General features: G+C 41.0%; 5 protein-coding genes, 1 long non-coding RNA gene and 1 pseudogene across 6 annotated transcripts; 4 read left to right on the top strand and 3 right to left on the bottom strand.

The window, feature by feature from the left end:
* Positions 1–803: 803 nt before the first annotated feature.
* LOC131823489 (zinc finger protein 426-like) lies at positions 804–12,377 on the top strand. The gene is made up of 8 exons (XM_059159886.1): positions 804–881; positions 1,074–1,158; positions 7,221–7,246; positions 7,725–7,810; positions 8,412–8,538; positions 9,097–9,177; positions 10,347–10,429; positions 10,893–12,377. Exons 3-8 carry the CDS (start codon positions 7,222–7,224, stop codon positions 12,159–12,161), a joined length of 1,671 nt encoding a protein of 556 aa, XP_059015869.1. The 5' UTR covers positions 804–881; positions 1,074–1,158; position 7,221; the 3' UTR covers positions 12,162–12,377.
* An 8,304-nt stretch (positions 12,378–20,681) lies between these two features.
* Positions 20,682–27,024, bottom strand: LOC131823488 (uncharacterized). Its single transcript, XR_009350587.1, has 3 exons — positions 26,816–27,024; positions 26,577–26,661; positions 20,682–22,157 (listed from the first exon to the last, which is right to left on the bottom strand). It is a non-coding gene; the product is annotated as an uncharacterized LOC131823488 (long non-coding RNA).
* A 6,896-nt stretch (positions 27,025–33,920) lies between these two features.
* LOC131823486 (zinc finger protein 177-like) lies at positions 33,921–52,233 on the bottom strand. Its single transcript, XM_059159885.1, is given in 7 exon segments — positions 33,921–34,856; positions 34,858–35,957; positions 36,482–36,564; positions 37,062–37,154; positions 37,604–37,730; positions 38,349–38,434; positions 51,088–52,233. Coding segments are annotated over 6 exon segments (1,446 nt in total). The 5' UTR covers positions 38,382–38,434; positions 51,088–52,233; the 3' UTR covers positions 33,921–34,846.
* A 739-nt stretch (positions 52,234–52,972) lies between these two features.
* Positions 52,973–63,262, bottom strand: LOC131823487 (zinc finger protein 559-like; annotated as a pseudogene).
* Positions 63,263–70,305: 7,043 nt separating this feature from the next.
* On the top strand, positions 70,306–86,134 carry LOC131823458 (zinc finger protein 699). Its single transcript, XM_059159858.1, has 6 exons — positions 70,306–70,742; positions 73,328–73,416; positions 74,475–74,601; positions 78,620–78,718; positions 79,243–79,426; positions 79,782–86,134. Exons 2-6 carry the CDS (start codon positions 73,369–73,371, stop codon positions 81,238–81,240), a joined length of 1,917 nt encoding a protein of 638 aa, XP_059015841.1. The 5' UTR covers positions 70,306–70,742; positions 73,328–73,368; the 3' UTR covers positions 81,241–86,134.
* Positions 86,135–97,609: 11,475 nt separating this feature from the next.
* LOC131823462 (putative gustatory receptor clone PTE01) lies at positions 97,610–98,602 on the top strand. The gene has a single exon (XM_059159863.1). The coding sequence runs from the start codon at positions 97,610–97,612 to the stop codon at positions 98,600–98,602; it is 993 nt and encodes a 330-aa protein (XP_059015846.1).
* Positions 98,603–108,223: 9,621 nt separating this feature from the next.
* Positions 108,224–111,428, top strand: LOC131823096 (putative gustatory receptor clone PTE01). The gene is made up of 3 exons (XM_059159076.1): positions 108,224–108,270; positions 110,192–110,265; positions 110,500–111,428. Exons 1-3 carry the CDS (start codon positions 108,224–108,226, stop codon positions 111,426–111,428), a joined length of 1,050 nt encoding a protein of 349 aa, XP_059015059.1.
* Positions 111,429–111,530: the final 102 nt, after the last annotated feature.

The following is a 111,530-nucleotide window of genomic DNA, read 5'->3' as shown; positions in this document are numbered from 1 at the left end:
CAATTCAGTCGACGCATAAAACACAGTTGATGATGCGCAAGAACAGGACGTTTCTCTTTTTATTGATGAACAACTGACATACAATAATTGATTACTTTCAGGGGCACACAGTGATTTGACACATACACACGTCATGAAATGGTCACCACAATAAGTCTAGTTAACAGCTGTTACCATACAAAGAATGGTGAAATATTACATTGACTATATTCCATATGCGGGTCCATGACCTCTCCTGTCTTACTTATTTTACAACCGGAAGAGTGGACTTCTTATCCTCCTTCACATACTTTGTCCATTACGCCTCCACTTCCCTCCTCTAAGTCCTGAATAGATGGGATCACCCAATCGTGTTAAAAAAGAGCTCTATTTACTGCAAAAACGCCACCCAATAACACTCAAAATAAAGGCCTAAAAATAGGATGGACCGCTGGGTTCTCGGGCTTATCGATAAGGAACGACGACCGTACAGGCTCTAGGAACTGCGGGGAGGGAGACACGAAACCTTTCACTGAGCAGGCCCTTGGGTTTGCCCAGGGGTGTCCTCCCACCGCGCAAACTGCAGCTGGGGCTCGCCCCACGCCACCCCGGCCCACTCAGCGCACGGGTCCCGCCGTCCGCCCGCAGCCGCGCCCACGTACCTGCGTCCAGCCCTCGCCGTGTCCTCCCGGCCGCATCCCGGCCTCAAACCTAGCGCAGGCCGTCCCGCCATTCAGCCGGCGAATGAGGGAGCCACAGTTCTGCGGTCTGAAGTGGAAGCCCCGCCCCCTCGGCAGGAAGCGGAAGTGGCGTCACACGCCCGCCGGGGTCTCTTCCGGCTGCTTCCTCTGGACCGCATTCAGCGCTTGGGGATGGTAGTGGTGAGCTGTGGGCTGGCTGTGGTAAGGGCGGCGTGAAGGGGAGTGAAGGAGGCGGGAACGCAGGGACGGGCTTAGTCAGGGTCGCGGATGGGCCCGCTGAGGGGCCGAGCCGCGCGGTGCGCATCCGCCATTGAGGCCGGCGGTTCCCGCCCCGAGCCGTTGTGGACCTGCTGTGAGGCCGCTGCCTTGGGGTCTTTTGTGTCCACTGCGCAGGCCGCCTTTGTGACTTTTCTCAAGGAGGTAAAGAATTTCAGCTGTTGGGAGTGACCCAGACTCCGCCTCCTCGGGGACCTGACTGGTGAGCATTGGGAAAGCTGGTTCACAAGGGCTTGCGTTTTCTTTTCGTGCGGAAGAGAATGTGGCTTTGTCACGCTCGTCCTTTATTTTGGACGCACCGTGTCTTAGTCGGAAGGTATTTTGTTTTCTCGGACGTCAGTAGTGGGCATGTTTCAGAAACCAGTGATACACGCGTGCACCACAAGTGTGCTACAGAGAAGCAGATTTCACCTACCTTAACATCCTTCCCTCCTGAACCCGTCCATCCCCACCAGGTTTCAAACTAGGGGACCCCTGGAGAAGAGAATGGAGGCTTTATTACTCCACTTTTAAATAATTGAATTTCACAATTACAGGACGTGTATTTTCCCGACATTTTTGTTTCCAAAGATCTTACCCTAAAGGAAATGTAAATACTACTGCTATGAATGTGGTCGAAGTAGGTTCGCCCATTTTCGCATTTTGCATGGTTGCGCTCTCTGGATCACGACATGTATTGAGAGTAAAAAGGAAATTGCAGGCGTGATACTTGACCTTTAAATACTCGGTAGTGTTGGCGCCTGGGTGGCTCAGTTAGTTGGTTGAGCGTCTGTCTTCGGTTCAAGTCATGATCCCGGGGTCCTGCGATCGAGCCCCACAGAGCAGGGAGTCTCCTCCCTCTGCCTGCTACTCCCCCTGCTTGTGCTCGCTCTTTCTGTCAAATAAATAAATAAAACCTTTTAAAAAGTTAAAAAAAAAAAAAAAAAAAAAGACCGGTGATGTATCTCCTCTAAGTATAAGGACATTTTGCTACTAAAACGATAATACATTGATTTCACCCCAGAAAATTAAAAATGTTAACTGATACCTGCTCCGTGAAAATAAAATCCTATACATTGTCTTAAAATGTTTTTGGACATTTTTGGATCTAGGACTCAGTTAAGGTTTATATGTGACAATATATATGTTTATGTCTCTTAGTCACTTTTAAGCTAAAGCAGAGCTATTGTTTCTTCAGAATACTGACTTGGAAGAGTCACATGTTTTTTGAGAAACTCATACTTTTGATATTCGTGATTTTATTTCCATGATGTGTTTAAATGCTTTGTTCATCTTGTAATTTTGTAATATGGTCATTGGGTCTGGTATAGAGGTTGGTAGACTTTGTGTCAGAAAAGGCCAAGGTAGTAATGTAACGGGGGGCTCAGGGGTGCAAGAGCACCTGTTTCTGGGGCTCTAAAACAGACCAGGTTCCGCCGCTAGTTGCTGACAAAATCAAAGAGGAGAGGGCCGCCTGGGTGGCTCAGTGGGTTAAAGCCTCTGCCTTCAGCTCAGGTCATGATCCCAGGGTCCTGGGATCGAGCCCCACATCAGGCTCTCTGCTTCCTCCTCTCTCTCTCTCTGCCTGCATCTCTGCCTACTTGTGATCTCTCTCTGTGTGTCAAATAAATAAATAAAATCTTTTAAAAAAAGGAGTTATAATGTACATCAAGTATGTTATCTCCCTCGTGGTCCATAGTAACTACTGCTCAAATTTAGTTATAATCTCACAAAAATCAGTTACCTAAAGACTAAATTGTAAAGTTATCCTGTAATAACTTGTGTATTAATGAAAACGGGAAGGATATAGATGCAACTAATCTTTTGAAGCATTAATCTTTGTATCTCCTCCTGCAATGTTGGTATTGTTTCTGGATTATATTGTCCAGTGGTGGGGAATTTCAGGATACTCCTTTCAGCTTTTCCTACCATAATGGTCCTTACCCTATGGGTCAGAGATAAGGAAATTCTGCTAGTTGCCAAAAATTCCAATTATATATTTAGGTTTTAGGGAAATAAATAAACACAGGGTGGGTGCTTGCTACAGCTGGATCCAGTCTGCGTTCACTGAAGGTTAAGATTAAAAAAAAAAAAAAATCACCTCCTAAGTCTCTGCTTTGGTGGTGTGCCAGAATGATATTTTGGATCCTCAGGAATTATTGTCTTCTTAGAGACTGTCTGAATATTTCCTTTTCCCCCATGCATAGTCACTTGTAAATGACTGTACATCCTTTTATGAAGAGCCTGTAGGAAGGTTTATAGTGTGACTAGTGGTGATGATGCAATATCCTTCCTTTGCTGAAGGAGTCCCAAGTTTGTGATATGGCCTATGTCTTGAAGTTGGGTAGGTGGCTGTGATTTTCCACAGTGGTCAGTCAAATCTGAGTTTTGGTTACTGTACTTGAGGTTTCTAGTTATAGACATCAAATCAAATTCTAGTACATAGGTTGGCAAACTGAACCCTGGACCAAATCTGGCTCTCCACCTTTTTCTGTAAATACAGCTTTAGACAAACTTAACCATATTCATTGGTTTACATTTTTAAAAAAATATTTTACTCATTTGTTTGATAGAGAGAGAGCACAAGCAGAGGGAGAAGCAGGCAGAAGGAGAAGCAGGCTCCCCGCCGAGCAAGGGAGCCTGATGCAGGGCTCAATCCCAGGACCGTGGGACCATGACCTGAGCCAAAGGCAGATGCTTAACTACTGAGCCACCCACGTGCCCCTGGTTTACATATTTTCTATGGCTTCTTTGAAACCACAGAGACAGACTTGAGTTTATATAGCACAGACAGTATTTGGCCTGCTGTGCCCGCAATGTACTGTATGGACTGGTAAAGCAGGTTTGTTGAGCTCTGCTAGAACAGGCTGCATATCTGTTTCATTGCAAGGGACCAGTTAGGCTGGGCTCAGTTAGCCACCGCTAGTGATTTCTGCAGGCCAGAGCACTCTGATTCCTGTTTCATTCCCACTGCTCTTGACAGTTCACATGCCTACTTTTTCTGTGGCAATTAAGTGCTGCCTACTTGATTTCTGCCTCTCTGGCTTCGCATCATCCCCACTGAAATCAGGGAACTCAGTGATCGTATAGCCCCAACAGTTGTACCTCACCTATCATGGAGAATAACCACAGAGGCTTCTAGGATGGAGGCCATCTACTTACCTGTTTTCTGTACCCTTGTGGAGACCCTTCTGTTCTCTCAACATAGAGTGGGGAGTGGGGCTGTGTATCACACAGGATAAATCCAATATCACATTGCTATCTCTCTGGGATTTGCCCCTTCACATTTTATGGTGGAATTTCTGACATGTGAACTTGTTACTGTGGGTCACCATTGAGTCTATGGTACCATCCAAGCAAGTAAGCTGTTAGAGCTTTCCCTGCATCCATGAGGTAGTATATATTAAACCCAGACTGTCATTATTATAAGTGCTCCCATGTCAATGAATTTGGCCCAGTTTATTGTTATATCCACACTTAAGGGTCTGGCATGCTTACAGTTTATTCCCCGACAGGGTACTCAGGTTTCTTCTACATATTATACTAGTTGGAACTGTTCTGTTGTACAAGCTATTTTATCTTGCATTGACTTGTATCCCTGTTACCCTGCACTATGAATTCATTATGTCACTAGAGGCAGTAGCAGGTATTTTGGGTGGATCTTGAAGAGAAGGAGCATTTCCTTCTAAGACTTTTGCCCCAAGTGAGAGTTCTTCGGTATTTTTAAGCAGAGGAAGGCTCATCTCAGAAACCAGAGGGCAGGAGACTTCCTGATGAGGGAGAGTTGGTGTCTTGTGGATTCAAGATTGTGACTTTCATCTTGGTCTCAGTGTCCCCATTCGTTTTCAGATCTCATTCTGCCCTTATCAGTGCCCTAATTTTCACATGAACAACTAGTTGATATAGACACTCTAATTGTGGTTGTAATTTTACCTGTGCAGTTAAATTTCATGTTTGATTTTCAGCGGTGTCAGTCCTATGGCCACAAAAAATGTCCTTTTTAAGAGTTGTCTTGAGGCTTTGTGATGATCAGACCTTGATACGAGCATGCCATTTTCTGTGCAACTCTAGTCATAAGACTCTGTCTCTCACCACAGTCTTTGTAATCATTACTGAGGTAACAGCTAAGCCTTGCATTCACTTGGATTCCCAAGGCAAGTGCTTCTGTTTACATCTTCCAAGTGATAGCGCTCATAATGCAGCTGAGTGTCTTTCAAGGAGCTCGGCATCTGGCTTCAGACAAAGATTTGATGAAATCAACCCCCACATCTCTATAGATACTCTACTACTCTGTAGATAGCATTTGGGCTGCTGTTCTCTTTTCAGTTTATTAAAGAGAGTCAATAATGTTCAACATAGGAGTTGTCCTTTAAACTCTATCAGGTTAAAAGATAGAAGGAAGCCTTATTAAGAAAGAACTAAAAATAAAATAAAAGCTTGGTGAAAAACAGAAGTTATAATAATAAGGAAGTTCTGGAAAGACTCCTAAAAATAGATCACTGTGAAGGACAGGCTGATTGGGCATTGCTCCTTTGCCAGGGCGAGGGTCAGACTTTGATTGCTTTGAGCCTCAGTCAAGACCCTCCAGAGGCTGTTGAATACTTGGAGAGTCTATTGAGTTTTCTAAAATCCTTCCAGCATTATTTTTCTTAAAATTTTGGATCCTATTTAGAACCGCCTTCCCTTTTTCCTGTCATATTACCCAAGAAGCAAACCAAAATATTTGTGTATACATTTGTATTTGTATATAAGATACTCTTTATTTTTTCATCTATTTGAGTTTTTGCTTCAGAAGCACCAATAAACGGATGTGTCCATTAATAACTGAATATCTTGTCCCTTGGGACATTTTCTGTATATTTCACCGTTTTCTGCATAATGCCTAGGACAGGGCCACAATTTCTTAATTATTTGTGGAAAGAAGGAAGGAATAAGCCTATTAGATAAATTAAAAGGAGGTGCAGGGCTCCAAGCCACTCGCAGCTCCATGAAGCGAAGCTCAAGGGTGTTACCAAATTAAACGCTTCATTTTGTTCCTCTTCATAATATCCAGCAGTATTCTAGGCCAGTGCTGGTGAATGGAAATATAATGTGCAGGCCAAGTATATGATTAAAGCTTTTCTGTAACTGCAATAAACAAAAAAGAAGGAAATCTTATGTAATAATATACTTTATCCCATCTATTGAATATATTTCATCATGGAACTCCGTATAAGAATTGAGGTATTTTATTTTTTTTTTATTTTTTTTTATTTATTTATTTATTTTTTTTTTTAAAGATTTTATTTATTTATTTGACAGAGAGAGATCACAAGTAGGCAGAGAGGCAGGCAGAGAGAGAGGAGGAAGCAGGCTCCCCGCTGAGCAGAGAGCCCGACGCGGGACTCGATCCCAGGACCCCGAGATCATGACCTGAGCCGAAGGCAGCGGCCCAACCCACTGAGCCACCCAGGCGCCCAAGAATTGAGGTATTTTAAATTCTTCTCATCATACTAAGTATTCAGAATTCACTGGACACAAAATTTTCATCAGATGTATTTTATGTGTTTGGATCACATAATAAATATAGTTGAGAAAGATGTATTTAAGTTTATGGAAACATTTAAGTTCTCTAATAAACCTGCAAAAAGTTTAAAATTTAAAATTTAATTAAAAATAAATAAAATCTAAAATCCTGTTTTTGCTAACTGCGTATCAATTACTCAATGGCACATGTGGCTGCTGGCTACCAGAATGGACAAGGCAGGTCTAGAATGACGTTTGCTCATATTGGGGAATAAGAACCTCAGGATCTCAAACATTTGAGAGAAGCCTGTCTACATTCAATTGTGGATCTCTTTTTTTTCATAATTGGATAGTATTGGACCAGTGATTAGTGTTCTGTGAATCTAGCTTTATCAGCTATTAAATAGGGCAGATGATACCTACTGTAAAGAGTTGTTACAACAATTAGGTGAGCGGATACACATACAGCTCCTAGTAAGACAGATATCTGTCATATGTCTGTTGTAAGGAAATGGTAATAGCTATTACTGACTTTCATGCCAAAGGTTATAACATTTTTAGTGAATTTCCCGTATACCTCTACTGAGAGAGAGCTAATGTATGATGTTTGATAATGGATTAGTAATGCTTACTGATTGATGATTGGTATGAATGAAAGATACTCTGGGTAACACTGTGCCAAGAATAATGAAGTCTGCCATATTTACTCAGATTTTTAAGTTGCACTCAAGTGATCTTGGCATCAAATTTCTCATCAGGCATATTTCATCACTCTCCCAGGATGGCAGCCATTGATCTGACCCATGGTAAGTCATTGTTGATTCTCATTTTCAGATGATTCTTAAAGGTCACCTCTACACAGTATAGGGCAGCATCTGGGTCTAGGCAGTCAGGCTGCCGGTTCATTTAGAAAGAGCTGAAATAGGCCAGAGAATGCTGTTACCTAAGTCAGCTTCCTGGTGTGTATGCTTTGGGACTTGGTGCTGCATAATCCCATAGATGAATTTTATTATCTTGGACAAATAAAGAATTGGATTTCCCAGGGACTGGGTTTCCATATCTGTAAAATAAGGTGATGACCCCTTTTCTTGTGGGTGGTATGTCTAGCATGTCCCTTTTATGGCTCTGGGTGAGGGAGGGCTACTCTGATATTTTATGGCAGTAGTGTGTATTTCTGTGAGATTTCTTGAGTGTACAGGAATATATGGAAATCTCAAACTAGGATGGAATGATGTTTCAGGTAGGTGATTCTGGTCATGCTGCATTCTTTTTTTTTCCTCCCAGATCTTTCTAGAGATCCTTTTTATCTACCTGAGGAAAAAACAGAGGTAGAAAGGATGGTGGCTGTCTGGCTGAAAAATTATCAACAGGTAATAAAAAAGCATATGAATCAACGGAATACCATACTTACATCCACCAGGTGGATACATTCCTTCTAGGACATCTGTGTTCTGAGCTTCCTAAAGCAAATAAACCCTGTACAAGGACTGAGTCCCCAGTTGCATTTTCCCTGGAAGGGGACACTCATATTGAAAAGGGATTACTCTGAAAATAATCTTAGTATTTCACTAATCACCTGTGAACCTCATGGATAACAGGTACATATTTCCACCTTGCTATGTGTTCTTACGTGGTAAGGAGGGTGTAAGTATCTTTTTCAATGAATTTAGTCATTCTGTGCTGTTTATCAAGGATCTTTAGTGTGCTTAGAAGTCTACTGCAATGGAGAGAAATAAGAACTCCTACTCTGGTTTTTCTGAGATAAGCTTAAAAGGTGCCATTAAAGCCATATGAGTGGAGATGAGCAGTGAGTGAGTTTAGATGGGAAGAAGAGGACCTAGGACCACAGAACCGTGGGAGGATAAAGAGAAATCTAGACCTGCATAGGTATTCAATCTCCTGTCCTCATTCTCCCGTGAACGTTGGTGGAGATGTTTTTTGTCTCAAGCCAACATGGGTGTGATGGTTTAGAGTGCAGTGACCTTCGAGGATGTGGCAGTGGACTTCACCCAGGAGGAGTGGCTGTTACTGGACCTTACTCAGAGAAACCTATACAGAAAAGTGATGCTGGACAACTACCAGAACCTGGTCGCAGTAGGTAAGTCTGCCAACATTCCAGATGTGTGTCATATGCTTACTGTGTTTCCAGCCTTGGTGATGCCCTCTGAACATAATCAGAAAAAAGAGATACATAGTCCCTGCACTAAAGGGTTATCCTCTGCAATGTGTGTTCTGTCAATGTGCCCCTCTGTTTGGAATTTACATTCTTAGACTCCACTTCTGACATTCCGAATTATAAAGCTGGGGTTGTCGCCCCATCTTCTGTGTTTCAGTAAGCCATCCTGCTGATTGTGATGCACTCCAGTGTTTGAGGACCACTCCTCTAGTGGTTTCCCCATCAGAATGAAGATCTTTCATCATCTTAATTTCCTATTTGAGTACCTATATGCTCTGTAAATATGTATATACATTCAAAATTGGCTTTCAGGTGTCAAGAGATAACTTATCTCTTGTCACAGAAGGGGAGTACTTGCCTCTCTTGGTCCTTTGGGGATAATTTCATGGCTTTCATTAGAAATATAGTTCTAGATTTATTGGAGGCTTTGTCTTCTCTTGCATGAGCCTCTCCTCTTAATGTACCTTTTCCTGTGGACAGAGTATCAACTATCGAAACCTAAGCTGATTGCTTGGTTGGAACAACAAGAGCTGAGGACAGTGGAGAAGGGAGTTTTCCAAGGTGAGTGCTGTTAACAGTCCTAACTGGTCATTCTGAAGGATGGCATCTTTGCAACTTTGATATGTTAAATTTTAAGATACATTGGTCTCAGAGGGATGAAACCATTTACCTCTGATGTTTGGGATATCTTCAGGTTCCTTCAGTCTTTTACTTAAAATTCCTATGATCTCACAAATGACCTGTTCTGATTCTTTAAGTTTATCATTTTAGTGTATCCTCCTTGTCCAGGTATTTTTCACATGTCTACTTGGTAATAATATATTACCTTGATAATATTTTGTTATTGTTTGACATCTTGTTTGATTTTCAGAAAATTATTTTTTAGTAAGCCTCTGAAGTCTGTCCCTACACACTCATTGTCATATATTGCCCATAAAAAAACAGGTGTTTTTTTTTTTTCTTGTTATTTCACCATTTTTGATAGGAAAATAAAGAAAAGTGAGTCTTAATTTAAAATTGTTCAGTGGTGCCTCGGTGACTCAGTCATTAAGCATCTGCCTTTGGCTCATATCATAATCCCAGGGTCCTGGAATTGAGCCCCACAGAGGGCTCCCTGCTCAGCATGAAGCCTGTTTCTCCCTCTTCCATTCCCCCTGCTTGTATTCTCTCTCTCTCTTGCTGTCTCTCTCTCTCTGTCAAATAAATAAAATCTTTTTTTTTTTAAAGATTTTATTTATTTATTTGGCAGAGAGAGAGAGCATAAGCAGGGAGAGCTGCAGGCAGAGGGAGAAGGAGAAAGCAGGCTCCCTGCTGAGCAGAGAGCCTGACATGGGACTTGATCCCAGGACTCTGGGATAATGACCTGAGCCAAATGCAGACACTTAACTGACTGAGCCACCCAGGTGCCCAAATAAATAAAATCTTTTTTTTTTTTTAAAGATTTTATTTATTTATTTGACAGAGAGAGATCACAGTAGACAGAGAGGCAGGCAGAGAGAGAGAGAGAGAGAGAGAGGGAAGCAGGCTCCCTGCTGAGCAGAGAGCCTGATGCGGGACTCGATCCCAGGACCCTGAGATCATGACCCGAGCCGAAGGCAGCGGCTTAACCCACTGAGCCACCCAGGTGCCCCCAAATAAATAAAATCTTAAAAAAAAAAAGGAGAAAGAAAATTGTTTAGCCTATGATTTCTTCCTGCAAATATTTAAATTTGTGTTTTATTTTACTTTAGAATGGGAAACACAGCCTCAAACGAAAGGATCAGCATCTCACCAAGAATTTTTTGGAGGAAAAACAGCCATTGGAATACAGAAAGTAAGATTGATATGTGATATTTCTTATATTCCACATTCAAAAAAGATTGGTGGTCCTGTTATAAAATTCAGTGCAAGTGTGAGATACTTGAGACAATTGGCATTCACCAAAGATAGAGTAATTCGGAGATAATCTGAATATGACGACTTGGCATTTATAATCCAAATCTATCTTGAAAATTGTTGCTCTCTAGATGCCACAGGTACACATTCCCAGATATATAACTTGTGATTGAATCTTTAAATATTTTCGTGAAATTTTAATGGAATGATCTTAAGAGTAGATGGCATCAGTTTTTGGCAGACAGGTTCCCTGGCTTAACTTGAAAGAAATCAACAGGACCTGTATTTATGTAATGAAAATGCTAAGAGTCATATCATCACCATGTTTCTTGCATTGTAAGGTTGAAATTTATCATCAGTCTGAAAATCCTGTCATCATCTTTCATCCCTTCCATCAACAGGAGAGGAACCACCATGGAGCAGAACTCTCTGGCTGTGAGCAAGGTGGAAAAGTCTTGAATAAACATTTAAACCTTAAGATACACATGAGAACTCAAAGTCGAGGGAATAGTTTTGAGTGTAATCAGTATCACATTGGCCTCCTTAATCTGCAGAAGAAAAACTCTACTAAAGAGAAACTTTCTGAGTTTAATCAGTGTGGTAAAGTCTACAGGCGGACTCCACATGCAGTGCGTGAGAGAACCAGCGTGGCCGATAAGACTTTGGAATGCAGTGACTGTGGGAAAACTTTCATTAGTCGTTCACACTTTCAGGCACATAGGAGAACTCACAGTGGAAGAGATTTCAGTGAATGGAAGCCATTTATAAAAGCTTCAGTTTTCTCAGCAGGCCAAAAGGAGCATGTACAGACACAGGCTGCTCACGAACCCCATGAAGGTAAACAGTGTGGGAAGTCTTACGCAGATTCCAAGTGCCTGGATAATCGTATCATTCGACTTCATGGTGGAAGAAAACCCTTTGAATGTAGTGAATGTAGGAAAGCCTTCACTACATCCTCACGCCTTTATGTGCATTTGCGAATTCACACTGGAGAGAAACCCTATCGATGTAAAGAATGTGGGAAACACTTCCAGTGGCCCTCACTCCTTCGTAAACATGTTCGTACTCACAGTGGTGAGAAGCCCTATAAATGTAAGGAATGTGGAAAAGCCGTCAGTCGTTCTTCAGTTCTTAATGAGCATTTGAGAATTCACACTGGAGAGAAGCCCTATAAATGTAAGGAATGTGGGAAACACTTCGCTTGGCTGTCAGTCCTTCGGAAACATGTTCAAACTCACAGTGGTGAGAAGCCCTATAAATGTAAGGAATGTGGGAAAGCCCTCAGTAGTTCCTCAATTCTTAATGAACATCTGAGAATTCACACTGGAGAGAAGCCCTATAAGTGTAAGGAGTGTGGGAAAGCCTTTACTAATTCCTCACGGCTTAGTGTACATTTGAGAATTCACACTGGAGAGAAACCCTATCAATGTAAGGAATGTGGGAAAGCTTTTGTTTGGCCCTCAGTCCTTAAAAAACATCTACGAACTCATAGTGGAGAGAAGCCCTTTGAATGTGGTGAATGTGAGAAAGCCTTCAGTAATCCCTCCTATCTTAAGGAACGTTTGAGACCTCATACTGGAGAGAAACCCTTTCAATGTGGTGAATGCGGGGAAGCCTTTAGGACTTTCTTATATTTTAATAGCCACTTGAGAAATCACTCTAGAGAGTAATCCTATGAACTTAAGTACTGTGGGCTTTCACTAGTGCTCTCCTGATTTGACATTTAAGTATTCACACTGGATAGAAACCCTATGTAAGGAATATGGGAAAGGCTTCACTTGGTCTTCCAACCTTCATAAACATACACGGATTCAAAGTACAGAGTGACCCTATGACTGTTAATGGACTGTGGGAAAGCCTTCACTACTTCCACATTTGAAGTCACACTGGAGGGGCGCCTGGGTGGCTCAGTGGATTAAGCCGCTGCCTTCGGCTCAGGTCATGATCTCGGAGTCCTGGGATCGAGCCCCGCGTCGGGCTCTCTGCTCAGCAGGGAGCCTGCTTCCCCCTCTGTCTCTGCCTGCCTCTCTGCCTACTTGTGATCTCTCTGTCAAATAAAATAAATAAAAAATCTTTGAAGTCACACTGGAGATAAACCCTATGAATGTAAACACCAAGGAAAAGCCTTTACTGTTGCCTCAACCTGTAAAATTGTAAAAATTGATACCAGAGAGCAACCCCTTGAACGTAAGGAATGTGAGAAAAACTTAACATTGAAGTCATGACTTAACACCTTAAAGCGCAGAAGAGATTGAAGACTTAATGTATGTAATAAGAGTGACAAGGTCTGTTATTCCAGTGCATTTCAAAAAACTAAACAACCCACATTCGAGGGAAACTATGAATATGAGGAATGTGGAAAGGTCTACAGGTGTCCCGTTGTATATGTGAAAGAACTCACTAGTTAGATGCCTATGAAGTTAAGCAATGTGGGAAAGTTAAGCAATCAGTGTCCCACAAACCATGTTGGAGGAACACAGTGAAGTTCAATGTAAGGGCTGTGTGGGGCCCGTTTATAGGCTGACTTCATGGATCTATTTTGAACGTGTGTCACTCTGCCCTGATCATTTGTGGGAATGGTCTGGCTTTCTGCCCTTGAGAGCAGTGCTCAAACTAAACTAAACTAGTGCCAGTCTAGTTTCTAGTACCTGGTTTTCAGCCTACCCCCATGTGGGACTACCACCGTTAGACTTACTGCTGTGCAAGCCACCTGGATCCTCTAGTTACACTGACCTTGTCTAATACTGTGAAGATGGTGAGCATGTGTATCAGTTCAGTGCTCGTAGTCCGTCTGCAGTGCCTCATGCTGGTGAAGGGGGAGGACATAAGTCTCTAAATTTCCTGAAAATGTTCTCTCTCATACCTGCTCTTTCTGGGTTAGGAAAGACTTAAGAATTAACAGTGAGGTTATATACCCTGGTCTCATAGCTCTCGGAAGAGAGCAGCACACCTAGTACTAGGTTAGAAAATACCTTTAACCTTGGGCAGAACACGGTGAGGCTAATAACAGAATGTTCTCTTAGTTCCCAAATCACCAAGGCCTGGAAGAACAGTTATGTCCTTTGTGTTCCGAAACAGCTGCACCTGGCATGTGACGTGCTGATTTGTTTACATCACTTCAGATGCTGTGAGGTGGGAAACCTTGTGAATAGGACAGGTCCTGATACTCTTGCAAGTGGCCTTTGGGCAGAGACACAGAATCTATCAAAACCTTGGTTTAATTTTGAGTTAACACATTCATATACTTGTAATACTTGAGCAGCTTTTAGTTATGTCATGGGTGGCCTTGGAGGCTACAGCAGCTTACTGTCACTTCCCTTCTAGCTTAATCAGATCAGTGGAATACACTCCACAGCCAATCAGGTTTAATGATAATTTCTGATCAGACGTGACCTGGATAGGGGCACCTGTGTGGTTCAGTCAGTTAAATGTCCAACTTTTAATTTCAGCTCAGGTCTCAATCTCAGGGTTGTAAATTCAGTCCCTGCATCGGGCTCCAGGCAGGGCATGGAGCCTACTTAAAAAGAATTGACATGGGTACATTCCTGTATGTTTGTGTTTGATTGAGATAGGGATATGAAATGAGTCTCCTGAGTATGGGTGTAGTCTTAACTGCATTGTGTATATTGCAATATATAATACACTGGCCTTAAGTGATGTTATCTCAAAAACCCACAAGTCCTAATTCCCACAATCTGATACCCTCATCAGTAACATCTATATGTTCCAGTAATGATGGTAGCTGACTTCTGTCTCACCAGGATCCTCTTTTCATACTCTCGGATTGTCTCCCCCTTAATGTCTTTTATATGGGGAAACATGAAACATTTTCCACTTGTGGGTCTCACTACTCTGTGATCTCCTTTTCCTGTGGGAAAAGCCTGTGGCAGTCTAGCTCAGTTCTGCTGGAGCCATTCTAACCAGAGAAGCTTGATTACCTCAGTGACATGCACTGTGGTCACACCCATGCTGAACTCCTTCATTGACAGCCTGGGAAGCAAGGATGTGATGGGGTCCTGGGTTCTCCGCCTGGGAGAGATGATGGTCCATGATGGGATGCTGGCCTCAGAGCCAAGAGGACATTATGGGCCCCAAATGCAAATATTGTGAATTTAAGTTTTTTGGTTATTATTCTCTCATAATGGATATATTTATTTTACTCTATTCCCATAGCACCTATGACTTGCTTCTATTTGTCTTTGCTTCTCAACAACCTCTTCAGTAACTACATTGTTACCTTTCTTCCCTAATTAGAGCACCAGATTTCTGTCCTGGTCAGATTTCCTATAGCCATTCCTCAGATGTCCAACATTAGATATGAAGTACCACATCAAATGTGGCATGGTTTTCTCAAAAATCATCCTCTGAAATGTTGATACTTGCATTCATTTACTTTGGTGGTTTTTTTTTTTTTTTTTTCATATAAGTGGAATGAGAAGGGTACTACAGTTGTAATTGAAGCACTTGCCATATAAAAACTACTGTTTTATGTATATAATTTGATGGAATTCTTGGAGATACTTTCTCATTTACCCCATTTTTCATAAAAGTTTGTGATTGCAATGGATTATACCCTGGACACAGAGACATAATTTTGAACTTCCGGTGTGTAGGAATCTAGATTTAAGTGGTAGTTTGCTTAGGTGTTTTTATGTGGTATATTGCATAGGGTAAATCTGATATATTGCCTCTTCTTTGCCTTCTGTCCTCTTTCTTTCATCCCCCCTTTCCTTTATTATCTTTGTTTAATTGCACCTTTATTTTCTGTTACTGCCAACAAGACCCAGGTGGAAACTACTTTATCAGTGCATGACTGGTGGAAGAAAGAACAAAAACAATGAATGTTTCATGGATAGAGTATTTGTTTGGGAATATGAAAACATCTGGAAATGGACAGTGGTAATGGTTGCACAAAAACCAGTGTACTTGATGCCAACTGATTAGAACTGTACACCTAAGTGTTTAAAATGGTTAATATTGTTATATGGATTTAAACACAATAAAAAAGTGACAGTGGAAAGAGATTGTGAGATTTATTTCTGGTAATATCCTTTAATTCCATAATGTAATTGATGACTTGTTAGTTTTTAGAGAAATATTTTAATATTGGCCCTCAACAGTCTAGACCACAAAGGAATCCAGAAGGACTTGTGTCCAACTGGTTCCTCGAGGTGGGCCTGCTCACTTTGGTCTCCCTGCCGATCTTGAAGCAGCCCACAACCCGGCTTCAGACACTGAGCCACAATATAGGAGGAATCCTGCCCACCCAGAAGAAGTCTTGCCCTTCAGTCCCCTCTCTGAGGCAGGCCTGCAGAATTTGGGTCATGGAGGTGAACCCTAAGTTAGCCTTGTGACTTGGCTCCAATCCCTTTCAGTTGTGGTTTGAGGCCATTTATGCCTGCCAAGTGATGTGTTATGAGCCCTACCTATCCACATAACCAGAAATACTACTGCTATCTTTGGATCCTGAATTAGTACCTTGTCCTAGTGTCAGCCCTACTGACTAAGGTCCTGGAGAGATGTCTCTTCTGACCAGGGTGAAGACAAAGTCATTTGCTTTGGTAACAGGATTGTGTACCACAGACTCAATGCAGAGCTGGCAGCAGCCAGGTCTGGTCTCAATCCCTCCCACTTGACTATGATTCCAGAAGCAAAACCCATCACCCCAGAGACATGACATGAGATCGTTTTTATCCATGAAAACAGTCTATACAGTCTGAAAGACATTTGTTTAATTACAGAGACACAAATGACAAGCCCAGTTGCCTGCAGACACGGCCAGCAGACCATTAAGTAGGCTAAGTTGAGCTGACAGATGAAGGGCTTTTCTGTACTGATGTGGCACTAAAGACTGGAAGAGTGATTACTCAAACATATAGAAATAGGCAACGATCACAAGAATTAGGCAAACATGATATCATCAATGGAAGTACCTTAAGCTGAGCACCTACTGTGGTAAATGTAACATTACCAACCTTCTTATATTTACCACAAAATATTAAGACTTAAAACACTACTATAATCTAAACGGATAAGAGCATAAGCAAATGCAATACTAGTGCAGGAGTTTATTGTTTAATAAAGTTGGAGTTTTGTATCTGTAGGCCAAAAATAATTTATGATTGGTACTTAATCAATTGGCCATCTTTTCTGGGAGAAAGCGGGATTGGATCCACTACTCACCTCATATGTTAAAATATATCCTATGAGGATTAAAGAGGTCGGTGTTTTTAAATAGATTATATTTAAGAAGTAAACTATAAAATGCGTATATAATTGAGAGTTTCAAAGGACTTTTTAAAGCAAGTTAGGAAATGCAGATACAACTTTTATTTTTTAAAATGTATTTACGAGAGAGCCCACACGTGGGCTGGGGGAGCAAAGGGAGAGAGTCCCAAGCAGACTCTGTGCTGAGTGCAGAGCCCAACTCAGCTCAATCCCATGACCCTGAGATCAGGACCTGAGCTGAGACCAAGAGCTGGATGGCCAACTAACTAACTGTGCCACCCAGGAACCCATCCAGTTACGATTTTTTAAAATGCTTCTTTGCCTACATAAAAATCAAAGGATTTGTGCAGTAAAACATGAAAAACTAATGTAGCAAAATAGGTTATCAATTCAGTAGATGCACACAAAACATTTAATGATGCCCATGAACAAGTCTTGATAAATATGTTTTAAATCAGTGTTTTAGGGGCTCCTGGGTGGCTCAGTCATTTAATTGTCTGCCTTGGGCTCAGGTCATGATCCCAGGGTCCTGGCATTGAGTCCCTCATTGGGCTCCCTGCTCAGCAGAGTCTTCTCCCTTTCTCTCTGCCTGCTGTTCTACCTACTTTTGATCTTTGTCTCTTTGTGTCCAATAAATAAAATCTTAAAAAAAAATTAAAAATCAGGGCACCTGGGTAGCTCAGTGGGTTAAAGCCTCCACCTTCGGCTCAGGTCATGATCCCAGGATCTTGGGATTGAGCCCCGCGTCCAGCTCTCTGCTCAGTGGGGAGCCTGCTTCCTCCTCTCTCTCTGCCTGCCTCTCTGCCTACTTGTGATCTCTGTCTGTCAAATAAATAAATGGAATCTTTTTTTTTAAAGATTTTATTTATTTATTTGTCAGAGAGAGAATGAGCGAGAGCGAGTATAGGCAGACAGAGTGGAAGGCAGAGTCAGAGGGAGAAGCAGGCTCCCTGCAGAGCAAGGAGCCCGATGTGGGACTCGATCCCAGGACCCTGGGATCATGACCTGAGCCGAAGGCAGCTGCTTAACCAACTGAGCCACCCAGGCGTCCCAATAAATGGAATCTTAAAAAAAAAAAAATTTAAATCAGTGTTTTAAAAGATCTTTATTAACTGTGCAAAGACAGTTTTCCATTCAAAACAACAGCAAACACGATTAATGGAGTAATTTTATATTTTTAAAATTCTTATGTTTTTAAAAAAGATTTTATGTATTTATTTGACAGAGAGAAAAAGAACACAAGCAGGCAGAGAGAGAGGAGGAAGCAGGCTCCCTGCTGAGCAGAGAGCCCGATGCAGGGCTCGATCCCAGGGCCCTGAGACCAGGACCTGAGCCAAAGGCAGAGCCTTAATCCACTGAGCTACGCAGGCACCCCATATATATATTTTTTTCATTTTTAAAACAATTTTCCAACATCAGACAAGATTGGGCGCATTCAGGGTGGTATGGCCGTAGACTTTAAAAAGTATTTATTTGTTTGACACAGAGAGATCACAAGTAGGCAGAAAGGCAGGCAGAGAGAGAGGGGGAAGCTGTCTCCCTTTTGAATAGAGAGCCCGATGGGCTCAATCCCAGGACCCTGAGATCATGACCTGAGCCGAAGGTACCCAGGCGCCCCTAATGGAGAAATTTTAGAACCATTCCTGAATAAGGCAGGAATCCCCAGTGTCAGTGTTTTTTTCACAAAAAATTTTCCACAAAATGTGAAAAAAAACATGAAAAATTTATAAAATGTCATGCCATTACATTGAAAGCAAGGAACCGGGGGGGCTGGGTGGCTTGGTGGGTTAAAGCCTCTGCCTTCAGCTCAGGTCATGATCTCAGGGTCCTGGGATCCAGCCCTGAGTCAGGCTCTCTGCTCAGCGGGGAGCCTGCTTCCCTTCCCCTCTCTCTGCTGCCTCTCTGCCTACTTCTAATCTCTGTCTGTCAAATAAATAAATAAAATCTTAAAAAAAAAGGAACCAGTGATAAGAGTTTACCATTTTGTCCAATATAAAAAGAAATGAGGGGGAAATAAAGGTTGATGGAATAAGGGCAACATAGCAGTTTACGAATTAGGGGGAGATAAATACTGGGAAAAATGACATGCGAGACATAAATCCATTTTTATTAGTAATGACATATTATGGGCTAATGTTCCAAATGAAAGCAAAGGATTTTAAAATATTTCAAATAGATAAGCTCCATATACAGTATGTGTAAAAGGAGACTATTGAAAGGGCACAAGATTAACAAATTAATGAAAAACAATTTGATGTAACTACAGTACTTCACAAACTTCATGAAGAAGCAGCAGAGTAGGGGCACTATTCCCCTCTTGCTCAGAGAGGAAACCTCCTGTGGAAGAAATTTCATTACTGCATTGCAGATACTCAGCCTGGCCGCCACTGTTCTCCCTTTCCCAGAAAACCTTGACTCTATTAGAATGTCTTTCCATTTTCAAAAGTCTTGAATGTGTGATTTGACTATTCCCTTCTTCCAAGGTGTTAGGTGAACCTGTCACTATCTCACAGGTGTTGGCAGAGGAGCTGAGACTGACGTTAGAGACCAGGGCAATAACTGACTCATGGTGTAGCCAGTAACATGAGCATCAGCATGTGTAAATTGGCTCCATTGTCCCGTCTCACAGGGGTTCCAAGGGGCCCAGGTGCTGGAGAAGAACGCTGAGCTTGCAGAACACGGTTTATTTGAATCAGTCAGCAAGCAGGCTCTTTATCTTAACAGGACAGATGATGTCATCTCTCAAGATTCCACACTGCAAAGGCACATCTAACAAATGGCCCAGTGGAAGAGTGATCAGGGATTTGCATTCTTCCCAGGTAAAAAAGTGAATGAGAGCAAGAGAAAAAGGTGAACAGATAATTCCCACTGAAGCTGTAAAACATGTGTGAAGTTTGATTTGGATTATTAGAATGGTTTCATTAAGCCTCAAAAAGTGTCATCAAGCAGCTGCAGCCCTGATGGCCACACATGACATAAACCAACCCAACACTTCTCTGCATCAGAGCTGTATGAATTTGTATCACTAAGGCTGTTTTCACAGCACATGGATTGAATGATTAGCACAGAGCCAGACCCCATCACCACGACTCCTTGGAGCTTGAGCTCCAGATGGTAAGGATGTTTTGCCAGGCTGTGGTGTTGGGTATAGGAACGGAAGAGCACATTCATTGTCCTCACTCACCCTCCTAATACACAGCTTGAATAGAAGGCCTTCCCAGTTGGCAGGGGTGTGTTCATAGGGCATGTACTCATGCTGCCTCTTGGTACAAGGTGTAATCTCACCTCTTCTCCACTCATTCCATGCATCATCCTGAGATTCCATGAGATAGGATCCGACGAGAGGGGCACAAGGTCTTCTTTCCAAAATTGAGACATGTTTTGCGTACCCTACCCTGGCCAGTATGATTCAGTGTAGATGGACTCCATGAGCAGTTTGAACAGTGATGCCCTGAGGCACTGTGCTTGAAATGTAAGACCAAGTCAATCCAGTAAGAGTATTCAGGTGGGTAGAAGATAGTAAGGACAATAAAGTGTGAATCATGTAGGCCCACTTTTGGGCGGGATGCAACATGGAAGGTGTAACCACTAGACTCGCCTGGCCAGGCCAATCAGGGCAAAGATACATCATGCCCCCAGAAAAGGTTGGGACACAATGATAAATGTTTAAAACAGACCTTACAACCACCCACAAGACTAATGCCTGTCAACAGACATAAGATTCTTGTTTTTAAAAGTATTTGAGAGAGCATACAGGAGCAGGGGTGTGGGGGCATTGGGGAGAGAAGCCCCAAGCAGATGCCCTGCTGAGTGCAGAGCCCAATGAGAGGCTCAATCCCAAGACTCATGAGATCACGACCTGAGCCAAAACCAAGAGTCAGACACCCAAACAACTGAGCCACCGAGGCGCCCCCTCACATTCTTTATATCCATAGTGTTTTAATTCAGTTTGAATTCAAATGGGATTTTTAAAAAAGATTTTATTTATTTGACAGACAGAGATCACAAGTAGGCAGAGAGGCAGGCAAGCAGGCTCCCTGATGAGCAGAAGGCCCAGTGCAGGGCTCCAACCCAGGACCCTGACATGACCTGAGCCGAAGGCAGAGGTTTAACCCACGGAGCCACCCAAGCGCCCTTCAATTGGATTAAAACATGAATAATTTTGGAAGGGTTTTCTATATTCCTTACATTTGAAGTACTTCTCCAGAGTACAATGTTTTATATTTACCAAGAGAAAAATAACTAATGAAAACTGAATGATAAGCTATTGTTTCAACAGTTTTAACTAATGAAGGTTTTCCCACATTCCTTACACTTATAAGGGTTTTCTCCAGTATGAATTCTTAAAAGGTTGTGCTACTTTTGAGGCAACAATAAAAGCTCTCCCACTTTTATTAGTCATAGTAATTCTCTCCAGTGTGAGTATGTATGTAAGTGATAAAGTGGAAACTGGCAAATGCTTTCCCACACACAGACTACCCTCAGTTTCTCTCCATTGTGAGTTCTGAGAGGATTAATAAAACACGAAGAAGCAGTAAAGGCTCTCCTGTTTGTCACATTTAAAAGGCTTCTCCATGAAAGAGGCAGCTCCAGATCTGTAGCTGAATGATAAGCTATTGTTTCAACAGTTTTAAACACAGAAAATAAAGTTGTCTGGGTGTTTAACTCTCCTAGGTATGTAGAACAAATAAATAAATAAATAAAAATAAAAATAAAAGGCTTTTCCATAGTGTGAGCTTGTAGTATGTTCCGTATGTTTTGAGAATGCAGTATAGGCTTTCCCACATTCCTTACACTGGTAGCACTTTATTCCAGTGTGATTAAGACATGAGGAAATCTTTCCACATTCTTACATACAAAGGTACTCTCTTCAGTATCAGATCTTGTATATCTCTTAAAATTGGGAGATGTAACAAAGGCTTCTCACTCCCTTACATTTATATTTATAGGGTTTCTCTCCTGTCAATTCACATGTGTATGTAAAGGTTTGCATAACAAGGAATATTTTCACCACATTCCTCACATTCATAAATCTGTTAGCAGTGGAAGTTTCTTCATGCACTCGTGAAGAACAGGTCTCACCTTCCTTGCTTTCACAGGTTTTTTTCTTCTCCATTGTGAGTTGTCATTTGTCCTTTGAAGTAAGACTGATCACAGAAGGCCTTCCCACTGTCACTGCATGTGAAGGTTTTCTCTTGGGTGTTGGTTTTCCAGTTCAAAATATTTGGAGTCAGATGGTTTTTTCTGTGTTGTTTAAACCCAGGAAGTCTGTCTCCACTACAGGGTTTCTCCTGCAGAGAAAGGAAGCCTTTTCCATATTCCTTACTCTCGAAAGTGTTCTCTCCATTCTGAGTTCTCCTGTGTCTAAAGGTATGAGCATTCACTCAAGTCTTTCTGGCACTGCTCACAAAGATTTCCCATTCAACATGATTTCTTGCCTGTAGGAGAATAGATGAATGATGCTTCACAAAGATTTCTAAGTCATTAATTGACCCTACCTGTATCAAAATAGAAATAGCATTGCAGTGTTGATTAGGATTCATACCATTTCCAGTGCATTTATATACCTCCTGCCTTGTTCGTTTCTTTCCAGCTGGGATGACAGATTCCTTCTGCCAGCACAGTGGGCCATCTTTTAAAATCCTAGAGGGATTCCTTTTGTTTCATGGAATTTCAATTTTTTTTTTTTTTTAAACGATTTCATTTGTGAGAGAGAGCAAGCATGCACTAGTGGGGTGAACAGCAGGCAGAGGGAGAAGCAGGCTCCCCGCTGAGCAAGGATGCCAATGTGGGACTCAATCCCAGGACTCTGGGATCATGACCAGAGTAGAAGGCTGATGTTTAACCGACTGAGCCACCTAGGCCTCCCTGTTTCAGGGAATTGTTTTCAAAACTCAACATCCATTTATATATGTGGGAATGAATACTTGTTGGAATTGTGAAGTGACAAGTTTCGAGGTAGATTTAGTATATCCCCAAATTCATCACACTGAGGATATCTCACAAGAAAAATTGTTTTGTCTTTGGAAAATGTCCCTTATCTCAAATGTCTATCACTCGTGCTAATATTCTAGCTAAGGAAAAGCTCAATATTTTCCAAGTATGGGAAATAAAAAAATACTTTATAAGCTTTCAATATAAACTTGCAGTGTTTCTATTCTATTGGATGTTTTTTCCCCAAAATATTCTGCCAAATTACTGAGTATTTGGTTTTACGCTGCACTTTGTTTGAAAGTAAGAGAGAATAACAAATATAAGAAATTATCAAAATACATGTAGGTTAAAGGAGTTAAAAATAGTGAGGTTCATTTGAATTTGTTACAAAATTAAACATGCCAAAAACCAGTACAATGGATTTGAAGAGTTTGGCTATGTCAACTATTTATTTTTTTAAAAGATTTTTATTTTATTTATTTATTTAACAGAGAGAGAGAGAGACTGACTGAGAGGTCACAGGTAGGCAGAGAGACAGGGGAAGCAGGCTCCCTGCTGGGCAGAGAGGCTGATGGGCCGAAGGCAGAGGCTTAACCCACTAAGCCACCTAGGTGCCCCAACAATTTAGTAATGATGTTAAGAAGTTGGTGAAAAAAAGACTCTGAAATTAAACAACATGATTCTCTTCAAGGGCAGTATCGCTCATGATGCCCTTCTCTGATTACAGCTGAGTGAGAATCACTGTGGCACTGTATGGCAACCGTGTCTGTTCATGTGGATTAACTTGAATGCAGAGATATTCGGGAATTTCAAGCTAGAATGGAATGAATTCCAGTCAGGTAAATGGGGCAATTACAGTCATCTCTGGTATTCAGTCTTCTTTCTTTTCTCCTAGGTTTTCCTTCTAAGGACATGTTGTTCTTTCTTGAAACAAGGATAGAAGCAGAAAAGATGAAGACTGAATGTTTAACAGGTTCTTCTTAGGTAAGAAAAAAGCTGATACTTCAATAAAAATAACATGTTACATCTAGCAGATACATATATTTCCTTATAGGTAGACCTGTTTCCACAGTTTCCTAAAGGAAGAGTCACTCTGAGCCCTGTTGAATTTTCTCACAAAGTACAGCTTATCAGAATGAGAGAATACCAAATAAACCCAGTATCTGCATTTCATAAAGGCAACTACATGTTATTTTGGCAGGTGCTTATATGATGAGGCTCAAAGTGTGCATTCCTTGGTTTATAAATTCATCAGTGCTTACAGGTATCTCTTTTCTCAGGAGTTTGCTGCAAGAAGAAAACCGGACAAGAGCTTTTATTATTTATTTATTTAAAAAGATTTTATTTATTTATTTGAGAGAGAAAGAGAGAGAGCATGGGAGGGGAGAGATTCAGAGGGAGAAGCAGACTTCCCACTGAGCAGGCAGTGCAATGTGGGACTCGATCCCAGGACTCCAGGATCATGACCTAAGCTGAGAGATAGGACTGTGGCACACATTCATTCTGAAACATTCCTCACTTGTATGGTACCCCAGCATGTACTCCCAGCCTCTAAGGCTATATAATAACACATCTTTAGAGTCACAGGATTGTGGAGATCTTTCTGTCTTGTGGCTACCTAAGCCATACTTCTGTGAGTCTCCTTAATAAACCATTTCTCATCAAACTATACTTGTTTGCCTTCTTTGGTCTTATATCTCCTTTGGCTTTGGAGTTTGTTTTGCATATACCTTTCAGAAAACATTGCTAAACACTCTTCTCTCTGTTGATAACTCACTCATGGTTGATATACTTCATTCCTGGCTTCAGTGAAGCCTCTAACACATAAACTTAGAGAAGTCTAAAAGCTCTTGTCCAGGGGTGCCTGGGTGGCTCAGGTTCCGACTTCAGGACTCTGTATTGTGCAGGAAGAACCTAAAGCAGTGTCTTTGAAAAAGGGCATCAACAAGGACTTATTATGGGACATATTCTAGGCAATCATCCTGCAAAGCTGAGGGTGAAATCTGCTGGAATGCTGCACTATATGAATTAAGATTATTTCAGAGCAGATCAAGACTGTTAAGTGGACAGGGCCTTCTCCATCTCTCTGGAGATCAGGTTATTTGAAGTGGGGTTCATATTAATCAATCAATCAATCAAAAATATTGATTAGTAACAATTCAACAGGATCAATTACTTTTTCTGTGCAGATGACATGCATGAAAGCTACTATAACAGGATGGTGTACAAGAGATTATTAATATCAACTGCCAATAACTGAGGACTGTTACATATCAGATGTCTCATTAGAGTTTTGAGCTCACACATATGTGGAAAAATTTGTGTATCTGAATCTGTTTCTTTTAACGATTTTATTTTTAAGTCATCTCTACACCCAACATGGGGCTCAAACTCACAACCCTGAGATCAAGAATCGCATGCTCTACCCGCTGAGCCAGTCAAGCATCCTTCCCCACCTTTTCTTAAAAAAAAATTTTTTTTTAAAGATATTTTTTATTTATTTGACAGACAGAGAGAGAGCGGACACACATAGTCAGAGAGGCAGGCAGAGAGAGAGGAGGAAGCAGGCTCAATCCTAGGACCCTGAGATCATGACCTGAGCCGCAGGCAGAGGCCTTAACCCACTGAGCCACCCAGGTGTCCCTTAAACCCTTAAAAAAGATTTTAAGTGTGAATCTATTCATTCAACTGTAATGATCTAAACACAAATAAAACATATCTGTTAAAATTTAGTGTCCAATGAATTTTTAACTTTGAATGAAGAAAATAATGCAAAGCATCTAAATTTTTGGTACTGAGTGCATACTGCAGTAACTACTTTATATAATAAAGAAGTAAAATATTCTTCAAAATAATACTAGCTTTTTCATTTTTGTTCATTGTAGATACTGAAAATAATTATGTTCATGGTCTACACATACTTTTACTGGACAGCACTGGTCGAGGCTGTGGCTGAGTATATAAAGGAAAAAAAAATTCATTTCTGTCAATATCACTGAGCTTGCCTCCTTGGATGGGAAGCTTGAAGCTTGTTCATTTCAATTCTTACTGAGGATTTATTCCTTTCTTCTGTTCAGTAAATAGTAAGTTATGTCTGTGGCAGATACTCATGAGAACAGTTACATATACGGAAAATGTCCCAGACATAAAAGATCCAACATTCCTAGCGTAGAAGATAGACAATAAAGTAATAACTGACTTATCAATTCATAAGTGACATGGGAAAATAAACAGATAGGGGGAAAAAAAGGGTGTCCTATATACACACCCCACATAGATTCTGTTGGTTTCTGGGCAAGACAATGGAGAAAAAGAGAATCATTAGCTCTTCCATATTTAACCCAAAAAGATTAGAAAAGGAATGCCAAAGTTTTTACAAAATAACTCAGAACAGGTTCAAGTGCTGAAGCTCCCACAGGTGTTGGTTGGAACCTCCGATCAAACAGATGTGTGCTTCCCCTTGCCTTGACAGAGGGGCAAGTCCATGCCACACTTTGCTCAACATGTGTGCATTTTGTGTGTCTTTTCAGACAACCGCCATTTCATATTTTGTATCTGTTCTGTTTTCTATTTAATTTGCCTTTATGTTTCTTCATTTTGCCACAGACTTCCTTTATGTTTGTTTTTTAACTGTCTATATTTTATGCCTAACTTTCTAAAAAAAGATGATTTCTTTGAGAGAGAGATCGCAAGTAGGCAGAGAAGCTTCCCCCTCCCCCCGCCTGCCTGCCTCTCTGCCTACTAGTGATCTCTATCAAATAAATAAAATCTAAAAAAAAAAAAGTATATTAACTTCTACGTGAACGTAATGGATCAGAAGCGAAGAACGCGCAAAAAATAAAGTCAAACCGTCAGATAAAACATTCCTTTGCATCCAAGAGGAAAACAGGCCCATGGGAACCAGCTCCCCCCACAGTGCTCACCTGAGTGCGCCGGAACCGCGTGGTCCGTGAGGACGCGAGGTCACCGCCAGAATCTACCAACTCGGCGGATGAAGCTCTTTTCCCCCTGCAGAAAAGTAACAAAAGTTGCTTCACAGGCTCCTGAAGAGGGAAGCAGTGTATGAACCGACCCCCAAGAAGCACCCTTCTATTTCCTGAGAAGCTACTCCCGAGGCCCTCTTGTTTGTCATCCCTACACCCAAGGTAAGGCCTGAACTCACCACCCCAAGATCGAGTGGCTCGCTCCACTCACTGAGCCCGCCAGGCTCTGCACGGGCCAGGTCTCTTTAAGCAGGCACCTGGGAGGCCCGAGACACTTGTCCTTTAAATGCCACCTTCCAGTCCCCCAGGCCCTTCCCTCTCCCTCGTGTTAGCCTCCAGACGCTGGCAGGCGCGCACTCACAGCCAAAGCGAAACCAGACCAGCGGCGGAAAAGACCCCGGCGCCTGCGTGATCTCACTTCCGCTTCCCGCCTGAGGTCGGAAGGGGCGGGCCCCCGCGGGCGGCCATCAGCCTCGTTGTACCATCTCAGGCGGGAGAGCGCTGGTTTCCTCCCGCCTGGGTGTGGGGGGCAGGGCTGGGCGAGGCCCCGGGGCGGGGACAGAATGGGATCCAGAGACTAGGCGGAAGTTAGGACCCGCACCATGGGCGGGGCTGCAGGGCCGAATAGACCCAGTGCCTGTCTGCACTGCTTAATATTTAAGCTGGAAGGGCGAGTGTGTGGGGCGTCGACCCCACAATAAGCTCGGGAGAACTGCCTCCCCTCCCCTTGTTCCTGGACCCTTTACAAGGATTCTCCCCTATCTAACGTTCTTGCCAATCCTTAAAGTGGTCTAGCTCCTCCAGTCAGTCCCTTCTTTAGGTCTTTGAGCACCATGCTAAACTCCAGTAAGTGATTCCTTTAGATTTTCAATGTAATGGCATTTTCTGCAAATCTGTCCCCCCCGCCATAATAATTCTTTTTATTTATTTATTTTTAAATACAATTGATACCGGACATTCTTCACTTCTCAGGAATATATCTGAAGTTTCTCCAGTAATCATGTTCTCTGTGGTTGCTGTGATTTTCAGTGGATGACCTTTTCGGAGTTAATAAAGATGTTTAAGCCCTGATCTTAATGACATTTTATTGAGTTGTTCATGTGCATTATCAAATGTCTTATACATCTATAACTATTTTGCTAGGTTGTTTCATGTGTTGCTGTACAGAATACTATATGTAGCCAAATAATCTATTTTTTAAAAAAATATTTTAAGATTTTAGAGAGAGAGAGAGAGAGCGAGAGACAATGAGTGGGGAGAAGCAGACCCCGCAGTGAACAGGGAGCCTGAGATGGGGCTCAATCCCAGGACCCTGAGACCAGGACAGGAGCTGAAGGCAGCTGTCTAACCGACTGAGCTTCCCAGAGGCCCCAAAATAATTTGTTTCTTGCCTTTAAATGTCCAAACTATATACTGAATTTGTTTCTCACATTTATTAAAGACATTTTTTTAAAGATTTTATTTATTTATTTGACAGAGAGAGATCACAAGTAGGCAGAGAGACAGGCAGAGAGAGAGAGAGAGGAGGAAGCAGGCTCCCCGCCGAGCAGAGAGCCTGACGCGGGACTCGATCCCAGGACCCCGAGATCATGACCCGAGCCGAAGGCAGCGGCTTAACCCACTGAGCCACCCAGGCGCCCCAAGACATTTTTTTTTTTTTTAAGATTTTTTTATTTGAGTGAGCGAGAGAGGGAGAGAAGGAACAGGGAGAAGGACGGAGGGTGAGGGAGAAGCAGGTTCCAAGCTGAGCAGGGAGCCCCTGCTGGGCTCAATCCCAGGACCCTGGAATCATGGGAGCTGAAGGAAGCCGCTTAACCGACTGAGCTTCCCAGGTGCCCCTATTAAAGACATTTGAATTTTTAATCCTCGTGGAGTTGATTTCACCAAGTGGTGTGGGGTAGTGGATCTGGTTATTTTATTTCCTACAGAAAACATGGCCAGTTGTGGTACCACTTACCAGTAAACTTTTCTTGACCTAGTCATGTGAAATTCCATCTCAATTAAATAAATTACTATATGAATATTTAGTGGTAAAAATATAAGAGCTGCTAATATATGTTGCAACTTACTGCTCTAGGTGCTTCAGAGATAAGACTTTTTTTTATGCTTTTAATGATACAGCTATGCCATGATTTTTTTCTTTTTTTTTTTTGAATAGCTTTATTGACCTATAATTCACATAACCTACAATTTGTGCATTTGAAACTTAAACATTCAATGTTTTTTTTAAAAATTAAATTCCAGAGTTGTGCAACTAGCACAATTTTAGAACTTTTTTGTCACTCCAAAAGAATCATTCCTTTGGCTATCATCCTATTTTCTTCCTCTCTTAGTGAATAGGTTACCATGAATGTATTTTCTCACTCTAAAGATTTGCCTTTTCTGGACATTTCATGTAAATGAAATCATAAAATCCTTTGCTGATAGCTTCTTTTCACTTAGCATGTTTTCAAGGTTCATATGTATTGTAGTATGCATCATTTTAAATTACTGAATGATATTCCTTTGTATGGATATACTACATGTTATTAATATATTTATCAATTGATGCACATTTAGGTTGTTTACACTTTGTGGGTATTATGAGTACTGCTGCTCTGAACATTCACATATTTTTGTGTGTCTGCAGACATATTTTAATTTATCCTGGGTATTGTATTAGAATTCCCCAGAGAAATAGAACATATAGCCCTGAAATTTATGGTGAGTTCAGAAGGATCTATTATATATACACACATACAATGGACACAACATACTTTATACATACTTATACACATACAACATGACTTTTTATATAAGGAACTACTTACATAACTATGAGAGCTGAGAAATCTCTCAATCTACGAGAACTATGAAAGTAGGTGGTACCTTTCAAACACTCCAGAGCCAGACTGCCCACAATGTAGATTTCAGTCCCTGTCTCAAAGCCCAAGAAGAGGAATACCAAGAGCAGGAGAAGATCACTATCCCAGTTCAACAATCAGACAGAAAAAGAGAATACAGTCGTCCTCTGCATTTTCGTCCATTTAGGCCCTAAATCCCATTGGATGATATCTGTCCATGTTGAGGAGGGTGATATGCTATGCTTAGTCTATTGATTTAAATGTGAAACTCCTGGAACATGCCAACAGGCACTACCAAAAATGACATTAATGAGATATCTAGGTATTTCATGACACAGTCTAGCTGACACACGAAATTAATTAATAGGTATCTACCTAGGACTGGAATTGCTGGGTCAAATAGTAATCATATATTTGACATTTTTAAGTACTATCAGATTGTTTTCCAAAGTGGCTGCACCACTTTATACTTTACCCATCAGTATATGAGGTATATGAGCTATTTCCCAATGTCATTTGTTAATTTTTTTTTATTAGCCATTCTAAATGGTAAGAAGTGGTATCTCCTGGGATGCCTGGGTGGCTCAGTTGGTTAAGCAGCTGCCTTTGGCTCAGGTCATGATCCCAGCGTCCTGGGATCGAGTCCCACATCGGGCTCCTTGCTCAGCAGGGAGCCTGCTTCTCCCTCTGCCTCTGCCTGCCATTCTATCTGCCTGTGCTCGCTCTCTCCCCTCTCTCTCTGATAAATAAATAAAATCTTTAAAAATAAAAAAAAGAAGTGGTATCTCCTTGTGATTTGGGTCATTTTTCTACCAGTGATGTTGATGACTAGTGGTAACTTTTCATGTATTTGTTGCTATTTGTTATGTCCTTGGAGAAATGTCTCTTCAAATCTCTTGTCTTTTCTAAAATTGAATTATTTGTCTTTTCATTGTTTAGTAAGAGTTATTTATATATTCTGCATGGAAGTTTCTTTTTGCATATATGAATTGCAAATATTTTCTACTATTCCATGGGTTGTCTTTCACTTTCTTGATGTGTTCTTTGGAGTACAAAAGTATTTAAATGTTGATGATGGACCTCTTAAGTACAAAAGATCTTAATTTTGATAAACTAAAATTTATCTATTTTTTTCTTTGATTGCAAGTGTTTTTGGTATCACATCTAAGAAACCATTGCCAAATTCAATGTCAAGAAGCTTTCCTCCTATGCTTTCTTCTGGGAATTTTGCAGTTTTGTCTTTGGTTGATCTTTGGTCCATTTGTTTTTTTTATATAGTAAGAGATGGAAAGCAGTAACATTCCAGTGCTTCGTCACATATGGCTGGCAGTTCCATTTGCATAGTCCAGGAACTCTCGACTGCTCTTTACTTGGTTAATACCAAAAGATAAGATATAGCTATTTATCCTAAATTTTTGAGATAGGCAAAATGGAATTATTAAGTGGAGAAGCAGTAGAGATAAGTACCTCTTTATTATGCTTATATAATAAGTTTTATTTTTTTTTAAGATTTTATTTGAGAGAGAGATCATGAGAGGGGAGAAGGTCAGGAAGAAGCAGACTCCCCGCCAAGCTGGGGGCCCAATGTGGGACTGGATCCCAGTACCCCAGGATCATGACCCGAGCTGAAGGCACTCGCTTAGCCAACTGAGCCACCCATCCACCCCGTATAATAAGTTTTAAATCCTGAAAGCCAGTTTTTACACCTACTGAGGCATATTAATTTTTTTAACCAAGTATCCACAGAATCATTTTATCAAGGAATAAAGCCAAAGACCTTAATTTAAATTTATTTTTCATGGTTGTCAGGGCCTTGATGATTAAGATGGGATAATTTAGGGTGATGGTTACAATACTTATGGGAAATTTAGACATTACTACAATTACAGTGGGGTACACCTATTTTCTTCTATTTTAATTATTTTTTTGATTATAGGAGAAATGTTTAAATTTAATGGGGTCCCCAAGTATAGCTATAATTTGAGCCCTAGTATTGATAACAATTTATGAAGCCCTGTCAATTAGTGTATTTTAGCAATGTTATATTTAATTTAGAACTTAAATTGTGGAGGTGCAAAAGCCTTGGTGACCCTTTTATCTTTGTAATATGTAAATTCTTTAATATATAAATTTTGTTGTTTATTTGTTGCATATATAGTTATATATAAAACTTATGTAAGTTTTAAACATATATTTATTTGACAGAGAGAAATCACAAGTAGATGGAGAGGCAGGCAGAGAGAGAGGGGGAAGCAGGCTCCCTGCTGAGCAAAGAGCCCGATGCGGGACTCGATCCCAGGACCCTGAGATCATGACCTGAGCCGAAGGCAGCGGCTTAACCCACTGAGCCACCCAGGCGCCCCTGTAAGTTTTTAACATATAAACCTTAATATATAACTAAGTTTTCAATTGATTCAAATTATGGATCTTTGTTTAGTTTAGTTGTGTGTAGTGTATATTTATAATTTACATATATACATGTCTATATTAAATGTTGGAAATGTACATAATTTACTTTACCTTTTGTTTTCTCCTCTGTATCTATGGGTTTATTTTTTGTTATTTTTAAATGAGTAAGCAATTGAAGACTAACATTATGTTTATAGACCTGACAGTTGCTTGGTACAGAAGACTTAAAGTTCCTGTTCTTTGGGAAGGGAGGGATTACTTGTAGTCATATAGAGCCCCTGCTGCTATACCTTTTTTCTTCTGGTCTCTCACCTTTCCCTATTTTTTTTTTTTTCTTTATGTATTTACCTATAAGCTCCTGATGGTATTGAGTGGACCTTTGCTATGCACAGTGACCTCCCTTTCTAGACTGTGCCTTTCAACCTCAGAGGGACTGGAATCTCTCTCCAAGAGAGCAATATGGGGGAATCCCAATTTTATAACATTCGGTTTTCAAGAAGATGCTCTTACATGTTGATAGGCAGTGGCACTCGAAAGCCCACGTACATTGACCAGGAGATTTACAAACGGGTTTGAGTTGAGAAACCTCCCGAGATTTTTTAAGGGGAGTAGGGAAAAATGTTCTTACCCTTTTCCCTTTTTCATGAAACATGGATCTCATCTCCCACCAGGTAGGCAGGGGAACAAATCACAACAGAAGCAAAGTGAGGAATAACAGGGACATATGTGATGGCTGCTGAGGACCTCCTGATCTCTTTGGCCCCCACCGGAGATGTAGTGGCTGAGGAGATCCCCCTTGGTGTTGCAGGGACCACCACTCCACAGTGCTGAGGAGAGGTAAGTCGTTTCTGGTTGTCCTCACATACTGGTAAGAGAAAATGTTATCAGCAAAGTCAATTGTTTGCATTTATACCAAGTGAATTAAAACATTATTAGGGGAGCAAAGTGGGGGAGAATATAAGAATGAAAGGACAAGGATCCCTGCTTGGCTCAGTTGGTTAAGTGTCTGCCTTCGGCTTAGGTCATGATACCAATGGGATCCTGGGATCCTGGGGTTCTGGGATTGAGCCCCACATCAGGTTCCCTGCTCAGTGGAGAGTCTGCTTCCCCCTCTCCCCACTGTTCATGCTTTCTCTCTCTCTAATAAACAAATAAACCTTAAAAAAAAAAAGAATGAAAGGACAATTTATCAGAAATATAAAATGAAGGGCACCTGGGTGGCTCAGTCTGTTAAGCATCTGCCTTAGATTCAGGTCATGATTCCAGGATTGAGCCCCACATTGGGCTCCCAGCTCAGCAGGGAGCTTATTGGCAGTGGCACTCGAAAGCCCACGTACATTGACCAGGAGATTTACAAACGAGTTTGAGTTGAGAAACCTCCCGAGATTTTTTAAGGGGAGCAGGGAAAAATGTTCTTACCCTTTTCCCTTTTTCATGAAACATGGATCTCATCTCCCACCAGGTAGGCAGGGGAACAAATCACAACAGAAGCAAAGTGAGGAATAACAGGGACATATGTGATGGCTGCTGAGGACCTCCTGATCTCTTTGGCCCCCACCGGAGATGTAGTGGCTGAGGAGATCCCCCTTGGTGTTGCAGGGACCACCACTCCACAGTGCTGAGGAGCTCCCAGGGCAGCTTTTCCCCCTGCCCCTCACCCTCCTGTGTGTGCTCTCTAATAAATAAGTAACAATAAAATCTTAAAGATATATAAAATGACCACATTTGAATGCATCTAGCTATAGTGCCTAAAAGTAAAACAGAATTAAAAAAAAAAAAAAACACAATCTGACTACCCCCAGTAATAGTGACACATTTAACATACGTCTCTCAATAAAGGACAAATGAGGAGAGGTTTGTAATAATAAAAATTTTAAAAACAAAAGATTCATACATCAGACACACTGATCATACTGAATAATTACAGAATAGGCATTGCTTCCAACCATATTTAAAAGATTCCTAAGACTTGACCACATAGGAGATATTCTCAGTTAACTGAAATCCCTTGAAACAGAAGCTCCCTCCAGAGTGGTTTACATCAGTTATTTTATTTTTCTTGTGTTAGATGAAGCCCAGAAATAAGCAACCCGAGGTTGGTACAGCCAAATGATACTGTATATCCCTGTGGTATAATCAGTAGCCTCTGACTATCATCCTCTTGGTCTATTTTCTAGGAAAGAAAAAGAGATGAGACACAGGGCAAATGTTGAAGAGAATATGCCAACTGAGATACTCCCATTGCTACAGCTTCTTTAGAACCCACGAGTAGTGACCTCTATTTCTCACTGACCAGAACCGAGAGCTTATGGGGGCTCAAAGCAGCAAAGTAAGTTGAGAGAGTTCCTTAAAAAATTGTTCACACTGTCAACTTGAATATAACTATAGTTTTGTTACTTTAGGAAAGGGAAGGAGGAATGGATCTGGGGATACTCGCTGTATCTGACACATTGGGCCACACAGCAAGTCTCCAATAATTTTGTTTTAAATAATGTCATACAGAATCTACATCATAAAGACCATGCATCTGTGTATAATCCAATTAAATTAGAAATCTACCAAAAATAACTAAAATATGCAGAGTCTGCACATTGAAAATCCATTTCTAAATAACCTACAGGTCCAAGACATCTTGATGAGGATTGGACCACATTTAGTACTAAATTATGGTGAAAACATTATTTATCAAAATTTTGTGGTATAGACTAGGGAGCATTTAGAGTGCCATATAACCTTTAATTCTCATCAGTTAACAAGCTGTCACACTTTCAGGATGAGACACTCACTGATAAAGACAATCACAGAGCGATAACATTCGTAAGATTGTTCTCAGTACAGCGTAAGTCAAGAGTTGTGCCTGGACTTTCTACATTGGTCACAGCAGGGCTGCTCTCTTGTGTGAGTTCTAAAATGAGGAATGAGGGGTAAAGGCCCAACAAAGGCTTTCCTGTAGTCATTTCACTCATACTTTCTGCCCAGTATGTATTCGCTTGTGCATTATAAGGTTAGTGCTGGTGCTGAATGCCTTTCCACACTGAATGCATTGATAGGGCTTCTCTCCTGTGTGAGTTCTCACATGTACCCTTAGGCAAGAGGAATTCCTAAAGGCCTTCCCACATTCTTTACACTCATAGGTTTTCTCTCCAGTATGAGTTCTCTTGTGCACGATGAGGTAAGAGCCTGTACTGAAGGATTTTCCACACTGACTACACTCGTAAGGTTTCTCTCCAGTGTGAGACCGAGTGTGTTTCTTAAGGGATGACTGATCAATGAAGGCTTTCCCACAGTCACTGCATTCGTAGGGTTTCTCTCCAGTGTGGGTTCTCATATGCTTCTGAAGGGATGAAGGAACAGTGAAAGCCTTGCCACATTCCTTACAGTCATAGGGTTTCTCTCCAGTGTGAGTCCTTTTGTGCACATTAAGATGAGAGCTCTGGCTGAAGGATTTTCCGCAGTGATTACACTCATACGGTTTCTCTCCCGTGTGAGATCTCACATGCTTTTTAAGGGAAGACTGAAAAATGAAGGCTTTCCCACAGTCACCACATTCATAAGGCTTCTCTCTGGCACGAGGTCTCACACATTTCTGAAGGGACGAGGAGCTGGTGAACGCTTTTCCGTGCTCCTTACATTCTGAGCTTTCCTCCATGGTACACATTGTTTTGTGGACACCAAGGGAGGCTCGTTTTTCATGATCATGGCATTCACAGAATTCCTCTCCAGTAGGTATTTGCACATGTACTGAAAAGGAAGAGTGTAAGCTGAAGGACCTAAGACACTGATTACACGGATGAGATTTCTCTCTTGTGAGAGTCCTTAAGCATTTCCTAAGGGATGCCTCTTGATGGAAAGCTTTGCCGCAATTATTAAACTCACAAGTTTTCTCTCCACTGTGAGTACTTACATGACTGCTAAGAGTTGAGGGGTGGCCAAGGTCCTTCCCATATTCTTTATAATTGAAGCATTTCTCTCCCTCACAATATCTTGTACATATAAAGTGATAGTTCTTTCTGAAGAATTTTCCACAATGATCAAATTCCAAGGGTTTCTTGCCAGGTTGAGTTGGTACCTGCAGAACAAGTAAGTGGTAACTAAAGACTTTCTCACTTTCTTTACACTCATGGGAATTCTCTTCTGTGTGGATTCTGCCATATATAGGAAGTACATGATTATGACTGACATTTTTACTATTTTCAGTGCATGTATGTGATTTTTTTCCCCCCTATTAGTTCAAGTTGAATCAACTGAATGCTCTAACCCAGGACTCCATCATTCTTAACAAAGGGCATTCTATATACAGAATTTTGCCAATAATGAGTGAAGAATGAATTAACCATGTATTAAATACTTATAAACATTTAAATAAATGTTTACTTTTTGGTATTCTCTGTGAGGCAGCAAATATTGAACTTGGTTTAGAGATTTCTCTAATTTTATGAGATTCAGGAAGATGTTTCTGAGACAGCTTTCTGGTGAGTGAATGCTACCTGCCTCACTGTCTTGCCTCATTTGGAAGCTGGTGCTTTAACTCAATAGCATCAAAGACTCCTCCTACTTTAAAAATAATCAGAAATCATTCCTGGTGAATCTTACCATTTTTATGCTATTGCAAGTTTTTCCCCCAGAAGCATTCTTCAGAGGAATCCCATCTTTTGATTTCAGTTGAATATCCCAATCTGAAATTGAAAAATTTTGAAACTATTGGGATAAAAAGTAAGGATAACAGAAAAAAGGAGGTGGGCACCCTATGAATTGTTTTCAGGAACACTAAATATGGAAAGGAAATGTGAAAGAGAAGATATAACCTGTGACCAGAGGACCTGTTCTAGGAAGTTGGCTCTGGGAAAAGATGCTAATGATAAGAATAAGCAATGGAAATGGGAAGTATTTCATTTAGAAAGGATTCTGGAGGTTTGGAATAATAGGAGAGTGTATTATCTGGAAAGCAAAGAAGGGAAAATGGAACAAAAAGTATTCAAGGAAATGTCAAATTTAAAGAGGAATTAAAACAGCTTTTTCTCTGAGACCACATGAAAACGTGAATGAAAGGCAAGATGGTGAAAGACGGAAAGCTCACATAATGGCCTGGTTCTTCCACAAACTGACAGGCCCAAATGGACCATCCCCCACCAAGTTTCCTCCACATAATGACTCCTTTCTGCTTGGGGCTCACCTGTAAAGGCCCCTTGGAGAATTGCCCCCTCCTCTGTCCCCAGCACTTCCTGCTCCACCTCCGTGATCAGACTGTGTTTGCAGAGAGGGTATCCTGCTCACGGAGAAAGACACATGAGGTGGGGAACTGTGAAGGACACAAGAAATCTGTCCACAAAACTGATTCCAATACTTTGATATTAAGGGATTCTGAAGATAGACAAGTAAAACTTCAGGAGTGACCAAAGAATCAGATCTGAGCTTTTTTACAAGGTCCACAAAACAGACACCTACATATGCCCTATCCACAGGGAACTAACCCTCGAAATCCAAGTCTAAGAGCAGAGACATACTGCAAATCACCTAAATTTTACAATAATAATGAAAATGAAATCAGTGTGTTTTTATGGAAAGCCATGAGACTGCCCCATAAGGGCAGAAGCTATTCTTTTTGTCTTTACCATGTATTGTCATTCTTTTCACATATCCTAGAACATGGTATGTGAGGAAGGACCATTTGCTGCATGAAGAAATGAGAGAATGAAGGAATGAGGCCAGTCTTACCCACGGAGGCCAGGTTCCTGTAGTTCTCCAGCATCACGTCTCTGTACAGGGTTTTCTGAGCAGGGTCCAACAGCGCCCACTCCTCTTGGGAGAAGTCCACTGCCACCTCCTCAAAGGTCACTGAATCCTGAAACATCACATGCATTGTGGCTCAGGCAAGGCTCATCTCTAACAACATAGGAAAAGAATGGTGGAGAGGCTGCCAGCACTGGGGAAAGAGACTAGCACACAGCAGGCCTGCAGGTGCTTCAGAGGCCTCCCAGTATCTCATTAACTGAGACTCAAGGCTCAGTTCTTAGAACTCTCCTCTTTCGCTCTCCCTGCCTGGATCATCTCATCTAGACTCATGCTTTAAGCATCCTGTCTAATATATAGTTGACCTGCTCTTCCCACTACTAGTCTTACCCAGTCTTAGCCAAGATTGAGTACAGATTGACTGTATGGCTGGATGAGAAAAATACTTGGAAAATGAATGATTTTCCTAGTGAAAAATCTCTCTTGTCCTGCACAGCACCCAGCAGAATATGGAACCAATACTCAACTTAGAGGAAGATCTTGGAAAAAAAAAAAATTAACAAATGATGTAGCAATAGAAGTCTTTCCTACTGCATTCTTTATCTCATTGAGAGGCCCAGAGAAGTGGGGAAGACTGAGGCCAGCTCAGTTGAAATTGTAGGTCAGGGGCAAGAGATGTCTCCTTTGGGAACAGCAATGTTTTTTGGAAAGAGAATAATTTCCTGTATACCTGTGACCTGGTTGTCAGAAATCCTGCAGCCATTCTTCCTCCTGTGTGTCTCCCTCCTTACCAGACAGGGTACTAAGCAAGCAGACCTAGAGAAGAAAGAAGCCACCAGAGTCTGGGTTGGACAGATATTCAACACTTACACCCTAGAAGCTTCCACATACTAGCTTCAGAAGGAACACACACACACACACACACACACACACACACAAACCCATAGTACACTTCCCTGTTAGGATTTTACTTTCCTATCCTAGAACAAGTAGGAATCAGGAATATAGGATTTATTTTTAGCTTTTACACTTTTTTTCTAGACTGAACTACTAAAAATGTCTAGAGTCCAAAGGCACTGTGAGAAGCAATGTGCCTTTCTAAAACCACCATGCCTCTAAATGTCATTTGCCCAGGAAAGAAACAAGGGGGCTCATTTGAGAAACAGCTGAGTCCAGTGTAGAACAGGAAATGTTCAAGGTGAGTCTGAAACATCATATAGCAGAAACCAAGAAACCCAACAAAGGCTAACGGGGTTGTATCAAAAAGACAAAGGAGGAAATTAAAAAAAAACAAAACAAAACAGCTCTCCTTGGCTTAAGATGGAACAGTTTACAAAATGACTGCAATATGTTGAAATCATCAAATCTAAAACAAAATAATGAGTTCATAATGATATTAAAAAAAAAAAAAAAAAAACAACCCTACTGGTCAGTGTTGGAGGGGGCCAGGCTATCAACTCATAATTCTGAAAATTCCGAAAGAAAAGAATCAAGCATATATACCTCTCTCTTTTGTGGAAAATATTTTTATGATTTCCAAACTGCTGTAATGAGGTGAAGTTCTTTACAGAAGAATTGTACAAGCTTTATAAGAAGCTTCGTTTATCATAAAGAAAACGCTAGAGTCAGAAAGTCACCATTCTAAAGCACTAGTACATTAATGGATCATGGCAATGACCACCAACAGCTACTAAGCTATTAGGTGAAAAGTAAATGGGGATGTTTATTTCTGACTTTTAATTCTGAAAAAACTTTCAAACTGAAAGAAAATAATGGTGTGAACATGAACTTCCACAGACTCTTCACCATTAAAGTTTGCTTTCTCTCTCTACCCCTGTGTTCCCTCTCTGTTTAAGCAAGAATGTTAAGAAAAGTCTGTTCGAGGGAAAACAGCAGATGTCATGACCCTTTTCTCCTCTGTACTTCAGAGTGACGCCGGAACTTGGATATTCTCCAATGTAACCACAATGAGCAAAATCAGGACTATTTAATATGGATTTAACACTCCATATGCAGCATTTCACTAACTGGCCCAATAATGTCCTTTATAGCAATCACTTTGTAAATTTCCCATACAGGACCATGCCCTCAAACCATGGTTCTTTACTCTTCTTTGATCTGGACCTATTCCTTGGCCTTTCATCTTTCAAGATATGAAGGTATCTGATCACAGAAGTTCTGATATGATGTAAGAAGAAACAGTACCATCTGTGAAGTATTTTTGCCAAAAAAACCCCTGACAAATCTTTTCACATTAGCAGTTTATAAAAAGAGGAAAGAGGAAGGACTGAGGGACCTGTTAAAATGACATCATGAAGGGACACCTGAATGGCTCAGTACTGTGATAATGCTAAAAACTTCCTGTTAAGCCTAAATTTAGCCAAGCTTCTAGACTAAAGACTTTCAACAGGAAATACAGAGATAAACAAGTTAAACACCAAGATGCAGCAATCAGCCAAACCTACAATGCAGAACACTTTAAAGACAAATGACTTAGTATCTCCAATTAGTTGATTAACAAAAAAAGGAAAAAGGGAGATGAAACAGGTACTTAAGAGATCTATACCTCAAAAAACAATGTGGGAGCTCTGATAGGATCCTGACTTGAGCAAACCAACTGTAAAAAGATATTCTGGAGACAATTAGGGAACTCTGGAGTATGCCAGGTGAGAAAATGCTATGGTGGTATGTACCAGCTACAGATTCATACTTAAGTATTTACTGATGAAAGGACGTGATATCTACAATGTGTTATTTTAAAAAACCCTCCAGAAAAAAAAAAAAAAAAGAAGCAGGTGGACAGGCTACTAGCACTATCCCAGCACTATTACCTCAATACTCAATAGTACAGGAGCCACCACTCACATAAGGCTAATGAGCGCTTGAAATGAAGCCAGTGTTAGAATTTAAATTTAGGGGCGCCTGGGTGGCTCAGTGGGTTAAAGCCTCTGCTTTCAGCTCAGGTCATGATCCCGGGATCCTGGGATCGAGTCCCACATCGGGCTCTCTGCTTCAGCAGGGAACCTGCTTCCTCCTCTCTCTCTCTGCCTGCATCTCTCCTACTTGTGATCTCTGTCTGTCAAATTAAAAAAAAAAAATCTTAAAAAAAAAAGAATTTAAATTTAAATTTAAATGGCCATATGTGGATAGTGTATTAAACAGTCAGGCTATGATTATCCAAAATTGGTAAAATATTGATAAATGTCCAAGCTGAGTGTTGACAACATAAGGATTCACTATACTGTTCTATTCTTATGTGTGCTTGAAATTTCCCTATGAAAAGCTTAAAAATTTAAAAGGATAAAATAAAGACATTTTTAAGTAAAAACTTGAGAGAGTTTACCCATCAAAGGATCACTAAAATAAATTACGAGTTTGTGCAACAGAAATGTTAAAAAAGTAGAGTGAACAATAATCAAATGGGTATGTAAGGGCCTATTTAGCCAGAGTGGCTCCACCTCAGTTGAACAGCCATTTTGTTGTTTATGCAGTAAAACTTAAATTGACCCTGCCCCCCCCAGGGGAACTTACTTAAAAGCAAGTCCGGGAAACCAGTCCCAGGTAATGAATGAAGCCCAAATACAAGGGTGGGTCAGGTCAGACGGAGATAATAGCCCAAAGGCAGGGATGAGTTGGGTCAGGTGGAGAGATCCAATCAGTAGAGCACACATACTGTCTCCCTAGCTACCAAGGAGTGTGGGCCCTGCCCTCTGGGCACCTTTTAGGTGCCAATTCTGACCAAGCTAAAAGGCTAGTTCAAATGTCTACTATAGGGCAAATTGTAATTCAATTGGTCACTTATGTGTGACCTAGCATGACTGTGCAGCTTTCTCTGTGTATTACAATTTCATTGGCCACCTGTGCGGGGCCAGGCCCAACCACATGGCCTTTGCCCTTAAAAGCTAGTCTGTAAGGCAGAGAGGGGTCATCCTCTCTGTAAGGGGTGGCCCCGAAGGTCTGTTTGGCGGTAGGTTTGATTCTTGATGCTTGGCGTGAAATAAAGCTTTGCTTGACCTTCACTCTGTATTAGTCTCGCTCCTTTGACCATGGACCCATTATTGGGGGATGCAACATGTAAAGTAAATGAACCTTGATCATATAAAATGGTAATAATAGTCTAATTTGTGAGAAGGAAAAGCAAGCTGGAATCCTAATACTGAATAAAAAACCACTTAAATTTGGAGGGAGATGACTGCAGTTTTATGCTAATTGTATTCTTGCAGAACAGAATAGAGATGTTGATTAGCTTTTGACTTTAAGTGTGCCTGATAAAGATACTAGGATGACCACTAAGTGAATGGACTCACAGGTTTAACTCACAGTCTAGAAGAAAAAAATGGAACAAAAACCCCCCAAACTCTCAATTATTCCAAAAGTAAGGAAAATATATATAAGCAGAGAAAAGAAACAAAAAAAAGCAGGTAAAGTAAAAAGCACAATGCAAGACAGTAGAAAATATTGATATCAATAATCACAATTAATATACAAGTAAATGGATTAAACTCTACAGTTTAAAAACAAAGATTGACATGTTAGATTAAGATGAATTACAGCTCTATGCTCTTTCATGAGATGCATTTAAAACCAAAACAAGAGCATCTGGGTGGCTCAGTCAGTTACACATCTGCCTTTGGTTGAGGTCATGATCCCAGAGTCCTGGGATCTAGCTTCACGCTGGGCTCTCTGTTCAGTGGGGAACCTGCTTCTCCCTGCCCCTCTGGTGCTCCCCCTGCTTGGGCTCTCTCTAATAAATAAATAAAATCTTTAAAAAAAAAACAAAACAAAACCAGAAAGACTGATAGGACACCTGTGTGGCTCAGTTGGTCAAGCTGATGCCTTCAGCTCAGGTCATGATCCCAGGGTCCTGGGATCCCAAGTTGGGCTCTTTGCTCAGCAGGGAGCCTGCTTCTCTCTTTCTGCCTCTGCCTGCTGCTCTGCCTGCTTGCGCACTCTCTCTCTGACACATAAATAAATAAAATCTTTAAAAAATAAACCAGAAAGATTGAATCTCAAAAATAAAAATGATACACCAGGCAAATATATATTAACCAAAATTGTTTATTTTCACATTAAAAAAACAAAACAAAACAAAAATATAGGCTCCATGCCCAGTATGGAGCCCAACATGGGGCTTGAACTAAAAAATGTGAGATCAACACCTAAGCTGAAACCAAGAGTTGGATGCTTAACTGACTGAGTCACCTAAGTGCCTCTTGATTTCACACATTTTAAAACAAAAGGTATTAGGAAAGACAACTACATTAGAAGAGGTTCAATTCACTAGACATATATAAAAAGATTCTGAAGTTGCGCAGACTCACACCATCATAAAAGCTAAGAGAATTAAAGGAGAAATACACAAATCACCATCAATGTTGAAGACTTTAACATACTACTGTCAGTGATGTAGAGGTCAGTGGCGGGGGGCGGGGAAGAGGAAGTAAAGATTTGAATAAAATGAACAAGCTTCACCTGTAAGGGCCAATTTGGTCAGTACTAGCTTCACCCCCATAGAATAGCCATCCCCGATATATAGGTAGTGAACTTAGATTGAACCTACCCCTTCCCCCAGGGAGAAAGCGCTTAAAAACAAAACCGGTGAAATAGGGCTGACTGGTGAAACACGGCCAAATAGTCCCAATAACGGAGCACAGATACCAGGACATGTCAGGCTGACCAGAGATAACGGAGTCCAGATACCACCAGGACGTGTTCGGCCAGATGGGAACGTCCAATCAAGGGAAAGCGCATGTATTACCTCCCTACCCGCCAAGGACATGTTCAGCCAGGTGGAGTTGTCCAATCAAGTAAAAGCACACATAATACCCACCAGAGAGTGTGAGCCCCCGCCCTTTGGACACCAGACCAAGGCGCTAATTCTAGCCGAGGTCATAGGCTGAGTTAAGTGACTATCATGGGGTAAACTGTAATCTAATTGGCTGCCAGTACGAAACCCAGCATGATTGTGTGACATTTTCTGTGTGCTGCATTCTCATTGGCCAGGCTCAACTATGTGGCTTTTACTCTATAAAAACTAGCCTATGAGAATAGAAGGTTGTCACTTTCCTTTGTGAAAGGTGACCCCCAACGTTTGGTTCTGGTTTTTGATGCTTGGCACGAAATAAAGCCCTGCTTAACTTTCGCTTTGTATCGGTCTCGTCCTTTTGTCCACGGACCCTTTCACACCTAAAACACAAACACTACACTCAATAAATGGAGAATACACATATTTTTTTCAAGCACAAGTGGAGTATTTATAAAAACTAGCTCTCTTCCTATAATATACAGCCAGTCTTAAAGCTTTCAATTTTAGTATATATGCTGCGATGTGAGCACTAGTTTTAAAGCTTTTGAGGGATTTATATACAGATATGTTCCTTGACCAAAATGAAATTCAGTTAAAAAAGAAGACTATTCGGGCGCCTGGGTGGCTCAGTGGGTTAAGCCGCTGCCTTCGGCTCAGGTCATGATCTCAGGGTCCTGGAGAACTTTCATAAGCCCGCATCGGGCTCTCTGCTCAGCAGGGAGCCTGCTTCCCTCTCTCTCTCTGCCTGCCTCTCCGTCTACTTGTGATTTCTGTCTGTCAAATAAATAAATAAAATCTTAAAAAAAAAAAAAAAGACTATTATGTTGAGCCATATGACACTGACATTTATTTATTTATTTTAAAAAAGATTTTATTTATTTATCTGGCACAGAGAAAGAGAGAGAGAGAGAGAGAGAGAGCGAGCAAGTGAGCAAAAAGCAGGGCAAGTGGCAGGTAGAGGGAGAGGGAGAAGCAGGCTCCCCACTGAGCAAGGAGCCTGATGTGGGGCTTGATCCCAGGACCCTGGGATCACGACCTGCGCCAAAGGCAGACGCTAAACCAACTGAGCTACCCAGGCGCCCCAACACTGCCATTTCTGTAGATTAAGAAATGGTGGAAACTTAGCAGGTTCACATGGTTTGATCTAATATTAAAAGCCATACATTTGGAGTTTAGAGAACATCATCTTTATGAGTAACTCATGAATAAAATATATAATTGATAAATTAAACTGGAATTAGAAAATATGTAATACTATGATTATGGATCAATTCTAACTACCAAATCTTATAAGCTGCAGCTAAAACAGGCCTTAGGGGAAAAAAACGTAGGCTTTATATATTTACATTAGAGAAAAGTGAAGAATTAACCTAAGTTTCCAGTTAAAGAATTGAGAAAAAAAATCCCAAAAGAAGAAAAGTTAAAGGAAAAATGATAGGAAAAAAAAAATGAAGAACTAGAAAACAAAAAGTAGGGGTACCTGGGTGGTGCAGTCAATTAAGCAGCCAATAACTCTTAGTTTCAGCTCAGACTATGATCTCAGGGTCGTGAGATCGAGCCCTGCCTGGGCTCCACACTGAGCATAGAGTACGCTTGAGATTCTCTTACCCTCTGCCTTTTGCTCCTCCCACTTGTGCATTCTCTAAAATAAATAAATTAAAAAAAAAAAGTAGAGATCAATCAAGCAAGAAAAATTTTGGCCCTTTGAAATTGATAAAATAGGAAGAAATCATGCAAGATTATTCAAGAAGGGAGAAGGCTCAAAGAAAATTAAACACCCCCCCATACAATTATAAATGCAACAGAGATTAAACATATAAAATATTATGATTAATTTTGCCAACCGAGCTCAAAACTCACAGGAAATCCATCAATTTGAGACATAAAATTTACAAAAAATGCCTCTACAGAAATAAACAAACCAAGTAGTATTAAAATTACAAAAAATGAACCAGGCAGTGAGGGCTATGCAACATTGTGAATGTCATTAATGCCATTGAGTTTTATGTTTAAAATGCTTATAATGGCAAATTTTATGTTTTCATATATATGTATATAACACATAACATGTGATACATGTGTACATGCATACATGCACACACAGATGTATACACACGTGTATGTATGTATGTATTTTAAAGTAGGATCCACATGCAGCATGGAACCCAAGGTGGGGCTGAACTCAACTCTGAGATCAAGACCTGAGCCAACAATCAAGAGTCAGACACCCAAACAACTGAGCCACCCAAGCACCCCTTGTTATATATATTTTTCATCACAATAAAAAAAAATGCAGAAAAACTTGAAATAACTGGGGCTATTGCTGACCTCCTCAGAGAGATTTCTCACCTCCCCAGCCCCAGAAACTTACTGCCTGGACAGATATCTTAAAACAAAACAAAATATAAAACAAAATGAAGAGCCAGGCATTTAAATTTCACCACACAAAAAACCCCACTAGGCTTGGATTGTATAAGTTGGTTCTGCCATTTGAAGAGGAGAGAATTCCAATCGGACTCAAAATTTTTCAGGAATCAGACATACTCATGAAGACTCTGGTTACATCACATATTTGTATATTACTAAACATAAGCAGAGATAGTAACTTACTGACTCTATAAAGAAAGAGTTATATATTTAGAAGGTTTTATTTAGAAATTTAGGCATCATGCAAAACTCCAGAATTCTGCATGACCCCAAAATGTCACGTTTGCATTCTGATTATTCTATTACAATACCTTATACAATTACCACAAGGGAGAAAGGAAGAGGAAACGGATACGCCTCTTTTTAAAACAACTTTACAAAACAGTCTGTGTTACTCAAAGGGATTACCTTGACTAAAGGTATTAAAGGGAAGAACATTCTTTGTGACTGGTATAATGTTGACAGTAAGCATTACACAGCCATAGTAAAAAAAAAAAAAACCCTAAATGATAGGCAATTTCATTAATGAACAGATATAAACCTAAAGTTCAAACCAAATACATCAATAAATGATGCTACTACATCACAACCAAGTTGCGTTTATTCCAGGAATATCAGAGATGCTTAAAAGAAAATCTACTAATATTTGTCTAATTCATAGATCAAAGAAAACTATGATCATCTCAGTGACACAGTATAAATGTCTTGCAGTAGTCAACATTTCACAGAACTTAAAAATAATCTTAGCCAATTCTATAAAACAAACACAATTCAAGGGATGTCTGCATGGCTCAGTTGGTTGAGCATCCCACTCTAGACTTCACCTCAGGTCATGATCTCAGGGTCCTGGGATGGGGTTGTCTCCCCCTCCCCCCACAAACATCTAACTTCCTAGCGATAAGCAGAGGGCCTTTGAGACACAGAGAAAGGCAGTGGTGGCTCCTCTAGTCGAGTTTTAAGTCTTAGCCAGTGTTGTGTATTAGGGAGTGTTAGGGAAAATGTGGGATGGGGTTGGGGGGACAAGGATAGGGAGACATAACAGGTTGTAAGATTACAGAGGAAGAATAAACTTGTCATTATTCACAGATGACATGACTGTTATAATGTAAACATCCAAGAATCTACAGGTAAATTATCTGAAAACCAAAGAGATCTACAGCTTGCTGGATGGAAAAGAAACACTCTGAAGGTTCAAAACAGACGAAGCCCCATGGACTGGGGTGGTTGACAATACCATTGGACATACTACACATGACCCCACAACTTTACCTCTAAATACGACCCTGGCGCAGAAATGGGAAGAAACATGCACAACCCCATGGAGAGGGGAGCAATTCAACCATCCATCTGTCCACAGGGGACTAAGATCCATCTGCACAAATCCAAGCCAGGTCGGGGTCCGGGGTGGGGAGGATCTTAGTGATAAGTATTTCAAGGTAATGCCGTTAACGCAGAAAGTGAGACAGAAAAGAGCATTTTCTTGAGGAAAAATAACTCTTAATTTGGGGGAGAACTTTAAAGAGAGGAGTACGGGGGATGGGTTAAAGTCCTCGCCGGCACGCCCTGACCACATCCCCACCCGCCTCCTCTCGGCCCGATGTCCCGAGTGGCCACAGATGGAAGGGGGTCAAGGCCCAGGTAGGAAAGACAGGGACGGCTGGGAGTCCTGGTGCGGAGGGGCACCATGAGGCCCAGAAGTGCCGTGGCCTCGAAGCTGTTGGCGCTGGAAACCGTCCACTTGACCTTGCCGCAATGCCGCACAGCCACTCCAACCCGCAGACCCACACCTGGGCTACAGCCAGGGTGCACTTCCGCTTCCGGCCTCAGGCTGTGCCCGGCGCCCTCAGAGACTGTGACTTTCCACTGATCCACCCTGGGGCGCTGCTGTGCGGAGAAGGCAGGGGCTGGGAGATTGGCCAAGGAGGCGCTGCAGGGTAAAAGGACAAGGGGAGTTTTTGTATTCCCTTAATAAACGGGGGAACTGCTGGCTGGCTCAGTCCGTAGGGCAAACCACACTTGATCTGGGATGGTAAGTTCGCGCCCCATCTTAGGTGCAGGGATTAAAAAAGAGTAAAGGGGCAACGCGAAGAGGGGAGCAATTTGATCTCAGAGCCGTCCTTGACGCTACATGATCTCTCCAAGGGGAAGAGGAGGAGTTCCCCCAAACCGGAAAAGTGACTGAGCGACAAAGGTAAAGGGACATAAACCTCACTTCTAAGCCATTATGGATTCACATGTGAGGTCACTAGCCCTCCTATCTTCCTAACCAAAATAAGTCCCCACCGAGGTCAGACTCAGTTTTAATTAATTTTGCATTTTTTTTTTGAAATTCCTGAAAACCAACACATATAACTGTGACAATCTGAAATTAAATCATTTTTACTGTTACAGGTGCCGAAACAGTGGAGAAAAATATCCCTTCTATTTGGGACTCTGAATTTGAAGAATGATTACTAAAAAGCAAAATGAGAAGCAAAAAGGTCAGCCGTATTCTGGTATGATTAAATCATAGTAAAATCGTACCAGAATAAGGTCTCTGGTGCCAGCCACGGGGGTTTTCATGTTCATTTTTCGGATCTGCTGAGTAAGTGGCTTAAGAGTAGTCATGTGCTTAATTATTATCATGGTTATATTCCGAATATCTGATGCCTAACAAGACTATGCACAATGTGCATGTACAAATGGAAGGATGAAATTGCCTGTGTAATTTCCACAACGAGAGGGAAACGAAATGGGAGAACTGAAAATGAGATAAAAATTATTGAAATTATTCAAAAAACTCATAAAAATTATTCAGTCACAGCTGCAAAACCATGGGCTAGTTTTCACTATCAAGGCCCAGCCTATGACTATCTGCTATCACTTTTGCCTGAATGTAGGTTTCACATTCTTTGCAATTAGTAGATGGCCACGTTTTGAGAGGAAGGGCAGATTCAGTTCTGCTGGCAGTTCTGGGTCAGCTGCAACATCAACAGTGGGTTTCTGTGTGGAATCTGTGTTCTAATTGAATTGTGAATTCTCTACTGAGGGGAACACAATAATTCCGAAAATCTGGCCACTTGGAATACAGAAGCCAGAGGAACAGAATTTGGCTGCTGCTAATCTCGATGAGACCAGAAAGCCTGGAGTCAGTGGCTAGGGTTCCTCTGTTAGCTCAAAACACTGAGCTAGAATCCACCAGAAATGATGGTGCATATTTCATGTCACATAAATCACATAAGTAGAATAAGAACAGTGGCTCCTCAGAGAGTTGTAATGAAGATGAAATGACTCAGTCCATGGAAAGCCTTCAGGGCATTTCACAGCATACAGTAAGTGCAAACTAAATGGGAGCTCTAACCAGCCCCTGTTGAGGGCATGACTGTTAGAAAGTTTCCATTGACATCTGATAACAAATCATTTCCCATATTAATGATCTCATTTAGCAAATGGAAATGAGGCTTAGGAGAGGCTAAGGGAAGTACCCCAAACACATAGCTCAAAGGCAACAAGGGCAGGATCCACACTCCTGCAGTCAGGCTTCAGTCTGAGCCCTTAACACCCAAGCTCTACCTGGGCAAAAAGCAAGCCAAATTCTGAAGCACAGTGGGACCCTGGAATTTTCCTAGTTAGCTGTCTAGACCACTGAAGAGACTAATCATAAAAAATAAAAAAAGAGAGTAAGTCTGTTATGATTATTATTGCTGTGTAACAAACCACCCCAAACATACTAAACAGCAGTTCTTACAATGTTGTTGCCAGACTGAGAGACCCCAAGACACTTTCAGGCAGTCTGTGAGGTCAAAACTATTATTATAATAGTTCTATGATTTGCCATTTCATCATGTTGACATTTATATTGATGAAACAGAAGCAATTGTGGATAAAATGCTGGCTCCTTGGCAGAAATCAAGGCAGTGGCATCAAGTGCCACAAACACTGTATTCTTTGTTGGCACATACTCATGATAAACAAAAAACCCAATTTTCCTTAAAAATGCCCTTGAGGCATGAGAAAAAATCTGGAAAATATATATACCTGCAACCATAATGTTGGCAGTTTGTCAACATTTACAAATCTTTCTGCTATGATCAAATTATACTAGTGCATGATGCTTGATAGCAAGTAAACATTTGAAAAATATGCATAATGTAGTGAACTATTTTCTATACAAGTGACACATGAAGGTACAAAATCACGTATGGGTAAAATATCCATAGTGCAAAAAAAAAAAAAAAACAACAATGGATTTTAATAGAATAGGAAGAGTTCACTCATAGAATTTCATACTCCACAGTGCAACTAAATCCTTAAGAAACGACTATTAGTTGAATTTTAGGTATCAAAAGGTATCAAAGAGCCAAAATTATCTGAAATACTTTTTTCTACCTATGTATCTCACTGAAGCCAAATTTTCTATATATACTTCATCTAAAATAAGGCAAAAAACTGAATGCAGAAGCGCCTATGAGACTCCAGCTCTCATTAATTAAGCTAGATGAAATGATCTTTTGGCCAAGCTTGTCACTCATCTGGAAAGGAAAAAAAATACTTAATGACACCTGTTAAAAATGGTGAGGCAGACTTTGCTTCAGCCATCGTGACAGGTACAGGGACCACTGGAACAAGACTTCACAGTGGGGGAGAATGGGCTCAAGCTCAAATACAGCATGGTAAGTGGGAACTTACAGGCAAGGAGCAGAATAGGGGTCAGTGGATGGAAAATTACTAAGAGGAAACAAGAGGGGTTTAGGGATTCTGGCTGAACTGACCTAACAGAATCTTTGCTGAAGACAGGCAAGGGTGATTAGAAATCACCTGAAGGATAGTGGAGGATGAGGGAAAGCTTGCTAAACTGACTCAGCAGGGTTCTTATTAAAACTGGATTTGGTTAAGTGTACCGACAGACCTAGGAAAAGGTTCAGGAGACTTACTCAAGTTTGGTTAAGAGAAGACTCTCACTTCTCACATTTTTTTGGTTTTCAACTCAGTTATTTTTCATAAATATGTACATTATGAAATGAATTATAAATATTTGAAAAACCTGTCTTAAATTCTAATATGTCAAATACTCAAAAGATACAATGTTTTGTATGCTCAATTTTAGAGTATGCAAGAGTCCCAAGATCAAAAAATTTGAAAACTGCTGGTGTGGACTCCCCACCATTTTATTTTCACAGATCATAAGTCAGGAATTTGGACAAGATACAAAGGGAATGAATGGATTATCTCTGCCCTACAAAGACCAGGGCCTTACCTGGGAAAACTCACACAGCTCAAGGTGGCTCCAAAGACAAAGGCCTAGAGATATCTGTAGACTCACACCTGCATCTGGTTTAGTAAGTCTTTTCAAGTCTTTCCAAGTCTTTTCAAGGCCTGTTAGCTCATTCCTCTAAGTGCTGGATATTCCATTGTCTGGATGCATCAGTTTATTCATTTACCTACTGAAGACATTCATTCACCTTCATAAGTTTTGCAATGAGGAATATAACTGCTATAAACATTCATGTGCAAACAAAGAAAAACCCCTGAAACAGCTTGCATGTGTTGGTTTCTGAATGAACATAAATTTCAACTTCTTTGGGTAAATACCAAGGACCATGGATACTGGATCATCTGGTAAGAGTATGTTTAGTTCCATAAGAAACCAAACTTTTCCAAAGCAGCTGTACAATTTTGTATTCCCACCAGCAAAGAAGTTTTTGGTGCTATTAGTGTTCCAGATTTAGGGCATTCTCAGATATGTGGTGGTATCTCATTTTGACTTGTACTTTTCTGTATGATATGATGTGGAGCATCTTTTCATAAATGCTTATTTGCCATCTTTACATCTTCTGTGGAGGAGTGTCCATTAAGGTCTTTGACCCATTTTTGATAGGCTATTTCTTAGTGTTGAGTTTTAAGACTTCCTTGCATATGCTGGATAATGGTCCTTTAATCCAAATGTGTCTTCTGCAAAGATTTTCTCCCAACCCGTGCTTGTCTTCTCACTCTCTTAACAAGGGCTTTCATAGAGCCTAAGTTTTTAATTTTAATGAAGTCCAGTTTATGAATTATTTATGGATCAAGCTCTCAGTTTTTTATTTAAAAAGGTATTGCTACATCCAAGGACATTTAAGATTTCTCCTATGTTATCTTCTAGGAGTTGTGTATTTTCCACTTAGATTTACAATGCATTTTGAGTTAATTTTTGTGGCGTGTTCAGTGTCTAGATTCATTCTTTTTTATGTGGATGTCTAATAGTTCCAGTCTCATTTGTTGGAAAGAATTATCTTCACTCCATTCTACTGCCTTTGCTCCTCTGTCAAAGATAAGCTGACTACTTATGTGGGCCTATTTCTCAGCAATCTGTTCTGTTCCATCAATCTGTCTATTCACTTACCAACACCAGCTGACTTGATGTAGGTTTCTATTAAGTCCTGAAGCCAGGTAGTTTCAGACCTCCAACTTTGTTCTCCTTCAATATTGTGTTGTCTATTCTGCATCTTTGCATCTCCATATAAACATAAGAATCAGTTTGTCAATATCCAAAAAATAAATTGTTAGAATTTTGATTGGACTGAATCAATTAGATTGGGAAGAACTAACATCTTGACAATACAGAGCATATCCATGAACATTAAATCTCTCTCCATTTATTTGGTTCTTTGATTTCATTCATGACAGTTTTGTAGTTTTACCTATATAGATGATGCACATATTTTGTTGTGCAAATATAAATAGTATTGTATTTACAATTTCAAATTCTATTTGTTCATTGCTAGTAAGAGATTTCATGGATGCGTGTATGTATCAAAACTTAAGTCATACACTTAACATATGTAGACTAATGCATGGCAATTATACCTTAATAAACCCTCTAACAACAAGAAAAAAGATATTTGAACATACATTTCACCAAAGATAAATGGATGACAAGTATGTGAAAAGATGTTCAACATCACTGGTCTTTAAAACTATTGGTCTACTTTGAGAAAAGATACACACATACAGAGACAACTCATTTTAAACAATGGGCTTTCTTTTCCAGTATCAATTTTTCTGTATGCAGTAACTAAATATTTGTACTCTAAAACTTTCCCCAATTTTTTTTAACACTTTTTTATTTATGGATTTTTTATTAAAAAATCTTTTGTAACAAAACGATTTTTAAAAAGATTTTATTTATTTATTTGAGAGAGGGAGTGCACAAGCAGGGGGAGCGGCAGGCAGAGGGAGAAGCAGGCTCCTCGCTGAGCAGAGAGCCTGATATGGGACTTCTGATCCCAGCACCCTGAGGATCATGACCCGAGCCAAAGGCAGACACTTTACTGACTGAGCCACCCAGGTGTCCCACAAAGGTTTTTCACTTATAAAACCCTTTAGGACTTCAATTTTTATAAATATATGTAAGATATTTACTGAAAACAGTTTTTACATTCACAAAGAATCTTATTATGTAACATCAATTGGCATAGTCTTTTCCACATTCCCTACAATTATACTTTACAGTTCCTCTCCAGTGTAAATTATGTTTCCTAATAAAGAACAATCAAAGGCTTTTTTATAACCCTTTCACGCATGGGATCTCTCTTAATGTGTGCTTTCATAGCTTCCCAAAGTGGGGGTATGAAAATTTTTTTTATAGATTTTTCATACCTGTGAAATCACAGCCAAATAGTAAAGTATAAGGCAGAGCTAAAGGTTTCCTACATTCCTCATTAATAAGGTTACCTTCACTGTGAATTAGTCTGTGCTTTCTAAGAGAAAGTCTAAAGACTTGCCCATATTCTTTGCAAGCATAAGCTTCTCTCAAGAGTGAAATATTATACATTCAGTAAGGCATGTCGTAGTAAAGGGTTTCCCACATTCCTCATCTATGTATGGATTTTCTCCACTGTGAGTTCTTAAATGTTGAATAAGATATGTGGACTGAGAAACACATGGGTGGCTCAGTTGGTTAAGTATCTGCCTCCAGCTCAAGTCATGATCCCAGAGTCCTGGGATGGAGTCCTGCATCAATCTCCTTGCTCAGCGGGGAGTCTGCTCCTCCTTCTGCTGGCTGCTCTCTCTCCTTGTGCTCTAACAAATAATAAATAAAATGTTAAAAAGAAAAAAGGTATGTGGACTGAGTAAAGGCTTTCCCACAGTCCTTACATTCAAAAGGTCATCCACCAGTGTGAGCTCTCATTTGTACCATAAGGCCTGATCAAACAGTGAAGGCTCTCTCACATTTTTTACATCTACATGGCTTCTCTCCAGTATGTGTTTTGTTGACTGAAGTATGAGGAATATCTAAATGATTTCCCATATTTCCTTACATTCAAAAGGTCTTTCTATACTGTGAGTTCCTAAATGTTGAATAAGAAATGAGGATCAAATAAAGGCTTTCCCACACTGCTTACCATTACAGGGTTTTAGAGTTTGCATGTGACTTTTAAAGCAAGATGAGTTACTAAAGGCCTTCCGACTTTCCTTACAAACATAAGGCTTCTTGCCAGTGTGAGTTCTTAAATGTACAGTAAGGAACTAACAAAGCCTTTTCCACATTCCTTACATTCCTAAGTCTTCTCTCCAGTGTGAGTTCTTTTGTGTTTTATAAGACCTGCAGAATCGGTGAAGGTTTCCAAGTTATTTACTACACTCATATGGTTTTTCTCCAGTGTGAACTCACATGTGAGTATTAAGTTTTGGGAAACAAGTAAACTCTTTACTACACTCCTTGAAAACACAATGCTTCTCATATGAAGTTGTATAATTTAAGCAAGGTTTGGGGAACAAGGAATGGCTTTCTCAAATTTCTTACATTCCATAGGCATCAGTTCACTGTGAGTTCTTAAATGATAAATAAGACAAGATCAAATAAAGGTTTTCCCACATTCTTACAATGTTTTAAGACTTTTTTCTATTGTTCATTTGCGTATGTACAAAAGCTTGTAGAATGAGAAAAAGCTTTCCTACATTCTTTAAGGGTATGTGGCCTTTCTCCACTATGAATTCTTACACATTCTCTAAGGTGTAAGGAAGAAGGAATGCCTTTCCCACAGTCTGTACATTTATAGGGTTTCTTTTGAGTGTAAGTTTTCTTGTGAACCAGATATGGATTTTGGTTGAAACCTGTTTCACACTGATTACACTTAGGAGGCTTTTCTCCATTATCAGTCTTATTGTGTAGATTAAGGGCAGAGTTCTTTGTGAATGCTTTTACACACTAGTTGCACTCACAAGTTTTCTTTCTAATGTGAGTACTCTATAAACCTTAAAGGAGTGTTCACTCAAGGCTTCTTCCCAATGGTGAAAATTCAACAGTTACTCTCCAATATGGCTTCTCTCCTGTTGATGAAGAGATTAGTCACGACTTATGAAAGTTCTCCAGCTTTATTACACTCAGAGATCCTTCCCTCTGCCTTGAATTCTGTTATACTACACAGGAAATAAATGAGTATGACTGAAGTTTTTTGTATTTTTTTCTTTCATTTTCACTGCATGCAATGCATGGTTCCAGACCTCAGTGCTTTCAAGCAGAATGAAGTGACCATTCTGCTAAAAAGTTCTGTTGTAGTCTTTACTTTCACAAGGATTCTTACAGAGTTTAGCTGTAAGCTGTTAACCATTGAGACGAAATTACTTACCCAAAACTTTATCTCAATTATGTATTTAAAGGGTTTGTCAAATTCTTAAAGATTTTTTATTTATTTATTTGACAGAGAGAGATGACAAGCAGGCAGAGAGAGGGGAGGAAGCAGGCTCCCTGCTGAGCAGAGAGCCCGATGCGGGGCTCGATCCCAGGACCCTGGGATCATGACCTGAGGTGAAGGCAGCGGCTTAACTCACTGAGCCACCCAGGCGCCCCGGGTTTGTCAAATTCTTAAGGCTCAGAAATCTGTGAGAAAAGTTTCTTTTGGGATGAGTAACACTAGCTGTTACAGTTATCATGTTGCTTTTCTATCTTATGGAATTTCCAATCTTCCACTGGTGTGGAAGGCAAGGAATTACACACTGTCGATCTTACCATTTCTACCACATTGGGTGTTTTCCCCTGCAAAATATTCTGCTGAGGTGCTGACCATTTGGTATTAAGACAAATCTCCCAATCTGAAATAAGATTAAAAAAAACATTAAGGTCTTGGAGAAATAAATGATGGAAGGAAAGTGTTAGAAAAAAAAAAAAAAAAGAGGCCAATGTCTACTTACTTTCGAAGACTGACTTGAAATATAAAATAAAAAAAAAAAATGAATATACAGAGATTGAGAATTCTGACTATATTAAGAGTTTGGCAATAATAAGGTGCTGGTGAAGTTGGTAGGTGATTTTCTAAATGATTCTATAAATGTTGAAACTAATGGTGAACAGAAAGCAGTGTGACCAGGAAAGCAAAGAATGAAAGGAAATGAATAAAGAGCTAAATGCAAAATTTAAAGAAGTAGATCCGTCAGGTCAAAAGGAAGTTTCAGAAAAGTGGACGAAAAGTTAAAGAGAAGTCTAAAGTACCCAAGGAACCACAGAAATCAAAGGGACCAGCATTCTCAGGAAAAATCCATCTTCAAAAGCTTCCTATTTAATGTTTCCAAAAAGACTGCAGGTCTCATGGACTCCTGCTATTTTTCGTAAAGAAATCATCTCTCCCTTTTCCTTTACCCCTCAGAATCCTTCCTACTACCCTCTACTCTCCTTTTTGCTCCGCCTGAAAGATCAGACCTGGTCTGCACGTATGGTACCTGGCTCTCAGAGAAAAAAGCTTGATACAAGAACATGCAAGGGATGACAAATCCATAAGTCAGGACCAAGATTCTACTCTCCAGGGATACCAAATACTGTCAGGTATAACTTGAGAAACAATAAAATGTTTGTGACAACCTTTTCAAACCAATAAACTTTGTTTTTCAGACCAAAAAACTTTCAAATGAAACTAAAATGCAAACACATACTCTCTCACTGTTCACCAAAAGGGGTGCTGATCTTTCCCCTGAAACCCAGGCTCAAACTTGTATTCAGAAACACTTTTGAAGTCCTAAGCCTTTCAGTCCATAGAGAAAATAAAACCAGAGCAACAAACAAATTTTCATTTTCAAGAGGAAGCCATGTCAAGATAAGATCTACAAGAACAGAAACAATATCTGCTCTTTTTACCACTGCACTCCCATTAGTCAGCATAGAGCCTAGAATATAGTCACTTAAGAAAGATTAGTTCCAGAAAAAGCTAAACGAAGGCATGGCACCAACCTTACCTATTGTAGTCAGACTGTTGTAGTTCTCCAGCATCACATCGCTGCACAGCCCTCTCTGGGTTTGATCCAGCAAAGACCACTCCTGGGTGAATTCCACAGCCACATCCTCAAAGGTCATGGGTGATGGGTCCTAAACCCATCACAAACATCCCAGCATCAGGTAGTTGCCATCTAAACCCATGTTCACTGGAGAAAGAGAATGGGAGACCCAAAGCTTAGACAGTGTTCCATGTTCTCCCATCATCTCTCCCAGGGCTTCTCCTATCCACACATATTCACTGGGGACCTCATCCAGTCATATAACTTTAAGAGCACCTCTTTCACCCAGTTGAATGTATCTCACCACAAATACACTGTACACTTTCTAATCTTCCCTATTGACTGAGTACATTACAGACACCATAAATGCTGGCAAATAAATGAATCATTCCTCTAGCAACAGCACACATTCTGAGAAACACATGTCCACTCCCTCACAATGTATCATAGCACACTGAGAGCACACAATCAGCGTGGATGGGAGCTGGACTGAATTAGTAAACACTGGGATAACAGTATCATTTCCCTACGTCTCTGTCAACCTCATAAAAAAGTCCTAAAACCTGAGAAAATGTAACTGGCTACTCAGTCCCTAGACAGGCCCTGTATACATAAAGAAACTGTTCCACTACAAGAAAACATATCTACCTCGTAGGAAGAAGCATGTACTTTTATAAAAGAATAAATTTCCTACTTACGCAAGAAAAATTTGTTATCCTTTCTCCTTCTGACTTCTCACGAAGACAGAAAAAGTCTTGAGAAAGGTGACCTTGGGGAGAGGAAATAAAACCTGAGAACCTAGGCTCTCGAAATTCCCACTTAGGCTAGAAGCTACTCCACACTGATTCTAAATTGACACACATGCTGTTGCCATGAAATAGCCAAGCAGCCTGCTTCATCTGAAGTCAGAAAAAGGGTTCTCAGCTTTGGAAGGAGAGTTTAATAATTCCATTTTATGGAAAAAGAAATTTAAAGTTCAGAGAGGTAAAGCTGTTGTTTTCTTTGGCCAATAATAGTGAATCTCATCGTGTGATTAAGCAGACCCTCCCCCACAAAAATACCCATCCTCACCCCTGCTTCCCAAATCTCAGGATACAGACATCAGGATGTTCTTATCTACTCAAGCCCCTCTCCTAGACAGCATAGAAACAGGACTGCTTAGACCCTGACCACAAGACAGGCTGTTTATAGGCCCAGTAAAACAGTCTCTGACAGGAGCATCAATAAGGACTTACCACAAGAGAAAAGATCAATGGCTGGCATCCTGTAGGTAAGACAGTAAAATCTGCCTGAACCCTTCTTGTTCTCAAAGTCCTTCAAGACAGTGTCTGAGTTTAGAGGCCAATCTCAATTCTTCTTTATTAAGCAGCAGTGGAACCCTGCCACACAACATCAGTCTTTAAGAAATAAGCATTAGTCAGCTGTCATGAAGCATCATTTATTAGCTCTCTGTAGAAAATGAAATTACATTATGTGAAAGCCATTAAAAATTGTAGAGTTTACCACATGAATACAAATAACAATCGTCATTTACTGAGTACCTATCATGTACCAGAAGCAGTGGTAGCTCATATGATTATCAACACAATTATCAATACTGTCATTCCACAGTTGAGGCAACCTACACTGAGACAGCAGCAGTCACTGGCCCAAGATCACCAATTAGGAAGACCAGTAACCTGAATACAGGTTACTCTATATCATAAGCCTGAACTCCCGAGCTTTTTGTGATTTGCCAACATACCTGGACAACGATTATAAAATGGTGTGCAAGAAATGACTAACTCAGCAGGTCTGGGTGCTCAAATCCTTCACTTTCCTGAGAAAACCTGTCTTCAGACCTACTCTTGGTGGGGCTGTGGGAGACAACCCGAGTGCATGGAATACCCAGCGTGATAATGTTTTCGTCTGCCAGTTGGACTGATAGTTTATGCTAACAATGTGATTTATGGTGAACATCTGTTTTATGCCTGAGGCTCTGGGCAATGTTCTAACAGTCTGAATTCCAGCTGGAGCTTAAGTGGCTGCAGTCAGTCATGTAGGTGGTGCATGCCTACAGGACTGACCCACAATAAAAACCTGGACACCAAAGCTCAGGGACTATAGACTGAATGTCTGCACTTCCCTGCCTCTTCAAACATTGAAACCCAATTCCCAATGTGATGGTTTCTGGAGATGGGGGCCTTTGAGAGGTAATGATGGGATGAATGCCTTTTATGAGAGACCCCAGGGACCTACCTTGCTCCTTCTGCCATGTGATAACACAGTGAGAAGACTGCCTTCTATTAACCAATAAGGAGATCCTCACCTGACACCACTTTGCTGCCATTTTGATCCTGATTTTCCCAGTCTCCAAAACTGTGAGAAATTTCTGTTGTTTGTAAGCCACCCAATCTATAATATTTTTTGTTCTAGCAGTACAACTGAATAATCTAATATACTGTGTGAGCTTCCTTGGTTGGCCATATTTCACATGTGATGTTACACATTATTACTAGGAATATTGTGCAATGCCCATTTGACTGCGCTGGGGAAAGACACTTGGATGCTTATGCCTGTCTTGTTCTGGAATTAATCCTACATGTCTCATCCCTCTGCGATTCTGATCTGTATTTTATAAACTGTCATGCTGGGTTTAATAGCATGAATCTTTTCAGTCCTACTGCATTGCTGAGCACTAGGGTGTTCATGAGGATCCCTAGCACAAAATGTTTAATTCAGACATCTTTGCACTCCTCCAGCTGGCAAAATCACATAGGCCCAGTTGCCTTCCTTCAAGTCCTTATATTGGCTTTTGCCTTCATTCATTAAGCAAATTTTTATGAAGGTCCTTCCCTTTGCTACATAATACACTAGGCACTGAGGAGAGCACAGTGAACTAACAGAAAATCCCCAATACCTTACATTTTTCACATTCTAAAGGTAAGCAGATACTAAACAATAAATCCACATCCTATTAGTTGGTGTTCAGTGCTGGGGGAAAATAGGAACAGATAAGGAATATTATCCTCTGCCTTCCCCAACACACACAGAGATACACCTAAGGATTTCTAGGCAAACTCAGTATTAGCTCTGCAAAAAATAAAGACAGAATAGAAAAATAACCATTTCAAAAGGCTCTTGAAAAACTGACATCTGATTTGCCTAAAAAGTGATAGTTAACTTTTGATCCAAAGCACTGGAACAATTCCATGGTAAACAAAATAAACTCAGTATATATTTCAGATACTGCTGTATTTCACTGGCAGCTTAGTAATACTCATGCAAGCGATCTGACCAATCCCCTAAGTTTTACCAGATGGTATAAAATGTTGCGTAGGTAGAATGCTAAATCAGACTGTGCCCAAAGTTTATCTTTTTTTCTTAAAAAACCTCACACCTCTTAGTTTTCCCTTAAATTCGCCTTTTAAAAATTCCTTATTTATACTATTTTTTTTTTACTTATGCTTTATGTTCATTTTGTTGATCATTTCAAACACTTGGAAATTATAGAGTTCATTTTTCAAACATTTTGTTGAATTATTCAAACAAGTGTAGAGTTACAAGTGTACAGTACATTATCATGAATTTCTCCACCCCTAAGCACTCATATGCCTCATCTAAAATTATTCCTTTCTCCTCACCAAATGGAAGCATTATTCTGATTTCTAACACTATAATTTTGCCTGTTTTTGAACTTCATATAAAATCATGACATGCATTAATTTGTGTCTAGTGTCTTCCGTTCAACATCCTATTCCACATGCTTCTCTCTTTCCCTCTGCCCCTCTTCCTTCTGTTCTCTCTCTCAAATAAGTAAGTCTTAAAAAAAAAAAAAAGTACAAAGTGAACTGGGGATTTATCTTACACCTAAAGACTAATAGGGTTTAAAGACTAAAAGGATTCATGTTGAAGGAACACAGGATTCAAAAGGACTACCCTTGGGCAAATGTGCGACAGTTTCAGTGTCAAAATAATAGTGAATGAAAGAAAAGTCCAAGAATGTATTGTGATATTCCAAAAAGAAAAAAAGTAGAGGATAGGGGAGGTGGGGAAAGAAAGCTGCATAGCTAAAGACTGGAGAAGGAATGACAGAATTAAGAAAAAAAGGATTTTGTAACCTGCCTCCCCGCCCATGTAAAAACAGACTGAGGCAAAGACTGACAAACGAGGTGAAACCTTTGGATGAAAGGCTGTTAGGAAACAGATTACCCTGTTGCCAAGTATCACCCAAGGATTACCTCAAAAAAATTTGTGACTATGAGAGAAGTGCACCTTGACTAAAAGCTTCTCATTCCTAATAAACAATGGGACAACTTGCACTTCCCCACCTCCCGATGAGCTACAACACAAAGTATACAGAAATATTCAAATATCTAAATTTGCAGTCTAACCAGTCAGGCACTGGCTGGTTCTTTGGGTACTGAGAACATGAAATGTGGCTAGTGTGACTGAAGGACTAGATTCTTTTTTTTTTTTTTTTTTAAAGGTTTTATTTATTTATTTGACAGAGAGAAATCACAAGTAGATGGAGAGGCAGGCAGAGAGAGAGAGGGAAGCAGGCTCCCTGCTGAGCAGAGAGCCCGATGCGGGACTCGATCCCAGGACCCTGAGATCATGACCTGAGCCGAAGGCAGCGGCTTAACCCACTGAGCCACCCAGGCGTCCCTGAAGGACTAGATTCTTAATTTGATTTATTTTAATTAGAATTTAGAAATAAAATTGATTCAGGTACTCAAAAAAACTCTTCAGTATGTTTGATCAATCTGGATTTGGAGATCTTTTTCTACAGCAAAACAGTAAGAGCTAAATACAGATGGCGAGTTTCTAATGAAAACTCAGCATCCACAGTGAGATCCACATACACACTGGGTTTTCCAGCAACTTATTACAAAAGGAAAGAAATGTAAAATTTCTCATTAATAGTTCTCTATTAACTACATTAGTAATTGACTTCATCATAAATTTATATTGATAATTGGTAAGTTGATTAAACACTAAAAATTTCAGGGCTTCAAACTGTTCTTGGTTGGCTACTCAAAATTATAAAAATACATCTGTATAATCTGTACCTCACTATATATATATGTATTAGACAGTACTGCTCTAGACCCAAGTCTACTTTACAAGAAACAATTAAATGAAATCCTAGGAAGGGACCCCTGGGTGGCTCAGTCGGTTAAGCCTCTGCCTCCTGCTCAGGTCATGATCCCAGAGTCCTTTGCTCAGTGGGGGGCCTGCCTCTCCCTCGGCCTGCGCTCTCCGACATATAAACAAATAAAATCTTTTTAAAAGTAAGTATATGAAGTCACAGGAAAACATCATCATATTGGAATGCCAACATCTTACAATAACACTCTTCGGGAACGTTCAAGAACCAAAATTAACTTTTTTTTTTTTTTTAAATGGAGGCAACTTTAATAGACACTTTCGGAAAAATGGAACTACTTCCTTGGACCGGCAGTGGAGCGCCGTCCTCAGTAGAAGGCTGTCCTGCTGCATGCTTACCGCGAAGGGGTGAAGCGAATGTCTGCCATTTGCCGTTAATCGGTTCATCACAACACCCAGGACGGGAGACAAATCTCAGCCAGGAGTGAACGCGGATGAAGGCTCCACGGATGCTCATTTTACTGCCGCCACAGATTTAAGGACGAATTTCCAGGTGAACAGCCGAAAGAAAAACCCACCTGTCCACACTCCTCGTACTTGGGCTCAATTCAGTTGCAGCTAACGGCAACCGGCCCGCCTCCCGCTGCCCCTCAGGGGCTCCAGCACTCGGAGCTCCGGGCGCTGAGGTACTTCGGCGAATCTCTTCACGCCTGCGTTTTGTGTCCCACACGCGTGCTCCCTCGGAACCTGCAGAGGTCCCTCTCTCCAGCGGAGAACTTACCGAACTGCCATCACCGGTGCCCACGCGCGCACCCGCCCGCAAGAAACGCAACCGCAGGCTGCCGGGCGCGGGGGACGCCGGAGCCGGAGTCGCCGCGGCCAGGGAAGGCCTAGCCGGCACGCCTCCCCCTGGGGCAACCGTTGCCGCCGCGGCGGCCCAGCCTGCCCGGGCTCTCGGAAGAAGCGACCCTCAACACCGCCGCTCCCTCTCGGGATCCTCCTTTCCCGCGTAGGCGCTCTGAGGGAGGGCGTAGAGAGCCGACGACTTTCCCTCAAACGCGGGAGTAGCGCGCGGCCAAGATGGCCGCCGTCCTGCGCATGCGCTCTTCCGGTCTCCGAGAACAGGGCAAGGGGCGGGGCCTCGCGGGAAGCGGGGATGACGCGGGCTGCTGGGTAACCAGTGGTTTACTTTCCTCTCCAGCCTGGTGCTCTTACACGTCTTAACTGAATAATACTTGCTTTCAAATCGTGGTGTATACGTGAACGCATCACAGTCTTTATTGCGCAGCTGCCAACTGCACCCAGTTTAATGATTTAATTGGCTTGGCTCTGCATGGGGAGCCTGGCTGAAGTGTATCCTCCACGTAGCCCTCATCATGCTACTGGACTCATGGTCCTGGTCGGTGTTGTCTGAAGTTCCCGAAAAGAACAGAATCAAGAGCACCTGGGGGGCTCAGTCAGTTAAGCGTCTGACTCTTGGTTTTTGGCTCAGGTCATGATCCCACCACCTTGGGAACAAGCCTCTTATTGGGCTCTGTGCAAAGGACAGCGTCTGCTTCAGATTCTCTCTCCCTCTCCCTCCTCCTGCTCACTCTCTGTCAAATAAATACATAAATGCAATCTTTAAAAAAAAAAAAACAATTTTGGTATAAGCCCCTATGAACACAATTAATTACAGTATCTGTGTTAGCCTCCTATTGTCGCTGTAACAAGTTACCAGAAACTTAGTAGCCTAAAAAAAATTTATTATCTCATAGTTGTGAAGGTCAGGCATTTGAAATGGGTCTCACTGGGCCAAATTCAGTGTGTCCACAGGGTTGTGTTTCTTCTGGAGACTGTAGGGGAGAATTCATTTCCTCGCCTTTCCAGCTTCTAGAGGTTGTCTCCATTCCTTGGCTCATGACCATAAATCACTCTGGTCACTGCTTCCATTCTCACATTTCTTCCTGACTCTGACCCTACTGCTCCCTCTTTCACTTATAAAGATCCTTGTGATTACATTGGGCCCACCTCAATAATCCCCCCATCTTAAGAACCTTTATTTAGCCATACCTGCACAGTCCCCTTTGGCATACAAAGTAATACACTCACAGGTTCTGGGGATTAGGACTTGGAAATATTTGGCAGGGACATTATTCTGTCTACCACAAAAAAAAAAAAAAATCTAAAAAGAATTCTTAGCTAGATACATAAAAAATCAGGGGCCAGAACTGTAGAGAAAGGACTGCTGTGGCACTCTGAGACTTTGTATCTATCCACATAGGCCATGCAGGCAAAGACTTGACTTGCGGCCAGTCTGAATGTTGGCTGAATGCCTTGTGATTCTCCCAGAACATGAGAGGATGGGAGGTCTGGAAGGAGCAGCTATGAGACCATCTCCCACTCACCTCCCCTGGGAAACTGTCAGAAGACAATTTCTCATTGCCTCCTAGGTTCTGATGAGATAAGGGGCTTTTCCCCCTGCCCCTTCAGAAGAGAAATGCAGAATATATGCTAAGCTGCGGTCTAGATTGGGCTCTTCAGCTACTGGAAAGAGTCAAAGTCACAGAGCACAGGTTAAAGCTGATGGTCATTTGTGGCTGGCGTTATCTATTTAGTCTGAGGGGATTCATTCTACTTCCTGGGTACTGGGAGCAAGTCCAAGTTTGTTCCACAGTGCCTTGAAGAGAGCACAGCATGGGTGGGCCTGGGTGGCTCAGTTGGTTAAGCATCTGCCTTCAACTCGGCTCATGATCTTGGGGTCTTGGGGTCAAGCTCCACATCAGTTTCCCTGCTCAGCGGAGAGTCTGATTCTCCCTCTCCCCAGGTAGGACCCCTGCTCATGCTCTCTTTCTCTCTCAAATAAATAAAATCTTAAAAAAAAAAAGTGAGAGAGCGCAGCATGTGGGCAGTGGGTGAGGATGCCTTCCTCCCCTTTATTGAGTAGAACATATTATTAGCCAAATTTATAACTTTGGCTCAAATGTCAATAATTAAGGCAGTGATATCAGGTAGGGGAGCTCTAATGAAGGGAATAATCATGTTTCACTATAGTCTATGGTGAGCTTAATTTATGCTTAGTGGTTTTAAGCACAGGCTGCACCAGGAACTGGAAGGTGAAATGGCAGGAATTGGTATCCCTTCTTTCACTAAATCAGCGAGGATGGGCCAAACTCCTTCAGTGCCTTTCCTCTGTCAATGGCTCCTGGTGCATACTGACATCTCCACTGATAGTGGAAAATTAAGTCATTCTGAAAGGCTGGTGCCCACCAATAGCAAAAGTTCTTGGCTTGTTTCATGAGGTTTGCTCAGCAGGTCCTATTCCAATAATGGAAAAGGGACTGTTTGGGAGGAATATCCAGGACAGAATCATCTTTTAGCAAAAGTGGGCCCATTTTACTAGTTAAGCTGATAATTGTTAATCCTCCTCCCAGATATTCATTTCCTGGGGTAGGGGAGAGGGACTGCTTTCTTGGGTTCGGTCCTTAAAGATAGAGATGATGTGTATTTCATCCTCCAAGAGTCAGCTCCTCCTTTATTTATTTATTTATTTATTTTGCCTTCCCCTTTGCCTTTTTTGTCTTTTACTACTTTTTGGAAGGTCAATGGCAAAGCAGAGGATAAATCATCTCAGTTCTTACAGTGGTGACACTGTACTTTTTTTTTTTTTTCCAGCAAAGGGACCAGTCCTTTTTCTCCCAGGATCCTGTACCCTGTCATGTCTCATCTCCCCCAAGAGTCTGGGCTCTTTCCTCCTCTGGGTGGCATCCTGGTGAGAAGCTGTAGTTAAGTAGGACCCAACACCCATCTTGTGGTCTAGAACATTCCTCTAATAAAATAGCCACCTTCGTTGGTCTCCTGGGAAGGGTTCGGATATAAACTTCTTTGACTTTAGCTATTTTAAGTAATGTTTTAGCTAGCTGGGCCCAAGAATTGGGGGTCTCGATGTTCTTCTGGGGAAGGACTGGAATGCCATCCTTGACAACAGATCTGAGGGGGGACGACAGCTAAAGCCTGCTTGTTGTGCTTGGGAGACCTGCCATCTTGGCCTTATGGGCTTTTTAACTTGTTGTAGCAATGCTCAGGGACATGGACATCCTCTTGTCCCAGAGGAGCCCAAAACACCAGCCTGGGCATGGGGACCTCTTCTTGCTATAGCTCATGATGGGGTCAGGGGCAGGCCACCCCTGGTCCAGAGGTGGATACTCCTCCCCTTTTCCTATTTGGACCCATAATTCCTACAAGGCCCAGTAGCTGCTTAGTGGGGGACTAGACAGGCAGGCTGACCTCTTTCCCCAGGCAGCTATACCTCTAACCACAAAAGTCAGTTCCAGTAGTGTAGGTTCACTGAAATACCCAGGAGGTAGGGAAGCTGGAGGGACTTCATTTTAATATTTAAAAAATTAAAAAAACTATTTTATTTATTTAGGGGGTGCCTGGGTGGCTCAGTGGGTTAAAGCCTCTGCCTTCGGCTCAGGTCATGATCCCAGGGTCCTGGGATCAAGCCCTGCATCGGGCTCTCTGCTTGGCAGGGAGCCTGCTTCCCAACCCCCTCTGCTGTCTGCCTCTCTGCCTACTGGTGATCTCCTTCAGGCATCTTTAAAAAAAATTATTTATTTATTTATTTGACAGACAGATCTCAAGTAGGCAGGGGTGGGGTGGGAAAGCAGGCTCCCCGCTGAGCAGAGAACTTCATGTGGGGCTCCATTCCAGGACCCTGGGATCATGACCTGAGTCAAAGGCAGAGGCTTTAACCCACTGAGTCACCTAGGCACCCCTATTTTTATAAAAAAAATTTTAAAAAGATTGTATATATTTACTTATTTTTTAAAAAAGATTTTATTTATTTGAGAGAGAGAGAGACCGAGAGAGAGCATGAGATGGGAGAAGGGCAGAGGGAGAAGCAGACTCTCCATGGAGCTGGGAGCCCGATGTGGGACTTGATCCCAGGACCCCAGGATCATGACCTGAGCCGAAGGCAGTCACTTAACCAACTGAGCCACCCAGGCACCCATATACTTATTTGAGAGAAAGAAAGAGAGAGTGAGCATGAGTGGGGCAAAGGGCAGAAAGACATGCAGACTCCCCACTGAATGGGGAACCTGGTGAGGGGCTCAGTCCTGGGACTCTAGGATCATAACCTGAGCAGAAGACAGATACTTAACTAACTGAGCCACCCAGGCACCCCTGACTCCATTTTAGATTGGTTCTATGTCTGCTATTTTGCTGTTAGGCCCCATTTACTCATGTTCAATATTTTACCTTTGAATAAGTCATAAAAGCTATACTCCTCCTTCAAAGGGGATGCAAGGAAGTTGATCATTTTCTGAGTTTTGTCCTAGGCCCCAAACACCTGATCACACCTAAGCAGAGCCAGATCCCAAACACATTCCAGGACATTCGTTTTGAAGAAGCCTCAGCTGATACTGGCATCAATACCCCTACCTATTGCCATGATACCTATTGTTCACCTGACACTTACCTTTGAATGGACCTCATCCTGGTCCCCTCAAGAGACATGTACTCTGGACCCCTTTCCAATATCAACCCCTAACCCCAACCAACCAAGGACAAGACTCATTTACTTTTCCTTTTCAAGTCTCCCATACACTCCATTTGTTATTTTCTGTCACTCACACTACTCAGTAAACTCTGCTTTCACTTTTTCTGGTTTGCGTGTGATTTCTGTCCTTCGAGAAGCCAAGAACCAAGGGACCCTCTTCCAAGTCCTTGGACCAGCCTGCCTGCTTCACCTGTACCACCACTTGGTGAGGCTAATGAGACATAGTGGGAGATCACAAAAACTGTAGAGTAAAACAGCACAGAGCAACACCAAATAGACAACAGAGGTGTTTCAGAGTTTCAACCACTTGAGGCTGTCCAGTATAGCTTTGCTGATTGATTGCCCTATTGAGTGTGGTCCCTATACCTCTTTCCTGATTACCTCAGTCCTACCCTGATCACCAGATTACTGTAGGGAATCTGAGAGATTTGGAGGCAGATTTAGGAAAAAGATAGGACCACAAGAAGCCGTAACATCCAATGAGCTTTACTGGGTTGACAAAGATTCTCTTCTTCACCAAACTCTACTCAGGATCTCCTGAACTCCCCTGCCACTAGATCTTGGCTTTTGGACTTCTCTGTATTGTCTAATTTTAGCAAGTCAGTTAGGCCAGAATTTCCCATCCTCTATATCTGATCATCCTTGATATCTACTCAGTTTCCTCATCCCTTAGGGGATGTCCAATCATCTGGCCTACCTTCAGCAAGAGTCCTGTTAGGTTGATTTAGGAATCCAGGAACCCCTCTTATCTCTGATGTTTCCCCTTACTAATTTTCCATCCATCAACTTCCAACATGCCCCTTGGCTATAAATTCTCATTTGCCCATGGGATATTTGGAATTGAACCTGGTTCTATATGGAGGTCTCTTTTTCCATGATGCAATAGTACTGAATAAAATGTTTTACCACCTTAAATCCACCACCGTTTTTCCTTTGACAGGGTGGCACTTGGACAGAGTTGCATGAAAGGGAAAGTCCCAGCCATGGGACCATCCAAAGGCTTATGGCTCAGGAGCCACCATCCAGAAGGGAAGAGAGCAAGGCAACCCCTGAGGCAGAACAGCATCTGGGAGGGAGTGTGCTCTGACAGGTCACAGCAGCTCAGTGTCTTCTAATCACAAGTCTCTATTTTACCAATGTTCAGTAGATGCTGGGAGATGGTTTCACAGAGTATGTAAAGCAGAAAGGCTCTGAATAGCTAAAAATGTGCTTGTTTAGGCCATTTTGGATATGTACAAGTTTGAGTTTGAGTTTGGCCCCAGGCTTTTGAGTTAATGAGTCTTAGCCTATAGTGAAGAAATAAACCTAGGGGCCAATATACAGAGTACAGCTGTGCTTGTTAGTGTAACGAATGTCCACCTCACACTACATGCCAAAATGCATTCCTGGAAGAGTAAAGATTGAAAAGTTTTAAAAATAATAAAATGTGGAAGAAAATTAGGAAAATACTTTTATACTCTAGTGTTTGTGAAGACTTCTATAAAAGCAAGCTAGGAAACCGAGAAACCAATTTTTAAAAGGTATAGATTCATTGAGTTATACAGAATTAAATATTTATACAGATACGATATCATAAAGAGAGTTAAAGGAGCAAAATTACATTACCAATTCAGTAGATGCATACACATTTGATGACACTGATCAAAAACTGGTATAACGTCTTCATAAAGCCAGATTTTAAAAGGGACTTCATTAACTTGATAAAGAACACAACCTGGCTTACCTAGGATTCTTGATAATCATTACTAACAAAGACAAGAATGCTTGATTTCTTTTCGACTTTATGACAATTTGAGAGGCCCTGCACAAACAAGAAGAAGAAAATTAAAGAGTTAATAAGAACAGAAAATGTTATTTATATGGAAAGTCAACATAACGGACTGACAAGTATTACAGGAGAGCAAGGTTTCCACGTAAAGGGACCTACATCAATCGCCTTTCTCTGCAAGAGCAGTAATCGATAAAACAATGAAAAGGAAAACTAAAGACCTAATGAGAGGACAAAATGAATGGGAGATCCTAGGAATTGGTATAGGCTCAAAGTTCTAAGTATTGTGTCCTGTGTACGACATCGTGGAGAAGCGTATAAATGCAACTGATGAGTGTCCGGTTTTCTGACTCCTGAGCTGGGATGGGAGGCCCTAACCCTACACCCGCCGCTAGCCCTAATCACCATGGCCACCCCCTAGACCTTAACTCCCCAAGAATTTTCAACCAAGTCCCGCCCCTCGCACTGGTCCCACCCTAAAGCCTACCCTCCGGAACACACAACTAAGCCACGCCCCTAGGCGCTGTCTCGCCCCAGCTCCGCCCCACAAGTCTAAACAACCAAATCCCACCACTGACCGGAGGCCCCTGGGAGCCCCGTCCAACCCCAAGTCCTGCGCTGATCCAGCCTCAGGCCCCAAACGCGTCTCTCTGCAAGAAGAAACTAGCATTTTTCTCGCGCTTGCGGCTGCCAGCAACCTCCTCCCGTCATTGCCCCCGCGGACTTCTGCCCCGCCCCGCCCCCTGACTCGCAATCCTTATAGCTCAGCTCACTAGGCCCCGCCCCTCACGTTGTGCGCGGCTCAGAAACCGGAAGCAGAAGTGCGCTCCTGCGCGTGCGCGAGCTGGCGGCCATAGCTTCACGGGGCCACACTCGCGTCTGGGGTAGTTTTTTGCTCTGGTTCGCCGCGTCCTTCCGGACTCGGTCTGGTCAGCCCCAGGTCCGGCCTCTGGGAAGGGGAGAGGTTGGCACTGGGCGGACGGCCGCTCTGGCCGTGCCCCCTGCCTCAGCCGGAACCCAGCACCGGGGGTCCCCCGCTCTGCCGCGGCTGGTTCCAAACTCACTGAATCAGGAGCTGTGGGCTGCGTCTAGCAGCGGGGGTGAGTCGGCAGCAGGCTAGCGTTAGCGAACCACCTTCCTCTGTAGTCGGCCTTCCAGAGCATCCTCTGCTGTCTTTTCGGAAAGTAAAAGCATCCCTGCCATTCGGTCACGAGGACGAGCGCCTCCACCTCGTCTGTACGCTGGTCAGTGGATTTCGGCGTGTTCGGTGAGCGACGTTTGCCTCCACTCCGTTCCCATCTCCCCTTCTGGTGCAGATCTTTGATCCGTGAATTTTCCCTTGCCTGTGGGCATCAGTTTGATACATTTTATTCAGGTACATAAACGTGAACTGATTACTTAGTATCTCTGTAACTCCCTTCAAAGTCGAATGCAGCTATAAATTTTAATCATTTATCTGTAGGTTATTTTGAATTTCACACCGAGAATGAGATCATGTGTCATTTGCAGCGTTTTCTCTTTTATTCCAGTACCTTGCTTTCTTACTAATTTAGTGTGTTTGCTAGTGTCCATTAGTGGACAGTCAGTACTAGAATAGCATATAACTTGCATCTTTGCCTTGTTCCTGATCCCAGAGGGAATTATTCTATCATTTCAGCATTTACATAGGAATGGATGGCTCAGTTAAGTGAGCACTTGTTCATTTTTATGATTCTTTTTATTTTTTTTTAATATTAATTTTGTCCTACTTTCATTTCCCTAGACATTTATGCTGTTCTTTTAACATCCTTAAGTTAATGATTAGCCGACTCGTACTGATTTTATTTTCTCTGGGAGTTGATGATATTCACATAAATTCGTGAATATATGTACCACACCAACTGTGGATTTCCAGTGTTATCTGAAACACTTCTTTTAATTTTCTGCTTCCCTGCCACAAAAGTATTCCTAACTGGCTAAAAATGAATGTGTGTGTGCCTCTTTATCCCTGTAATATACTGCATTATTGTATATCGTATACCACACCTTTTACATCTTGTTCATTTACTGCTCCCTCTCATGATTATAACATCCGCGTCCTTCATGTTTTGTTCTGTGCTATATCCCCTGTGACTGTATGTAGTGGGATTGGGGTAAATATTAGTTAAGTAAATATGAAATAAAGGAGCAAGAGGTAAAGGCCTTAAGGGAAGCTTCCTTGACCAAAAAGAGAGCCTAGTCAAAGGAGCTCGAAGATAAAACATTTATTTATTTATTTTAAAGATTTCTGAAAAATTAATTAATTAATTAATTAATCTCTCTCCAGAGAGAGAGAGAGAGAGAGACCAGAGGAAGAGGGACAAACAGACTTTGCACTGAGCACAGAGCCTGATGCAGGGCTTGTTCCCACGACCCTGAGATCATGACCTGAGATGAATTCAAGAGTTGGACACTTAACCACCTGAGCCACCTAGGCGCCCCAAGATAAGACATGTAAATAGAATACTTCATCTGTCTACTTTCCGTAGTGCACAGTAGAGTTCTAGGCTAGACTCTCATCATGTTAGTTATAACGGCCTCACTAACAAATAAACTGTAGGGTATATGTTCAGAAATAGACTCATTGGGAGTTTAGGCTCTGAAGCCAGACAGGCCTGCATTCACACACCCATCTGTGTGATACATCCTGTGTTACATACACCTTAGCAGCTTTCTGACTGGATAACTTTGAGTTTATGGTTAATTGATTCTCAGATTTCTCAGCTATAACCTGGTTGTAATAATACCTGATTTGCAGAGCTTCTCTAAAAGAAAAGCTCTCTGAAGATCATTCTTACATCACAGTTGCTCAAATGGCACCTTTTTAATTTAGTGAAGGATGTTGTGATTTTTATCGGTTTTAAAATGTACTACTGGGGGACGCCTGGGTGGCTCAGTCAGTTAAGCGGCTGCCTTTGGCTTGGGTCATGATACCAGGGTCCTGGGATTGAGCCCAGGATGGGCTCCCTACTCGGCTGGGACCCTGCTTCTCCCTCTACCTCTGCCTGCCTGTGCTTGCTCTCTCTCTCTGACAAATAAATAAATAAAGTCTTTTAAAAGAATGTCCTACTAGATCCACTGCCTGGGAAAAATTGTTGTGTTTTTGTTATTTTAAATTTATGTACTAGAGCTGCACATGCCGCTGTCGGAGATGACATGTTACTAACTTCACTTATGGTGTTTTGCTCTGCTTTTCTGTACTGTGTAGGCACAGTTTAGCAGGAGAGTCACAGCTTGGCAGTCTTCTCTGCCTCTTACATGTGGAGTTTAGTACATTGGTGCTTTTTCGCAAAAATCAAGTTTCAGAGGCCCTGCAGCCCATGAAGGGGTCAGTGGTCAGGGTCTGAGCAGTAATTCCTGTTAGCCTGCCAGTGGTGCAGAAGTAAGAAATACTGGGAGTGGAGCCATCAGATGTCACAGCTATAAGTGCCTTTTGGGATTTGACACTGTGTATTTTTATGGTGGCAGGCATTGTCTGCTGTTTTTTGTTTTCCATTATCATGGGAAAACTGACAGCTCAACTTTTTTAGATTTCAGTTAAGTTAGAACATGGGACTTTTAGCCATTTTTAACCTTTTTAAATTATCAGGGACCCCAGCAATTTTTTTTTTTTTTAAAGCTCTAGTGGAGGTAAGATTATTCCACCTCCTTAAAAGATCAGTGTGTGTATTTGGTTGGGTGTCTTGGGCATATGCTTTATACGTGTGTGTGTGTGTGGGTGTGTGTTTTGAGGGAAGCGGCCCCTCATAATGGATGTGCTGTAGCATCCAGGCTCATGAGTTTTGGAAATTGTGGGGAGACCTGGATTCTCGTGTTTTCTTTCTCCTGCTTTAGCTCTAACCTCTCAGTGCTCTGACTTTCTTCATGAAGGGAACATGGAAGAAGAAAAAAGGGCTGCTGAGTTACAGAAAAATATGACACAGGTAGGTAGAAGCTAATGATTCTCCAAAAGCATTTTCCATCCCACCAAGTCCTTGACCTCCTAATTGTTTAAAGCAGTGGTCAGCAATCTATTTCTCTATGGGGCCACATTGTAAGTATCTTAGACATTGAAGGTTCTAGAGTTTCTGTTGCAATTAAACCGTGAATTTAGTTTGAAAGCAGCCACAGGCAGTACATAAACAAATGTTTTATTGTGTTCCAATAAAACTTCACTTACACAAGCAAGTAGTAGGCTGGATTTAGCCCATATGCTGTAGTTCGCTGACCCCTGGCCTAGAGTACAAGCCAACTGTGGGCCTGAGTTGCAAGTTGTATTTTTGCAAGGCTCCTGGGCCTCAGGTTTGTGGGAAGGGGAATGCTCCCTGTTCCTCAGTGTATTTTTTTTTTTTTAAGATTTTATTTATTTATTTGACAGAGATCACAAGTAGGCAGAGAGGCAGGCAGAGAGAGAGGAGGAAGCAGGCTTCCTGCTGAGCAGAGAGCCCGATGTAGGGCTCGATCCCAGGACCCTGGGATCATGACCTGAGCCGAAGGCAGAGGCTTTAACCCACTGAGCCACCCAGGTGCCCCCCTCAGTGTATTTTTATGCATTTAAATCTCACTTGTAGTTGGCACAGTCTTTTATGTTGTGCTGATTGCTGTGGTGGGAAAGAAGGAAGCAGGTGAAATTGTTTGTGTCAGTGTGGAAATTATTTCACCTCTAGAGCATTTCTGTCATTTCTGCTATTGGCTCTGGACTGTCTTGGATCATTATAAGACTGGAATTGGTCACCATCAAACCGTGTGAGAGATAAACTTGGTGTTTTAGAAGTGTGGTTAGATCCATGAGACAGGATGGGGTCAGTTAGGAAGGATGTAATGAATAGAAAGAGAAAGATTAGATGTCTGAACTCTAGGGTAGATGTTGGGAGACCATAAAATCTTCAGAACTTCCTATGAATTGATTCTCAGTTCCCTAGTGTTAGCAGCCTCATCAGTCTTCTTGCACATGTGGGGAGAATAGGCACCTTTCTGAACGGATATATTTGGGATGTTTTAGGACTCGGTGGTCTTTGAGGATGTGGCTGTGGACTTCACCCAGGAGGAATGGGCTCTGCTGGATCTGGCTCAGAGGAGCCTCTACAGAGATGTGATGCTGGAAAACTTTCAGAACCTGGCCTCACTAGGTAAGAATGGCAACATTCCTTCATTTAGTTGTTTAGAAAATAATTTCACTAATTGATCTTGTTCCAGGAGTTAGGCTGAGGAATTGGAACGAATTGGTAAATAAGACCGACATTGTCACAGGCCCCAAAGAACTTAGAGTCTAATGGCTTCACCATCACATAAACGTGTATAGTGAACTGCCTTTTTCTTTTTCTTTTCTTTTCTTAAGATTTTATTTACTTATTTGTCAAAGAGAGAGAAAGCGAGTGAGCACAAGCAGGGAGAGCAGCCGACTCCCTGCTGAGCTGGGAGCCAGATGTGGGACTCGATCTCAGGACCCTGGGATCATGACCTGAGCCGAAGGCGGATGCCTGACTGACTGAGCCACCCAGGCGTCACTGTCTTTATTTTTCTTGTGGCTAAAAGTCTTGAGGGTTATTAAGTGTTAGAAGTGCGGGCACAGACTTCAGGGGTCACTTTGGGCCTTAGGGAGGTTTGTGGTTTGGGTCCTTATGAGAATTTTACTGACATCAATGCTCTTTACTCAGAAAGATACCTGTAAACAAGAGGGGTCATTACTTAGTGCAGAGAGAGAGAACACATGACATGGGGAGCTGCGGTATGTTTCCGAATGAAGGTGCTAAAAAGTACATATTATTGGGTTTGTACTTTGGGTGAGTGCTTTGGAGATGGGTCTTGGAAGCAGGCTGTATTGGTTTCCTAGGCCTTTCATAATAAAGTACCCCAAACTGTGGCTAAAAACAGCAGAAACTTACTCTTTCACATTTCTGGCTACTGGAAGTACAAAATCTGGGTGTCAATAGGGCCATGCTCCTTTTGAAGGCTCTATGGCAGAAGTCTCTCCTGGTCTCTCCCTAGTTTCTGGTGGTTGCCAGCAGTTGTTGGCATTTCTTGGTTTGCAGTGATACCTTTTTCTTTCTTTTTTTTTTTTTTTAAGATTTTATTTTTAAGTGATCTCTACACCCAACGTGGGGCTGGAATCCACCGTCCTGAGATCAGGAGTTGCATGAGCTGAATGAGCAGCTCATGCAGGAGATCATGAGTTGAATGAGCCAGCCAGACACCCTGTGTAGCTGGATCATTCTAATCTCTGCCTTTATCTTCACATGGCCCTCTTCCTCTGTCTCTATGCCTTTCCTTTAAAGGACACTGCTCAGTGGATTTAAGACTGACCCTAATCCAGTATAACTCCATCTTTACTTGATTATAGCTACATATTTCTAGATAAGATACATTATTTCCAAATAAAATAACATTCTGAAGTTTCAAGAAGGAACAGGCTATTTTATTTCAATACACTTACTTTTTTTAGAGCAGTTGTAGATTCCGAGCGGAAGTGAGTGGTAGATAACAGGGACTTCTGTACACCCTGCTCCCATCCAGGTATAGCCTCTTCCACTATCCACATCTCCTGCCAGAGTGGTGCATTTGTTACAGTTGATGAGCTGGAGCTGACACATCATCATCATCACCCTGAGTCCATCATTCAACACAGAATACATTCTGTGCTTTGGACAAAGATGTAATGGTACATATTCATCGTTAGAGTATCATACAGAGTACTTCCACGGCCCTAAAAGTCCTCTTTGCCTTGTCAGTTCATCTCCTTCCCTACTAACCTGTGGCAACCACCAATCTTTTTACTCTTTCCATAGTTTTGGCTTTTTTTTTTTTTTTTTTTTTAAAGATTTTATTTATTTATTTGACAGAGAGAGATCACAAGTAGGCAGAGAGGAAGGCAGAGAGAGAGGAGGAAGAAGGCTCCCCGCTGAGCAGAGAGCCCAATGCGGGACTGGATCCCAGGACCCTGAGATCATGACCCGAGCCGAAGGCAGCGGCTTAACCCACTGAGCCATCCAGGCGTCCCAGTTTTGGCTTTTTTTTAAGAATGTCTTATAGTTGGAATCATATACTATATAGATTTTTTTTTTCAGTGGCTTCTTTCACTTAGTAATGTGCATTTATGCTTCTTTCGTGTCTTTTCATGGCTTGATAATTCTTTTCTTTCTGGTTCTGAATAATATTTTATTGTCTGGGTGTAACACAGTTTTATTCCTTCACCCTCTGAAGGACATCTTAATTGTTTCTAAGTTTGGGCAGCTGTGAATAAAGCTGCAGTAAACATGCGTGTGCAGGTTTTTGTGTGGACGTGTTTTCAGCTCCTTTGGGTAAATTCCAAGGAGAGTGATTGCTGATCATATGGTAAGATTAGTTTTGTAAGAAGCTGCCAGACTATCTCCCCAAGTGCTGGACCATCTCACATTCCCCGCAGCAGTGAATGAGAGCTCCTGTTCACAGTCTTGCCAGCATTTGTTGCTGTCGGTGTTCTGAATTTTAGCTGTTCTCATAGGTGATCTAAGGTGTGGCGGTTTCTCATTGTTTTAATTTGTATTTTCCTGATGATATGTTCGGATATCTTTTCATATGATATTTTCTTTGAGGAGTTTCAAAATTTTGCATTTTTATTTAGCTCTTTGATCCATTTTGAGTTTTTTTTTTTTTAAGATTTTATTTTTATGTCAGAGAGAGCGCGTGTGCAAGCAGGGGGTGCCACAGGTAGAGGGAGAACAGGCTCCCCGCTGAGCAAGGAACCCGATGTGGGGCTCGATCCCAGGACCCCAGGATCATGACCTGAGCCGAAGGCAGATGCTTAACCTACTGAGCCACCCAGCTGTCCCCATTTTGAGTTGATTTTGTGAAGAATGTAAAAGTCTGTGTCTAGATTCATTTTTTTTTTTTTTTTAAAGATTTTATTTATTTATTTGCCAGAGACAGAGGGAGAGAGAGCGAGCACAGGCAGACAAAGAGGCAGGCAGAGGCAGAGGGAGAAGCAGGCTCCCTGCCGAGCAAGGAGCCCGATGTGGGACTCGATCCCAGGACCCTGGGATCATGACCTGAGCCGAAGGCAGCTGCTTAACCAACTGAGCCACCCAGGCGTCCCTCTAGATTCATTTTCTTTCATGTTGATGGCTTGTTTCAGTCTCTTTTGGAAAGACTATCTTCTCCACATATTGCCTTTGCTCCTTTGTCATATATCAGCTGACCATATGTAGGTCTATTTCTGCCTCTCTATTCTGTTTCATGGCTCTCTTTGGCCATAACTTTTCAAGGGACACTGCTAACCCAGTCCACAGGGGGTCCCTTTAGGTTGGATGCTGCCCAAAGAGGTAGACATTTTTTTTTTTTAAAGAATTTATTTATTTATTTGACAGAGAGAGATCACAAGTAGGCAGAGAGGCAGGCAGAGAGAGAAAGGAGGAAGCAGGCTCCCCGCTGAGCAGAGAGCCCGATGTGGGACTCGATCCCAGGACCCTGGGATCATGACCCGAGCCGAAGGCAGTGGCTTAACCCACTGAGCCACCCAGGCGCCCCAAGGTAGACATTTTATTATTAAGTATTTCGTCGGGGGCACAGTGACTGGGTGAGTCATCCTTAGATTAAATTATGTAGTGGCCTTAATTTGTTTAATTTTATCATGGTCTAGGGGCGCCTGGGTGGCCTAGTAGTTAAGCATCTGTCTTTTGCTCAGGTCATGATCCCAGGGTCCTGGGATCAAGCCCCACATCGGGCTTCCTGCTCAGCGGGAAGCCTGCTTCTCCCTCTCCCACTCCCCCCGCTTGTGTTCCCTCTCTCGCTGTATCTCTCTCTGTCAAATAAAATCTTAAAAAAAAATTATCATGTTCAGAGTAATCTTGTTTAAGGTTGGTATTCTGAGATTACTAATGTGCAACAGGAGAACAGAATGGCCTGGCTGTATCACATGAGCTTCTAATATTAAAGTTTAGATAATGAATGTCACATCAGTTCTAGAAATTAGAGGCTGTGTCATTGTCTTTGTCATTGTCTACTCCCCCACCCTGCCCCTGGTTAAAAAAAAACTTTTCACATTTTGTAGAAATTCAGTTTGCTCTTTCCCATCGTTACAGTATCAGGAGAGCAAAATTTTGACCCTGTCTCATGGAAGTGTTTATGGATCATCATTGTTTTTCCTCATGATGCGCCTTTCTGCGTTAACAGGGTATCCACTGCACACACCATATCTGATCTCCCAGTGGAAACAGGAGGAGGACCTGGAGACAGTGGAAGGAGGACCTGTCCAGGGGGAGCACCAGGAAGGCAAGGGTCCTTGGGAAAAACTATCCTGGTTGGGGGAATATTAGGTTTGGAAAAATCAAATAAAAGCAAAGCAAAACTTTTGTTTTGTTTGAGGAGTCTGGTCTTCCAGCTATCTTGGATTACTATTTTGACTTTTATCGGTATTCTCACCCTTCCCTTGTTCCTGAAATACTGCCCGTATTTCTTCTTGTAAGTTAGTATTTGGTCATATGCACTTTAGGAAGGAACTGGTTCCTTTTCATTTTGTTTTCCTTTTTAAGTTTTATTTATTGAAGCAGTCTCTATACCCCACGTAGGGTTCAAGCTCATGGCCCCAAGATCAAGAGTTGCATGCTTTTCCAACTGAGCCAGCCAAGTCCCCCTTGTTTTCCTAATAGTACCTTATTTGTGCTACTGTCAGTCTCAGTCTCCATGGAATAATTTCTTGCTTACTGTTTTGACCCTTCTGCATATTACCAAAGTCCTGAAACAGCCACATTGCCAGAAGTGCCTTGCTTATAGGTACCTGTACTTTTTTGTTTCAGGTTTTGAGATTCAGCTTAAAACCAGTGAATCAGTAGCTCCACAAGATATTTATGGACAGGAAATATCCAATGAACAGAAAATAGTGAGATTCAAAAGGAATGATTCTCACTCATCCATTTTACACAAAAACTGGGAATACCAGGGTGTTTGTTATCAGAACAAAAACCATGAGAGACATTTGAGGTGAGTGCCATTCATAAAAGAAAAAGTAATGCCTCAGGAGAGAATCTTAAAATGTCATAAAACTTAAAAAATGTTTATCTAGAATTTGTTCCAAAATTGTGATTTCATAAAGAATTTTTTCAAGATTTTTTTTTCCCCAAAAGACATTGCAATCTTCAATGTTTGACACAGAGTTCAGTTGTAAGCAATTATCAGAAAAATTGTACGTCAAGAAAACCTCAGTGGTAATATTGGGTATCGTAGACCCTTCTGTGAGAACTTTGAACTTGTAAGTTGACAGGGCAGAAAATGTACCTAGTCACTGAAAATGATAAAAGTTTATTTATTACTAATAATGTGCTTTTATTTTTAAAAGAAGTCCAGTTGTGGAGAACATCTATGAATGCAGTGAAGAGAATCGGTGTGGACAAGCCTTGGGCCAAATTTCACATCTGAATGTACTCAAGAGAACTACTGAAGTAAAGTCCTATGAATGCCATGAGTGTAAAAAGGCCTTCACGGATCATTTGTCCCTTAAGAATCACATCAGGTCTCACACTGGAAGCAAACCCTATCAGTGTAAAGAATGTGGGAAAGCTTTCCATTTTCTTGCTTGTTTTAAGAAGCATGTGACAAATCCCACCGAAGGGAAACCCTATGAATGTAAAGACTGTACAAAAGCCTTCAGTTGTTCTTCCTTCTTTAGGGCACATATGAAGATTCACACTGGAAAGATGAACTTCGAATGTAAGGAATGTGGAAAAACCTTTAGCTGTTCTTCATCCCTGACGGAACACAAAAGGATTCACAGTGGAGATAAGCCTTATGAATGTAGGGAATGTGGGAAGGCGTTTAGTTGTTCCTCCTCACTCTCCAAACATAAAAGAATTCACAGCGGAGACAAGCCATATGAATGTAAGGACTGTGGGAAAGCCTTTAGTTCTTCCTCTCACCTCATAATACATATACGAATTCACACTGGAGAGAAGCCTTACGAGTGTAAAGAGTGTGGGAAGGCCTTCAGCGAATCCTCCAAACTCACTGTCCATGTCAGAACACACACAGGCGAGAAACCCTATAAATGTAAGGACTGTGGGAAAGCCTACAACTGTCCCTCCTCCTTAAGTATCCATATGAGAAAACACACTGGAGAGAAACCCTATGAATGTCTGGAATGTGGAAAAGCCTTCTATCTTCCCACTTCCCTTAATACACACGTGAAAAATCAAAGTAGGGAGAAACCCTATGAATGTAAGGAATGTGGAAAAGCCTTTAGTTGTCCCTCATCCTTCAGAGCACATGTGAGAGATCACACTGGGAAGATACAATATGAATGTAAGGAATGTGGGAAGGCCTTCAGCCGTTCCTCGTCCCTCACCGAACACTTGAGAACTCACACTGGAGAGAAGCCTTACGAGTGTAAAGAATGTGGGAAAGCCTTTATTAGTTCTTCCCACCTGACAGTTCATATACGAACTCACACTGGAGAGAAACCTTATGAATGTAAGAAATGTGGCAAAGCCTTTATTTACCCCTCAGCTCTGAGGATCCACATGAGAACACATACTGGGGAGAAACCGTATGAATGTAAGGAATGCGGGAAAGCCTTTCGCCATTCTTCGTACCTTACTGTCCATGCAAGGATGCACACGGGGGAGAAACCCTTCGAATGTCTGGAATGTGGGAAGGCCTTCAGTTGTCCCTCATCCTTTCGAAGACATGTAAGAAGCCACACTGGAGAGAAACCATATGAATGTAAGGAATGCGGGAAAGCCTTCGTGTGTCCTGCCTACTTTCGAAGACATGTGAAAACTCACACTAGGGAAAATGTGTAAATGGTAAGAAATGTGGGAATGTCTGCAAGGCGTTTTCACCTCGCAGCATAGCTGGAACGTTGTGGAGATGCACCGTGAATATAAGAAAGCAAAAAAGTGTTGCTTCTCTGTTTGACGACTTGAGAACTCAGAGCTGAGAGAAACCCGCGTCCGTACGCCCTGTGGGAATGCCTTTGTGAATGTCACTTCCGGTGTATAAGAAAATTCACAAGAGCAGCACAGATCAGGACCTCACTTGTAAAGTGGACTGCTGGCTCATTGATAGTTAGTTTCTGTTTTCTGATATGAATTATTTCAGATGATAAATTTTCCTCTAATACCTTTTTAGTTCTAACCACATTTTATTACAGGTACCTTTATTTCAGCCGAGATGTAAATGTTCTTTATGTTACAGAATCTTTTGGACCCATAGGGGGTTTAAGGTGTTTTTCATCAGGCAGGGGTGTTTTTTTAAAAAAAATTAATATCTAATTAATGCTCATTGTTTGCCGGGTGTGCAGTCATAATGGTATCAACACTTTGGTATTTGTAATTTCTTTTGTGATTTTTTTTTCTTGTAATTGGTAATTTCATTTTGATCTAGTATGGGAGATTACTGGAAATTGCCTACCCAATATATTTTCTCTCTCTCTCTCTTTTTTTTTTTAAGTAGAAGAACCTAAAGTTTTTGAGATTATCAGTTTTTACTATTAAAACCTTTTTCTGTCTAATAAGTTATTTCAACAGAAATTAATAAGTGCAAAGATCTCAACAGAGAGTTGTATCTAATACGTTGTTTTTGTATTTTGTTCTTTGTCCTCATTAGTGGCTGGGAATTGGACCCAATATTTTGAGTTTAAAAACGGACCTTGTGACAAGAAAGCTAGAAGTAAAGTTGATTGAGCTGGCTTGTGTATGTTAGTTTGGACCTGGTTAGGACTCCATTTCTCAGAATCGTTTCCTATCCAGTCCCGGGTTAGGGCTGTCTGAAACAGAGAGTTTGCATGAGAATTGGAAGGCAGTGGGAAGAAGCTATTATCCTTCATTTAGTGGGGCCACAAGATGGAGACACACATAGGGGCCTGGTGGGCTTCTACATCCAGCTCATTTTCACCAGTCAATACTGGCTTGAAACAGAACATTAAATGCTTTAACCTCAGTAACGTCAGAGGCAGCAGCTCCGTAGACCTCTCTGTAAGTTCCCCTGTCACGGTCATACACAGCTTCTTAGGTTCTCTGGCAAGTTCCAGCATTGTCATTTTGCTGATAGGACAGCCCCTCTGGCATGTCAGCTGGCTCTATAGAGGGGCCCGAATTCAGAGCAGGATTGCTAATCTGTGTCTTGCAAGCCCATCACGTCATTTTGCTGCAGGGCACAGACATCTCTGCAACTCCTCTGGCATCTCAGGCAAGAAGGGCTGTGGACAGTAAGGAAAATTAGGTACCAGGGCATCATCCTGTTTTAGTGGAGGAAGATTTACATTTGACATCTTCCAACAGATTTTTCTGCTCTTTTATTTGAGAAAGATGAGAGCTGATTGGTTTGTGTTTCTTCAGTACATCTAGCTGCACTTTCCCCTTCCCATCATATTTCCCCTTTATCCCTTATCATTTTCTGCTGTTTCAGTAAAGCAAAAATACACTAATATGCGCGACATGTGCTAATCTTCAGTGTATAGCTTGATGGAATTTCACTTACGTACATACCGTGATAAACAGAGGTTCCCAGGATTCAAGAAAGCTTATTTATCTGACTTCTCAATAATTGTCCCACAGAGGAACCACAGTTTGACTTTTATTCAGTTTATTAGGTTTGTTTCTTTTTGATCCTCTTGGTCTTTATCTGAGTGCTTAAACACAATGCGTACAATTATGTGTTTGGCTTCTTTTCTCAGCATGATGTCTGGTTAGCCTTTTAATTGCTCTTTTTTTTAATACTTAAATTTTAAAATTTTTTAAAATAAACATATAATGTATTATTAGCCCCAGGGGTACCGGTCTGTGAATCAACCAGGTTTACACACTTCACAGCACTCACCATAGCCCATACCCTCCCCAATGTCCATAATCCCACCTCCCTCTTTCTACCCCCCTCACCCTGGCAACCCTCAGTTTGCCCTGTGAGATTGAGTCTCTTATGGTTTGTCTCCCTTCCTTCCTACCCCCAAACCCCGTCACGTTGCATCTCCACTTCCTCATATCAGGGAGACATGTGATAGTTGTCTTTCTCCTTAATTGCTCTTTTTACTGGTTTACACTTACTTCTCTTCATGTATGTTTTGTTTGTAGGAATGAGATCCCTGGCTCATAGGGTTGGCTGTAGCATTAGTTTCAATAGGTATTCCCGTTTTTTGAAAAGGTGGCTTCCATCTATTCTCCTAAAAGCAATGCATGCAAATTCCAGTCATTCCACCTAGTTGGACAGCCCTTTCTAATCTTAGGCATCCAGCAGAGGACAAGGTAATATCCTGCTTTGGTTTTAGTTTGCAGTTACCTGACATGTAGTGATGGTAAATACTTTGTATGTGCTTATTGGCTATTTGGATATCTTTTTTTTTTTTTTTAAAGATTTTATTTATTTATTTATTTGAGAGAGAGACAGGGAGAGAGAGCATGAGTGAGGAGAAGGGCAGAGAGAGAAGCAGACTCCCCATGGAGCTGGGAGCCCGATGCGGGACTCGATCCCGGGACTCTGAGATCATGACCTGAGCCAAAGGCAGTTGTCCAACCAACTGAGCCACCCAGGCGTCCCGGCTATTTGGATATCTTTAAAAATTTTTTTTTTTTTTAAGATTTTATTTATTCAATTGAGAGAAAGCAAGCACAGGCAGGCGGGAGGAGCAGAGGGAGAAGGAGTAGCAGGCTCCCCCCTGAGGGGGGATTTCCCCAGGTGGGGCTCCATCCCAGGACTCTGAGGTTGTGACCTGAGCCAAAGGCAGTGGCTTAACTGACTGAGCCACCCAGGTGCCCCTGTTTGGTATCTTTTATGAGGGCACCCTGTTGAAGCATTTCACTCATTTTTGGTTTTTATTTTATGTGAAGGATTTCCTTCTACTTACTTGTCCTTTATTGTATGTATGTATATTTCTGTGTCTAGTTACATACACATACATTTATAAAATCATGTGTTATATATCATATATATTCATAACTTACGTGTATTATACATACATACATTGCAGATTACTTTTCCCTGGCTCTGGCTTGTCTTTTCACTCTTCTCTTTGGTGTGAATTATAAAGGGAATTTATTGGTTTGATTTTTGATAAGTCCTTGGGTACAACTAGTTTCAGGGATGCCTGGGCTCCTGGGGCTAAAAAGCTCTTACCTGGAGGAGTTCTGTGTCCGTGTCTTGGCTGTGCATCTTCTTGCATTTAGCTGTTCTTCGTGGCAGGCTGTTTCTGTTGTGGGTCCCAGAAGATCCAGGCTGCTTTTTCTCTAGGTTGAAGTCTCAGGGAGAAAAGAGCAACTCCAATGTGATCATTATAATAGAATCTCATTGGCTCACTTGTTATCGAATCACTGTGGCCAGAGGAATGTAATACTCTGATTTGTTCAGGACTGGCTGGAGTGCTCATCCCCAAACCAGAGTAGAGTTTGCACCAACCCAATCAGAGTCCTGACCATTGTGATATATGGCGAGGGGAGGAGGCCCCAGTGGGCAAGTGGGGTAATACTGTGAGCTAGCTTGTTGTGCTTTACTGGGGTCTTAGCAACAGGAGGGAACTGAAGTCTGGTAACTCAGCAGGCCCTGAGACAGGTCAGATGCCATCTGTTAATGTATTTTTAGAATGCTAAAGATGGCTTCTCAACCCTTATGTTGCTTTGCGGTACATTTAGAAATCTGGTTGTGAGAGACTTAACAGCACTTAAGAAAAATTATTTATTTATTTGACAGATAGAGATCACAAGTAGGCAGAGAGGCAGGCAGAGAGAGAGGAAGGGAAGCAGGCTCCCTGCCGAGCAGAGAGCCCAATGCAGGTCTTGATCCCAGGACCCTGGGATCATGACCTGAGCTGAAGGCAGAGCCTTAACCCACTGAGCCACCCGGGCGCCCCTAGTATTTTTATTCTTTAAGATTGTCTTGCCTTCTCTATTCCTCATTTGTTTCTATATTATTTTTAGAATTTCCTTATCAGTTTTCATAGGTAAGCTGAGAGTATGCTGGGAATTGCATTGACTTGATGCCATAACCTGAATGAAATTGACATCTTTACAATATTGAGTCTTCCAATTAAATGTAATGTAATCATCCTTTTACCTGGGTTGTCTTTAATTTGTCTTAACAGTGTTTTTTAGCTTAATTATAGAGGTCTTGAATCTCTTTAATTTATTTCTAGGTATGTGGTATGTTTTGCTCTGTAAATATTTTTATTTATTTCCTTTTTGATTTTTCAGCTAGCATGAATTACAATGTCTTTTTGTACATTGATCTTTTTACCCAGTGACGTTTATAAATTAAATTATTATACTTGAATTATATTCAAATAGTTCGTGGATTATTTTGGATTTTCTGTGTACAATTCTGTTGATAACAAAAAAGAAAGTCTTACTTGATTTCTAAATTTTGTCTTTTACTTTTTTTGCCTCACTCGTTTACAGTGATGAATAAAAATGACGAATATGAACATCTTTGCCCTGTTCCTGGTCTTAGGGGAAAATGTTCCATATTTCATAAATATAATAATAGCTGCAAGTTTTTCATAGATTACTTTTAATAATGAAAAGAATTGTTTTATTCTCAATTTGCCAAGGTTTTTTTTTTTTATTGTGAGTGAATATTTTATCCAGTGCCTTCTCTGTGTGTGTCATTGTCTTAAAAAATCCTTCAGTTTGTTAACGTGAATAACTACATTCCTTGATTTTTAGATGGTAAACCTCGTCTTCCTGGAATAAACTACACTTGGACATGGTAGATATTGGCTTATTAGCTTTCTCATTTTGCTAGATTCAGTATACAACATAAAAAAAATTATTTTTGTGTCTGTTAATTAGAGGTTTGTCTTATAATTTCCTTTAAAGTACTTGTCTGTGTTCTATGTAAAATTTATGTGGCCCCATAAAAGCATAAAAGCAGTTGGAAACTGTTCTGGAAGACTTTATATAAAATTTAAACCAGTTAGTGCTTATCTGTTTGGAATAGTTCACCAGTGAATCTGTCTTCTGGGTTTTCTCCCCAGAAATCTTTTGTAAGATAGTTTCGTTGGTGAGTTACACCAAATATAAGGAGACAAAAGATTAGTCAGTTTTTTAATTTGTTCTTGCATTGGTTTTGCTAAATTGTGCCTGTCCATTCCATAACTTTTCAAACGTGTTGGCATAAATTTTGTTGATAATATCCTATAATTCTTTTTTTAAAATTTATTTTTTATTTATTTTCAGCATAACAGTATTCATTATTTTTTTCACCACACCTAGTGCTCCATGCAATCTGTGCCCTATATAATACCCACCACTTGGTACCCCAACCTCCCACCCACCCACCAATTCAAACCCCTCAGATTGTTTTTTAGAGTCCATAATCTCTCGTGGTTCACCTCCCCTTCCAATTCCCAACTCCCGTCTCCTCTCTAACTCCCCATGTCCTCCATGCTATTTGTTATGCTCCACAAATAAGTGAAACCATATGATAATTGACTCTCTCTGCTTGACTTATTTCACTCAGCATAATCTCTTCCAGTCCCATCCATGTTGCTACAAAAGTTGGGTATTCGTCCTTTCTGATGGAGGCATAATACTCCATAGTGTATATGGACCACATCTTTCTTATCCATTCGTCCGTTGAAGGGCATCTTGGTTCTTTCCACAGTTTGGGGACCGTGGCCATTGCTGCTATAAACATTGGGGTACAGATGGCCCTTCTTTTCACTCCATCTGTATCTTTGGGGTAAATACCCAGGAGTGCAATGGCAGGGTCATAGGGAAGTTCTATTTTTAATTTCTTGAGGAATCTCCACACTGTTCTCCAAAGAGGCTGCACCAACTTGCATTCCCACCAACAGCATAAGAGGGTTCCCCTTTCTCCACATCCTCTCCAACACATGTTGTTTCCTGTCTTGCTAATTTTGGCCATTCTAACTGGTGTAAGGTGATATCTCAATGTAGTTTTAATTTGAATCTCCCTGAGGGCTAGTGATGAACATTTTTTCATGTGTCTGATAGCCATTTGTATGTCTTTATTGGAGAAGTGTCTGTCCATATCTTCTGCCCATTTGTTGATATGCTTGTCTGTTTCATGTGTGTTGAGTTTGAGGAGTTCATTATAGATCCTGGATATCAACCTTTTGTCTGTACTGTCATTTGCAAATATCTTCTCCCATTCCGTGGGTTGCCTCTTTGTTTTCTTGACTGTTCCTTTGCTGTGCAGAAGCTTTTGATTTTGATGAAGTCCCAAAAGTTTATATTCACTTTTGTTTCCTTTGCTTTTGGAGACATATCTTGAAAGAAGTTGCTGTGGCTGATATTGAAGAGATTACTGCCTATGTTCTCCTCTAGGATTCTGATGGATTCCTGTCTCACGTTGAGGTCTTTTATCCATTTTGAGTTTATCTTTTTGTATGGTGTAAGAGAATGGTCGAGTTTCATTCTTCTACATATAGCTGTCCAGTTTTCCCAGCACCATTTATTGAAGAGACTGTCTTTTTTTCCACTGGATATTTTTTCCTGCTTTGTCGAAGATTATTTGCCCATAGAGTTGAGGGTCCATATCTGGGCTCTCTACTCTGTTCCACTGGTCTATGTGCCTTTTTTTATGCCAGTACCATGCTGTCTTGGTGATCACAGCTTTGTAGTAAAGCTTGAAATCAGGTAGCATGATGCCCCCAGCTTTCCTTTTGTTTTTCAACTGCAATAGAATTTTTAAGTGGAAATAATCTTTACAGAAAGAGCCTCCCTTGTGGGTATGTGCCTAGAGGATGCCAAATGAACTTCCTTTTGGGAGGAGGGGACACTCAGAAGTCCTTGAGCAAGAACAAGGACACTTTTTCCTCCTATGGTTCTCCAAGATAGTGAAGTCTTCAGGGAGTGGAGTTCATGGGCCAGTTCAGCTAATTATCAACTCTGCTTGCATGTCTCCAGGTCACAATTCCATAATCAGCCTACGTCTCCAGCTTTCAGGCTGCCAGTCCCTGTCAAGTGGGTTTCATACCTCTGTCTCTTCCCAGAGTAGTGATCTCTACCGGGAAGCCTGGCCCGAGTCTGTCTTTCTGCCAGTCCTGGGGACAGAGCCTCAGCCATTGTTGCTCACCAAGCAGGGGAGGGGCAGCCCCCTTCCTCCTTGCTTATGTACCACCAAAGCCACAGGGCAACCAGTGAGGGCCATGGGAGACAGCGGATGGAGGAGGGCCTGGGGGATCATTGTTTCCTTATTGCCAGGCTAGCAGGACCCTTGGGTTACACATGGTAGGGTGTGCAAAGTTTTCACTCCAAGCACTGTGAAGTTTATGTTCTTGATTCTAATGAGAGTCTAAGGACTCACTGAGAACTCTGCTTTCCTCCCACACTGGTTCTAGCTCCACAGTGGCAGGAAATCAGTCTCTGAAGTGTCCCAGAGTACACCGATGAAGACAGTAAGCATGAGATCATTAAATTTCATTGGCTTCCTATATGACAGGCTCAGAGCTAAGCGTTCTGTGTAGCTTGCTTCATTTCATCTGCATACCCCGCCTCCCCCCCCCCCCCCAAGGAAGAGGACTGCACATGATCATCATTTTACAGATGAATAAAGGAGCACAGCATTTAAATATAACTTGTATTCAGTCAAGGGATAAAATGGGTATGAATTCAGATTTGAATCCTCACATCCAGATTCCAGACACAGGTCATCTAGCCATCTACCTCCTACCAACCCAGTCTGTCATTTTACCTGCCAGGTCACTTTGGAGGTTTCCAGTAGCCCTCAGTGGGGAGTAATAGGTACTCCTTGCACCAGCTAGACTATAGTAATAGACTAATAGGATGACAGATGAGATATGGATCATAGAAGATATGGATCATAGAAGGCTCAGCTAGTTACAGGTCTCTCTTGTCCCCAGTCCTACATTTTCCTTATACTGTCTTCCTTCTTCGTTCTAATTGCAAAGATTAAACAGTATAGTGGAAACTGTGTATGTGATGAATGTACACAGAAAGTACAAAATAGATTTCCTATGTTATTAATAGGCTTGTCTCATACTATTTGATTAAAATATCCTGTGATCTGGGTGCCTGGGTGGCTCAGTGGGTTGAGCCGCTGCCTTCGGCTCGGGTCATGATCTCAGGGTCCTGGGATGGAGTCCCACATTGGGTTCTCTGCTCAGCAGGGAGCCTGCTTCCCTCTCTCTCTCTCTGCCTGCCTCTCTGCCTGTCTACTTGTGATCTCTCTCTGTGAAATAAATAAATAAAATCTTTTAAAAAAAATAAAAAAAAAATAAAATATCCTGTGATCTGAAGGCACAATTTCCCTAGATCTTTGAACAGGACATTTTATTTTGTCCTTACACAAATACTGAGTGGAGGGAAATACTGAATCTCACTCATTTCTGATTTCCCAGAGCCTATACTATCCTTGGCACAGAACAGGCAACACAAACAAAAACATCTCTGTTAAACATTAAATAGGCCCTTAATTTTTAAGTTAACAAACATGTGAGTTTAATCTGTCAGCAAATGCATTCGAGCAATTTAAGGAGAATTAGGACTTCTATATCAAGAATCTGGGAGTATTTCCATTTTCTCAGTTAATATTGTGGGTCTGAGAACATTTAACATGAGCTCTACTCTTCCTTTTTTTTTTGTTTTTAAATTTATTTATCTGACAGATCACAAGTAAGCAGAGAGGCAGCCAGAGAGAGAGGAAGGGAAGCAGGCTCCCCGCTGAGCAGAGAGCCTGATGCAGGGCTCCATCCCAGGACGCTGGGACTGTGACCTGAGTGGAAGGCAGAGACCGAACCCACTGAGCCACCCAGGCGCCCTGAGCTCTACTCTTCTAACAAGTTTTTTTTAAATTTTTTTTAAAGATTTTATTTATTTATTTGACAGAGATCACAAGTAGGCAGAGAGGCAGGCAGAGGGAGGGAGGAGGAAACAGTCTCCACACTGAGCAGAGAGCCCTGTGTGGGGCTTGATCCCAGGACCCTGGGATCATGACCCGAGCTGAAGGGAGAGGCCTTAACCCACTGAGCCACCCAGGCTCCCTTCTTCTAACAAATTTTGAAGTGTTTATATATTACCATTTACTTTAGGTACAATGTTGCACATCTCTAGGACTTCTTTTGCTTGACTGAAATTTCATGCCCTTTGATTAGGAACTCTCCATTTCTCCCTCCTGCCACCATTCTACTCTGACTCTGAACATAACTGGAATTATGCATTATTTGTCATTCTGTGATTGGCTTATTTCACTTAGCATAATATCCTTAAGGTTACGAAATGGGAGAAAATATTTGCAAACCATATGTTGTTTCAAATGACAGAATTTCCTTCTTTTTTCAGGCTGAATAGATATGTCGTATACTAGATGCATAGTAGAATATACTATGCAAGTATATATACACAATATATGTGTATATATACACAATAATAGTATATATACACTTTTGTATATATATGATTTGCATTTCTATGATGAATAGTGATACTGAGCACCTTTTCATATACTTGTTAGCTATTTGTGTATCTCCTTTGCGAAAATGTCTGTTTAAGTCCTTAACCCATTTTTAAAAAATCAGGTTATTAGTTGTTTGTTTGTTTACCATTGGGTTATTGGAGTTTCTTTTTTTTTTAAATTTTTTATTTCTTTTCAGCATAACAGTATTCATTGTTTTTGCACCACACCCAGTGCTCCATGCAATCTGTGCCCTCTGTAATACCAACCACCTGGTACCCCGACCTCCCACCCCCCGCCCCTTCAAGACCCTCAGATTGTTTTTCAGGGACCATAGTCTCTCATGGTTCACCTCCCCTTCCAATTTCTCTCAACTCCCTTCTCCTCTCCATCTCCCCTTGTCCTCCATGTTATTTGTTATGCTCCACAAATAAGTGAAACCATATGATAATTGACTCTGTCTGCTTGACTTATTTCACTCAGCATAATCTCTTCCAGTCCCGTCCATGTTGCAACAAAAGTTGGGTATTCATCCTTTCTGATGGAGGCATAATACTCCATAGTGTATATGACCACATCTTCCTTATCCATTCATCCGTTGAAGGGCATCTTCGTTCTTATTGGAGTTTCTTTTACTTTTTGAGATTTAGCCAATTATTAGACATGTGGTTTGCAAATGTTTTCTCCCATTCCACAGGTTGTTTTTTCGCTGATGAGGAACTGAAGTGCCCTGATGTGCCACAGGTCTTAAATTGTTGCTGAGATCAGGTGGAATTGTGTCTTTAAATCCCACACCCTTTCTATTATCTGTGACGCCACTCTTGTACCAAGGATATTAGCACCACTCCTAGACAGCTACTGTGGACTTTCCTGGGATATTTCCATTGAGGCTTTCCCCTCAATTAGTAGCACTCATCCTAAATTTTGGAGTTTGATGAGGAAAACGAAAGTGTCACCTGGTCAAAGAATGTTAAATGAGATAGCAACAGCAATATTAATATATTTGGGTTCTCTAGAGAACCTAATAGGATATGTGTATATTTATATAGAGATTTAAGAAATTGGTTCACATGATTATGGTGACTTGCTAAGTCCAAATGTTGCAAGGTAGGCTAAGCAGGGAGGAAATACTGGAAGAGCTGCAATTCACGTCCAAAGACAGTCTGATGGCAAGATTCCTGCTTTCTCTGGGATGTCAGCCTTTATTCTATTAAGGCCTTCAACTGATTGGTTAAGCCCCACCTCTCTTATAGAGGGTAATATACTTTACTCAAAATCCATTGATCTAAATGTTAATCTCAGCCAAAAAATACTCAAAAATACTACCAGATTCTTGATATAGAAGTCCTAATTCTCCCTAAATTGCTTAGTCATTTGATGACTGATAAACTCACATGTTTATTTATGTTAATTTAAAATTTAAGTCTGGGTTTTTTTTTATTAAGATGTATGAAAGTTGAAAGTCAGAAGAAGCACAGGTACTTCCACTCCTGAGAAGTGGAAGGCCTCAGACCCTACAAAGGACATTTACTTTTCTTCTGATCCTGGTCCATTAATATTAACAAGCCCTCAGAGATTGGGAGAGAACACAGATCAATTTGGTTAATTATGAGCTCTGTGCATTGAGCTTTCAAAGCCCACACAACTGTAAATAATCGGCTTGTGCCCTGCAAACTTTCAGTGGCCAGTGTGAGCACAGTTGGCTCTGTATGTGTGTCTTCTCTTCCCTGAGTCGCTTATACACCAAGGGTTCCACACCTGACTCTGTCTTCCTACCCAACCTGAGAACAGAGCCCAAGTCTTCACAACTCACAGGCATAAGAAGAGTGATGGACCGTCATTCCTTTGTCATGCCCCATCGTAGAGGACCCATAGTCCAGTGAGTGATGTTGGAGATACTGGATACAGAAGAAACTGGGGGAGCATTGTCTCTTCATCATCAGGAGAAGCAGGAGAGTAGGTGTAGCTGTATGGAAGGGCACCGATATGCAGGTTGAGCTCAGAGGCCTGTGAAGTTTGTATTCTTGGTTCTAGTGGGAATCTGAGAATTGTCATTCAGAGTTCAGCTTTCCTCCCACACTGGTTCTAGCTCCTGTAGGAATCTCCCTCACCAGAGCAGAAAATAAGTTCCTCTAAACTGTCCTGTAAGCACTCCAAAATGACCATGGAAGTGATGATGAAGGGGAGCAGGGGAATGATACCAGATGACCAGATATATGACATCATGAACCTTTACTAAGGATTCCAATCCTAAGCTCTGAAATAAGTGCTTTATGTAGACTGTTTCTTTTCATCTGCCTAGTCACCCCTAAAATACACAGGTACACGTTATTGTTCTTTTACAGAGGAGAAGCGGATTATAGCCTTTTAATATAACTTGTGCTAGGTCATGGGATAGAATGGGATGAAGCCAGGTTTGAATCAAAGAGTCTGACTCCAGGCACACGGCACCTGGCATTGATGCAAACAACCATTTCACTTAACAGAGTAAAGAAGTTAAATGCATGTGCCTCAGATCCATGATATAATTTTAAGTCCTATCTTCTTATTATGGAATAAGCGGGAGCAAGTTCTTAGTATCTCTGAGCCTCAAAACTGTCATCTAACTTGATTCCTAGTTGACACCACTCCATTAAGTAAGGACTAGGTGACTAGATATGAATACTACCAATGTGGTTAAAAACATGACAGATGCATACAGTAAGGGCAAAAATTTTAGATATTATTATTGATAATATTGATTAATATTGTTAATACCAACCTTTATGTCCTTCAACCAATATATCCTGTGATCTGATTGGTTTTCAATGGTTTCCTGACAAAAAATTTAATTTTTACCCCTATACAAGGTAAGTACTGAGTGCTTGGAAGGAAATGACTGAATCACATTATTTCTATTTCCCCAGATCTTGTATCATCTTTGGTACAGAGTAGACAACAACAACAACAAAACCCCCCAATATATTAAATATTGAGTAGGACTTTCTCTGAATCACAGGAACAAAAGATAGTCAATATGGCTTGCATACACTGGTCTTTTCCTGCCAGTGCCTTCTTTCATTTTAGGGATAAGAGATAAGATAAAATAGCACTTGGGGGAACCTGGGTGTCTCAGTCATGAAGCAGCTGTCTTTGGCTTAGGTCATGATCCCAAGGCCTTGGGATCGAGGCTGGCTTCTGGCTCCTTGCTCAGTGGGAAGCTGGCTTTCCCCTCTCCCACTGCTCCCATCCCCTGCTTGTGTTCCCTCTCTTGCTGTCTGTCTCTTTAAAATAAATAAATAAAATCTTAAAAAAATATAAAATAGCACTTGTTTGTATCTATGTCATAAACATTCAATAGGATCTTTCTTTCTTTCTTTCTTTCTTTCTTTCTTTCTTTCTTTCTTTCTTTCTTTCTTTCTTTCTTTCTTTCTTTCTTTCTTTAAAGCAGTCTCCACGCCCAGCATGTTACCCAACACGGCCTTGAACCATGACCCTGAAATCAAGATCCGAGCCTGGGATCAAAAATTGGATGCTTAACCAATTGAGCCACCAGGCACCTCTCTATTTTTTCTATTTAATAGCATCTGCAATGTTCAGTTGTTCAAAAATCATCACAGTGCTTTTCGTAAGTATGAAAAAGAAAAGGCAGAATGAGAAGGGGAAGATAAAGTTAATTGTGTAGGTTTAAACACTTTTTCGGATTTCTAGTGACCTGAGACAAGAGAGCCTCCAGATTCTCTGCCATGTAACACAATGAAAGGTTATTAAGACTTCTTAGAATTGCATTTCATCAGTAAGCCCATAGTTACAATAATGATTCAAATTCTGGTTACATAGGTGTGTGGGGGGCTCAGTCGGTTAAGCATCTGCCTTGGGCTCAGGTCCTGATCCCGGAGTCCTGTGATGGGCGAGTCTGCTTTTCCCCTTCTCCTCTGCCCCTTCCCCTGCTTGTGTGTGAGTGTTTGCATGTGCACTCTCTCCCTCAAATAAATAAATAAAATCTTAAAGAAAAAGCAAAAATAAAAAAATTCTGGTTACAAAACAATGACCAAATATTTATTAAGTTCCACTTCCCACGCATCTCTGGAGATGGCTTATCTTTCGATTTCCAGAGATGCGAGGCGAGCACACACAGGTCGAGGGATTTACACATCTTCCTGTGAATTAGGGTACTGGACCAGGGATTTTTCAGGAGCACTTATGGCAGTAAAATAGTGGATTATAGGATTTCCTAGCAACAGTAATGCACTTTACAGCCGAGTTTGAAAATCTGAGATATGGAAATATTATCCCCTACATAAGATGTGAATTTTTATATGGAGCTATCACAGAATGACGGTAACTAAATACTTGAGAAATATTTCTGATTGTATACTTTAATAATAGCATGTAGTTGATAGCAACTAATTTTTCTGGGAAAACAAATATAGGCAATAAGTAGTGAAATTGAACTTGCATTGATTTTTATAACACAATATCCTCCGTGCAGCTGTCATATAGAAATTCTTACTTGCATGATATGCAGAAAGGATTTTCTGCATATCATGCAAGGATTTTCATCCTTGATTTGCATCCTTGATTTCAAATCAAAAGGATTTTCATAGGGTTGTTGAAATAAGGAATCAATAAACAAAATGAAGTTAATTCCTCAGTTAGTACTTTGTATTACTTGAGGTGTTATTATCTAGATTTAAACACAATGTTGTAGTAAACAAGGACACTTTACATGCAGTGTGCCTAGTCACACACTGTTTAGGTAAATTTTCAAGAAAACCCTTTGTAAATACATAAATAATTACATCATGGAAACACCCAAAGAAAATATACCCACCTAATTAATGACAGTGATTGCTTTGGGGGACCGATGTGCAGGTCAATGAGATCATGCAGGAATTTAAAGAAAGCTAAAATTTTATCAGTAATATTTCAAATCTTTGTAAAATATGAGTTTGGAAGCAAATATTAGTAAATGCTTATATTTTAATATAGTTTTTGGGCATTCATTATAGTAATAATAGGTAATATTCACTGACCATATTCTAAGTGCCTGGCAATATCTTAAGGCATTGTTTTTGACCCTGGCTGTACATTAGTACGACCAAGAATTGTGCAGGTAGAGATTATTATTTAATTGGCTCTAGGCAGTGAACAGGATGTCAGTACATTTTATAATATTAATGGGTAAGTATAATAATCAACTAGGATTGAGAACCACAGGTCTGAGCCCTTTATGCTTTATTTAATTTCTTCAAACAACCCAATAAGGTAAGTTCAGTTGTTATTACCATTTTACCAATGTGGAAATTCCCCAGGTGTTTGTTATGTTAGTCTTTGTACTTTTCTCTTTGGATTTTTCTCTAAATTAAACCATAGTGTGACCTGTCAAGAGAAATGAATATCAGAGTTGCCTTCAGGGGATTTATTTAAAAATAATTCTATTTAGGGCTGGCTGACTGGTTTAGTCAGTGGAGCGTGTGACTCTTGATCTCAGGGTCGTAGGTTTGGTTAGCTGTGGAGATTGCTTCAAAATAAAATCTTAAAAAAATTATTGTATTTAAGGAGAATTGATTTTATTGTTTATTTATGTATTTACTTATTTCTTTATTTTCAGCAACATGGATGGACCTAGAGGGCATAATGCTAAGTGAAATAAGTCAGAGAAAGACAAATACCATATGATTTCACTCATAAATGGAATTTAAGAAACAAAAGAAATGAACAAATAAAAAAAAGACAAAAAAACAAAAAAATCCCAGACTCTTAAGTGGAATTAATTTTAAGAAGAGTGAATTAAGGAGAATTCTCCTAGTTTCAGTAAAGACTGAAGTTATGGAAGCATAAGAAGGCTAGATTTCAGACCTGGTTTGGGGGGTCTTGTATGGTCCTAAATTCCTTAATTATAAATGAGAGAGTTGGATTTCATGAGGACAGGGCACTTCCAAATGCTTGGGTTTAGAAATACATATAAACACTTTTACCAATGCCAAACCACTGCAAAATAGGGACCAAAAAACCCCCAAAGAGCAGAGTCAAACACCAGTGTCAATTTCCCTGATATTGTGTAAGGTTGATATTTAGTCCTGTGTAATATGAGAGATAGAAAGAAAGTACTTTTTACAAATTAATTATTGTTTAATGATTCAGAGCTGCATTATAAATGAATGCCATCTATGGGGTCAGTGATACGGCATGATTTTGTGCATTTAACCCAAACATACTCATCAAAATTTGAAGTCTATCAGGCCACAGTTAAAAGTTATATTTGAAAAGACTTTAAAAAGACAACCCACATATTTGAGTGAGCATGTATTTCCATGGAGAGATGTCAAAAACCAGAAACTGATGAAAACCTCTGAAGATAATGAACACATTAAAAAAAAACTTTCTGATTATAAACATTTGACTTTAGAGTGTCAATAATGTAGTTCTAGCAATTATACAGCTTATCAATATTCTAAAGGGAATTTCTTGCACTTATTTGAATAAAATAAGGCTGTTTCTAAGTGTCCTTTGATCAGAATGATTTTTTTTCCTTAAAGGGAGAAGAATGTTTCCTATTCGGTATGATTCTTTAAGAGTATTTTATGGTAATGATGGATTTGTCAGTTATCTCCAAATGTTCATGCTCCTCTAACATTCTTTGGTTGAGTGTTTTTAAAGCATGTATAGAGAGATGTGGATAACACAGAAATCAATGAGGAAACAGTTCTAAGAAAATTAGATCTAAGACACAGAAAGATTGCTGAAGACACTGGAATGTATGGCCCTGTGTGTGAATATTTTACTTGTGAATTGCTCGAATACACAATGGGGACACAGTACTGGATGCCCATTCACTTGATCCACTTTTCCAACCCTCTTTTCTTTTTCAGAAGATGTCCAAGCTACATAGAACCACAAAATCTAACACGTGTCTCAGAATTCTTCCTCACGGGACTCTCAGATGATCCAGAACTGCAGCCCTTTCTCTTTGGGCTGTTTCTGTCCATGTACCTGGTCACCTTGTTTGGGAACCTGCTCATCATCCTGGCCGTCTGCTCTGACCCCCACCTCCACACCCCCATGTATTTCTTCCTGTCCAACCTGTCCTTGGCTGACATTGGTTTCACTTCTACCACAATCCCCAAGATGATCGTGGACATCCAAACTCAGAGCACAGCCATCTCCTATATGGGTTGCCTGACTCAGATGTCTTTTTTTATGCTTTTTGGATGTTTGGATAGTCTCCTCCTGGCTGTGATGGCATATGACCGGTTCGTGGCCATCTGTCACCCCCTGCGCTACTTGGTCATCATGAACCCCCGCCTCTGTGGCCTGCTGGTTTTGACATCTTTTTTCATCAGCCTGTTGGTCTCCCAGATGCACAATTCAGTTGTGTTGCAACTCACCTATTTCAAGGATGTGGAAATTTCTCATTTCTTCTGTGACCCTTCTCAGCTCCTGAATCTGGCCTGTTCTGACACTTTCACCACCAACATAGTCATGTATTTTGTTGGTGCCATCTCTGGCTTTCTCCCTATCTCAGGCATCCTTTTCTCTTACTATAAAATTGTCTCCTCCATTCTGAGAATCCCATCCACAGGTGGGCAGCACAAAGCCTTCTCTACCTGTGGCTCCCACCTGTCAGTTGTTTGCTTGTTTTATGGAACAGGCCTTGGGGTGTACCTCAGTTCAGCTGTCTCACGTTCTCCCAGGAAAGGTGCAGTGGCCTCAGTGGTGTATACTGTGGTCACCCCCATGCTGAACCCTTTCATCTACAGCCTGAGGAACAGGGACATCAAAAGGGCCATGTGGAGGCTCTTCAGCAAAACCATCTGATTGCAGCACCCATGCCATCCATTTGGAGTGTAGGTTGGAAAGTGCAGCAAAACTAAGCACCTAGACCTGAAAATCCTACCTCTCTCACCACATCATTTTTGTAGTTGTCATGGCTTTCATCTATCTCTTCGCTTAACATCTGAAAATTGCTTTCTTCCCTATGTCTTAAATGGGACTGAGGGAGTATTCTGGGGTCCCTTGTATATTATAATCACTGCATGACTAAATCTTACTGTATCTACAGAGACTCTGTGCTTTATCATTGGCTACCCAAGCATCCCAGAAAGATGAGCAGTTTTCCTTTTATATATTTCAAATTCACATATTTCCCACAGTTCTTGTGTATTTTCCATACAAATCACTTATTTATCCAATTGGTTTGTGCAGGTTATGTGGGTGGACGTATGTCACTGGTTCTCAAACTTGGTATTTATCTATTTTATTTTCAAGTACAATTAAGTATAGTGTTTTATTAGGTTCGTGGGTACAATATGATTCAACAGTTATATACATTTCTCAGTGCTCATCAAGATAGGTGTACCCTTTTAAAAGATTTTATTTATTTATTTATTTGAGAGAGAGAGAGAGAGAGAAACACACATAGAGAGGGGAGGGGCAGAGGTACAGGGAGAATCAGACTACCCACTCAGGGGGGAGCCCAACTTGAGGTGATGCCAGGAACCAAAGATCATGACCTGAGCCAAAGGCAGACACTTAACTGACTGAGCCTCCCAGTCGCCCCAAGAGAAGTGTACTCTTAATCCCCTTTAACTATTTCACCTATCCCTCCACTCATCTCTCCTCTGGCAATCACCAACTTGTTCTCTGTTTTTAAAAGTCTGTTTTTTTGTTTGTCTCTTTTTTTCTTTGTTCATTTGTTTTGTTTCTTAAATTCAACATAGGCATGAAATCATACGATATTTGTTTTTTTCTGACTGACACATTTCACTTAACGTCATAGCCCATAGGTCCATCCATGTTGTCAGGAAAGATGCATAGATAGGACTTAGAAAGTTATGGTGTACAACTATCCACATCTCTGTTTATCTACTAGAAAAAACAGATAAACCAAAACCATAGTTTGTTTGTTTTCAAGGGCTGAGAACCCCACAGAAATCTAAGAAAATATACTCTGGAGCGAGTTGATTCCTCTCTAGTTAGCAGAAATCACAACCACTGGGGACATCTGTTAAATTTGGGAATGGAATGGCTACAAATTGGCTTACCAGTGGTGGAGGGGCTCTCCTGGTATAACAGAAACCAGGGAGTCTACTTGAGCCTGTGTCACCAGAAGCAGTAAAGTGGGATCTGCTGAAATACCCAATGGAGAGAAAGTTCTACCCATTTTCCAATTTGTCTAAGAATTTTTGCTGTGTGACAAATTCGGGACTATGTTGGAAAGCAGACAGATATGACATGAGTCTTGAAGTGCTTGGAGCACAAAGTTCTTGTAGAGGATGAGACTTGTGTGGTGGGCAGTACCTGAGAGGCTCCCAGTGTTCCCCAACTCCTGGTTTTCTTGCTCTTGTGTATGTCCCTCTTATTGAAAGCGAAATAGAAACAGTGACTTGTTTCCAACAATGAGAACGTGGAAGAAATGCTGAGAAATCACTTCCAGGAATAGAGTGGGGGGAGGGTGTGAGGGAAGGCGGCTTTCTTCCTGCTGTCGCCTCTCTCTTACTCTCTTTGTTGCTCAGGTTGATGGAACTCAATTACCATGTTATAAGCTGCCCCATCAAGGGTCTACGTATCAAGGAGCTGAGGAAATTCTCTGGCTAATAACCTGCAAGCATGTGAATTCTACCATCAGCCCCAGGAGTGAGATTGTAAGTGGACTTCTGCTAGTTGAGCCTTGGGATGATTACAGTCCTGGCCAACACCTTGATTGTATTGTTATGAGAGGCTCTCTGAAGTATTTAAGTAGAGTATCAGTTACCAAAAATATGTGAAAATCAATAGTTTTCTAATACCAATTAGAGAAAAACAGAACTGAAGCCCGATTCAAATTAGCCAAAAAATAAACAAAACAGATGAACATAAGAGAAGGGAAGGAAATATAAAATAAGATAAAAACAGAGAGTGGGGCAAGCCACAAGAGACTCTTAACTATAGGGAACAAACTGAGGGTTGCTGGAGGGGTGGTGGGGGATGGGGTAATTGGGTGATGGGTATTAAGAAGGACACTTGTAATGGACACTGGGTGTTAGATGCAGTTGATAAATCACTAAACTCTATCTCTGAAACTAATACTACACTATAAATTAACTAACTTGAATTTAAATAAAATATCAAAAATAACCTGTGAATCTCCAACATATAAAATGCCAACCCAAGCAAGAACTAAAGAAATGAAAATAGAAAGTTATCCTTAGAGCAAATATTAACTGAGAAAATGGAAATGGTATCACGTTCTTTGTACAGAAGACCGAATTCTTTCCAACTTCATGATTCATACAATCATTTTACAGATATCAAAATCACACACCAAAGGATCAATTGAAAAAAAAGTCTTAAATGTACAAGCATTATTTCATTGGAGCAATAATGTGTTCTTTAATACTCTATTTCTAAATAATTTGTTCTTTAATATTCTATTTCTTTATTTAATATTTTCTATTTCTTTAATATTCTCTATAAATGGCAACCCAATATAGTGACAACTCTCTCTAGAGTAATAAGCTTTTGGATAAGAAGTGTCCTTACAGATCATTATCCTCCCTCTCATGTGCAGTTCATAATATAAAATTGGAACCCAAAATACACTCACTTATATTAGCTGAAAAACAATATTTCAGACTGTTTATTATCTAGGCTTTATAAAACACATCCAGGCAAACTAAAGGTAGACCATCTTGACATAAATGTGTGAAATAACTAAATAAATTCCTTAGTTTTGATATAACATATATACTTGTAGACTTTAAACAGTGGAGTTTAAACATGGGAGTAAAAAGGGGCAAAAAAGAAAAGGAGAAAGTTGACATTTGACATATCAAGTGTGTAAAATACTTGATACTTTTTAATTTAATTTAATTTTTTAAAAATTAATTTATTTATTTTCAGAAAAACAGTATTCATTATTTTTTCACCACACCCAGTGCTCCATGCAATCTGTGCCCTCTATAATACCCACCACCTGTTACTCTGACCTCCCACCCCTCCCCACTTCAAACCCCTCAGATTGTTTTTCAGAGTTCATAGTCTCTCATGATTCACCTCCCCTTCCAATTTACCCCAACTCCCTTCTCCTCTCTAACTCCCCATGTCCTCCATGCTTTTTGTTATGCTCCACAAATAAGTGAAGCCATATGATAATTGACTCTCTCTGCTTGACTTATTTCACTCAGCATAATCTCTTTCAGTCCCGTCCATGTTGCTACAAAAGTTGGGTATTCGTCCTTTCTGATGGAGGCATAATACTCCAGAGTGTATATGGACCACATCTTCCTTATCCATTCGTTCGTTGAAGGGCATCTATATTCTTTCCACAGTTTGGCGACCGTGGCCATTGCTGCTATAAACATTGGGGTACAGATGGCCCTTCTTTTCACTCCATCTGTATCTTTGGGGTAAATACCCAGGAGTGCAATGGCAGGGTCATAGGGAAGTTCTATTTTTAATTTCTTGAGGAATCTCCACACTGTTCTCCAAAGAGGCTGCACCAACTTGCATTCCCACCAACAGCATAAGAGGGTTCCCCTTTCTCCACATCCTCTCCAACACATGTTGTTTCCTGTTTTGTTAATTTTGGCCATTCTAACTGGTGTAAGGTGATATCTCAATGTAGTTTTAATTTGAATCTCCCTGATGGCTAGTGATGATGAACATTTTTTCATGTGTCTGATAGCCATTTGTATGTCTTTATTGGAGAAGTGTCTGTCCATATCTTCTGTGCATTTTTTGATATGATTGTCTGTTTCATGTGTGTTGAGTTTGAGGAGTTCATTATAGAACCTGGATATCAATCTTTTATCTGTACTGTCATTTGCAAATATCTTCTTTTGATTTTGATTTTGATGAAGTCCCAAAAGTTCATCTTTGCTTTTGTTTCCTTTGCCTTTGGAGACATATCTTGAAAGAAGTTGCTGTGGCTGATATCGAAGAGATTACTGCCTATGTTCTCCTCTAGGATTCTGATGGATTCCTGTCTCACATTGACGTCTTTTATCCATTTTGAGTTTATCTTTGTGTAAGGTGTAAGAGAATGGTCAAGTTTCATTCTTCTACATATAGCTGCCCAGTTTTCCTAGCACCATTTATTGAAGAGACTGTCTTTTTTCCACTGTATATTTTTTCCTGTTTTGTTGAAGATTATTTGACCATAGAGTTGAGAGTTCATATCTGGGCTCTCTACTCTGTTCCACTGGTGTATGCGTCTGTTTTCATGCCAGTACCATGCTGTCTTGGTGATCACAGCTTTGTAGTAAAGCTTGAAATCAGATACCATGATGCCCCCCATTTTATTTTTGTTTTTCAACATTTCCTTAGCGATTCGGGGTCTCTTCTGATTCCATAAAAATTTTAGGATTATTTGCTCTAGCTCTTTGAAGAATACCAGTGGAATTTTGATCGGAATGGCATTAAAAGTATAGATTGCTCTAGGCAGTATAGACATTTTAACAATGTTTATTCTTCCGGGCATGGAATGGTCTTGGAATGGGCATGGAATGGTCTTCCATCTTTTTGTGTCTTCTTCAGTTTCTTTCATGAGTGTTCTGTCGTTCCTTGAGTACAGATCCTTTACCTCTTTGGTTAGGTTTATTCCCAGGTATCTTATGGTTCTTGGTGCTATAGTAAATGGAATTGATTCTCTAATTTCCCTTTCTGTATTTTCATTATTAGTGTATAAGAATGCCACTGATTTCTGTACATTGACTTTGTATCCTGCCACGTTGCTGAATTGTTGTATGAGTTCTAGTAGTTTGGGGGTGGATTCTTTTGGGTTTTCCATATAAAGAATCATGTCATCTGCAAAGAGAGTTTGACTTCTTCATTGCCAATTAGGATACCTTTTATTTCTCTTTGTTGTCTTATTGCTGTTGCTAGGACTTCTAATACTATGTTGAACAAGAGTGGTGAGAGTGGGCATGTTTGTCGTGTTCCTGATCTCAACGGGAAGGCTGCAAGCTTTTCCCGTTGTGGATGATATTTGCTGTGGGTCTTTCATAGATAGATTTGATGAGGTTCAGGAATGTTCCCTCTATCCTTATACTTTGAAGCGTTTTAATCAGGAACGGATGCTGGATTTTGTCAATTGCTTTTTTCTGCATCAACTGAGAGGACCATGTGGTTCTTCTCTCTTCTCTTATTAATTTGTTTTATCACATTGATTGATTTGCGAATGTTGAACCATCCTTGTAGCCCAGGGATGAATCCCACCTGATCATGGTGGATAATCTTTTTAATGTGCTGTTGGATCCTGTTGGCTACGATCTTGTTGAGAATCTTAGCATCCATATTCATCAGTGATATTGGTCTGAAATTCTCCTTTTTGGTAGGGTCTTTGCCTGGTTTGGGGATCAGGGTAATGCTGGCTTCATAGAAAGAGTCTGGAAGTTTTCCTTCTGCTTCAATTTTTTGAAACAGCTTCAGAAGAATAGGGGTTATTTCTTCTTTGAAAGTTTGGTAGAATTCTCCGGGGAATCCATCAGGTCCTGGGCTCTTGTTTTTTGGGAGGTTTTTAATCACCACTTCAATCTCGTTACTAGATATTGGTCTATTCAGGTTGTCAATTTCTTCCTGATTCAATTTTGGGAGTTTATAGTTTTCCAGAAATGCATCCATTTCATGTAGGTTGCTTAGCTTATTGGCATATAACTGTTGATAATAACTTCTGATGATTGTTTATACTTCCTTGGTGATCTCTCCCTTTTCATTCATAATTTTATGAATTTGAGCTTTCTCTCCTTTCTTTTGGTTTAGTGTCACCAATGGTTTATCGATCTTATTGATTCTTTCAAAAAACCAGCTTCTAGTTTCATTGATACATTCTACTGTATCTCTGGTTTCTACCTCATAGATCTAAGCTCTGATCTTGACTATTTCCCTTCTTATTTGTGGAGTTTTGATTTTTTGTTGATTCTCCAGTTCTTTAAGGTGTAGAGACAGCTGGTGTGTTCTGGATTTTTCAATTTTTTTGAGGGAGGCTTGGATGGCTATGTATTTCCCCCTTAGGACCGCCTTTGCTGTATCCCATAGGTTTTGGATTGAAGTGTTTTCATTGTCATTCGTTTCCATGAATTGTTTCAGTTCTTCCTTGATCTGTTGGTTGATCCAAGCATTCTTAAGCAAGGTGGTCTTTAGCTTCCAGGTGTTTGAGTTCCTTCAGAACTTTTCCTTGTGATTGAGCTCCAGTTTCAAAGCATTGTGATCTGAGAATGTGCAGGGAATAATCTCAGTCTTTTGGTATCAGTTGAGTCCTGATTTATGACCCAGTATGTGGTCTATTCTGGAGAAGGTTCCATGTGCACTTGAGAAGAATGAGTATTCTGTTGTTTTAGGGTGGAATGTTCTGTATATATCTATGAGGTCCATCTCCAATGTGTCATTCAATGGTTTTGTTTCTTTATTGGTTTTCTGCTTCGATGATCTGTCTATTTCTGAGAGAGGCATGTTAAGATCTCCAACAATTAGTGTATTCATATCAGTATGACTCTTTAGCTTGATTAACAGTTGTCTTATGTAATTGGCTGCTCCTATATTGGGGGAATAGATATTTACAATTGTTAGATCATCTTGGTGGACAGTCCCTTTAAGAATGATGTAGTATCCTTCTGGATCTCTGAGTATAGTCTTTAGTTTAAAATCTAATTTGTCTGATATGAGAATCGCTACTCCAGACTTTTTTTGAGGCCCATTGGCATGAAAGATGCTTCTCCATCCCTTTACTTTCAGTCTGGGTGTATCTTTAGGTTCAAAATGGGTCTCTTGTAGACAACATATGGATGGGTCCTGTCATTTTATCCAGTCTGCAACCCTGTGCCATTTTATGGGTGCATTTAGGCCATTCACATTGAGGGTGATTATTGATAGATACGTTTTTATTGACATCGAGTTACTTTTGAAGTCTTTATTTCTGTAGATTGTCTCTATATTTCTGTTCAATGCTATTCTTGGGCTTTTTCCTCCTTTAAAGAAGCCCCCTTAATATTTCCTGCAGTGTTGGCTTGGTGGTTGCATAGTCTTTTAAGCCTTGCCGGCCCTGGAAACTCTTTATCTCTCCATCCATTTTGAATGTTATTCTTGCTGGATAAAGTATTCTTGGCTGCATGTTCTTCTCATTTAGTGCCCTGAATATATCTTGCCAGCCTTTTCTGGCTTGCCAGGTCTCTGTGGACAGGTCTGACGTTATTCTGATGGGCTTTCCTCTGTACATAAGGATCTTCTTTGTCCTAGCTGCTTTCAAGAGGTTCTGCCTACAGTTTAATTCTTCATTCTTAGTATTAGGTGTCTCAAGGACTTTCAAGAATCTGTAATCTTGGGGGGAAACCTTTCGGCCTCTAGTACATAAACCCTGGTTCCATTCATGAGATTTGGAAAATTTTCATGAAGAGCTTGTTCCACTATATCTTCTAGACTTCTTTCTTTCTCCTCCCCTTCAGGGATTCCAATAATTCTGACGTTGGAACGTTTCATGGCATCATTTATTTCCCAGATTCTGTTTTTGTGGCTTCTGAGCTGTTTGTTCCAGGCTTCCTCCTGATCCTTTCTCTCTATCTGTTTGTCCTCCAGATCACTAATTCTATCTTCTGTCTCATTTACTGCCCACTGGCATCTTCTGCTCCAGTAGAGCTCCAGACCTGTATAATTCTGATCTCAGGCTGATTTTGTGGGTGACTGGAGATCTTTGGAAGGTAATCAGCTCACTTTAGGGTGCAGGTTGAATGGGTGCCTCCTCCTACTTCCCTGCCATCTTGTCTCCCCTTATCAAACTTTTTAAATGAAAGGTTTGAGAATGAGACTTTCATTAAAAAATATGGACAATTAGGCCTTGCTTCCCAATGATGTCATAGATTTATGGTTCTGTAACAATTCTTGCTAACTATTTTTTAAATTTATTTTTTATTTATTTTCAGCATAACAGTATTCATTATTTTTGTACCTCACCCAGTGATCCATGCAATCTGTGCTCTCTATAATACCCACCACCTGGTACCCAAACCTCCCACCCCCCACCCCTGAAAAACCCTCAGATTGTTTTTCAGAGTCCACAGTCTCTCATGATTCACCTCCCCTTCCAATTTCCCCCAACTCCCTTCTCCTCTCTAACTCCCCATGTCCTCCATGCTATTTGTTATGCTCCACAAATAAGTGAAACCATATGATAATTGACTCTCTCTGCCTCTTATTTCACTTAGCATAATCTCTAGGTAATAATTTTTAAAACTGTATGATTGTATATAGCATTAGTGCTTATATAAATCATTTAATAATTTTCTACAAAACACCTAAAAAAGGGCACCTGGGTGGCTCAGTGGGTTAAGCCTCTGCCTTCAGCTCAGGTCATGATCTCAGGGTCCTTGGATTGGGCTCTCTGCTCAGTGGAGAGCCTGTTTCCTCCTCTCTCTCTGCCTGCCTCTCTGCCTACTTGTAATTTCTCCCTTTGCGTGCCAAATAAAGTAAATACAATCTTTAAAAAAACACCTAAAAAAAAAAAAGAAAAAGAAAAAGAAAAAAGAAAAAAGAAAAAAAGTCTGCATTTTATGTTACAATTCTGCAACTTGGAAGGAAGAAGCAAGGAATACGGCTGAATTTCTTCCTGAGGAGAGGAAGAACTCAGACCCTTCCCAAAACATTCACTTGTTTCCCTTTCCTCTTCTAATAACATTAGCAGGTCCTGGGGCATCTAGGTGGCTTAGTCAATTGGGTTTCTGATTCCTGGCTTTGGCTCAGATTGTGATCTCAGGGTCATGGGATGGAGCCCCATGTCAGGCTCCATGCTCAGTGTGGAGTTTGCTAGATATTCTCTCTCCCTCCCTCACCCCTCCCACTGTTATCTCTCTTTCTCTCTCTCAATAAACAGATAAAATCCTTAAAAACACGTGCTCATGCACACACACACACACACACACACACACACACCCATTATCAAGACCTCAGCAGTTGGGACAACATGGAGCAACTAGCTAATTATGTGCTTTGTGCATTGAGTCTCCCAAATCATACAATTGTAAATAATTGGCAGTTGCCTCCAGGTTTTAGTTTGAAGGTTCTAATACAGTAGCTCCATACCTGTGTCTCCTCCCTTTGTGGGCATCTGCATCAGAAGGTCTCAGACTTCCTGCCAGTCCTGAGGAGGGATTTTGCACCTTTATCACACATCAGACAGTTGATAAGTACCCCTTGGTCATGTTCCAACAGAGATGCATCCAAGCCCGGTAAGTTCTAAGGGGGACAGTGATTGGAAGAGGGACTGTCAGGAGCATTTTTTCCTCTTCAACAACACAAACATGATGATACCAGGTAGACGGATGAAAGGGCATCGGTTTCAAATTTCCAGATGAGAGCCCTGTGAAATTTGTTTTCTTGGTTCTGGTGAGGTTCTGAGAACTCTCATGAAGAGTTATGCTTCCACTCTCACTGCTTCTGGTCTGGTTGGCATCTCCCCCATCACAACCACACATGGATCTCTTTAACCTTTCCCTAAGCTACTCCAAAATGATCCTGAAGTAAGATTATGATAACTGGAAGGAGGAAGATGACATTGACCATTATCTACAACACAATGTACTTTTATTGAGGGTTTCCTAAATGTCAGGCTCTGAGGTATGTGTTTTACTTAGCTTGTTTGGTTTCATCTGCATAATCTATTCCAAATTGTAAGTGCACACATTATTATTATTTTACATAAAATGAAAAGAGTGTAGCATTTTATGTAATGTGTGCCAGGTCATGACTTAGAAAGGGTTGAATGTTTGAATCTGGGCATCAGACTAGTCTTCTCCTCTGCCAACCCAAAATGGTTATGTCACTCCCTCTAGGGGTTTCTGGCAGACCACTGTTGGAGAGCAGTAGATAGTACTTCCTGCATCAACTATAGGAATAATGGCTGAAATCATAGGCAGTGATCATTGACACATGATTATTTAGGGAGATCTCTCTCTCTCTCATCCCTGCTCCTGGATTTTCGCTTCAACTGTTCACCTCCTCCTCCATCCTTTCTTTAAAATATTTTATTTATTTATTTGAGTTAGAGAGCTAGTAAGAGAAAGAGGAGGATCAGGGAAGCAGAGGGAGAGGGAGAAGCAGGATCCTCGCTGAATAGTGAGCCCAAAGTGAGGCTCTGTCCCAGGACTCAGGATCATCCTCAGCTGGAGGCAGATGCTTAAGTGACTGAGCCACCCAGGCTCCCCTCTCCTCCATTCTTATAATCAGCCTTCTCATTCACAAAGGGAGACACAAAATGTCCATTTCTACTCAGGAAACCAAATAGGGTTTAAAATGTATCTCAAATGTACCTGTAGTTAAAACTTCTGTACCTCTGCTTAAAACTTTCAGAAATTCTGGAAACAAGGAAGTTCATGGGACTCAGAGTATGACAATTTAATTTTGAAACTTGTCTGCTCCACTTATTATTAGTGTGCTATGCGGCAAGTCCCAGGTATCTCTGAGAATTAGGGCTATCATCTAAGTTGATTCCTAGTTGATACAGCTCAGCTGAATAAGGATTTTTGAAAAAAGATTTTATTTATTTGACAGACATAGATCACAAGTAGGCAGACAGACAGGCAGGAGAGAGGGGGAAGCAGGCTCCCTGAGCTGAGCAGAGAGCCTGATGCGGCACTCAATGCCAGGACTCTGGACTCCATCCCAGGACCCTGGGATCATGACCTGAGCTGAAGACAGAGGCTTTAACTCATGGAGCCACCCAGGCACCCTTCAACTTAATAAGGATTAAAATGGATGCCTTCCATGCAATAAATATGTGATGAATGCATAAAGTAGAGCATAATAAAATTTTTAAAGATTTTATTTATTTGAGACAGAGAGAGAGAGAGAGAGAGAGAGGAGAAGCACAAGCAAGGGGAGGGGCAGAGGGAGATGGAGAAGCAAACTCCCTGCTGAGCAGAGAGATCCAGGTGGGGCTGGATCTTGAGATCATGACCTGAGCCAAAGGCAGATACTTAATCAACTGAGCCACTTAGGTGCCCCCAAAGGCAAACTAAATTTTAGGTATTTTATTACTAAGAATGATAAAATTAATTCTCATGTCATTAGACAATATCTGGTGACCAGAAATTGCGATTTCCCTACAGCTTTAGCAGGACTTTTCACCTTTGTTTATACAAGTACATCTTTAGCATATGGAGGGAAACAACTGAGTCTCATTTATTTCTCAATCCCCAGAGCCTATACTTTGGCACAGAGGAGGCATCAAAATTTTAAAAATCTCAGTTCTTGGTGCTCTGATACCCTTCAGGAGAGTTTCTCTAGGGTAAATGTGTATGGAGAGAGGTGAATAATGAAGAAAACAATGAGGAAATGAGTTTTAAGAAATACGTGTCACACTGAGAAATACCCCTGAAAGTACTAGGGTATATGACCACAAGTGTGAATAATTTATTTGTGAATTGTTTGAATAAACAATAGGGACACAGTACTGGATGCCCATTTGTTTCATTTTTCCAACCCTCTTTTCTTTTTCAGAAGGTGTCCAAGCTACATAGAACCACAAAATCTTTTTTTTTTTTTTTTTTTTTTTTTAAAGATTTTATTTATTTATTTGACAGAGAGAAATCACAAGTAGATGGAGAGGCAGGCAGAGAGAGAGAGAGAGAGAGAGAGGGAAGCAGGCTCCCTGCTGAGCAGAGAGCCCGATGCGGGACTCGATCCCAGGACCCTGAGATCATGACCTGAGCCGAAGGCAGCGGCTTAACGCACTGAGCCACCCAGGCGCCCAGAACCACAAAATCTAACACATGTCTCAGAATTCTTCCTCACGGGACTCTCAGATGATCTGGAACTGCAGCCCCTTCTCTTTGGACTGTTCCTGTCCATATACCTGGTCACAGTTCTGGGGAATCTGCTCATCATCCTGGCTGTCAGCTCTGACCCCCACCTCCACACCCCCATGTATTTCTTCCTGTCCAACCTGTCCTTGGCTGACATTGGTTTCACTTCTACCACAATCCCCAAGATGATCGTGGACATCCAAACTCAGAGCAGAGTCATCTCCTATATGGGTTGCCTGAGTCAGATGTCTTTTTTGATCCTTTTTGGATGTATGGATGGTATGCTTCTGACTGCGATGGCATATGACCGGTTTGTGGCCATCTGTCACCCTCTACACTACTCAGTCATAATGAACCCCCGCCTCTGTGGCTTTTTAGTTTTGTTGTCTTTTTTTGTTAGCCTTTTGGACTCCCAGTTGCACAATTTGATTGTGTTACAACTTACCTGCTTCAAGGACATGAAAATTTCTAATTTTTTCTGTGACCCTTCTCAACTCCTGAACCTTGCCTGTTCTGACACTTTCACCAATAACATAATCATGTATTTTGTTGGTGCCATCTCTGGTTTTCTCCCTATTTCAGGGATCTTTTTCTCTTACTATAAAATTGTTTCCTCCATTCTGAGAGTCCCATCCATAGGTGGGAAGTACAAAGCCTTCTCTACCTGTGGCTCTCACCTGTCAGTTGTTTGCTTATTTTATGGAACTGCTATTGGAGTGTACCTTGGATCAGCATTGTTGCCTTCCCCCAGGAAGGACATGGTGGCCTCTGTTGTGTACACTGTAGTCACTCCCATGCTGAATCCCTTCATTTACAGCCTGAGGAACAGGGATATCAAGAGTGCCCTATGGAGGTTCCTCAGAAGAACAGGCTAATCTCAGTATGTGCACAATCCTTTTTGAAGTGTGGGTTGAAAAAATCAGCAAAACCAAACATGTAGACCAGCAAATACTGCTTTCTTGGTCACATTATTTTTT

The sequence above is a fragment of the Mustela lutreola genome, chromosome 2 (genome assembly GCF_030435805.1).
Source record: "Mustela lutreola isolate mMusLut2 chromosome 2, mMusLut2.pri, whole genome shotgun sequence".
Classification (NCBI taxonomy): domain Eukaryota; kingdom Metazoa; phylum Chordata; class Mammalia; order Carnivora; family Mustelidae; genus Mustela; species Mustela lutreola.
The sequence above is the reverse complement of the archived record's forward strand: the minus strand, read 5'-3'. Positions and strand labels throughout refer to the sequence as shown.

Coding starts and splice junctions, on each gene's coding strand:
- LOC131823462 (XM_059159863.1), top strand. CDS start 97,610: ATGCCCATTCACTTGATCCACTTTTCCAACCCTCTTTTCTTTTTCAGA.
- LOC131823489 (XM_059159886.1), top strand. CDS start 7,222: ATGGCAGCCATTGATCTGACCCATG. Junction 7,247..7,724: donor AGCCATTGATCTGACCCATG/GTAAGTCATTGT, acceptor TTTTCCTCCCAG/ATCTTTCTAGAGATCCTTTT. Junction 9,178..10,346: donor GGAGAAGGGAGTTTTCCAAG/GTGAGTGCTGTT, acceptor ATTTTACTTTAG/AATGGGAAACACAGCCTCAA.
- LOC131823458 (XM_059159858.1), top strand. CDS start 73,369: ATGGAAGAAGAAAAAAGGGCTGCTGAGTTACAGAAAAATATGACACAG. Junction 78,719..79,242: donor CCAGGGGGAGCACCAGGAAG/GCAAGGGTCCTT, acceptor TTTTTGTTTCAG/GTTTTGAGATTCAGCTTAAA. Junction 79,427..79,781: donor AACCATGAGAGACATTTGAG/GTGAGTGCCATT, acceptor TATTTTTAAAAG/AAGTCCAGTTGTGGAGAACA.
- LOC131823096 (XM_059159076.1), top strand. CDS start 108,224: ATGGATCTCTTTAACCTTTCCCTAAGCTACTCCAAAATGATCCTGAA. Junction 108,271..110,191: donor TACTCCAAAATGATCCTGAA/GTAAGATTATGA, acceptor AATAAACAATAG/GGACACAGTACTGGATGCCC. Junction 110,266..110,499: donor CAGAAGGTGTCCAAGCTACA/TAGAACCACAAA, acceptor CACCCAGGCGCC/CAGAACCACAAAATCTAACA.